This window comes from Peromyscus eremicus, unplaced genomic scaffold, assembly GCF_949786415.1.
Source record: "Peromyscus eremicus unplaced genomic scaffold, PerEre_H2_v1 PerEre#2#unplaced_1208, whole genome shotgun sequence".
In the NCBI taxonomy this organism is placed as follows: domain Eukaryota; kingdom Metazoa; phylum Chordata; class Mammalia; order Rodentia; family Cricetidae; genus Peromyscus; species Peromyscus eremicus.
Window position 1 is genome coordinate 1 of NW_026735443.1, and position 128,201 is coordinate 128,201.

The 128,201-nt window shown below is 46.0% G+C and overlaps 1 protein-coding gene and 1 long non-coding RNA gene across 2 annotated transcripts; both read right to left on the reverse strand.

The window, feature by feature from the left end:
• Positions 1 to 46,186: 46,186 nt before the first annotated feature.
• On the reverse strand, positions 46,187 to 58,433 carry LOC131902017 (uncharacterized). Its single transcript, XR_009376976.1, has 3 exons — positions 58,380 to 58,433; positions 52,412 to 52,508; positions 46,187 to 46,241 (listed from the first exon to the last, which is right to left on the reverse strand). It is a non-coding gene; the product is annotated as an uncharacterized LOC131902017 (long non-coding RNA).
• A 3,868-nt stretch (positions 58,434 to 62,301) lies between these two features.
• Positions 62,302 to 117,592, reverse strand: LOC131902016 (collagen alpha-1(XXII) chain-like). The gene is made up of 19 exons (XM_059253051.1): positions 117,515 to 117,592; positions 109,795 to 109,906; positions 105,236 to 105,359; positions 100,053 to 100,328; positions 95,827 to 95,907; positions 94,588 to 94,704; positions 89,059 to 89,103; positions 87,887 to 87,949; positions 86,113 to 86,151; positions 77,336 to 77,389; positions 77,130 to 77,183; positions 76,014 to 76,067; positions 74,645 to 74,689; positions 70,433 to 70,486; positions 69,008 to 69,052; positions 63,373 to 63,417; positions 62,942 to 62,971; positions 62,630 to 62,683; positions 62,302 to 62,388 (listed from the first exon to the last, which is right to left on the reverse strand). Exons 2-19 carry the CDS (start codon positions 109,893 to 109,895, stop codon positions 62,302 to 62,304), a joined length of 1,368 nt encoding a protein of 455 aa, XP_059109034.1. The 5' UTR covers positions 109,896 to 109,906; positions 117,515 to 117,592.
• Positions 117,593 to 128,201: the final 10,609 nt, after the last annotated feature.

The window sequence follows — 128,201 nt, forward strand, 5'->3', positions numbered from 1 at the left end:
TGCCTGGGTCACCACGGCTGCCAGGAGAGCCAGGGATCCCAGGTGTTCCTCGGTCACCCTAAGGAGATAGAAAAGCACAATAAATAGGTCAGCACTGGCAAGATCAGGAACAATGTACAGGAATAATTATGCTTCCTGACTGTTGATCCATCAGCTCCTCTCCCATCTATCCTTCACTCATCCTCCATTTCATGATGTACTAGGAGCCCATCCTTCCTCTCGGTCAAGTACCACATGAACCAGAGCCCTATGGTTGTGATAACATACCTCTCAAAGTTACCCCAATTTGAACATGAAGCTAACTGTGACTAGAACACTAAGTCTACTCCCCATGTTTGGAGCACTTAGCTATGGTGTTTCCCCCATGCCCATCATAGCTGCATCCCAACCACATATGCACCCACTTTTCAACTCAGATCCCACATCATCAGTAAATAAATACATCGATGTTTCAACATTTTCCCAATACCTACACTTCATGAGTAGCTCTTCTTGGTGTGACAGAAGAGCCTCAAAGATAACTCAAGTAAGACCATAACTTCAAGAGGTGCGCTTAAAAGTATTGATTTGTGGCCAGGCGGTGGTGGCGCACGCCTTTAATCCCAGCGCTTGGGAGACAGAGGCAGGCGGATCTCTGTGAGTTCAAGGCCAGCCTGGGCTACAGAGTGAGTTCCAGGGAAAGCACAAAGTTACACAGAGAAACCCTGACTCAAAAAACAATATATATTGACTGTATAGATTTGGCACGATGAACTGCTAACTTAAGACCATGACAAGAGGGCTGGAGAGATGGCTCAGCTGTTAAAGGCTAGGCTCACAACCAAAAAAAAAAAGACCATGACAAGTGCCCCGAGCACATTTCTTCACCATCCAAGTGGCACACAGGAGCAGCTGAGCCAGCATAGTAGTATGCTGGTTCAATGAGTTTAGTACAAAGGGAACATGTTATGATCCTGCCACTCAGTCCACACAAGCCACCTGCTGCATTTGCTACTGCTCTCACCGTGTGACATTCTGGACTTGACGGGAAAAATAAGAGAGGAGAGGGATAAAAAGACTTGGCCATTTCCCATAGAAGGAAGCTGAGGTTTCCAGGTTCTGGTATTTTAATTCCCTCAATGGCAGACAAAGAAGTACCTCTGACTAAGGCTGACTCTGAGGGGGCAGCAAGCCTGACTGGTGCTGAAATAGGCATTTCCAGTCTTGGATCACCACATTTTGTACAAATACTCAGATTTTGGATGCCTAGTGGCTAATGAGTTTGTTTGCTGTGCCTTCCCAACCCTACAGGCAACATTAGGAGATGCAACTTGCCTAGGACTCTTTCTCACAACCCAGATTCAAAATACACATTACCGGAGGCTCCGCTGACTCCCCATGGGAGGCCTTACCTTCTTGTAGGAGGGAATGGGGGATAGAATGGGAGGGGAGGCTGAAGGGGAGGGAGGAGGGAAGATGGGGATCTGTTATTGGTATGTAAAATGAATAAAAAAAAATTCTTAATAAAAAAATACACATTACATAAAAGATTGTCCACCTATCCCTCCAGTCTGATAATGCAACATCAGGTGTCCTTGCTTGGACCACTTAATATCCCTGGGATGAGTCAACCCGCCCAGAAGCTAGTCACAAAGAGCCAAAGAGATTACTTTCAGAAAGCTGACTCTAGGAAACACTGATTTATTAACATCTACATTTTTAAGCATCTAAAATAAGACTGTTAATAAACAGGCTATAGTTTTGCCCATAATGGCTGCTGGAAACACTTACATTAAGGTTTAAGAAAGTAATTCTGGTCCTTGTTCAGGTAATCATCACTACCAAGAGTTCATGTGTACAACAGTCATGTCATATCCAAACAGTATTTCACAGAACTTTTTCTCATGTGCCAAGCCCTGCAGTCTTTCCTCCTGGTCCTCTGTGTTTCTTGAGCCTCATGGGTGAGAGGATGGTAGAGATGCATCTTCTAGAGCTGATACTCACATTCATCTATTCCCAGCATGTTGAGTCTCTGCACTAACAACTGCCCACGGCATGAAAAAAAAAAAAAAAAAAAAGCTTCTCTGACCACAGCTGACAGGTCGCCCATTCCTTGTGGATAGCCCCACTTGCATACAGGAAGCCATAGTTACACTCAGTGGTTTGTTTTTTGTTTTTTTTTTTTCAAAAAAGGAGGACATGAAGTTGGGCATGAGATGTACTAGAGCGCCCAGGGAAATATGGAGAGGGGTAAATGGAAGGATGGCTATGATAGAGATAAATTGGGTACACATATAAAATTTTCAAAGAATAAGTAAAAGACATTATTCAAAAATAAAGAAGAAAAGTCATGCTTCTAAGATAATTTGTTTTTCCTGCTCCTATGATGACTACAATTAGATTTTCAGTCAGCTAACACTCATCGTGTGTCCCATGTAAGCCAAGATCTAGGCTCCAATCCCCACCTGCAATTCAGTCACAATGCCTGATTACTGTAAGTACTCAGTGCTAAGTCCTGAAGTGGAGTATCAATCATGAAGCTGAAAGGAAGGAAGCTGACAAGGTCCTTACACAAAAATGTAAAAACCCAAACCCAAATCCCTCACTAAGCCCCCTTAATAACCTGCTATTTCTCTTCCTTGTCCTTCCAAGCCCAACGTGACTCTGCCACCCATTGTTAACAATCCCTGAGAAACAGATCAGCCATTGCCCCACCCTCAACTATTCTACTAGATCTTTCCTAATTCTCTTCAAATTCCTACTTAGTACATTCCATTTCTCTGGGGTGCTATAATATGGCTAGGCCTGGGAATCCTAAAATGCTTTGGATCTAGAAACTCTAAGAAGTATAAGGAAGGGGGTCCAGAAGATAAATACAGAAACAAGTGTGAACCTGACCCATGACTCATCTGCCAGCAGCTCTTTACAAGAGTGAAGAGGGCCAGGCAGGAATATCTCGGGCATAATTGAATGACTCTTGGTCTGGCGCCAGCATAATGTCATGCTCCTACCTTGGGAAGGCCTCATGGAGTCTCTACACCTTAAGACCTTCGTCAATAAAATATTAAGATTCTACCAAGTTCCTCTGCATCTTGTGTATAATCACTTAGATGGAAAGTGACTATGAAGTTGAGAGACATACCAAGTAGTGCAGTTATACTGTTACCATTTTATTGAGGGTTAGCAGAAAGAAAAATTAGATGGACACATAAAAGTCAAATAAGCCCATCCATTTTGTACCTGGGTTTTGCTTTGACGTGATTGACACAGACTTCCCTGCTGTTGCTAACCTCCTGTTCCCTTCCCAAGGCCACATTCCATGTACATTAGTAACCCCAACCCTCGAATGACAAGTTACACTAGGAATCTATATTCTTCTACGTTGTTGTTTATACCCCCTTTGTTGTGGTTTGGATGAGAAATGCCCTCCACTGGCTCATGGATTTGAACATTTGGTCCCCAGTGGGTGGCACTGTTTGGGAAGGTTACAGAAACTTTAGGAAGTACTTCACTAGGGTGGGGGTGGGGCTGAGGTTTTATAGATGGTCCCCACTTCCTGTTTTCACTCCCTCCCCACTCCTCTCCCTGACTTCTGCTTCTGCTTCTTTCATATAGATAAAATCTAATCTCTCTGCTTCCAGCTGGGTTTACCCCTCAACCTCTGCTTCCTTGAGCTTACTGTGATGCTTCCTGTGTCTGGACAAAGTGTGATCACTCTGCTTCCTGTCAGGCTGACCTCACATTCCGGATGTCATGCCTTCTCAATAATAGACTCAACCCACTCTGGAACTGCAAGTCAAAATAAATTCTATCTTCTGTGGCTTGCTTTTTGTCATACTATTCTGTCACAATCAACAGCAAAGTAACAGATACACCCCTGCCTCATGCACATACCATTGCCTCTGAGAGCATGCTTAAACTTCCATGCCCCAGCCTCCCCAACACTGACCCAGCCACTGCCTGGGTCCAGTCATTCCTTCCACAGAGCTGTCTCAGCCTGCACTGTCAGATTTCAATAATTTGCACATACCTTCATTAATCTTCACATTAACCTCCTACTTTCCATGTGTCCATCTCACCTCTGACTTTTCTGTAAATTGCATGAAAATAGACTTCCTATTCATTTGCCTATTCAACAAAATTTACCACCACGTATCTCAAATGAGTCAAACTCAATGTAGAGTAGATATCTACATATCTCTGCACCAAGTTCCGGTTTAAAACCTAATACTAGCTTTAATGTCCTCTGCCTGGATGCCAGAACAAGCAATGCACAGCTGCATTGTGTCAGCCACTGAATTCTGCCTCCTCCAAAATAAGCTCCTCTCCTATACCCCAGAAGAGCAAGCATGCTAGCAAGGCCTCTCTTGACCTAACTTAGCAGCAGTGAGTCTATGATTGATTTTTCTGCACAGTGGCCAGGTCTGGCCCCATCTGTGTCTATAGCCTATTGTGATGCTAAAAATTCCCTCAAGAAACCATTTCCTAGCTTAATGAACAGACACTTTTAGAAAATGGGCCCTAAAGGACAGAAAAATAACCCTAGCCCTCTATCATCAAGCACAAGAGGACCAGTGAGTAGGAAGGGACAGAGCCCAAGAGTGAGCATCTGGGAGCCACACTCCACAAGGAATGCGTGAAGAAGTGTGGGGTTCTGCAAAGAGATGGAAGTTACAGAACAGTGGCTATGTGCCATAAGATCATTTCTCTCTCAAGGAGCCCTTCGTAGTGCTGTGGGTATCGTTCTGTATAAATAAAACACTGATTGGCAAGTGGCCAGGCAGGAAGTGTAGGCGGGACAAGGAGAGAGGAGAACTCTGGGAAGTGGAAGGCTGAGTTGGGGAGACACTGCCAGCCGCCGCCAAGACAAGCAGCATGGGAAGACGCCGGTAAGCGACGAGCCACGTGGCAAGGTATAGATTTATAGAAATGGATTAATTTAAGATATAAGAACAGTTAGCAAGAAACTTGCCACGGCCATACAGTTTGTAAGCAATATAAGTCTCTGTGTTTACTTGGTTCGGTCTGAGCGGCTATGGGACTGGCAGGTGACAGAGATTTGTCCTGACTGTGGGCCAGGCAGGAAAACTCTAGTTACAGGAATGTGTGAAGAAGTTTGGGGTTCTGCAAAGAGATGGAAGTTACAGAACAGTGGCTATGTGCCATAAGATCATTTCTCTCTCAAGGAGCCCTTAGTGTCAAACATTCGTTATTCCTTCAAACAGAAAAGTAAGAGTCTCAGAAAGCTAAATCCATTTGCTTTCCAATCATTTATCCTGTAGATAGTCAAGCTGGAATTCAAAATAAGTTCTCTATGAAGCCCAACATGTTCACTTTGGAGGAAACAAATGTCACTCACTGAGTTGCGTGGAACTTAGCACCAACCAGGAGGCATTGAGATGTGCAGAAGGAAACTTCTAGATTGCTTCCTCCCATAATCCCATGAAGTATGTCCTCTCAACACTGAGACAAGGCTGAACACAGCTCTCTATATTTCTCCTTTCCTTTTCTCTTGCATTGCTTCCTCTACGGCCCCTGAGCAATCCGTTCTCCAAATAAAGGTGTCCTTGAATTTCGACTTACTTTCTAAATTCCTCAAAGGTGGGAACCTCTAAACCCCAAACACAGTAACTTGTGCATCTGTACATCATCCACAGTGTGATGAGTGAATATTTAAGGGATAAGGTGGGTCCAGGGACAGCATGACTTACCCTGAGCCCCCATGATGTTGAAATTGCTCAGCTACACTGGGGCAGGAGTCCGAGCCCACCTTCTACATTTATTGATGTTTTCACTGGTTCCCACATGACTTTTTCCAACAGTGTGTGTATAGATCAGATATAGGCTACCTAGGTGAACAACTTCCTGTTGCAACAGGAAAGCTGAAACCACAGGATAACAATGTTTTAAGCCCTACACTAGGGAGTTATTTCTTAGATATGGGAACATACACACACACACACACACACACACACACACACACACTTTTCTTGGAAGAAGGAAAAAAATATATTTTATGGCTCTATTGTTAAGATCCTAAGATACAACTGCGGGATAAAAGGAATTTAAAGTGTCTCCTACTGTTAGATAAAGGTTATATTTGATTATGGTAGAAAATGAGACAAGTCAAGCCATTTACTTCTCTGCCACTTCTGACACCCTGTTTTTGCTTCTAAAAGGTTACCACTGTCCTCTGGGTCCTGAAGGTCCTTCTCAAGAGAGAAGGGTCAGAATGCTTGGGCACTGAAGGAGAATCTGGACAGGGCTCACCAATGACAGACAGACTCCCTTATACAATCCTGATACTACCCCTGCCCCAGAAAATATGCAGCTGACATACATTTACTCCTACCATATAGATAATTCTCCCACTTAGGGAAATGTTTCATCATAGGTAATGCAATCAAATTAACACACTGCAAACAAATTAGTATACTACAATCTCGCTTAATGAAGGTTTAGGATAGTTACAAAGATAGCCTGCTTGAATAGGGAGAAAATTATGAAGCTGAGACCTATGCTTTGCTCCTGTCAACATCTATGGAATCTCAAACTTCCTTATGCTAGATATTAGTTTGGTGAGCTTTTCACATACAATTTTAAATTCAATTCATTCTGTTGTAATCCGATGTTTCTCTCCCATCTACCTGTTCCCAAATACCTGGCAGCCGCTTCCCAAATAATTGACTGAGAGGCTTAATATTACTTATAAATGCTTGGTCACTAGCTCAGGCTTGTTACTAACTAGCTCTTACACTTAAATTAACCCATAATTCTTATCTATGTTTAGCTATGTGGCTTGGTACCTTTTCTCAGTACAACATTCTCATCTTGCTTTTTTGCACTTACTGGTGACTCTCTGAATCTGTCCTTTTCTTTTCCATCATCCTTAGTTTGATAGCCCCATCTATACTTCCTGCCTGGCTACTGGCCAATCAGCGTTTTAAACCATTAGAGTGACAAATCTTTACAGTGTACAACAGGATTATTCCACAGCACTCTGTAGCTGTATAACTGAGATCTCAAAAGTACAGCTATAAAATCAAAGGAACAAACAGGGCAATGGTCTCCTGTCAGGTAGGTGGATTCAAGGGCTGGGAACCAAACTTCTGGTCACAGCAGCATATATAGAAGCTTAAAACAACATCTGGGATGGGAAGCAGTGCACTTCACACAGTGCTGGCTGGCTCAGGGTGACTTGGAGGACAACAAAAACCATAGTGTGGAAGATATATAGGAATAGGTTCTCCATGTTTTTAGGATGTTTTTGTTCATTGAGAGACACCTTTATTCTATAGCCCAGGCTGGCCTAGACCCAACCTAGTGACCCAGTCTAGCCTCAGACCCTAGATTCTCCTAATCCTATCTCTACCTCTTAAATTCTGGGATTACAGGCATGTACCACCACTCCTGGCAAGAAGGATTTTTTAAAGAAATGGTTTTTATAAATAGGTACAAGTGCTAAGAAGTGATTTTATAATAACATCTTTATGTAATTTAAATATGCATATCCCATTAAAGCCAAATATCCAAGCATCCCATTCTGACATCAATGAGTGACTCCAGCCCACATCTTCTCAAGTCCATGTATCCGAGTTGATGTCATGATTCTCCCTGTGTGTGGGTATGACTATAGTTAAATTTGCTTCATGCCCTGCCTCAGTGTCCCTCCACACTCAACCTTGCCAAGGCCTACAGCAGCATTTCTTCCCATACCAGCTGCCACATGCAATTTCAAATGAGGACAAGTACACCTCACTCTCCAAGTAGCCACTCACAACCAAACCAGGTTAAGAACCTCCCTGAACATGCTCAGAGCTCACACACACCCCACTCCAACACCTACCTGCCTTTGCAGTTTATACCTCCATATGTCCCCTGAGCCATGAGCCAACAGAGGCCCAGGAATATACTAGGATCACTATTATGTCCTACAGTCCATTCTATAGATGTCCCATGATGGAAATAATAAGGCTGGTCATCCAGGCAAGCTTGAATAAATGAATGAGGGATTCAGTGTTGAGAGACCTTGGGGTAATCCCCTGCTTGTTCAGGGGGATACTGCCTTTCAGGCCCATGGTTGCTGATGAACTGAGGTAGAATCAGGCTGATATTCATCCATTTCCTTCTTCCTCTTTGTGCCCAACTAGGTGACATTCTCTGGCCTTGTCATGAATGTCACCAGAATTTAATGGGTGGACATAATAACCAATTTCCAGCACTGGCTCATAAAATTCTGCCTGCAGGTCCTTCCCTCTCTCCCTCTACCCACCACCAGGTATGCCAAGGCTTGGGGAAAGAGAGCAGTGTTGGGACAGTGCTGGACTGTTTAGACTAGGACCACCCCCTCAACACCACACACACACACACACACACACACACACACACACACACACACACACAAACACACCAGACTCCTAGACTCCCATTAGAATTATGTTAAAGTTTGGGGATCATCCACTACCAAAATCTCACTAGTAACAAGAGAAGACTTAGCACACAGCCTGGCTAGGTGAAAGGCCACAGCTCTCCAAAGCTCATTTAATTAGCATTTATGAGGCACTGCTGTGGACATTACCTCACGATCTCAAGAGTCTCAGATGAGAAATGTGGGCGTGGCTGAGGTGGCCAGAGATGCATATAATAAAAATGTCCACACTCTCTAAAGGTCCCTCTCCAATTTGCTTGGACAAGCACTTACCTTGGTTCCCAAGGGACCAGGTAAACCAGGCGGTCCACGAAGTCCCTGTTGAAATGAACAACAGGGGACCATGAGAGCTGATCACCCAATCACTCACCACATACCTGGCTGCCTGCCCTCTGCTGGAGCAGGAGTATGAGGGCAGCTACCAAGGGGACTCTCACTGCAATGTGACTACACTCCATCATAGGTCTGGGTGTAACTTCTGATTCTTCCATTCCCTGCCCCTACCGGAACAAAAACAAGCCTCTCTATCCCTTAGTGTATTTTTCCTCTTCAGATCTTCATGCTAAGTGATCCCAAAGGAAGCAGCAAGATCAAGCTTCAAAGCCATGCTCACCTGACCCCATGACCCCAAAGCTTAGTCTCTTTCTTCTTATCACACTTACAGAGACCTGGGGCAGCCTATGGGAGGGGCTTCTATTTCCAGCCAATGAGCTTGGCCTACTATGGCACTCATGAATACACTCGACATCCAGATCTATTTTCGGCTAGAGGAGCCCAGTGTGGACCAAGAAACCCTTTTTTTTTGTGTGTGTGTGTGTGTGTGTGTGTGTGTGTGTGTGTGTGTGTGTGTGTGTGCGCGTGCGTGGGCCATGACCACTGGGTAATTTGAAACTCATTTGCATGACTGGCTCCCCTCAGGGCTGGCTGTGAGCAATTGCCCATCCAAGGATCCAGTTTCCTGTGGTCAACCACAGGCAGAAAGCATTAAGTCAAAGATTTCAGCAATAATTCACAAGTTAGTGAAAACCGTCATGGAAGTACAGTGTTAAACATTTTCTACTTTATTGTTATTATGAAGCAAGCTGGTTGGCAGGACTGTATCCCTGGGATAAGGGACACCCCAAGCCTTACAGCACCCCTTTCCACCCAGCTCCAGCTCATCAACTATGGCTTACTTTCTAAAATGAGTCTTTGCTTTTGCTCTTGTTTTATTTTCCATTGCTAGCCTGGCTTCCCAAAGTTCAAAGCACGTCAGCCTGCCACTTACCGGCTCCCCATCCTTCCCCTTCCCAGGTGGCCCAGGGAGGCCAGGAGCACCAGGATCACCCCGTGGACCAGCTGGCCCAGGGCTGCCTTCCTCCCCTGCTGTTCCCTGGAGAGAAAAGAGGACACTGATGAGCATCTGTAGTGTGCAGAACTCAGCTTTCCAAATGGCAAGTGAGCCCAAGCCTTTGTGGAGGCTTCTGGAGCTGCCTGGACAACTTTAAAATACTTGTCCCAGCCAGGCGGTAGTGGCGCACGCCTTTAATCCCAGCACTCGGGAGGCAGAGGCAGGTGGATCTCTGTGAGTTCGAGGCCAGCCTGGGCTACAGAGCGAGACCCAGGACAAGCACCAAAACTACACAGAGAAACCCTCTCAAAAAAACTAAGTAAATAAATAAATATTAAAAAATAAAATACAATAAAATACTTGTTCCTCTGTGGCATCAGAAGACAGACTTGCTGTGGGATGCTCTGTATGTCAAATGTGTTGCTGATTGGTCAATAAATAAATCACTGATTGGCCAGTGGCCAGGCAGGAAGTATAGGCGGGACTAACAGAGAGGAGAATTGAGAGAACAGGAAGCTGGGTGGGGGAGACACTGCCAGCCGCCACCATGACAAGCCGCATGTGAAGATCCCGGTAAGCCACGAGCCATGTGGCAAGGTATAGATTAATAGAAATGGATTAATTTAAGCTGTAAGAACAGTTAACAAGAAGCCTGCCACGGCCATACAGTTTGTAAGCAATATAAGTGTCTGTGTTTACTTGGTTGGGTCTGAGCAGCTGTGGGACTGGCGGGTGAGACAGATTTGTCCTGACTGTGGGCCAGGCAGGAAAACTCTAGCTACACAGACTGCTCAGTGACTATCAAAAGTTCAATTCTGTCCCCCTACACTAGTGTGCTGAAGTCCTTTACTGGGCAGAGCCTCCACCAAGCTTCACCCTGCCTGTCCCTATCCCTTCTCTGATGGAGAAGTGCAGGAAAACCAGCCAAGGCTGCAAGCCGGTGATGGAGAGGGTCTCTTCAAGCCTAGAGAGCAGCTTTCTCAGCCCGCCCAAAGCCAGTCACAGGACATGCTAAAGAGCAGACTGTGATTTCAGGAATTTTGCCCTTTTGCAGAAGTCTGGACCCTTGGAGCCCTGGGCCTGGCTCAACCTTCATGACGTTTCTGATCAGTCAAGAGGTATTTGGCTCCCCCTAGAGGACAAATGGGCCAACAGCACACATGAAATTCGGATTTATCCATCGTTAAGTTAGGTACTCTTTTGTTTCTGCAACTTAACTTGGCATTATTTTTTTAAAGCACCAGCAGTGTATTGTAGCATACACTCATAATTCCAGCACTTGGTAATTAGAAGCAGGGGAATTATTGCAAATTGTATGCCAGCCTTGTTGACAAAGAAAGCTCCAGGCATCCAGGACTACATAGTGAGACCCTGTTTCCAAAACCCAACACACACACACACACACACACACACACACACACACACACACACACACCAAAAAACATTGTACCTGTACCACCCAGGGCTTATTATTAAGCTTGCAGTCGTCAGACCACAAGCCAAAGATATTTTCTATAGTTTGTTTTTTCCTCTAGAATAAATCATCCCCCCTCCCCCCGGAATTTGTATTTTAAAATCAAGTCTTTTGCTAAAATTAAAAATACACTCACTCTTGTTAAATTTTTACTGAAATAAAAAAAACCACAAAAGATAAAAATGATCACTTCTTTAAAAGTTTCCAGGAGAAGCATCTAGAAGGAATCTATTTGATGAATTTGGAGTAGCTCTCACCTCTAATCACAGTACTTAGGAGTTTGAGGCAAGGGAATTACCATGGATAAGGGGCTGGCCTGAACTACAGAGTGAGTTCAAGGCTAGCACGAGGCACCGAGTGAGACCCTATCTAAAATACAATCCATGTTTGAGCAACTGGGTAGACCTCTGCAGATGATACATCTGAAGAAAGGATACCTGACTTGTAAAAAGAACAGACACATCACTATGTCCTTGTCACACGTTTTCTCCCAAGGCCATGCCCCTGTCCCCAGTCCTTGGAGTGATGTTCACAAGCCTGGACCCAACGTCTGCTACCGCCATCTTCACTTACAACTGAGCAAGCTCGGGTGCCTTGAGAATGCCATTTGCTAGGGTGACTGTTTCCCAGCCTTGGTCCTGCTGACACTGAGGACAGCTGAATTGTGTATGTTGTGAGGTTTGGCACATGTGTTTTGTGATATAGTTCAGGCAGAATCCTGTTCTGTATATGCTATGCCAGCTGCACCCTTGTGGGAGGACAACCAAATGTCAGGAGGAGGTGGGACTGTCCCTATGATAATCACTGTTGTCACCCTAGTCCAGAGTCACACAACTAGGACATGGAACCAGCCTTTAATGAGTCTGAACCTCTGTATCTCCCTTGGGCACCGATGAGCACTGTGGGTTTCCCAAGCTCTGACTCAGCCTCGCTAACACATAAAAATGTGCAGCAGGGCTGCAGAGGGTGTCTTGCTCCTCCCCAGACTGTAGGCAATTTCTGATGGTAGAAATTAGGTTGTTGTTTCCTTCTTCTAATAAACAAAACACTTTCCCAGGCTTGGGAAAGGTTCCCTGACAATCATGGTGCTCGGTGAATGATGGGATGCTGAGTCCAAAGAGGGATGTACAGTGAGATCCAGTTCTGCTGCTCACCAGCTATGAGATATGGAACCATAAAGTCCCTGGGAGCTTCTGTTGGCATCTGTAAAGGGGACATTACTCTGACCTAAGGGTGAGAAGTATGAGATGTCACATTCCCCTATCTTCCTCGCACAGTCCCTTCTTGTGCCTGGGCCCTCGGCCAGCCCTGAGCAATGTGAGCTCCTGAACTACTGCCCAAGTGAAGCCTTCAACAACAGAATGTCTTTCTGCAGTCTGCATTGCTCTTACCTTCTCCCCACGCTCCCCGTCTTTCCCAGGGGCACCTCTGATGCCGGGGGGACCCTGAAAAAAGGAGGGTTGTTCACATGGTCAGTTTTTGAAGGACATTAGCCCCCACGGGTATGTCCCCATGCTTCCTTTCCCTTCTTCTCACATGTTTCCCATCTTGTCTTAAACTCACTAATGCCCATCTCCTGGCCATGGGGCTTGTACATCAAAACTCTGAGAATAGATATGGTCTGCCCAATGCTTGCCCCTCATACCCTTAGTCTTAGAGTAGACAGACCAGGTGAGGGCAGACACCAAAAAGGTTTCAGTAAACCCCAAAACCTGACTTGGTGTCAGAGACCTACCCTTCTAGTATCTGTGAGGTTCTCCCCAACACCTCAAGGATAAACATTCTGTGGACACACCAGGATGGGCATACGATCATGAGAAAGAAAACAGCCAGCCAGTCATTGAGCAATTGGAGCTCAGCCCTGCTGAGGACTCTGGAGCCCACCTAGGACACCCTGTAGAGCAACCTTGCCTTAGGGCAAAGTACGAGGCTACTGGGGATAGGGAGATGGGTAAGTGATTAAGAGCTTCACCTTTTCTACCAGAGGACCTGGATTCAAATCCCAACACCTGAACAGTAGCTCACAACTACACATTCTACTTCCAGGATACCTGAAGCCCTTTTCTGGACTCCCTAACCACCAGCATACAGTGGCACACAGTGTGTTGAAGGCAAACACCTAAACACACACGAAGTATATTTTTTGTATATTTAAAGAGGTGGCTGTTTCTTCTCCTACCACCCTGAAGCTACTTCAGGTATCAATTCTGCCCCTTTCCTGTGGATGACTGGATACAATGCTCTTCAAAAGCCGGGGGCAGGGATGGGCAAAGGAAAAAGGGTTGGCTGATGTTGACTATGTATGCATGTGGGAAAGGAAAGACTACACAGGAAAGAGCCAATACAACCACTTCCCCCACGACTCAGTCTCCTCCTGCCTCCATTTCCTTCTGTATAAAATGGGGTCAAGGATGGTATCCACCCAATAGGCTTGCTATGTGGATGAAATAAACTAACACACTATGCATTAAGACTCTAAATACCATGCAACTGTCCTCTGAGTCACAGCTACCTGGGAAGGTTTAGAGAGCAAGCCTGGCCTACTCTATTGCAGAGGACAAAGTCTCTGTAGCCTGTGACCAGATGCCACTGTGTATTTTACTGAAAATCATGAAAGTCTAAATCAATGCTTATGTTGAATCATAAGACCAGCCCATTAAGAGACATCTTGGAGCTCCATCCAGGAGAGGGAGGGGAGGAATCTCAGCAGCTGATGTGGGACCTAAAAGATAAGCTGGCCTAACCCTATCTCATTTCCTCAGATGAAAGATTTTAGGAACGGCTGACCAAGGTCTTAATACCAGTTTTGGGGAAAGCTGGGTTAGAACCTGGGTCTCTAACAGCCATTGGGACCTCTGACTTCTTTGGGGTCACTTATTTCTTGATGTTGATTCCAACATCAGCGAAATGTCCAACATCAGCCTCTCTGTCATCAGTCCAAGTCCATCTATCACCTATGGAGCTGGAGTGCTACCTAGAACCTTGGGTTGGTAATGTTCTGGGTTGCCCTCATTAGTGCCCTGATGTACCCTCCTGTGGGGCAATCCTGCCCTCACCTCTGTGTGGATGGGAAGGAGGATAAGGTAGGGAACCATGACAGACACTGCAGGTTCATGACCCACACCGACACTCTTGCTCTCTTCATAACACTCACCAGACTTCCTGGAGGGCCACTGAGACCGGGAGGTCCTGCAGGTCCTGGAGCACCCTAATCAGAGATGGAGCAATTGAGAAAAGCCGAATGTATTGGCTACAAACAACTGACCCCAGCCAGACTCCCCATACACGTCTCGTATGACTCAATTCACCTTGAATTGCCGGAACAACCTTCAAACTGACGCTCATAGATGTTACAACCTACCCCTCCCTGAGACTATAGTATCCCCACCATCCAGACTCAAGCGAACGGGCTTGGAGGTGGAGTGAACAAGGGACAGGGAGACTCTTATAGCTCCTCAAGGCCAGGTTATGATGGGGGCGTCGCTGAGGAGCAGGGTAGTGTAGATGGCAGGAGTAAGGCAGAGAAGAAGGCTATCCAGCATGCTGAAGACGTTTAGGTGACCATCAGCCTTGATCCTATGCATAGGGAATTGTTATGAGTTGAGTTATGAAGAAAAGGCCCCTGGCACACTGAGGTGTTAAAGGACATTGGGCAGGACACAGATGATAAATGATAGGGTTGAGCAGTGGCTGACCATGAGGTAGACAGAAAGGGACTTTTGGAGGGTACATAGAGAGGGCTTGTGATGAGCTACTGGGTCGCAGGTGATCACGGGTCTCTATGCATCTGAGAAGGCTGCTTCAAGATGGCACCATGCTGAAGATGCGGGCACCATTCCCAGAGTGAGAGCATCTGGGGAGGGAGTGGAGGAGGGGGAGTGCGAATGCATGTGTGTGAGCCTGTTTGCACATTACATGTGCGTGCTTGACTGGATGATGGGTGACTGGTTCCTGAAGTGGACTTTAATTAGAACTTGACGACTGGGTCGTGACTCGGAGAGGGGGTGTGGCTGAGCTCATTTCGGAGGGTCAGTGCCACAGAATGGGAACTAAAGGATACACAAAGCACTAGAGATTGCTTAGGGTCTCGGTGTTATCTACTATCACAGGCCCTGTGTGTCAGTCAGAAATCACAGGGCACACTCCTAGCCTCCTTACCCAAACTGCTTCCATTCTACCCAGGCTGAGCACAGGGCAGGCTGCCTTTGCTACAGGAAACACCCGTATCTGCGCTTTCTGTGTCATCCACACTAGCCACTATTCATGGCTGACCCCATCTCCTCTAAGCCACGGTCACAGATGACCTGATCATATAACAATGTTCTGGCCAGTACATTTGGTCTCTATAGTCCCAGAACCAGATTGGACACTGGATTCTCCTTTTGCTAACTGGCTACCACTCCTGGGAGGCCAGTCAGATGTCTGCAGGGAAGAGTGCATCTGTAGGATGCCTTGACTGCTGCTTTGTGTTTGAGGGTCTGTGTGTGTGTGTGTGTGTGTGTGTGTGTGTGTGTGTGTGTGTGTGAGAGAGAGAGAGAGAGAGAGAGAGAGAGAGAGAGAGAGAGAGAGAGAGAGAGAAACATGAAGACAGGCATAGAGAAAACAGAGACAGAGAGAGCGGTACAGAGACACACAGAAAGAGAGAGAAATAGAAAGACACTTAAAAATAAAGATTTTTATCCTTAGAATGTGTATCCATGGCTCTGAACCCTGACAATTCTCAGAATGGCAAACATCCGGGAATGATCCTCTTTGTGCATGAAGGTTCTTTGAGTGTCCTCTATGTGCACCGAAGATTTCTCTCACTAATGGACATGCAGATACAGCATGGGCTTGCACTGGGATTGTGCCTCTGTAGCACCCATATATGTACAGGAGGAAATGTGTCTCAGAGCTGGACATGTGGACAATGTCCAGACCTGATAAGAACACTGTGCAGACCAGAACAGCTCCCATTTTGCTTCAGGTTCAAATGCCACCCCGCCTAGGTTTGGACAGCCCCACAAGTGTGAATTTTCTTTCTTAGCTACATCCCAGTTAGTGCAGAACTATGAGCCAGGGAAAAGATGCTCATCTGCCCCACCCTCTTCTAGGAAGTCCTCAGAAACAGGGCAGGGCAGAAGGACTCACAGGGTTTCCAGCTGCTCCAGGAGCTCCATGTGCACCATCATGTCCCTTGGCGCCCTGTGCAGGAAAAATAAAAAAGAAGCTGGGTCAGAGGCCTGCCATCTTGTGTAGTGCTAGCCTGCTGTCCAAACCTGACTCACCAAAACAAAGATAGAACAGAAAACCGGTTCTATCAGGTGCAGAAAAGCCACCATTCTCTGGCCCAGCACACCCCCATCACTTCCCCTAAAATCATCTATTTATCATCATTGACCCATTATGTAAATGAGATACACAGAGTTAGATAGCTGTGTCCTCTGGGGTTTTAAATAACTAATAGGTTCTTCCAAACCATATAGGGTCCCTTCCCCCATTCCCAAAATAACTGAACAATTGTCAGGAAACATCCTCTCAGCCCAAACCATACCAGAAAAATAAAATAAAATTGCTAATATGTCCCGGGCATCGTATAAACCTGCTTGCCCATCAATGGCTGGGGAGGAGAAGCCTTGCATCTGAAAATGCACAGGACATCGAGAGAAACCCTGCTTCCTGGGCAACCTGTCTCCAGAACACTCTGAGTCTAAGGGAGCTCTCCTCAGCTACAGCTGACTTTTAGTGGAAGGGCAGGGACAACTAGCATCCCAGCGCCTGGTCCAGGTAGTTACTTGGGGGGGGGGGCAACTTTGCAAGATGCTGAGACCCTTAGTTCTGGGGATTGCCACAACCCATGTCTCCAATACCCCCCGCACACACCCTAGTAAGAATTCACAAAATGTCAAGTCAGAAGGCTGGCGAGTAAGGCAGGAAGGAATACATGACCAGGGGCAGCATGGGCCAGGAACTAAGAGGTGGACAAAGATCTCTCTTACCGGAGGTCCAGTGGGTCCTCGAGGGCCCAATTCTCCAGGATGACCCTGGGGTCCCTGCAATGAAAGAAAACCATGCTGGTGAACTAGCTCAGCACCTTTGTTCTGAGCAGATGGGGCTGTGTGTGAGGATGTGCAATGGCTGTAATCTGAAATCCACAGAAGCCCTAACACCGAAGTTCTGAGGACTAAAACAGGATATATTCAGTTTACTAATCCTCCAGTGTGTAGTGTGGCCAGTGGGGTTCAGACCTAGAGCCAGCTAGGCCTGGACTCCTGGTCTTCAGGGAACTTGGGGAATGGTAAACAGTATCTGGGGTGTAGATACTCACCAGAGCACCAGGGTCACCAGGGTCACCCTTTTCTCCTTTCGGCCCTTGCTCTCCCTGTGGGTTAGAAGCACATGGTACAGGTGACTTGAGAATGACCCCATCTAATGCTTCTAGCACATTGCTCCACCCCTCAGCAATGACACCAGGATCCCTTCCATGGTAACCACATCCAAAGATGTTCCTGTTGGCTGGGTTTGGTACTCTTCCCTCTCCTTCCTGTGCCTGAGAGTGATCCTAACTTATTGCACAGAAGAGCTCATCCACGAACGCAATGCAGAGCGAGGTCTTTCAAAGCCAATCTCTTTCTTGAGGGAGACGTGGAGAGATATTTGCTGAGCAGATTCAGCTCTTGACAAACAGGAAAAGGGAGGAAGCCTTTGCCTCAAAATGCAGAAATTTTTCTATAGATGTAATTTCCTTGCTTTGATTCTAAGAGGCCTCTTAGAATCTTTGACTTCCTCAAAAGCACACATTCTGAAAGAAGGACGCCCCACTGAGACACAAAGTGGGGGACAGGCAGCACATTCTTCCACCTGTCTCCTTAGTTGCCCTTCCAGTGAAATATTCTAGACATTGTCTCTGTGGAGCATCTATAGACTAGCTTTAATTCCCCAGGCTCAGGTACATCCAACAGGGGAAAATGGGAGGGTTCAGAAGCAGGCATTCAATTAACAGATGGCAGAGGTGTGCAGGGAGGGAGGTGGTGAGGTGGGCAGCCTGCCTGTATACGGGAGATGAGCCTTGAAACACCAAGACAGATGAAGACATCACTAAAGGCAGCTGCTGTGGCTGACAGACATCTCCTGACAACCCCTGAAATCCAGGTGGCATGGAGATGGGCCCCCTGCACTTCCTTCCCCGTCTCAAGTTCAAAGCTTAATGTCCTTCCTTATCCTTCAAAAACTTCAGCATCGGACTCAGTGTCCCCCGGCTCCATGCCTTTCTATCATATACAACATCTTTGTCTTTGAAGTTGTATTGACTTACTGAAGAAATGGAGACTGTGTGTCTTTCTACTCCACCCTCTCAGCTGTCCCGTGTTGTGAAACACAGAACATATCATAATGAGAGAAGAACCACAAAAGAAGGAGAGGAGCCAGGCATGGTGGCCTTTCATCCAAGCACCCAGGAGGCAGAGGCAGGAGGATCTCTGCATTTGAAGCCACCCTGGTCTCCACAGTGAGTTACAGATGAACCAAGGTTACAAGGTGAGACCTTGTATTAAAAAGAGGAGGGTGGCCGGGCGGTGGTGGCGCACGCCTTTAATCCCAGCACTCGGGAGGCAGAGCCAGGCGGATCTCTGTGAGTTGGAGGCCAGCCTGGACTACCAAGTGAGTTTCAGGAAAGGCGCAAAGCTACACAGAGAAACCCTGTCTCAAAAAAAAACGGAAAAAAAAAAAGAGGAGGGTGGTATGGGGTGGTGGGGTGGTGATAGTGGTGGTGGTGGTGATAGTGGTGATGGTGGTGGTGGTGGTGGTGGTGGTGGTGGTGGTGGTGGTGGTGGTGGTGGTAGTGTCATCAAAATAACATTTCCTGGCCTCAGTATTGCCAGTGGCATAAAGAGATTCTGAAAATAGTTATTTTCCAGAGGACTTCATGGAAGGAGGAGGAAACGGGCCTTCAGTCTGCAGGCTGTGGAGCTGATTTCCACCTTTCTGTTGAGTGTCTCAGTATCTGCAGGAAGCCACTGAAACGAAGACTCTCCAAGCAGCCTGAATGGAATATTCTGGAAATTGTCTCTATGGAGCAACCCAAACTCAGGGGATTGAGGGTTTGAAGTGTTCCCATCACTGATCTCTTCACTGCCAACATTGACAGAGAATGTTCTGGCAGCTCAGGTATCCTTCATTTCAAAGCAATCAGCAGATCTGGCCACAGCAAAAATAAATTCTACACAGAGAGTGTGGCCTTTGCTCCTGACCACTGAGCTACGTCCCTAGAATGTCTACCTGCCACGAGAACCAGGTTCTTGTAATAATTTATCCCAACGTTTGCTGGAACAAGCTCTAGAAACCCTGATGCTGCCTACCCAGCATGAAGGGCTGAAAATTGAATCCAGAAAACTCTAACTGCCAAGGTCATCCCTCATCCCCAACCCTGTAGCACCAGCAGATGTGCTGAGGCACCAGGCTGCATCCAGGGCTCACTGGTACTTACTGGCATTCTCGGGTGTGGTGTGAACATTGGTGGCTGAAAAGGAAACCACACAGGTTAGAAAGTTCAGAATCTAAGGCGCCTTCCATTTCATTTTTAAAATCCTGCTGCCTCTAAGAGATTTGCTGAGCCAAAGAGCATAACTTTGAAGTGCCTTTTTTATATCTGTCTTTTCTGGGGGGAGGGGTGTTAATATTTTTTATACATTCTTCGAAATATGAATCTATGTGTGCCATGTATCTTGATAATATCCAATCCCCACTCCCTCCCTCCAACTATACCCAAATGCTCCCATCATATGTCCCTCCTCCCAGTTCCATGTCCTCTTTTTTCAATAGCCTACTGAGTATTAGTGCTGTCCATATGTACATGGTATGGAGTTGTCCACTAGGGTATGGGCAACCTACTTGATGTTTTATGTAAAATATCATATCTTCAGCAAATATGGATAATTTGACTGCTTTTCCTATTTGTACACCTTAATTTCCTTCCTCTAGGAGCCTACATGTTCTCTGTGAGGCCTGAGACCCGCCAGTGGTTGGCCCAGAGTCAAAGCCTGAGCGACAAAATGAGTAGGCCGAGGAAACGAAGATCCACCACAAAAGGTAAAACGTAGCTTCCTCTCTTTCCCTTCAAGTCTCCAGTTCCAGACTCCCCCCAGCTCAACCAATGTTTTGTTTCACACATTAGAGCCCACGTGAATGTTTACAAGCAACTATGAAGATGTGGAAAGACAGCATTTTATGCAAGAAGTATATGAATAGCAAACCTGAGTACATTATTGATAGTAGATCACATGGACCAAAGGATGATCACCAGACGGTGACAGGTGGTGATCTGCCTCTGCCATGTTTTAAGGACAGAGACATGAGTTTCCTGAAGGCATCTGAGCAAGAAGACCATGTAGGGTCAGAAACTGACATCCATGCAGAGGATGGAAGCGTTTGCTCTCAATCCTTCAACAACCAATGATTTACAAACTGGTTTTTCCTGCTTAACTTGTTCAATTTAGTGTGTTTATCCATAAAATTTCAAGACTGCAGAGTGTGTGTATGCGTGCATGGGTGAGCATGAGTGTATATTTATGCATGTGTGTGCATGGATGTGTGTGTGTTTATATGTCTACGGGTTGTGTAAGTGTGTGTATGCGAGGATATGTGTGCCTATGTGCATGTTGTATAAAATTGGGTTTTGTCATATGGATATTCCAGGACTTACTTAATCCTAAGTTATAGTCGTGTAGATATTTTGTAATTTGTCATCATTAAAAGCAACACTACAATGTACACAAAGTTTTTAGATAAATGTAGCCATCCTGGCAGGAGAGAATATATTCTAAAGAAAGACATTGGTACCCGTCCTATGAACAAACCCCTCAAGAAATTTAATTTTTCCCAGGACACTGGTACTGGTAGAAGGACAAGGCTAAAACCTGGTTCCAGCCAGAGGGGAAATCGGCCTCCAGGCCTGCCAGGACTTGCAAGTGGAGCCACACGCAATGTCTCTGTCAACTGCCCAAACAGAATCACAAAAAGCAGAAGAAATATTGAAATAAAACATAATTCCAAAACCAGGCCCATTGCAGAATTCTTGGGAAGCAAGTAAATGATAACAAAAGTGCCCATCTTATATTTATTAGTATAAACTAAAGATCCCAGATAAAAGCTACATCTGTGCTAAATATGCTACCAGGTTCTGATCACTCCTTTGTGATCATGGGAAGGTGAAATGTTGCCAATACAGAACCATATTATCTTTTGCTATCTTTCCTCCCTTCACAGTCATTCATGTTCACTGCTGTACCTGACCTAAAACTCTACCCACTATTATGCAAAAATCTATTGGAATATATTAACAGACCACCAAGTGAAAAGCTAAGAATGTCATCAGATAGCCTTGAAAATCCTTAGACACTGAAAATGTCTGTGGAAGGTGGGAGAGGAATCCTAGGTTATGATACTGTGGTCCCACCCTGAGCAAATGGCTTCTTGTCTCCAAATCTCAGCTTCCCTGTACATATGGATGGATATGTACTCTCAGTGTCTATAATATATTCTGATGAATAGTAATTGTGCTTTTGTTGAATAAAATGAATAAAACACGGAAGAGCTTCCTAGCTAATGGTGAACTTACAAGAGCATATTAATAACTAAGTGGTGAGGGGTGTGCGTGTTGTGTGTGCATGCACACACACACGAGTATGGGTGTAGAGGGAATCCCAGTGCCTTGGGAATTCAGAAGAGGGTATAAGATTAGAGTCAGAGTAACTTACACTTCCAGGTAAGCCAGGGGGCCCTGCTGGACCAGCCTCACCCTAGAAGAAATGAAAAAAACATGATCTCAATCCTGTCGATTCTGCTTATGCCAGGAAAGGTCTATAATAACACATCCCCCCAGAAAACAACCATTCTCCCTGCACAGACTTTAGGGTCTGGGGGGATAGGCAGACAGATACACATATACACTCTAAATTATAAGATATCTCAGACATGTATTTTAAAGTATCTAGACTGACCTGTATATCTACAGGTTAACTGAGTACCATGTATCATTCTAGAATTTTGAAATAATAGTGAGGATACTGAATTTGTTTCTACTGCTGCCATCAAAGCCAGTGTTTGACCTGTTATAGCAAATGCTCCCACACATGTGCTTTAGCTCAGTGGCCACACTGAGGTCTAGTCCCCTTGGAGACATCCCAAGAGCTGCCCGAGCCCCTCTGAAGAGGCAGGTTGCTCTCATATGCATATATCCCTACATATACCAGGGTTGTTACTGTAACAGCACAAGTTTGGGAGCTGATTCAGTTGAACTTGAAACCCAATTCTACCATATCCATAAGCACTAAAAAGGTAGGGTTCCTTTGCTTGTTTCTTCTGTTACAAAGCACACTCTAACTTATGGATCTCACCTTTGTGAACTGATTTATCTCTGTATGTAGGTCCACAGAGTATATTTATATTTTCAGTTTTTCATGTATGCAAAATGATTGGTTTCCTAATGACATTTTCATGTATTTATATAATAAATATATAATGCACTCTGCTCCTGAACCCCATCCTCCTGATGGTCCCCTTCCTTATCCAAATAGCCCACCTTTACTTTAATGTCATATATATTCACCTCATCATACATGTCACCCACATACACATTTTATAAAATCTAGATGCCACATATGAGAGGAAGCATGTGGTATTTGTCTTTCTAAGTCCGATTTATTATTGTTAATGTGATTTCCTCTGTGTTGTAAAAATAAAGACCCCCAAGACCCAAAAGCCTCAGCCCTGCTCCACAAACACAGGCAAGCAGCCAGCCAAGCACCCAGTTTCACACTCAGAACCCAACTTTTCACTTGGACTGACATGGCAGAAGTTCCAGGAGCACCTCCCCAAGAGTCATGGGATGACTGACTTCTCTGCCTCCTTCCTGACAGGGCAAGTCTGTGTTCTAGAGCTCTGGAGACGATCATGCCTACCCTATCATCCTGCCATTAACAAAGCCAGGGGATCTAAACCCAACGCTTCCTTGTGGGGGCTGTGGACGAACACACAAATGGGTGCAAATGGAGAGAGAGGCAGGAAGAGGTGTCAAAAGCAGAGGACACACGATGCCTTGGCAGCCATCTCCTTGTCCATCCCCAGAGCTGTACAGGAAGAACGGTGGCCGGTAGGGCGGGAGACTCTCCAACTTTGAGTGAGAGGCTTGACTTCAGAAAAGCCATAGGTTTGAGATGACTTTGACACTGATAGGTCTGGATTCCAATCCTGTTTCTCTGTGTGTTTTCAGCTCTCAGTCACCCTTGACAAGGAAGAATTACTACCCCCAGTTCCAAGGTGCTAAGTGTAGAGCAAAAGGACCAGGAATAGGAATGCATCAATGGAAGGCAAGGCGGAAGCAGGGACTTGCAAAGCCCAGTCAGAGGGGGGCAGTGTTGCCTTAGTGTCTTATTTTACACTTAGTACCCAAATCGCTAGGGAACCTAACATGACCCAGATTCTTCAGCAGCCTACATGCAATTCTGCCAAAACAATTACAGCTTTGTGGTCTCCCCAAGCCTCTGTATTCTGGAAAGGAGTATCTCTAATAGAAATTGCATTTCTGAGAACCCAAGTTTGAACATAAGTGCCTGGGAAGAAGCGGCATCTTTTCCAGAACCTTCCATGGCTGATTAACTGATGAGGACTTCAAATGAGGACTTTGTGAATTCCTCAGTGTTGGAATGTTGCAGGAGCCATCCCTTTCCCACCCGTATCCAATCTAACAATCGGTGGCTGTCAGGGAAACCTTTTGAAATGTATTAACACACAGCACTAGCTTCCACTAGCCCAAAAGCTAAGAGCGTCATCATGTAACATCTGCGGCCTACAACAGAAGTTTCCCCCACTCTGCTGCAACCCCCTCATCTGATGTTTCCACTGGTGTATCGGGAAAGCATCTTCACATCTGACCTCCTTTGTTCTGTTTCTACTAAACCCTTGTGAAATCCCTACCTCATGGGAAACACAGTATTTGGGATAACCTAAATCTGTGTTCCCAGGTCATGGTTGCTTGTAGTTCATGCCAGGACAAACTATCTCTTATTCATTTGAAGTGAGAGCTATTTCTTAGACATTAAGAAATCAGCAGACTTGCAGAGCCTCACCCAGGGCCATGCTGTCAACATGGTCAGAGTCAAGGAATGGGAAAGGCAGAAGGTAAGCTGAAAATGAAGTGTGAAAAGTGCAATGTCAGAGCAGACACCTTTCTGGGGGAAGGAGACTAGAGGCCTCTGAGCATCACTGACCCCTGGACCCAAGAAATAAGCTCCATACATCATCACTCTGTGAGTCTACTGGGAGGAAGTTGGTCAGATATCAGCGGGATTGGAAGTCAATGTGGATGAATGAACCTCCTTCCCTCAAGATCAGCAGCTTGTGACACCAGGAACTGAATCTGAAGGACTTTGACAACTGGTCAGGGTGGGCTCTGGGTCCTACTCTGGTCCTGGGTGGAGAAATGACATTGTAAACTGTCCCAAAGATCATAAGATCACTACCTAGCCAGAAAAAAAGAATGTCAGTGTTGACAGATCCTTAAGACAGAGTAACAATGCTTCTGTGTGTCAGGGTTACTCAGAAACATGCCTTGAAGCAATACAAATACACCCTGTGAAACTCACTCTCTGTCCTCTCTCTCTCCCCTCTCTCCTCTGGAAATCAGCTAGGAAAGTTTGTGATGAGGATGAAAGCAGGGCAGCTCCTACCTTTTCACCTTGGGCGCCTTTTAGCCCAGGAAGTCCCAGTTCACCTTTTTCTCCCTAAAATAAAAAAATACAATTCAGAAGCCTTAGAACCCAAAGCAATGCTAACCACTGCCTGTCTAGGTGAGGGCACTTTGGCCTTGGGCAATGGGGCTATGTATGCGCTCACACCTGTTCCCATCCCTCATCACTCTCCTTGCCTCATTGCCACAGTGAAGCCTGACTCCAAGCAGGCTCTTGAAGCAGCTGACTCGTGACTTCGGTGTCTCACATCCCTCATTTCCTCTGAAGATGCCCTGCTCTTCCCAGAGGTGTCTCCCCAACAGTCCTTTCATCTCCGCTTAAGGGAATCTAGACTCTGATCTCTGTTCATTTCTCCCCCTTCAACCCTGGGAATTATTCTATTCTCCCAGTCAAAATCACCACCTCATCCCCAAGGTCTTAGACTCCAGAAGAGGCCCTCTCTCCTTGGGCACAATCACAGTGCCCAGTAGCCCTGGTGGGAAGAGGCAGTCACACTTACCTGGTCTCCTTTCTCTCCACGCACTCCTGGGAAGCCCGGAGAACCTGGAAGGCCAACTTCCCCCTATGAGAACAAAACCGGTAGGTACCAGTGGGAGGTTCTCCCTGTGAAAGAGGCCCTGGGTCACATGCTTTACGTCCCCTCATAGATTTCGAGCTTAGGGACATGGAAAGTAGAGCCTTGCACAAAGGGAAATTCTAGAGAATCTGTTTCAGGGTACCCCAAGCTCCTTCCTGCTTGGGTCATTTCCTCTCTCAGGAACCATCGTCCCACCTCTCCATCCTTTTAGGACTCAGCCACAATGTCAGCCCTTCCTTCACCATCCTTCATGACATCCCTGGCCCCCTCTTTAGGGTGGCATGTCTCCCTCACTACCCTGTTCAATTGTTCTTATATCTTCTCAGTTCCTAACTGGGCTCTAATGCTCAAGACAACTACTGAGGCATAGGCCCTGCTGAAATCTACTAATCAAACAAATGAAGGCATGCAATAACTATAATGAACTTTCAAAGGACAAGATTCTTCTTGAAAGTTGAAAATGTGTATCTAAGATATAATGTATAATGATGATTCATTAATTAAAAGAATGAGTTGAACAAATAAAAATATGAGCAAACTAACCTTCTCACCGGGTAGACCTGCAAGGCCCCGCTCCCCGACTTCACCCTGTAGACAGAGTAACAAAGCTCCATCATCTTCTATGCACACCTTCAAACATGGCTGTCATTCCTCAGTTAGGCCCACACAACCACAGTACCTGCAAGCCACGGCTTTGGGCTCTCTGAAAAGGAACATTAAGTCCCAGAGACCCTGAAGCATGAGGCCAAAGTATTCATCATTTCTACAGACGGGCATTCCATGCTCCCTCATCCTGCCTTCTGCTTCCCCTCAAACAAACAACTCTTGGCATGTCCAGAGCTCACGTACACTGTGTCTGCTCTTCATGAACCCAAGTATTTGCAATTCAAAACAACAAGGAGCCCATACCTAGGATTCATGGATCCACCCCAACTCCAGGTCTCAGGGACACATCAGGGAGCCTGAGACCCCACTCTTGGCTCACAAATGAAGGAGAAGCTGGGGCAGAATGTATCCCTATGACTCAGGGATCCTGGTTATTGTTCGATCTTTTCATAAAAGCAGGCAGTCCCCCGTGCTCAGAAGTAGGGAAGGGTTGAATTTCTCCCTCTCCCAAATGTGTTACAATGGGGGAGCATCCTGGGAGACTATGTCTGTTAAGTAACCAGGCTTCTAGGAGAAAGCTTGCCCTGAAGAGGTTCACACCAGTTCTTGTCCCTTGTCAACTTTGTTCTCATCCATGACGTTTCTGCTGCGGTCTGGATACTCTCCCTTAAAAGAGTATGTTAAGACATATGCTTCAGTGAGTTACTATGGGGCGGGGCCTTTGGGAGGTGATTAGTCATGATGGTAGATTCCTCATGAATGGGATTAGTGCCTTTACAAAAAAAAAAAAAAAAAAAAAAAAAAAAAGGCTTGGGTGAACCCACTGGTCTCTTCTGACACAGAGACTGCTATCCTGTAACTGTCCATCTTATCCTGTACCTCTGGTGCCACCATAGCATCTAGAGATATAAGGATCATCTGCAAAGCAGAAAAGTGTCTGGCAGCCTCCAAACCTACCCACACCTGGACCTTGAACTTCCCAGCCTCCAGAACTGTGAGCAATAAATTTCTATTGTTTTTTTAAGACACCTACCCTGCAGTACTTTGTCATAGCATACCAAAGAATTGAGACATATCTCCCACTAGCATTGCGCAGGCAGGCTGACATGAGAGAAGGGATCACAAGGGGCTCCATCCCAAGGCTATCTATCAGCTGCTGTGTCAGCAGGCCCTTGCAAGAACAGGTGCATGGCAGGTTCGTTTCTAACTGTAGGTCTTAAAAATCACCAATTCCTTCAAAGGAAATCTATGCTCAGTATCTGCCACACTATTTAATAAAAAGCCTCAGTATACATATCCATAGGAAATGTGGTTTTCTGATGAGTAGACACATGAAAGATTGAACCAGTTGGTGATGTGGATTTTTCCCGGAGCTGGGCCAAGGCAACTAGCTGGTAGTGAAGGCTTATCAGAGAGGAAGACAAAGAAAAGATTGTGGGAAAAGAGGAGGGAGATACAAGAGAGAGAAAGGAAGACCAGGAAGGCAGTGGGGATGAGGAAAACCAATGCGTGTTTAGTGTACACATCCATCTCAGCCTGGAGCTCTAGTTCCATGAAATGATCCAACATACGGAGTTAGCACACTCTGGAATTCTCTATGCCTCCTCCAGTACCCATCAATACCCCCACGTTTACAGCACATCTTGTAAAAACTGCCCTAAACGGAGCTGTGCCAATTGTTGGCCACTCAAGGTTTCAGTTGGATTCAGCTGGGCTGGACTCATCTGCTGTGTGAACGGCTTCCTGGGTGGAGCTGAGGAAGAATATGCGACACAGAGTGTGGTTGGCAACTCTGAATGCCACTGAAGTGCACACTGAATTCGATCAGGTGACCTGGTAGGCTTTCTCCTGGCTCAGTCCCTGTCAGGACCAGCTAATTTGGACAGTCCAGGCCACTCTGTACTCTAACTGGCTGAATTATTAAACCCCTCCATATTCTGCATGTGCTTATGTAGGATCCACACTGCTCCTGATTGTGGGCCAGAAGGGGACACTATGGAGCTGGGAGAGAGCGAGCCAGACACTGTGTTTAAACAGCACACACGCTGTGGAGCAGACGGAGGGTGGAGGGGCAGTTCTCCTAACACAGTCTGGCTGGCTACAATGTCCCTCAGAACGAAAAGTGGGCAATATGTGCAAATGCCCATCAGGGTATAGCTCCCCCCTCTTCTGTGTTAACTATTCTGAGCCCTAACTGGGCTGGGATTTTGAGCTGAGAGCTTTGGGAAGCAAGATCCTGCAGCCCACCAGGAGAGTCCACAGTGAGGAACCCAGGCAAGGATTGAAAGCCATTGCCACAAGGCACTGGACTGTCTACTTTCACGCAGTGTCCTGCCAATCATAGGCTAAGTGGCCTGCTTCCCCAGCCAAGCCTCACTCTGCCCCATCTGCTGGCAGCCCAGTGGGTGAAGAACTTGCAGACTGCCCCAGCTGGACTTCTCTGCCACTGCATTTATGAATGGGCCCAGACACCAGAGGTCATGGGAGGGAAAACTAAGAGAAGAAAGACAGAAATACGGGGAGGAAGAGAAGGAGGAAGTGAATTGTCCCTGTCTCCTTGCTCACTCCTTAGCCAGACAAACAAGTCAGTGGATGTGATGTATTTTTCCCAGGTCTGCAGCATTCCTTGTGGCCTCCCCTATGCAGCAAGTCTCTCTATGAGGACCACTCCATCCCCCAGCACCTTTCCCCAGGAGGTGACCTTGGTTCTGCTATGTCCAGACTGGGGATCACAAGGAAGCCCCATGGATCTGCCAAGCCAGCTAACTTGCTCTTTGCCAATCATCTTCCTACTTCTATTGAGGCCCCCAGTGACACACCCAGATAAGGAAAGTTACCCATACAGCCACACAACCCCAACTGGAGGCACAGATATAACATGAATGAGGAGAGTCATACCCGAGGTCCAGGCATTCCAGGCACACCGCTCTCCCCAGGGTCCCCTGGTGCTCCCTGTGGGAAGACAATGCAGAGTCAAGACCAAAGGGACCTAATGTGGTTGAAGACACCCATTGCTGGATGTGGATGGGTCGGAACAGGGCCATCTGTGTATAGGTGGTTCTGAACTCTCATTCTTTCTGACACTCTAAATGCAGGGCACATCCTGTATCCTATACTCCCTAGCTCAGTTACTTAAAACATTTGATTGACTACAAATGGCATTCTTTCCCTTCTGAGAGATTTAGACTTCAGAAAGTGTGACAATACCTTCTGATTTGAAAATAGGAAGGACTTGGTTAGCTAGAGAGAGGAATAAATAATATTTACAGAAATGACCTTAAATGGTGATATCCCAGGGATTCTAAATCAACATACCACAGAGATACTGTACCATTCACAATAGTCAAATTGTTATGACAAGCCCAGGTGCTTATCAACAGATGAATGGAAACAGGAAAATGTGAATATATGTATGTGTGTCAACTTTATTCAGCCATAAAGAAAAATGAAATTATGCCATTTGCTGAAAAATAGATGTAATGTTAGATCACCATATTAAATGAAATAGGTCAGATTAAGAATGAAAAAATTGTTTTCTCTCATTTGTGGTTCCTAGATTTTCTAGACACATCAAATCATGGGTGTGGATATGGGATGAAAGCAGACAGGCTGGAGGAAGGGATGAGAGTAACGAGGAGAAGGGAGAGGGGAGGACTGATCCTGGTCAAAGCCCATAGTATACCTGAATAAAAACGTCTTTCTGAAACTCATCACTCTGTCCAACAAAGATAAGCAAATAAGTGACTGTAAATGTGTCCATATCCACACTTAAAGTTTATTAGGGTGCACAATATTTTGGGGAACACAATACCACCACAAATACCCTCTTCTGACCTGTGAGGCACTACACACACATGGTGCACAGGCACACATGCAGACAAAACATTCATTCACATAAATGTTTAAATTCTTTTTTAAAAAATGAAAGATTATTCACTTGAAGCATTTAAAGTGCAGATTTGATTTCTTACTTCCTAGACTCTAATCTTGACTCTCCCCTCCAAAGGTCTGTTTGAATGATCCCCACCAGAGACTTGTATAAAAACTGAAGTCTCCCATGACTGATTTCTCTCCAGAATGACTTTAGTACTTTCAGAGCCTTCCTGGGGTTGCCCTGTTCCATCTGACCTTGTAAACCCAGCCATTTCAACTCAGCCTTGGTCCAAAGCCCAGGCGAGCAACTCATTTCAGAGCTCAACTACCAGGAACCTCCTTTGCTCTTCGGTTTTTGATTCTCAAACTAATGCCACCCTGTGAGTACCCACCTTGGAGCCAGGCAGGCCTGGTGGTCCATCCAGCCCATCCTTCCCAGGTGGTCCCTGGCGCAAGAGAGGAAAGAAATCACATGAAAACAAAGGCAGGTTTAGGGAAGACTCGTGGGAGATTGCTTAAAACCAGGAGGTGACTCTGCAGCTAGACTAGGGTGCACGGCCCCAGCCATTCTCCAGCTGTCTCTTTTCTCAAGAAGCACCCATCTCTGCCAGCCAGGCTTTCCTCACATTTTGACAGGACTACACAGTTACCACCTGCTGTGGATGACTGATTGATAAATAAAATGCTGATTGGCCAGTAGCCAGGCAGGAAATATAGGCGGGACAAAGAGAGAAGTCTGGGAAGTGGAAGGCTGAGAGGAGGAGACACCAGCCTACCGTCCAGGGAGCAGCATGTAAAGGCAGCAGGTAAAGCCGTGGAACACTTGGCAACATATAGATTAACAGAAATGGGCTGAGTTTAAGTGTAAGAGCTAGACAGTGGTAGGCCTGAGCTAATGGCCGAGCAGTTTAATTAATATGAGCTTCTGAGTGATTATTTTATAAGCAGTTGTGGGGTCTGTGGGGCTGGGCAGGACTGGAGAAAACTCCAGCTACAACTACCCTCTGGTCCGTGCCCTGGCTCATTTACTATACATGCAGATAAATGAGGGGGAAGGAAAGGACTCTATTCCTAATCTTGACCTCTAAGAGGCCCTGGAGACAAGGCAGCACCATCCACATTGATCCTGAACTCTGCTCCTGAATTTCTTGGTTTCATGTCTCTTTCTTCCCACCAAGATCTTCCCTTCTTCCTGTCCTTCAAAGAAGTCAATCCCAAGCCTCTATCATGGCAGCCTCCACCACAGCTGGCATCCTAGCTGAGGAGTTTCATGCTGTATCTTCTGATTTTACTCCACCCCAACCAGAAGATGCTACCCCAGCTGTGGGGGCAGATGAGGAGACAAGGAATCCCAAGGTGGAGTGGCCTCCTTGGAGTCACAGAGGCTCCTGGATGTAACTGTGAGTTCCCTCCACTACACCTAAGATGTGTTATCATTTCCATGCATCTTCAGCACACACACTCGGTCATGAGGACAGATGGGAAACGAGTTCCTTCACAGACCACTACAGGGGCTATTTCTTAGTATCTATTAGTACTATTGAGTCAACTTCTTGTTTGTTTTTGATCTTTGAAAAAAGAGGGGGTCTCACCATGTAGCCCTAGATAGCCTGGTACTCATTATGTAGTCCAGCCTAGCCTTGAACACACAGCAACCCTCCTATCTCAGACAACTACATGCTGAGATTATAAGTATGTACCACATGTCTACCTTGAATTTTCATGGCTTTTTTTTTTAAATGATCCTGCTTGCTCTTCTAAACGAGAATTTTCTGCCATCTGATTAAAGAAACCTCTATCTGTGTGTCCGCAGCTTTGGAAGGTGGCAGTAAGCAAAAGGCAAGAGCCCCCTGCCCAGAGTAGGTCTGCAGAGTATCATAGCCACAGGAGAAGGGGTCACTAACAGTAATGGAATCATGGCAATGAACCAGAAAGATCAAAGTCCAAAGCCAGAGCTGAGCCACAGCCTCATTTTGATAAAACAGTAATATCTTTTCTAAAAATGCTGTCCCCACAGTCCCTTCCCTCTTCTGATGGTCCATGCTCATCTGAACACTTTGTTTTCTGTTATATTCAAGGTAGAGTCTAGCTATATAGCTCAGGATAACTTAGAACTCAGTGACTCTCCTGTCTCAAACTCTCTGGTCCTGGAATTACGAATGTATCCCATTGTGCCCAGACTGATAAGCACACTTTCAAATCAACTCACTGCCACTTGTTTCCTCACTGGTGACACTGCAGTTGACCATGCTTAAGGAATGTCTCTTGGGACCTATGCATTAACCAGGTGTTCCTGCAGGTCAGATTCATTCACCTGAACGTGAATTCACACTCATCCATTCACACTGGCTTGTGCCTTTTGGTGAGCAGAGTTTCAGTTGCTGGGATAGCATTATTAACCTCTGGTCCTATCTCCCATGTCTTATAGCTATGTCCACAAAGGGCTCTATGACCCACATAGAATGGAGAGACCTGTTGTGTGATGCATATTCTGCAGCATCCAGAGCCTTCATCCATGCCCTGGCCTTTTTACCCAGCAGCTCCACAAGGAGCTTGTGGTAAATAAATCCCTCAAAGTAGGCTCTTCGGGTTTTAGGGCATTGGGTCAGTGCAGTACCTGGATTTGGGGTGAGAGACTACTCTTAGGCCACTCCACCAGTGTGTCTAAAGAGTCTTGTACCCAAGTATCAAGGTAACATATCTACCTTTGGCTGCATAGCTATCCTGTAACATTAAAGCCAGCTAATTTCCTAGGGCTTAGAAGAAACTAGAAGGCTCTTAAATTGCCAGGGTCTTTCCCTTGTATAAGTGGAAAACATGGTCAGGAAATATAAGGATGGGGTAGTGACCCTTTGGGTAGCCCTTAAGAACAAGTTGTTACATTTTAGTGGAGGGACTTGTGGATGTGTCTTTGGAAATGAGAACAAGGGTAGCCTGGGCTGGTGGGAGGCAGTCCCAGGAGACAGCAGGAGAGAAGCGAGAACCAGCCTGTGCTGCCTCAAGTTCCATGCTAAAGAAGGGGCTTCTGAAGGTGTCACCAGCTCTGGGAGAGAGAGAGTCCGGAGCTAGGGACAAATGTCTGCCTATTTCTGACATGGGACAATGAAGGGGACAGGCAGAAGACAGGATAAAACAACTCACCATGTGACCAGAGGGCCCAGGTTTTCCCGGGAAGCCCAGCTCTCCAGGTAAACCCTGAAAGGGAAAATATAAAAACTGTTAGTCTGTTTGAGAATAGAGTCTTGTCCCGATGCCATCCTTGGCACAAGATCGGGCCTCACTGGCCCTAAGGATCGTACCTCAGGGTGTCTACCACCCTCCCTGCCAGCCATTGTAACCATAGAATTGGCCTATATTCACAATTGGTGAGTGACTTCACAGCTTGTCTGCTCTGCAGCTGGGAACACTGTCCTGTCCACCCACGGCCAAAATGCTTGTCAGGACTCACCTCCCTCTGCCCACTGCAGGGTCTACCTTGCCCAGTACCTGCTATGGGGACAGTTTCCCAGCTGGCTCTTAAAGGATGAGAGGGAAGGATGTTAACAACTACTGCTCTTGGTATTCTGTTTTCTGAGGCCAGACCACAAACAGCTATGTACACTTGAATAGTGGTCCAGCATAAGACACCCCCTATGCCATGTCACAGGAAGGTACCAAATGTTAGGTTGGCTTGTATGCCACTTATAACCACTGGATCCACAAGCCTGAGAGGCATATGCATCCAGGGTCTTCCTGTCTGTGGCTTTATCCTGGACTTGGGCAGAAAAGGGCCTCTCCCAGCCCTTGAAAATACTATCCAAGGTCCTCTTTGAGAAAAGTCAAGCCAGGCTTACCGGGGGTCCTCCAGGTCCAGGGAGTCCTGGAACACCGGGTAGTCCAGGCGGGCCCTGTATAGAGAGAGGGTGTGGTTATAAAAGTACACAGAGAAACTACCTGGGACAAACTGCTGTTGGAGAGAGAAAAGGGTAGGCAGTGTGGCAGTGTGGGAGGACTTCAGTTTCATCAGCCTCGCTGAATTTCAAGCAGAAAGAAAAAAGTGATAAAGGGGAAAATGGGAAGCGAAATTTGCAAATTACTAATAAATGTCCTATTTGTATGTATTGTGGGGTATTAATTTATTGATGCAAAAATGCATTGCATTCTTTTATGTTGCATTTGTTTAACTCTGTGAAGCTGTGTTACTTGGCCTGTCTAAGATACCTGAATGACCAAAAGCTCAGCAGGAGAGAGAAATGGGTGGAGCTGCCAGGCAGAGAGAATAAACAGGAGAAGAAGAGGGAGGAACAAGAAAATGAGGAGAGGAGGACTCCAGGGGCCAGCCACCCAGTCACACAGCCAGCCACGGAGTAAGAAGGGAAGAAAAACACAGGGAATAAAGAAAGGTAAAAAGCCCAGAGGCAAAACGTAGAAGAAGTGAAACAGGTTAATTTAAGTTAGAAAATCTGGCTAGAAACAAGCCAAGCTAAGGCCAGGCATTCATAAGTAAGAATAAGTCTCCATATATTTATTTGGGAGCTGGGTGGCAGACTCCCAAAAGAGTAAAAAGAACCAACTAAATGTACACTGGTTAGTTTTGGGCAATTTAGCACAAACAAGGGTCATCTGGGAGGAGGAACCTCAACTGAAGAACTGCCTCCCTCAGACTGGTCTGTGGGAGTATTATCTTGATGGCTGATTGATGTGAGGGAGGCCCAGCCCACTGTGAGCAATGTCACATATATATAGCAGGTGAGCCTGGGCTATATATGAGAGATGGCTGAACAAACTAGTGAAAAGCAAGCCAGTGAAAAGCAAGCCAGTGAAAAGCAAGCCAGTGAAAAGCAAGCCTGTAAGCAGCTCCATGGTCTTAGCTTCAGTTCCTGCCTTGAGATTGGGCCTCACTGGCTTTGCTCAATGGTGGACTATAACACATAAGACAAATAAACCCTTTCCTCTACACCTTATTGTTGGCCAGTGTTTTATCACAGCAATAAGAAACCAAACTAGAAGAAACCTGATTTATGACCTAGTACGCTGTATGGTTAAATTATTGGAACGTTTAAGGAGACCACACACATACGCATACACAAGACTCTCCCAGAGTACTCTTGTCACCAAACACATCCCAGAGATGACGTCAGTGTCAGCATCACAGAACAGACTGTAGGTCTTCAGCCATCGTCTGCTGATTTCCTAGGTTCATCTAGACCTCTCCCCTGCACACCCCTACTCCACGGGGACCAGTCTGGCCAGGAGTAGGAATGTGCATTGTATGTGTACAGTGCACAGGGGTGTATACATCTAGAGATGTGTATAATCCCAATTACCCATTACCCATGCTGATACTTTTGGGTCCAGGGAAAATGATAAGTATTATCTGACAAGAAGGCAGAGCTCATGTGTCCATGATCATGACGTGGGGAGGGGTGGGGTGTGGAGAGGAACCTGTGAGCAGAGTAAGAGGTAACCTATGGACATGGAAGACTGAGGCAAGGGGCTCAGAGGAGGCCCCTGAGCCCTGGTACAGGCTAGACACACGACAGCAGGTAGGAGCCAGCTGCATGAAGGCCAGTAGAGTCGGCTTTGTACAATAGCCAACAGCTCCATAAGAGGACAGGGTGTTCCCACAGCAGGCCTTGAGATGCCAGTGTGAAGAGCTGAGATTGTACCTTAGGAGTAACGGGGGGGGGGGGGGCGTCTCAAAAGTCATATGTCAGCCACATGTATTTTTATATTTTCAGATGGCATGTGGAGGCCACCAAGGGCAGAGACATGTGCTGGGTCACAAGTCAGGGGCTAACGGTCACTATGCAATGATGGGGCCATGAGAGGGAGTAGGGGTCGTTCTGTATCTGTAGGTTCATGACAGTCCTGCCAAGTGACTGCTTCGCTGAGAACATTCAGGCACATGGCAGACGAAGACTCTGCAGGGGCTCCTGTTCTGGGTTCTGGTGGTGGCCCGTCTTTGCTTTTATTTGGCCTGGTATTTTGCATTCTTCCAGAAGTATTTACAGCCTCTGCCAGCCCCCCATACACACACCTTCTAGGAGCAATACTCCTAAGGCACTAAGTCATGTGCTTGTCTAGGTCACCCTCTGGACAAGCCCCTCTCTCCCCCAGTCCCACTTCTCCTCTTCATAAGCCCCTCTCTTCTGAGATGACTCCTGTTGCCTGGGTCTCCTCTGTGGCCAAGGCCAGGGTAACTTCTAATCTTACTTCCGGCTACTCAGGCATCATACATTCTTGTTTCCTCTGCATCTCACCAACAAACTAACCCAGGCCCTGGCAAGGAGCAGGCACTCAGAAAATGACAAATGTCACCTGAAAGGAACATACTTTGAAGGGGTCGTTTGCATTCAGAGAACAATAACACAATATGACCACTGGAGGGCGACAAAAACCAAAGAATGGCATGTTGGTCACAGTCACGAACTGTTCCATTTACAGACTCTGGGTGGCTCCTGTGAGTCAAACGCTCATACACAAAAGCATTTTTGTCTGAGATGTTGGTACTGAGTCAGGGCAACCGGGAAGGCAGCTGTCATTTCCATAGCAAGCCAGAAAATGCCCTCAGTAGGAATTAAGCTGTCCTGGTAGGACAAGGGCTGGTGAGGGAAGGCATCAAGGGTGGCTGCCCACCTCACCCCATCATCCAGTCCATAGCACCGCGCCATGTGTTGCTCCTGATCAACTCTGTTCCCCTCTCTGCATATTAAGGGACCTGCAGAAACCATCAGGCCCATGAACGCACATGCCGAGCCTGCACCCACCATCACCGACCGCAGAGGATCACGCCGGCCTCACAGCACCCAACAATGGAGGTCAACAGAGGGCTTACCTAGACAGACAGTACTTGGCTGGCCATGGGTACATTTCTCTTTCTTCCCTCCTTACACACCTGGCCATGCAGATGGCTCTGAAATACTTTGTGCCTTCTAAAACACTTCTCTCAGAAATCGGGCCTCCTGGTCAGCCAGCCCATTACTACTCTGACCTCCTTCACCTCCCCTCCTCCACCCCCCACCCCACCCACCCACCCACCCACCCCCACTCCTTTCTGCAAACATCCTTGCTCTGCTGCTGTTGCTGATGCCATGGCTCACAGCATTCCAGAGCTGATGATCTTTGGTGATTCCTTAGTCAAAATGAAACCTCTAGTGTGTGACAACAAAGAAACAAGCCCAGAGAGCTGAAGGACCATGCTACAGGTCACACAGCTATCTTCTCCAGGGGGAAGAGAGGTATATGCCTCCTGAAGGGTCCAACTGGTTCAGAGCCACCCGAATTAGAGGTCATACACACAGGCACAAGAGCTCCCTGTTTAGACTCCCGTTTAGGATCAGGTGCTGAAGGCCGGGGACTGGTGTGACGCCAAGTGGTCCTGAAGCCTCTAGTACAGGATCATATCACCATGTCACCAACTCTATCTACAGCCACCCCCGGTCTAGCCCTATCCCCGTCGCTGTATGCATTAACAGAACAGAGAGGAGGCACAGGATGCTTGGGAGACATAGGAAAGGAGGCAGAAGACTGCAGCCGCCAGAGCGGAGCACTCCATTTGGCGTTTACACAGTCCAGAGTTTGGACACCTGCTCTACCTCGCGTTAGCCCCCACACTGATCAAGTGAGGCAGACTTCTCCAACCCAAGCTGCAAAGAAGGGAATGAGACGGGGAGTTAGATCAACCGGGAGTCCACAGGGCTGGTGTTGGAAGAGAGCAGAGCACCGTGGTCCAACGCACCTCCCAACCCTGTACTCCAGCCTGGCCTGCCAAAGTCCTGCTAAAGAAACCAGCCTCATTCCCTTCTTGAAGCCTCATTCTGTGGCTGAGGGAGAATCTAGAGTGGAAACACATCTTTGGGAACTCTGGCCCCAAACCTTCAGCACCCGGTTCTCTGCCATGCACACGGTAGGGACTTTGCAAAGGTTTGAGGCTGTAAGCACAGGACAACTAGGGACATCCTTGTGAATAAAACCCACCCACGGCAACAGCCGTGCGTGCAGAGGAAGAAAGAGGCTGAAAGCAGCTGGAGACAGTTGTTAGAAAGCTTGGAAACTGTTCCCAGGAGGCATCACACAGCCTTCAGCATCCATTCCAATTTACACAGAGCATCTTGCAAGTCTAGTTGGCGGGTGGGGGGTGGGTATGAGGCAATGCAAAGCAGCATTCAGCCTGCCCCAGGGATGTGTTCTGCTGGCCTTCACTGTCTTCTGATGGTAGAGATGTTTACAGGTGACGGCAGATTTGCATGAACAGCTGTCTTGCCTCTGGATTCTCCTTCTATTCAGCCTCCCATTGTCTTTCATTTTTTCCACAGCTACCTAACTGGCATGTGGGTTCTCGGAGGGCAAGGAAGCCCCTTATTCTCCCTACTTGCCCTCTCAAAAGAAATACCTTTAAAAACCAGGATGTTCCACCATCTTTTCCCTTTGTCACAGCGAAGGTATGAGTGTCGTGAGAAAGGAATGTGGCTAACGGGAAATGGAGGCTGAGATGCAAGACCCTTCCATGTCTGCAGCTTCCCCAGACGCTACAGTTAAGAAACTCATCTTCTCTGGGCCAAGAGAAGAGCAGGCTGGAATTTATGTGGAAATTTAAGGCTTGAAGCTGGGGATATACCTTAGTGGTATAGTGTCTGCTTGATATGCACAATTCCACATCACTGCAAAATAAAAAGATAAGATGTCTAGGACTTTGGATGTCCTAGATAAAAGTCTAGATGGCCTCATGCTACCTCAATGGACTTTACCTTCAGAACCTTTATCTCCCAAAATACAGCATAAGGGTTATACATCATTATCTGTGGACTTGTGTGTGTGTGTGTGTGTGTGTGTGTGTGTGTGTGTGTGTGTGCTATTTTTTCTTTTAAACATTAATGAAAACATCCAGCCAAATTAATCAGACTATTAACAAGCAACACATTAGCCAATAGATATAAATGTTGACAAAATGCATGCCTGTTTGTATTATCACTAATGAAAACAACAAAGCAATTACTCTCCATATTAATTAACTAATCAGTTCACTAATTATTAATGAAGTAACATTTAGTCCCTATACAGTGACTAAACAGCTATCTGATGTAATTAGTAGATACAATGATGACATATAAATAGCCAATTAATCTAATTATTATTAATAAATAGCAAATAATTACTTCTACCACAGCAGTTCCAACTATGGCACACTTAGGAAGTAGGAGAGAATTAGAAGGCATATGAAAATTGCCTGCATGAATTAATACAGCAATCAAGTTAATTCCATGTGCAGCTGGGGCACTTTTGAGAGAAATGTACTTATAATTTGTGTTTTCCCCCTGAGGTGTAACTGTGATCACTGCCCATCTCAGGGAATTTCTGCAGAGTTCTACGAGCCCACCCAGCTCTCGAACCAGCCTGTCCTCTGGCTGTGTCTCCTCCCATCCAGGGGTTTTCGTTCCTTACACAGTACCAGATATCACTACCTTTGCACAAGCACATAGATGTGGTCAGGTCCCACGCAGACTTCTATTTTCCTTATGGGAGAAGATTCCTGCATGGATGCGTGTGCTGGACTCTGAGAGTCTACTGTTTTCTGAATGCCTGAACAAAATTGGAAATCGTGGCAAAGCTAAACGGCTTCAGGTGGAAGTTCCTACTGCAGCTGGTATCAGAAGGGGACAAGCATCTAAGCATGAGATTGGCACAGACAGCATGCCACCACCTTGCTAAATTCAAGAGCAACTTCCTAGGCAGTGCCAATGAACTTGGGTTTATGTTGCTTTCTTTAAACATTGGCAATGTTTAATGTTCCCATTTCCCAAAAGCACCTGTGAGGCTATGGGATAATTAAAATATGACATGCAATTCCATCACTGTAGGTGGTATATAGGGAGCTCATGCAGTACTGGGTGCAGCCCTAATTCAGTGGGTAAATTTCATGCTCCTACTCAGGTTTTTGGTTGAAGACTATCTGATTAGAAAGCAAGAGTTTACCATTCGTTGAAATTTTAAGATTAACGTTTAAAAAGCTTTACACCTGTTCACAATTTAGGAATGAAAAGACAGACTCCACTTTCGGTTTAACAAAAACTGGCTCAAATATTTGTAAATAAAATTAACAACAGAACTGTACAAACTCGCACATTTAAAAGTGTAATACAGGACTGTGAGGTGGCTCCGTGGTTAAGAGTGCCTGCTGCTCATCCAGAGGACCTGAGTTTGGATCCCAACACCCACAATCACCTGTAACTCCAGCTCCAAAGGGTCTGACACCCTCTTATGGCCTACAGGAGTACACATATGTGTACACACACACACACACACACAGAGAGAGAGAGAGAGAGAGAGAGAGAGAGAGAGAGAGAGAGAGAGAGAGAGAGAGAAATTAAATCATTTCTGAAAACATACCAGTGTCATGAATTTATGAATGAAGTAGTTGTTATTTGAGTTGTCTGAGCCAACACGGTTATGTATTCTTCATCTACTTAGGTAGCAATTTGTACCATTATACACAGTTTACAACACATGGAAAACTTTTAGCTATAAACATGTAGTGCAAAGAAATTACTCAAAAAAACTGAAGGAAAATGAAATAAAGTCCCAAAGAGAATCTTGGAATATAACAACTTCCCTGGGGTTTCTCACGTTTTCACACCACATGGTGGACTCAGCCACAAGCTACTCAACTCACGGAGGCCAGGGGTACACTTGACTCAGGAGAAGGCCGTCAACAACACTGGACGCAATGATATGTGAATTCTCCAGCAGTGCTTGACAACAGCAGGAGCTAGCACATGTGTCTGCCTTCCCTCCACCCTGGCTTCCCCTTCGGGTCTCTGCCTCCCACCGTGGAATCAACTCTGACTTTGCAGGTCTGTGCAGGAGCTCTCTCTCAGGGGCTCCCAAGAGCCAATACTCAATGCACAGCACTGTACTCGTCTTCTCTATTGATTATTTTCAACTGATGATTTGACATCAGGAGGCTTTGGGGATGTACAAAGGGACTAAGACTAAGCTAATCCCTAAACATAGCCAACTAGGTTCCTGAGGACAAGATTTTGCAGTGCAAACCAAGCAATCCCTGGTTCAGATCTCCATCCACTGCCTTTCATCAGGTTCTTGGAGTCTGGACCTTTATAATATCCCTGGGCCAAATTGCTCTAGGACTAGACCCCAGTAAACAGAGGGGCACCCCATCACCCAGAAAGTACTGAAACATTTCCAATAGTCCAGTCTTCAGCTGCTACACAGCCTTCCTCACTCACTGTGCCTTCACTGAAAACCACAATAAAGGCTCTTAGCCATGCCTGCCTTGGCTGACTCTAGGACTCCCCTGCACAGCTTCATACATATGGCACTCCATGTTATGAGAAGTGTGAGGAACTGTCTTACCAGTGGCTAGCATGTCTTTTGGTCTGGCATGTCTGGATACCAAGAGAATCAACAGTGGTAGAAAAAAAAGAAAAAGAAAACATTCTCTCTGCCTGAATCTCTTCCTGTCCCACTAGCATGAGGGTCTTTAAGTGACTGGTTCTGGCTATTCAAGTTGTACATCTCCAGAGCGAAGTTGATACACAGCAGGTACTTAGAAGTACAGGCTGGGTTAGGAATCAGTGAACCAAAGAGGGAAATGAGCATGGAGAAAATGGTGACCAGCCCAGGAATGGTGGGGGACATGTGACAGGAAGACAAAGGGGAAATGGTAGAGAAGCAGAAAAATTTGCCTTCTAGTAGGCATGGCTGGATTGAAGGAGGCTTTATGTCTGACATCAGAGACCCACCCAGTGTACCAGGCAGTACACACTGTAAGCATCATAATCCTTTCTGACCCAACCCAGGACAAAAGGAAGTACTGGAAGTTCTGTAACACATCCAAACACTCACTATGCAGTACCTACTGTAAACCCCACATGGCCTGGATCTGAGCACAACTCCTGTGTGAATCAGGATGCAGCATGCTTGGCAAAGCCACCAAGAGAAAGCTGGTGATGTGTGCCTGTATCACTCAGCTCAACACCTGGCATCCAGTGAAGCTCTGCCAGATGAAAATGTTAGACGTGAACACAGGAAGAAAGGAGTCTATTTTTCCAGGTAGCAAACAGAGGTACAGTAGAAAAAAAATTACAGCTGAAAATAATTTTGTAGAGCTACATTAATATTAAATTTTTTTTAATCTTTGAGATTAAGTTTCACCATGTTGCTCAAGCTAGCCTTGAACTCCTGGGCACAACAATCTTTCCTTCTTCCATAGCAGGTAGGTCTGTGGGTATATACACTAGAGGGACTGCTGGTGAATACTACCCTGTCCCACTTCACCTCCTTATCTCATCCCATCTTACCTTACTTGTCTTTATGAGTCAGTGACTCACCCAATAGCCTAGGCTGGCTGAACTCACCCTGTACCTCAGCTTTTACAAAGAAAGGATAAAAGAAGGAATATAATCTAGGACTATTGCAAAATATTTGTTTACACAGTAAAGATGTGTCTCTGTGTAAGGTGCCTTCTAATTGGTTTAATAAAAAGCTAAATGGCCAATAGCTAAGAAGGAAAGATAGGAGGGACTTCTGGGCAGAAAGAGGAAACTCAAAATGATTCTGGGTCACGTGGGAGGCTCCAGCCAGACACAGAAGAGTCAAACATATAGAATGGGATAGAGGTAAAAGCCACATGGTAGAACGTAGATTAATAAAAAGATGAGTTAACTTAAGTTATAAGAGATAGTTGAAAACAAGCCTAAGTAAAGGCCAAGCTTTCATAATTAGTAAGAAGTCTCCCTGTCATTATTTGGGAGCTGGCTGGCAGGACAGAGAAAGACTCATTACATATGGTGTCCAATTTGGGGACAGCGCCATGTGCAGAGTTGAATGGCAGGTTTAATGCTTGGCTCATGTGCTTTAGAGAAGACTACAGGCACGCAGTAAAGAAAAACCGAGAAAACCTTTGAACAGAAACAGTAAAAAATTGGTATAGACAGTCATAGAAAGAAAGAGTTTAGAATAATAAAGTCTTTAAAGAAAGAGTAAAGTAATATAAAAAGAATAAGCCACACAACAATGGGAAATACACAGGACTTCCAGATCCTGAATAGTGTTTTGTTAACTTGGAATTTTTAAAATGCTGATGGCCGGGCGGTGGTGGCCCATGCCTTTAATCCCAGCACTCGGGAGGCAGAGGCAGGCGGATCTCTGTGACTTCGAGGCCAGCCTGGTCTACAGAGCGAGATCCAGGAAAGGCGCAAAGCTACACAGAGAAACCCTGTCTTGAAAAAACAAGCAAAAAAAAAAATGCTGATGAGCAAGTGGCAGCTGCTGGGAGACACTGGATTGTGAAAGAGACTGCTTAATTAAACCAGCCTATAGACTTTAGGAATGTCTTGGCTTCAGAATGGAAGTCAGAAAATAAACTGCATTGGGAGAGAGTTTATGCCTTTGTTTCCACAGGAAACAAAATGCTATGGATTCCTTTGAAGTTAACAGAGATCAGACGTGACCAGGGGAGACCTCCTGAGGATCTTGAATACAAACATGAGGGAGGAAGACAGAAAAGACTACAGGACGTGTGATGTATATGCTGATCCTGCTGCATGGGAGCAGTTCTGAGACTGGATGAGACATGATAAATCTTCTTGGCTACAGAGTCCTCATGACTTATTATTACATGCCATCCTTTCATATTGCATGGATAGAGAGGTTTGGTATACAGTCCAAACAGACTTATAAAGTTGAAAGATGCCTTTTATTTACTCAAAGAGAAAACAGAAAAACATCTTTAGTTGACTTGTAAACACCACATGTTCCATACTTGTGTTAATGCAGATATATATGTTACCTTTAAAAGTTTGTGTGTTTTCAGAACAAAAGGAGTAGACATCAATGAAGACAAGTAGCCCAGGTGATTCAGCCTCTCAGAATGCCTCTGTTGCAGTTTCCTCAAAATTGTGCATTCAAAACAACTTCAAAGATGTTAGTTGAGATGGTCCAGCCAGAACTTCAGATAATCCCTACACTTTCCCATCACAGACTGGACAACAAATGATACTGTTTGACCTTGAAAACAGCTAGCTCTCCCAAGACTTGACCATTATCTCAATTTTCTCAGGGTCCCTCAAGATGTTGTCTCCCCCAGACAACAGGAAGTAATTTTAAGAACATGATGCCTACATTCCCAAGAGGTGGGGTGGGTAGTTTTTGGTCATTCAATGGCTGTTTGTCATTGTTTGGGGGGCGGTGGTTACAAATTATTGGTTATGGTCAGAAAGGAAACTAAGCAAAGAAGGTGTATTCAAGGATCTTTTTCTGAAAAGAAAAGGGGGAATATAGGAATGATAGAGTAAAAGGGTAGATTATTGAATCTACTTTCAAACTAACAAAGCACCTATTATTCTTAAATATTTTACATTGGTATGGATTTTTGTATACTGATACAAATTTAAGGTTATTTTTGTTATACTGCATTTTTTCTACTCTTATTTAAGGTATTAGACCTATGCAGTGCATTTAACAATGTAATGTAAACTTCTAGTCCTTGAAAGTTATTATTACTATTTAGGATAATTAAGAAATACAAGTTAGTAGTTAGTCATCTAACAATCAAATCTGTGGCCACGTTAGGTATGATTTCAAGGTCAAACAGAGATATTTTAGATAGACAGATGGTCTTAAAAGATTTCAGAGATCTACAGAACACAGCATTTAAGATGTTTTAATAATATAAGGCTTTTCATGACAGTGAGACACATCTGCTCCTGGCAGCACCAATTTACTTCAAAAAAGGATGGTGGGCATCAAAGAACCTCCATATGGAGTTGGATTTCTTTATGGCAAAAGTTAGCCATTGGGTAAGAAACTGCCCTTGCCTTGTCTTCTAACAGTATGGTGTCCAAATTTGACAAGCAGGACACAAAAGAAAGCAACTGCTGAACTTTGACAAGACAAGCTTGGACAGCCCTTCAAAACTCCTGCTTCATAGATGATTCTGTCAGATATTCTAGGCCTGCAGGCTAAAGATGGATGCCCCACCATTTCAGAGGAACCTTGGGTGAGTGTCCAGGCAGCCAGCTGTTTCTGCCATTTCTATAGTTTTGGAAATTGTTTGCTCTGTACTTCCTATTTATTCAGGTAATATTACATCCTTCTCAGGTCTCTGATGGGGTTGAAGATTGGATAGCTATAGTTACAGTTTTCTGCAGTTTTGACAGAAAGTAAATCAGGCACAAAACTTTGGACTGATCAAGATAGGATAGATTATGAAGTAATTTCTACAATTTGGCAAATGCAAATGGACTAGACATTGTGAATGTAATTCTTACCTGATAATTGCTCTTATTGTATATAGTTTTACTGTATAAAATTAAAACCATTCCTTTTATTTAGACAAAAGGAGGTAAATGTTATGGTATATTTGTACACTGTGTAAAGATAAATTGCTGTGATTGGTATAATAAAAAGCTGAATAGTGGCCAACAGCTAAGCAAGAGGTATAGATGGGACTTCCAGGCAGAAAGAGGAAGAGGAGGAGGAATCAATGTGCATGGAGACATCAGGAGATGCAGAGCAAATAGGATGTATAGGAGGAGAGGTAACAGCCATGAGCCACATGGCAGAAAATAGCTTAAGATAAATGAGTTAAGTTACAAGACCTAGTTAGGAACAAGCGTAAGCTACAGGGTGAGCTTTCACAATTAATATGAAGTCTCCATGTCATTATTTGGGAGTTGGTAGGATAGAAAAAAACTCATTACAAGTGACAACCCCTTTTAGCTTTCTATTTGTGTGTTTGCTTTTATAATATTTTTACTTTATTAGTGTATATCTGCTGTATGGAACCAAGGGCTTCAAACTCTAATTTTTGTTCAACTATATCATGTCTTTGAGCATGTTCACTCCCATCTCATTCTAGTCCCTTTCCTCTTCCCAAGTAACTCTATTTCTACTTTCATGTTGTGTGTGTATGTGTGTGCATGTGCATTGTGTGTCCCAGTGTGTGCATGCACACACATACACATATGATCAGGGCTCCAGATAAGAAAGAAAAGAGTCTAGCTTACTTTTTTTGTGTGTTTTTTTGTTATTCGGAGTTTTTCATTTGTTTGATTTTTTTATATCAGAAAATGGATGTAACTGGGAATTCTTCGATGGTGACTACCAAGACGCTGGCTGTGAGCTAAGAACTGCTACCGGGTCACTGAGTCAGAGAAAACAGCATTGTGGTGGAGGAACTGACAGGGAGTCCTTACCTGTGGCCCTAGTGCTCCTGGGGTTCCTGGTGGACCCACTTCGCCTTTCTTCCCCTGAGTACAGAAGAGAAGCCAGAGTTAATAGTGAAACATCATCCCACAGAGCCCGAGGAATAGTGTCTCTCAAGGAAATCCCTTCTCAATGACTCAAGCTCCTCTGCTTAATGGGTTGCATCCCCAGGAGCGCCCAACAGAGGTGCAGTGTGGGATCAGTAAAGGGGGCACATGCTTAGGGGTCATCCAGGAGGCTACTTGGTTCCTAGCTCTGTAAATAATATTAAAGATAGTACATGGCATGCTGGGCAGAGGTGGCACATGCCTTTAATCCCAGCACTCGAGAGGCAGAGGCAGGCGGATCTCTGTGAGTTCAAGGCCAGCCTGGTCTACAGAATGAGATCCAGGATGGGAACCAAAACTACACAGAGAAACCCTGTCTCAAAAAAAGAAAAAGAACGATAGCACAAGGCCCAAAATTCCCAAGGCAGATCAAACAAGAGCATTGGTTTTTGTGTGTGTAGTTTGTTGTTGATATACAAACATGTATATTTGAAAATATTTTTCATTTATATATATATATATATATATATATATATATATATATATATATATATTTTCTGATTACATTCTCCCATCCCCCAACTCCTCCCAGATCCTCCTCACCTCCCTGCACACCCAACTCCATTACTTCATAACCCCTGGGTCCCTTTCCTAACCTGCCTGATGGTGCTGACTCTCACCAAAGAAAAGGCTGAACAAGTGTGAATCTCCCTTCTCGTCTCTCCTCTCTCACTCCACTCCCCCACACTCCATTCTTCAGAATTCCTGCATGCTACCGACTGTCTTCATGAGCCTTGCTTTCTAACAGTAACTACCCTGAGCTGCATCCTACAAGAAGATGTGCTGAGTGCCTCTGCCTCTACCCTGCAGAGTCACACAGTGTGACCTCCTCTATTCATACAGATAGTCCCCACCCATGGATGGGCAGGCCAAGGAGTGTGTTTGCACCCTCCTGGGTGATAATCTGTGCAGCAGATACAATGCATCACTGATGAGATCATGAGGGCAGCCACCCTCATTAGACCCCATCAAACCAGCTGGGAAGTGTATTGTTGCATTTAATTTACACAGTGAGCTTCATGATCTGAGTGACAGAAAATGGTCTCTTCTGCATTACTCCCTTGGTTCCTGGAATGTTGCCTCATTAAATAAAGAGACTAGTTAGAAAGGAAAAAAAAAGTTCTGTAAAACCCACATTTCTCAAGACAGGTTTGGTAGGAAACTCTGCCTAGCTTCTCTACCTACATATTCCAATTGAATCTGTTTATCAAGAGGACCCTGTGCAGATGTTCAGAGGCCCAGCCTATCAAGTCTGGCCCCCAAAGCCTGCTTGTTATACAGATGGGAAGGCACAGGCCAGGGTTCCAGCCAATTACAGTTGAGAGCATGCTTAGGCTTAAGACCGCTCTCCAAACATCACAGCACATGTCTGCTTAGGTGAAAAGGACTTTCGAATGTTAGATCTCTCACTTAATGCCTCTGGCCCTCTGCTCTCTGTTCTCTGCTCCCCAGTGACTCCTGCTTGTCCCCATGATCCTGAACCCCATCTTGTACACACACAGCAGGCTTGGTCTCTCCCTGCACCCAGCCCCAGTACTTTCTTTCTCTTTGCTTCTTGTCTTCTTCTCTCCTTTAATCCCTCCTACCCTCCCTTTCCTTTTTCCCTTCTTCTTCCTATTCCCCCTCCCTCTTTTCTCTCCTTCCTGTCATCCTTTCTTCAATCTCTCTGTCTTTTCTTCCTTCTCTTCATCTTCCTCCCATATCACATGAGCACTTAGGACTCGGGAAGACTCCCCTGAGGAGGGGTGCCGAGGTAAGGTTGGAAGGAAAAGGAGCCTCCCTGGGGAGCAAACCAAGGACAAAGAAAAAAGAAATGTAGATGTGTCCTCAGGAAGCATATGAGAATGGGACATCCTCACTCACATACTGTGGGAAACTGAGGCACATGAATGGGGGGAGGCAAAGGAGGTCAGCACAGAGCCCCAAACGGTATGTGTGTCCCGGACTAAGCCGAGTCCCGGGCTGAAAACAATCACATCTGATTTACCGTGTGCAGACTCTGGAGCGCACAAGTGATCAAATGGGGCTTGGAGACAGAACAAGGCTGGTCAAGCCACTCCTGCATGCTCAGCACATGCCATGCCACCCAAGCATCAGCTCACCCCTGGACAACTGCAGTACCCCCAGACAGATATCTTCCTTCACACATTTTCCCCTCTAAGAAGCCAGAGTTAAACTCATAAAACATCCATTGCTTTCTTTCTGCCCAATCACAGTGTTTCTTAACTCAGACCAAAATTTCAGTGCCCCCCAGTCTGTCCTTTAGGACCCCATTCCTGCATGTTTTTCTCACTTCTTTCTACCCTCCTCCACCTCCTAGCATGATGGCTCCCCGCCTCTGTCTTGAATTGGCAAAGTAACCACAAACCAAATGCCTCTCTCTCAGGTCTACCTCCTGCCTGGACAGCTGCTTCTCCAGAAACCCATCTGGTCTCTGCTCAACGGTCCTCTCACCTGACTATCTCCTTGGAAACCTCATGCAAACAGCACTCTTTCTGCCTGCTATAGCCCCTCATCCAGCTGGACCTCCCTCAGTGTGTATTACCACCAATACCCCATTGATGTCCCTGTTTATTTACTGTCTCTCTGTCCTACTGGGACACACATCATTAAGTAGTAGGTGTTGGTTCTGGTTTTATTTGATATTCTACCTTGAGGTCCCAGAACAGTACCTGCCACATAATGGATGCTCAGTGCACACTTGTGGGCTGGATAGATAAGTCACCTTTGAGGTGGATGTGAGTCACAGCAAAGACCATAGCAGTGGGGAGATCTGTGTGGGTCGGAGGTAGATGATATCAGAAAGATAGGAAGAGTCTATGTGGTGATACATGGCCTTTCAGAGTGTGACTGTCTGGCCAAAGCCCCTTGATCCAGACCTGGCCCTAGAGCACTTGGCCTGCAGGGGACATGGGATCCACGCCAAAATGAGTTTCCGGACACTTGTCAGATGAAATTCAAAATGTGGTCACAGATGCCTTTAGAAGCAAGCCACACCCTAGAGGCACCCATTCTCACCTTTCATTTGGCCCTGCTCTGGTGACAGCAGACATTAAGAGGCTGACCATAAACAGAGCCCATTCCCGGCTCCTCTTCCTCAGGAAATGGAAAACAGACCCCTTTAGTGTTCTACCTGGACAGATGCCCCTCCTCTTTCCCCAGGTTATTTCACAGAAAGTTGCCGGTTATTCACAAGATGAATTCAGGACCAATCCAGCGTCATCCCTCTGGTGGTAGGAATGAAACATTGAATAGGTCCTGGGAGGAGTCAAAGAGGAGAAGACAGGATGTGAAAGCCTGGCTGCTGGCTGAGCAGAGTAACTCAGATGCCTGCCCACCTGTGCAGAGCAGGGGAACAAGAGCATGAGCCTCCCTCACAGACAGGAGGCTATGGGGTCTGTAGATGAATGTCTAAGCGGTCTTATTAAATAGAAAACATGGAGCCTAATATAGGAGTGAAAGCTTTAGATCAGGGAAACAGTGAGAGCCACCAGCCAATCTACCTCACCAACTCTGCAGCTCCAAATGCCACGACTTCCTGTCTACCCAGGCTTTTATTGCCTTGCTGTTCTGCCTTCTCATTGGCTATTGTAGCTCAGCTACCTCACTTCCTCTTCCTATGCACCTGTCACCTTCTGTCTGTCTGCACAGACCTCCAGGTCTCCATCTTTGGTACTGGGATTAAAGGCGTGTGTCACCATGCTTGGCTCTGTTCCCTAGTGTGGCCTTGAACACACAGAGACCCAGCCTGCTACATGATAGGATTAAGGGCGTATGCTACCACTGCCTGACTTTGGTGTTTACTTGCTTGCTATTTCCTCTGATCTCCAGGCGAACTTTACTTGTTAACATACAAATAAAATATCACCACAGGGGTCTCTGCTTCTTCAGCAGGCCAAGATCTTACTCAAAGGTTGACATTCCCTGGAATGAAATGATAAGGAGCTATGTAACAGCCATTTGTCCAGGAAGTGCCCCACCCCTTGCCAGGATGTGAAATACAACACTCTGGAAGGGCAGACACATGTAGTAGTTTGAATGAGAAATGCCCCACATAGACTCAGCTCTCTGAACACACGGTGCCCGGTGGGTGGTACTGTCTGAAGAGATGGAGGGTGTATGGAGGCCAGCGTTGTGTGTTCATAGTCTCACTCCACTTCCTGTCCTCTTCGCCGCTGCAGATTTTCAGTTGAACACACCAGCACCGAGCTTCCTGTTCCTGCCACCATGCCTGCCCTTTGTTCCCATGCTTCCCCACCACGGTAGACTCTCAACGCTCTGGAATCGTCAGCCCAAGTAAACTCTTTCTTAAGTGTCCGTGGTTATGTTTCATCATAGCACCATCAGAAAACTAACACAAGACATGATGGCAGGTAGGAGGGTTACGGTAAGGAAAGAGAACTGCAAAGAACTCTACCCACTAAAGCAAACATAACTAACGTTAGGTTTTCAGTATGGAGGGAGAACCTTAGGGTGTGACAAGAGACCAGGGAAGGCCATGAAAATGTGTCCTCAAACTAGCATCATGAGGCTGCCTCTCTCCCGAAAAGAGCAGAATCTTCATCATCTATGTGGGGGCATCAGCCAGAGAAACACCAGGGGAGCCATGTTCTGGCTGGCTGTGTCCCCTGAGGACATGCCTTCAACATCCTAGCACCCAGAGCCACTGGGTGCCTCTCGGCACGCTCTCTCTCTCTCCCTCTCCAGTAGTCACAGCTCCTGAGATCATCCCCTCTAGAACTTGCTGGGCCGCTTGTGTAGCAGGTCAACCCTGCTAAGGGGAAAGAAGCCTAGTCTAAGCTTCCCACCTCTAAAACAGTCACAGGCTGAACACCATATCTAAGACACATGGGAGCCATCCGACCTGAAGATCCCTCACCCAAAATATCCTACCCTCTCTTTCAACAGCATCCAGCATTAAAATTCGCATACCTGAAAGACAGTTCTAACACCCCTTTAGGGCTTCTGACCTTTGAGATTATGGCTGCATCATTTCTGTCTCTGTAATACTTCCTCCCCATTTCAACCTATCAAAATCACATCCTGGGGGCAATGGCACCTCTTCCAGAAAGGCCAACAATAAGAAGAAGTATAGGCAAAAGTGGAGAAAAGACATGTGAGATGTGCATTCCCTTGCATCACTCACAGATGAATGAGTTAGAATCTCAGGAGCTGGACACAAAGTCCCCAACAGCTGTGTTAGCGTCAGCTGAAGTCAGTGAGCAGCTGCTATGCACTTCCTGAATTGGACAGGTTCTTTTGTAATAAAGAGTTATTCTGCTAACAGTAGGTCTGCTTCCTGAATTTTTAATTTTCGTCTCTTTCAAACTGCGGCCCAGCACAATATCTGGGTAAGTATTCATCATCTCTCACAAGGGCAGATTTTTCAAGGGATTCTGGGTGCCAAAATGTTGAGCAAAACTGCTATTTCCAGGGCCTGTCCGCCCATGGAGAGCGGAGAGGCCTATAAATTCTGAACAGCAAACTTTTCCTAGCCAGGATGTGTTAACACAGCCACAGGCAGGGCCATTAGCTCACAGGAGGCTTGGCTGCGCCTCTCAGCTAATGTGTACCGTATGGTCTTTTGCTCAGCCCCTCTTCTCCATTCCTCCAAATGTCAAGAATGATCATTTTCTACTGTTTGGATCTGAAACCTGGTGTTCAGGGACTACTTAGACTGTCCTAACAAAAGCTTGGCTCCAGGCCCTGGAATGAATCACACAGTAGCCTGTGGCCCAAACACAGTGCTCCCATCTGCTCCAGCAGCAAGTTTTAACAATGGAGAATGGAAGGAATGCCACCCAGACTGCCATTGACAAAAGTCTGCCCATGTTTCCCTCTGAAACCCGACAGAAGGCAGAGCTGGTGCACATAATAGTGTTCAGCCATCATGAGACCTCAGTGCCAAGGGAAACAGATTAAAGTGATACACATCTGCAGTACACATCTGGATATGCCTGGTCGGTGAGGAAGAAGCCTGGATCTCTGCAAGGCACTCACAGTTGGGAAACCAGCTCCTGGCTTTTACCTCCGGGATGTGGAACACACAAATTTCTAAAGCCGGTAAGGGTATGGGGCCAGGCAAACCTGGTTCTGACCAATCCCACCTTAGAGTCTGGGTAGCACTGGGGACTCTCACCCATTTCTTCAGGTCTGGGATCTATGGTTGGTCAACGGAGACTAAGCTACCATACCCCATGACACCTAGAGAAAAATGACAAGCAGGAAAACAAAATTCACAAAGCTGAGATGGGGAGGCGGCTCGGTAGGTAAGGTGTTTGGCACAAAAGGATGAAGGCCTGAGTCTGGAGCATCTGTAAGCCTAGTACTAAGGGGAGGAGACAGAATTCTGGAACTCCTGGGCCTTCCAGTCTAGCTAACCCAATCGATGAGACCTTGTATCAAATAGTAGTATAGACAGAGGGGACAAAATGCCTGATATTAACCTCTGGCCTCCACAAACATGCATATATGCACTCACAAATATATAAAATAATATACACACATGCAGAGAAAAGATGGCAAAGTTGCAGACCTGCCCTGCAGTGATGGGCCAACTACTTGCTCCCACCTCCTATCAGCTCTGTGCCTGCAAAGATGCACTCCGTTGGAAGAGCGTGCCCTCCTGACACTGGTATGTGGGAAAGGACATGAGCCATAGAGGGAACCTCTGCCTTGAGAAGGGGAGAATGAAATCTGAGAGGACCATATCTTCAGTTCTCATTAACTGATGAGAGGAAACCAGAGGATGGTAAAATCATCAAAAGGCCAAAACAATTGCTGTAAGCTTGAGCAAACAGCAGAGAACAGAGATCAGGAGGCGCTTGGGAAGGCACTGAGTTCTCACTGCAAGTTCCCAGGACCCCCTTCCTCACAATTCAATACTCCTGATTTTATACTTAGTCAAAATTTTGATATATTTTTGTCTTATCAAGACAAGAGGAACAAAAAATATTTAGGCTATACTAATAAGGGCTCATCAGCAATGAGCTAGGTGGCAACCACATTCTCTCCATCCATCCTGGGCATCCCCTGTCCAAGGTCGGTACCTGGGTGACCAGATATCAGTCCTGGGTCCTGCCCTTCTCTACACCACACAGTCATGTGTGTGCCCAGAGACCTGATTCCATGTTTGATTTATTTCCTCTGGCACACAAATTATCCAAGATAATCACCAATGTCATCATATACCACTGCATATTCCCTCATAATTCTATATATTGGATAAGTATTCACATGTATACAAATTTGTGTTTTATGCCTGTGAAATACTAATACTTCAGATACAAAACCAAGAAGAAAAGTTCTAACTCTTGTGCTTTTACACCCTAGTGGTGAGAAGACAGGTTCTCAACAAGAAGAGTATCAATGAGTCCTCTTCAGAACATGGACACAGGCTGATGTGACAAGTGTCTGGGGGTGGACAATATGGATGACAGACCTTTTGGCATGAGCGAGTTTCCTGGAAGCCTGAAATATGCAAGAACTTAGGCTGGCTCTGCTTCTTCCACTGGAACATTCCAGATCAGATACCACTGCGCATGTCCTCACCCCAGCTGACAGTAGTTCCTGCCTCCTCCTCCTCCTCCTCCTCCTCCTCCTCCTCATCCTCATCATCATTCCGAGGTCAGGCAACCAGGAGGAGGCTTAAGCAAATCACAGCATTGCTTGCTCCACCCTGGGCAAGCATTCCTTATTTATTGTGCTGTAACAAGGGCTAGGCATCTCTGCAGCTTAGATACCAATTCTCTGCCTTCACTATGTCATTGGAGAAAAACATCAGCTTTGTCTAAAATGAATGCATTCACCTTGCCAAAGATTATGCTGTCTGCCTGTGGCTAAACTCTAAAGCAACTGGCCCAGATTCCTTCTTCTACCTGATGATTTAGTCTGTGTCTGCATTCACAGGTCTCTATGCCTGGCTTTATTTGCTCTATTCTTTCACACAGCCTGAGTGTGTGTGCATCTTGATGTTCAGGAGTACTTCTTGGTGATGTTTCAATTGAAGTTGATGAGGAGGAAATGACAGGTCACAAGCAAGGGAAACAGAGATAAAATTTTTTAGTAAGCCATTCTGTCTCAGGTTTTCCTGACACAGCCAGGGACTCTAATGGCACAGGAAGCTGCTTCCAAGCTCACAACATCTCAATTAGCTGCTTCTCCCTTCCGTGTTGTTGGAGGCACTGAACTCAAACACAGTAAAAAATGGTGAGCAGCCCCAGACTATCAGAGGAGCAGAGGCTCCTGAATACCTCCAGTCACCACTTGTAACTTACTAGAGGCAACAGAGCCAGAGACGCAGCCCTCAGCTCTCCCAATGCACCCTGGAGTAATGTCTTCCCCATTGCTTCCCTCTGCTCTACAAGAGCTCTTCAGGACCCAACTTCTGCCTCTTCCCCAGTCTCCTCACTGCCCAGACTGGTTGAACTGGGCCAGGTCTGGACCTCAGCAACCTCTGTTGCCTCCATGTCTCCAGCTCTGGCCTGAGCTGCCATTTTTATCATTTGATTATCAGGGAGCTCCTGAATGGTCATCTCCCTCTTCCCTGTAATTGACTCCAAACCCAAAGGGATGCATTTAGAATGCAAGTCTGGGTCTCCACCATGGTATCCAATATTACAGTGAGCAAATGCAGCCAGGCACAGAGAGGACAAACCATGCTGAGCGCTGAGGTAAATATTTGATGAAATTTCAAACAGATTGGGGTTGGATAATGGTATTATGGTTTGGTTTTTCTTAAAATCCTTTATCTTTGGGAGACAGTGTGCTGAAATATTCATACACAAATTATGGGACTAAGAATTGCTTCCAACTAACCCAGTGGTGGGTAGAGTTGAGTGTAGATATAAATAAAACAGACTTTTCTATGATTTCATAAATGTTAAAATGGATATTGGGGATATAGAGGTTCACTTGGATATTCTTTCAACTTTTGCATAATTTTTTTCCATAATAGAACATGGCGAAGGCAGCCAGTTGCCCCACATTTCAGACACAATGAAAGCCACAGTCCTACAATGGCCTCCAAGGCTAAATGCTAATTGCTCTGAGGTTCTCTTAAGTCCCCTGCTAGACCCTTGATGGCTCTAACTATGCCTTGACTAGATAAGGCCCTCCCCCAGTCCCTCAGCTGAGGCTGCTCCCTCTGCCTGGTGTGGACTTTCTACAGCCCTCAGCCTGAGCAGCTACCTCACTGCCTGAGAGCCTGCTCCAGCTCATCATTCTCTTGGGGGCCTTTCAGCATCGCCTGCTTAAATGCTAACTAATGTGTCTGCCTTTCCCGGCCTGCCAGAATACCACCAGCATGACAGCAGTTACCCTCAGGGAACCACCAGCGTGCCCAGTCAATGACGAAGAAACATGTGTTGAAAGGATGAACTTAGAGTAGAAGGAAAGGAGAAAAAGATATGGCTAGGGTAGGAGAAGAGCAAGAAGATCAAAAAGAGCAAGAATGAGAAAGGAAAAGAGGTGGGAAGGAGGAATGGAAGGTGTAAAGTCCCCAGTACGGTTTCAGCAGGGCTGGAATAAGAAGCCACGCCACGGCTCTTTGGGGTGATAACTGATGTATACCCAAACTAGAGAATTACAAATGACACGGCTGGATGGGACCAATGCAGAGAAGCCACAGTAGTCCCCTTTGCGGGACACTTTCTATGTTCCATGGCCATCTTCAGCATCCCTTTAAGTACAAAGCTACCCCAGACAGCACCTGCTCCCACATCACTACTCTCCGAAGGCTCAGCAGCTTTGTCTAAGCTGAGCTTCCCTCGCCTCTGAGTATCTCACAGTCCTTATCCACTTCTCTGGAGATGTGACAAAGCTTAGCCTTAGGTGATTTTGAGCATCAGCCTGGAGAGCCCTATGTCTTTCTGGCAAATCCTGTGGCAGATAACAGAACATCTGTGCTTCAAAAGAGCTCAAAATAAAGTGTGTGGACATATGGTACACTGAAAGACTGAGCAAAAAGTAAGACAAGTTTTGCAGAAGGGTGTAGAGTCCTGGGTAGAAATACCTGAGGGGCCACTGAGCAACTGTCTTCTGTAAGAATCTGGCCTTGATTTATAGACATTATTGCCAGGTCTGGCACACAGTTGGAGCTTGCCACGTCTCAACCCACACCACCCACAGCTCTACCCGAGCCTCTCAATCCTTTTTGATTCCCTTGAGCCTCCTTGTTCTGTTCATCAAATCTCAAAAACTGATATACCCGCTCTGTTCTCAAGTCCCTGGAGCTGTGTTAAGTAAGACCTAAGCCAAGCCCACGTTTCATCTGTGGTTAGCGTGGCTCACAGAGTTAAAGAGCTTCATAGCATGATAATAGCTGATTTTGGAAGCACACACAGTAGGTTCCCGGCAATCCCAGCTATTAAAGCAAGCCCCTACAAGATGCCCCTTCTCCTTTCAGTGAGTAAAATAAAGATGTAAATAAAAACTGTTCATAAAGAGATCTATGAAGCATCTATGTTGGGGAAAGTGGCACCTGCAGACGGTCAATGCCAATGAAGTAAAGGGCTCATAAACATTAACTATAGAACATGTGAAGACATTTCCTTCTCTTAAGATTGTATGTGGACATGTTCAGAGAATAAAATCCCAACCCTGGGACAATCTGCTTCCCATTCTGAGCATCCTTTCTCACAGCAAGTCAGCCACTATAAGGCTTCACCACTATAGTAAGAAAGCAAGAGACTTGCAAAGACCAGTTGGCATACAAGAGTCACAGAGCCTGGAGGCCAAACCCATATACTTGTTTCAAAGCCTAGGATCCCTCTACTACAAGGGAAAGAAAACAATATGGTAACTACTTCATTTGGCTGACAGGGGGAATTGAGATGGGCTGTGGCTGAGTATGCTGAATGTGAAAGTGACTCTCTTGTCTCCCACCCATGGCACCTTGGAGACATCTTTCCACATCTCTCCTGGCCTTCACAATGAGCTTCTCTCAGAATCCTAGAGGTTCAAGATGGCTAAATTCAACAGAATTGTTTGAGAGGTCACCAGTGCACAAGGACAGGTAGAGTTTGTTGAGTGGCAAGAGTCATGCATGATTTCAGAAAGCAAGATATAGAGTGTTGTGGGCCCAACTCTCTCAGTTAATCCACAGCATGTATGCAAAACCATCCTCCAAAGGAGCTACAAAATCTTCGGGCTAAATAGAACAGTAAGTAGGTTAGGGGCTGTCTTCATCAGATGCTAGGACCCCTACCCACCCATGGATCAGTGGCTCCATGGCCTCGGGATAAAAAAACTGCAGAGTAGAGAAGCTCCCTGTGCCAGGAGCTGCCTGTCTCACTCCTGGATTTAATTACCCTATGGAGAGCTCCATGTGGGACTAGAAAAGTGAGCACAAGCTTCAGAGGTGGATTCCAGTGAGTGGGTAGGCACTCTACTAGGAACTGGGACACAGAGCTGAGCCTGAGTCCTGGTCCAGTTTCCCAGGAACCATAACAGCAGAGTATCCAGCTTGTGTATGCTGCGGCAGCCCTTCTAGAAACCAAAGCATGTGACACTATGCCAGGTACGCAAAATTTTACAGAAGGAGGCAGTGACTAAATTAAATTAAAGATAATTACATCAAATAGACTAAAGTGAGAAAAAGTATTCAAAAATAATGTAGATATTTAAATTAAAGTTGTTAATGTGTTGGCATATTGCTACCTTTGTCTCTATTTTCTCTTAGGCTTTTCTCAAAATTGAACTCCCACATCATCTCCTGTGAGAAGCTTTGGCCACAGTGAGCCTGGGTCAGTGGCTTACCGCTGAGTACAACCCCCTATCTAGCTTCTTTCTGGTAGGAATTCTGATTTCACAGGGATGTGTCCCTTTGTGCCAGACTCACAACCAATTACAGACTATTCTCCGTGTTTCCAAGGGTCAGATCAAGGCCGAGAACAAAGTGGATTCTAAACCAGATTAATGAACTGAGCCCAATCTTTCAGTTCTCAATATTCACTACAAGCTCCTGGGGAAAGGGGCTGAACTTGAGTCCTCTGTTGGGTGTCAGGCAATGGAGACCACGCAATTGAAGTCAGTGTGGGTGAGCAGGACACCAGAAAGAAAACATGGTTTACTTACTCGGAGACCTTGAGGTCCAAGGGGTCCCTCTCTGCCTTCTGGACCAATCAAACCCTTTAAGAGGAGAAAAAGGAAAAGGAAGGAGAGAATGTTAAGTGTGGGGTTCCATGGTATGGCATATGCTCTGCCTTCTCATTCTCATTGGACAGGAGCATGTCCCTGAACCCAAATGTAAAATTATGGGGTCAGAGAAGCAGCAATCTATGATCTACAATCTACTCTATAACATGCAGGTGGATTTGGGCTTTTTAAACCAAGAAGACATGGGCAGTGTCACACATACAGCCGAAGAGCACAGCAGGAACTGCATGGTTAACTCAGTAGTTTGCATGAAGCCACAGAGACGAATCACCTAAAACCCAAATGTCTAACTCTTAAGTCTGTGCCCATTCTTTGCATCCTGCTGCCTCAGAAGGAACCAGCTTGGGTTTTTTGACTCTCGGGAAACAGTAAGCAAAGTACAAAAGTTATTACAAACAGAACCTGGAAATATGGTTCCACCATTAAGAGCACTTGTTGCTCTTCCAAAGGCCCTAGGTTCAGATCCCATAACACACATGGTGGCTTGCAACCATCCATAATACAAGTTCAAACAGATCCAACTCCTTCTGATCTCCACAGGCACCAGGCATACACATGATACACTTACATACATGCAGGCTAAGCACTCATACACATAAAGTAAAAATAAATAAATCTTAAAACAATAAAGTTGTCACATATAAAATTATCTAGGAAAGGTACACGTCAATTAGAAAAAGAATGTTGATGGCTGTAAACGCTGTGTGATCATGTCTTCTCTAAAGTGGAGATGATGTATTCATCTGCTGCGCATTTGAAAGGACCACATGAAGAGTGGACCCTAAGCCTCGGTGCATCACTGTAATTATAAAGAACAAGTGGAAAATCTTGATGGACAGGTGAGACCCTCATCTCCAGATATGGCTCCCTCACCATGTTTTGGTAAAATTTGTCCAGAAACTTTCACTGTCTTAAATAATCAGTATCACATAGGCACAGTCCCTATGGCAAAATGTTGTGGAACTCTTTGGTAACCAGACTGTATTCAGAGCCATGGTCTTTCCTTTCTATAACACTGTGTAAGTGGGAAAAAATGAGTGCATCCATGGCATGGTAGGAATGGCATGTGTGAATTCTCCTTCATAAGTAGAAATAGGCTGAGCTCAGGGCCCACTAAGGGAAGAGACCGCCACAGGAGTCACTCTGCTTTAAGCATGGAAAAAACGCCTGGCATTGAACAGGCCCAGTGGTGACTTAGCCATGCACTGGTAAGATTAGTACAGTCTGCTTCATCCTAGGGAAGGGAGGAAGGATGCCAGCATTTGGATGTAGAATATCAGATGCGGAGTATCATATGCTGTCTCCAATTAGGGAACAGGATATATTTTCCTCTCCCTGCGTTTGCTGAACACAGACTCGAAATCTTTCCATTCTCCGCAGAAGTCACCAAAGCCAGCTTCCCAGTTTTGTTCAGTTCCATGAATATTTGAGAAGCAGGTGCTCTGCGGATGGCTCTGAAGCAGGTGCCGCTGGGGATTCAAAAGGAGGCAAGAGATGCACATCGAGATCCATCCTGGGTTTAGGAAATCCCCAAGAACACTATTTTCCACATCAATCCATTTAACCCTCACAGCATAATTACGTAAGGGATGATGGCAATGAAAAATTTCAAATTAGAGATGAATCAATTGAGAATTAGAGTTATTAGGTACTGTGAGTAAAGATGCAAATCATCATTTTGGAATGACACAATAGGCTGGCTGTGTGGTCCAGGCCTTTGGCTTCTAATTGTGAGTGCCTTTCATGGCCACTCTGCTTTTTATCCACTCTAGTCAAGTCCCACTCTAATACTCTCTTGAGTGTTCATTGGCAGGAGCATCTCTCCATAAGTATTCATTAGTATCCCATCATGTGATAAACCTTATGGATTTCAATATAGGAAAAATATCAGTCCTGGCCTTAAGAAGGTTAGTCCTAGTATAGCAATAAAATGACTCCTAATGGCATATTTCTATAACCATTGATCAGATCATTGCTCGGCCTTCACCAGAGAAGCTTACTGAAATAGATGGGCATTGACACAGAGACCCACAACTGGACAATACAGAGAGGGAGAGGCTTTGGAGCACTCGGTCCTAAATGGAATGTCTTCATCAAATCCCATCCCCCAAGACCCCGAGATCTATGTAGAAGAGGAGGCAGAAAGACTATGAGAGCCAGAGGTAGTGGATGACTCCAGAGAAACTGTCTTCCAGACACAACAGGACTGATGCACTTATGAAGTCCCAGAGACTGTGAACCCACGCAGAAGAGCTGCACAGGTTCAAACAGGCTAAAACCCCAGCACTGAGAAAGGATGAGGACACAAAGTCCACTCTAACTACAAGTCTATTTGGAATAGATACCTTGTGGGAAAGGTAAAACCAGTTTCCTCCACTGTAGTGTCACTTGGCCTATCAACCGCACTCCAGGGTAGGCCCTATGCCCAGGAGTAGTCGGCAAGCACAAAAGAGACTTCATGGTTGGGGGGAGGCGCGCGTGTTTGTGTGTGTGTGTGTGTGTGTGTGTGTGTGTGTGTGTGTGTGTGTGTGTGTGTGTTTTGTTTGGTTATTATTTTTGTCCTACTGGTTTTGTCTTATTTTTAGTAGACTTTTCTTTTTTCAATTTTTTTATTTTGAGAAAAGAGAGAGAGAGAGAGAGAGAGAGAGAGAGAGAGAGAGAGAGAGAGAGAGGAGAGGAGTTAGGTGAGTAGGGGGAATCTGGGAGAAGTTGGGGGAAGTGAAAGAACATGACCAGAATATATTGTCTGAAAACAAAGGAAACAAAAATGGAGGAAGATAGTAAAATATACAAATAGAAAAATGTGATTCCAAAAATACATTGTCTGAAAAAGAATTAAGCAAAAAAAAATTTTAAAGAGGTTTAGTTCTAGAATTCTGTTCCCTTTTAACAAAGCCTTCACCTGGGTGCTTCCTGAACTCTGACTAATGCAATTTCATTATCAACACCTTTTACTGTATGAAGTCCTACTCTACAGTGACAGGAGTATAGAGCATGGACGACATCTTCAGTAATCTCAGACAGTTCTTCCAACAGCAGTTCTGACTCCAGCGAAGTAACTTAGGAAAGCTTCACGACCTTCTCCATTATACACTTCAAGATGAAAAGCACCTCAACTGGATAGACACCCAGTTCAATTTTTTGTTTTGCTTCTTAATAGCTTTTCCAGCCAGTCAACCACCGCCACACCAATTCCTTCACTGCTGAAGATGAGCAACTACTGTATAGAAATTCATTCTTTTCCAGTAGTGGGTCTAGAGTGTATGTTTATATACACACAGAACCTAAGTCTCTCGAAGATTACAGTTAGATAGACTGTAATATGCTAGATAGACAGCTGTGAGCAGATGAGCCTTGGCATGGTAGAGCAGAAGACAGCTCTACTGATCGAAATGTTTTGATATTAAATTGTTCTAATTACATTGTAATCAAACACTATCTAGGTCTGGTTTATTTTCCACCCCTTGTCACGGTGTCCTAATGATGAACAGCTCTAAACCTTGATGTGAATCAAATGATAGATGCAACAGCTTCATTTCCATCAAAAATACAGTGATGTAAAGGAATCAGAATCATGTTGCCTGGAAATGAAACTTGAACACACACACACACACACACACACACACACACACACACACACACACACGGTTCACGACTTTCAATGCCCCCCATAAAGTTCACTGCATTTTTATTAATTATCCTTCGATTCTTAACTTTCTCCATAAATGATCACAGGGACCCTTCCAGGTCCTCCTCCCAAATGGTGATTTTCCACATCATTAGGTTCTTAACAGAGGCAGAAATCAATGGCTGTATGCACAGAGCCTCTGAACCATCAGGGCTAATCAGAGAGGTGGGGAAAGTAACTATGCCTGAAGCGGTTCAACTGGCACTTCAGTGTCGAATCTGAACAGAAACTGATCATGGTCTGTTTGGGGACAGGGGACTCGGAATGCAGGCTGTACAGTATCTGCACTTGCTTATGCGTCAACAGCAATGCCACCTGTCCACAGCTCATCATCCAGTGGAGGATGGCAAGAGCCACAGCACCTGCCCTGAGGGATAGCAGAGTTTTGGAAATAATTCCCTGTTCAGCAACAAGAAAGAATCTACATCTCCAGACTTATAGGTGTTTAGGTACACCCTGCCATGGGGGAGGAGCAACTTACCGGTGCTCCTGGAGCTCCAGGTAGGCCTTGGTGACCTCTTGGTCCAGGGGCTCCCTGAAAATACAAGCAAACAGACATCAGTCACCACTCTCCTCTCTACATGATCAAGACCACCACCACCCATGGCCTTTCATTGACAAGCACTTCTCCCCAAGCTCCCAGAAGGCATCAAAGGCATGGGTGCAGGCATTTGATTTCTAGCTGAAAATCAACTGGACACATACCTGAAAGAATTCTTGAGCCCAACCCCATAGTTGTGGCCTCTCTTCTGCTAATGCTTAAATCCCCATGGGAAAGACCCATTTTCCATACCTGCTCTCCCTTCAGGCCCTCTTTCTGCACCTGAGAGACAAACAGGAATTAGCAAAAGTGTCATCATCCCCTCAACAGTAATCAGGCACTCTCAGTTCCACCCCAGCTATCCACTCCACATGCCACAACGTGGTGGCCTATGGTTCTTCTCAAATCTGATTCAATGTTTGGTGTTGAATGCTCTTGTGATTAAAGGTTTTAACGGCACACATTAAGCGTACATAATAGTGGGGTTCATTACGGCCTTTCAGTGCACGTATACAGTGTTTTCTGATTGCATTCCTCCCTCAGCAACCACTATTGCCGATAGACCCTTATCCAAGTTCTCTCATCACCAGATGAATTCTGCTTTATGCATAGAAGTCAATACTCTTCCAGTAACCCAATTCCATGAGCTTATGAATACATGGGTCTCACTCTCAGTAACTCACCACAGAGCCTGGCACGCCAGGGGGTCCTGGAGGCCCCACATCTCCCTGCAGAGGGACAGACATTAGATCAAGTTATTGCTGCACACTCTTCTACTGCCCTTTCTCAGGTCCTGGCTTATCCCAAACACCAAGAGGACCTTCCTTGTCTTCCATCACAAATATGACCATCATGCCTGAACTCCCCCCTACCTCAGAGTATTCTAGAAGCTTCTGCATCTGATGCTCATCTTACTCTCAAGCTCAGAGGCCACTGGAGGGCACAGGTCTTTTTCTTTTTCTCTTTGTGTCCATTTAGACCAGTGTCTCACTGGTTGTTGTGTGAGATTTATCACATCTACATACTGTTTCATTGAACCACCATTGGAGGGATACCAGATGTAGCAGGCTGTGTTAGATACAGAAACCACAGGTATTTCTACCTCTGCAGTGGCCCTTATGCTAAATTCATGGTTTGGCACATGGTCAGCACCTATCAAACATCTACCAAAAAAGCACTAAGAAAACCCTGTGTGGATTCCCATTCATCATCATTGCCGTGATACAGTCATGTCCCATGTCTTCTGCTCCCTCATGTGTGGGTCACCTGGGCTCTGTTGGCTCTGGTTCTATCAGGTCCTCCAGGGCATGAACGACACCATAGCTCCACATGAGACATGTCTGTTAACTGTGGCAATACAAAACTCTTGATTCCGTGACTCCCATATCCAAAAGCTAAGGCCAAGACACTGCATTTTAGCTAACACCCCTGGCTGGAACACTTTTCTCTCACCTACAGCCCTGCTCAAGCAGTCCAAAGCATTACTGAATAAGTGAGTGAATGAATGAATGAGACGCTGAACAGGGATGAGAGCCTACTAAATCTCAAGACAATGTAGGAATGATTAGTGACCAGGCATGCTTGCCATTGTCTACTGCATTTACGGGTATGTTACACCGACAAAGCACATCCCCTATCTGCTCTCCCTTCAGGATTTCCCCTCGAGCCCAAAACCAACACAGGTACTTCTTGCCTGCCCCCACCCAACTGTATTCTATCCCTGCCTGAAACATGAAGAAAAAAAAAACAGCATTTTTTTGTGAACATCACCAAGTGAACTTCTAAAATCCTGAATTGCTCTTTGATCTGTTTTGCATATATATATATATATATATATATATATATATATATATATATATATATATATACACACACACATACATACATGTGTGGATGTGTTTGTGTGTTTCCATCTGTATCTCTCTCTCTACTGTATTTATTGAGGCAGGATCCCTAGCTGAACCCAGAGTTCATCAATAATTTGGTTAGCATACCTGGCTGGTTTGTCCTGGGGACCCCCTATCTCAGACTCCCTATCGAGTGTTAGGATTACCAACAGAGCACCACACCAGCCTATTTTTTGTTTTAAATGGGGCTGCAGAGTTTTATCCACTCAAGTCATCTTTGCAGCCCCTCAACTGCTCTTTCCTATGCCAAAAGGCTACATAAATGCCACAGGAAACCTGCAACTTTATAAGCAAACTTAAAAAATAAAGTTTATAAAATCTGAAAGTACTTGAGTGACAGATTTCCTTACTGTGCATTCATTTTGGTCTCTCATTGTAATAACTGAGTTCCGCCGAACAGGCATCCTTATTTTCCCTGGGTTACCACTGCATGAAAACACACACACACACACACACACACACACACACACACTTACATACCTGCACATGGCCACACTCTGCATACTAAAGCATTCTATAACCTTCCCAGGCACCTTCATAACAAGTAATCATGAACCTACATGTCCCATGCACTCAGGCTCTAGCTCATATAGTTTCTCTGCATTTCTTCTTTGGATATTCAACTTCTCCAAGCTGCTTCTATTCACTCCACACTTCCACAGGTTGTATTAATATTTTGGTAACATAAAATTGGTCATAGCTTGACTTAGTTAGCATTTCCATTCCTGAGATGAAAGACCATGACCAAAAGCAGCTGGAGGAGGAAATGATTTATTCCACTTACTCTTCACATCACAGTCCATTATCAAAAGGAAATCAAGGCAGGAACCTGGAGTTAGGAACTGATGCAGAGGCCATTAAGGAGTGCTTCTTACCTGCTCATTCCTCATGGCTTCCTCGGCCTTTTTTCTTACAGTACTCAGGACCACCACCCTAGAGGTTGGTACTACCCATAGTGACCTGGGCCCTCATATCCATCATCAAATAAGAAAACGCACCATAGGTTTGCCCATAGGCCAATCTGATGGTACATTTTCTCAACTGAGCTTCCCTCTTCATAAATGACCCTAGCTTGTGTCAGGTTGACATGAAACTACAGTACAGCACACAGCAATCCTGTAATTTTCTGCAGATGCCCTATATACATTTGGACAGGCAAAGTTATAAATGGCTGAATAATGAATCTCTGGGGCTCATAGTGACAAGACATGGCTCATTATTCATATCACTAAACAAAAGCAAGTGCCAATAATAGTCATGAAATAAATCAATACACGTTTTAATCAGTTGCAGATCATGATGAGATAAAAATCTCAGTATATTCAATTTTCATTGAGTAAATTAGTATCTTGGTATTTATCCATCACTACTTTGTAAACATAACCAATAGTTATTGGGCAATTTCTATCAGCCATGCCATTCTCCAAGGTCCTAATATAGATGAAGTCTTTCTCTGGGTTAATGTTTTTGCTATCTTTGAGATGAAGAAACTAAAGCATAGAAACGTCAATTGTTCAAGGTCAAAAATTTAATACCTAATAGATTCAAATCTTTTCTAGCATAATATTTTTCAGCTATAAGGAATAATCAATTTTTGTACTGATTGATTTAGCTACTGGGGTAACTAACCTCCAGGATGACCCCCACATTTCAGTATTTATGCACAGAGCAGCATGGTGTCCCATAAGTGCCCAATAGCAAGAGTAAAAGGATGCCATATGACCTTCACATTGAGATTCTAAGAAGGGCTGTGGATTCTACGGGTAATTTGTCACTTCCCTTTACTCAGGCCATGTACTCTAAAAAACAATATACACTATGAACAGCACTGTGAAGAAGCTATGTAGCCCAAAAGCACTGAGGACCTGGGCCCACCAATGACCACATAAATGACTATGGGAGACAGTTCTACAGCCACAGGGGACTCTTGACATAACCACAATCCACTTCAAGAGAGACCCTGAGCTGGAACAACCCAGTCATATGTCTCTAGATTACTGCTCTGAAATCCCATGAGACCTCGAATGATTGCTGTTAAGCTACTGGGGTCTTGGATAATTTGTTACATAGCAATGGATAACAGATATACTGGAGGGAATCTAGTACAGTTTTCAAAACAACACAACATAGATGCTCTCACATATATAACAATGCACCATTGGATGGTCATGTGAATAAATTTAAAAGCAGATTTAATGAAACAGTAAGGATTGTAGGAGCCAAAGGGGTCAGGGATATCACAAGAACACGGCCCACAGAATCAACTAACCAGGGCTCACAGAGACTATAACCAGGGAGCCTGCATGAGTCTGAGCTAGGTCCTCTGCACACATGTCTGTGTAGCCTGGTGTTCTTGTGTGACTCCTAACAGTAGGAATGGGGGTTGTCTCTGACTTTTTTGCCTGTTTATGGGACCCTTTTTCCTCCTACTGGGTTGCGTGGTCCAGCCTTGATATGAGGTTATGTGCCTAGTCTTACTGTAACTTGCTATGTAATGTTTGGTTGATATCCCTGGGAGACCTGCCCTTTCTGAAGGGAAACGGAAGAGGAGTGAGTCTGGAGGAGGGAGGAGGTTAGGGGGAGGGACTGGGAGGAGTGGAAGGAGGGGAAACTATGGTCCAGATATATGAGAGAAGAATAAATAAATAAATAGACTTAATAAAATCTATCGTGGAATCTTGGGCAAGATAATACTTTTGGTCTCTGTCTCTTATCTGTAAAAAAAGGGACTTCAGAAGACTGTCCCTCTGGTTCCTATGGCTTTCTCAATGATTGTGAGACAGTAAAGGTCTATACAGTCCTCTATTTTCACTCTCATAATGAGATGAGAGGCACCAGACCATTTGAGCCCAACTGATTTATAATTATGCCAATGAATGCCCCAAGTAATGTGATGATCTGTGAAACTGACCTTCCTTCTTTGCATTTGCCATAAGAAGCGGTAATTCAGCATTTCCCCAAATACAGGAAGATAAACTAAATCTTCAAATGCAACAAAAATGCTCAGAATACAGACAACAGAGAGACACAAGCATGTGCAGAAGCACAGGCATGCACACACACACACACACACACACACACACACACACACACACACACATACACACAAAACAGGTTTGTGTAACAAGCATCATTAGGTCTTATGGACTTGAACAAGTAACTTATTTTAAGATTTTACATCCCCGCAGGCTGCAGGAGTGTATTAAAATCCTAACACTGGAATAACACAGCAACGCAAATCTCAGTTGTAAAATCACCCAGCAGGGGACAAAGGTTAACTCAGCTGGGAATGATGTCCAGGTTGAGCAAGAGAGAAACAACATTCTCCAGCCCTGGCCCTCAGAGGCTACTTTCTCTTGACTGACTCATTGATTTGCAATGCACACTGCATACCCCATGGGCTTCTGCCCAGCATTCAAAGAAATCCCTTCCCATACTTTAACTGTCTTAAGGGAACTAGGCTGTCCCAAGATGGTCACCATCTGCCTCCTGCTAGAGTCACACTGAAAAGCAGAGATAAAAGGTTGTTCTAATCCCATGGTGTCACTACACTGCATCCTGCCCACCCCCCAGCCTTTCCACCCACCTCTGTCTGGGCCTGTCTCATTTCTTTTAAGTTCCTCTAGAATTCAGTAAGAACAGCCTCCATGATCCTCCCATAGGAGTCTATCTTACCATCCTTCTGCTGTGAAACCAGACCTAACACCCACTCCCTTCACTTTTGCTTTGTTTTTTTGTTTTTCCAGACAGGGTTTCTCTGTGTAGTTTTTGGTGCCTGTCCTGGAACTCACTCTGTAGCCCAGGCTGGCCTCGAACTCACAGAGAGCCACCTGGCTGTGCCTCTGGAGTGTTGGGATTAAAGGCGTGCTCCACTTTTGCCGGGACACTTTTGCTTTCTTTTTTTATCTATCCTCTTTGCTCTCATCTTCATACTCAAGTCTCATCCTGGAAAGAATCCTACTTGCAGTCCTTTGGGTTGAGATGCTAAGTTTTAAGCACCACATTTATTAAGCTAAGCCCTTCCTGAGGGTACTCTAACACAGAGGACCAGTGTGAGGGGATATGGCTGCTAGCATGATTATTAGAAGCCCGTTTCCAGGGATGACAGAAAACATTTGTAAGATCTTAGGAAGACAGAAATGCAGGAAGCGTAGGAAATACAAAAGAGTTTTTAGGATTTTTTTTTTTAACGTATTCACAGCATCCCTTAGCTCAAGCAGCATTTTAAGTAGTAAAAGATTTTAATATATCTAGAGATCGTGTAATGGTTTTAGTTGGGATTTATTTTTAATGAGTATTTATTCTTAAGGCAGGAAAATAATTCAAATGCAATAGGCAGAACTGACTTGGGAGTTTCTGAAGCCCAGTGAGCCTCCTCTGTGTGCCCCTCCCCCAGTTCTGGCTTGCTTACCTTCTCTCCCTGGGGTCCTGCCACACCAGGAGGCCCTGGTCTTCCCTGGAGGAAAGAAAGCAAAGGTGGATTATGGCTGGGCCTTGGGGAAGCACAGAGATGAGTGGAGAAGGGGATGTTCAGGAGAGTGCAGCATGAATGGGGTCAGGGGGTAGGATGGGGTGGAATGAGGGGTGGAGGGTGGGGGGTGGTAATCCTTAGGAGCCCAGTTTCCCCAACTCCAGACTTCTAGGCTTCTTTCCCTGCTGGGAAGTTCTTCCTCTGGAAATCTTATTCCTGCATCACTGTGTTGCCATTTTTGGAATCATGCTGGTATTGCAACTGGACACCATAGTCTGAGAAATAAGCACAAGGCCACCTTTTGCCTAAAGACGAGAGTGCCAGAGAGAGGACCTCACAAAAGGTAAAAGCACAAATCACCCAGATCTGCCTTGGGCCAGAGGGCAGAGTCTGATGGAGCCCCTTGGAAATGCTTAGAGGTCTTGGGCCTGGATGGTCTTGAAATCAGAAAAGAGCAAGAGTCTGCTGAGACTCAGGCCAAGATTAGGAAACTGCCATGGGAAACTAAGACCCAGAGAGGTAGCCTATGAGATGCCAAAGGCACAGGGCTACTGTTCTTCAGGTCCTCCTTCGTCCTTCTGACAGAAGCCTGCAGGAAAGAGTGAGCATGAATACCTGCTACAAGGGAGCAGAGGAGAGATCAGGACCTGCCCTTTAGGCTTGTGTGTTATGCTCCTTGGGAAGTGAAAGGACTTGCAGGAGAGCTGGACAAGCCACAGCCACCCAGCGGGAGTGGAATGCAAGAGGAAATTATTGTAATCCATGGGAATGAGGCCCTCTCTGCCCAACACTCTCACTTCCTCCTGTTCTCAGTGGAAGTCCAACTAAGCCACTAGTCTCCAGTTTCCAGTTTCTCCTTCCAGAGCCTAAGTCACAGATGCACTTTCTCATGAACGATTCTCATGTGTCTATGGTGGCACAGTCCACATTTCTTCATGGATTTCACCATTCCATCTCCTTTATCCATATTAATACATCCTACTGTGCACAGCCCCATCTCCTTCATCTGCACCAATACATCCCGCCGCACTCAACTCATTCTTCTGGTTGAGCATTTGGGCTGCTTCTAATTGTTTCCTGTAGAGATATGCTGCAGGCACCACCCCTGTATGCTCACCCCCTGAGCATGCGCATTACCTGTGGGCTTTACACTATGACAATATAGCCTATTACCCAAGGTATAATGGATAAAGTAGTGTGTTTGCTGGAACCCCTGTAGTGTTGGGGCTTGCTGAATCAATACAGTCGAGGTCTGGACCTTGCCCTACCCCCCTCTGAGCAGGAAAGAAGCTGAGGTTGGTGCCAAGGTGCACTGGATCCTGAGGCAAAGAACATGGCCTGTCAGCCCCAGCACCCACCACCTACCTGCTCTCCTGTCTCTCCAGGCTTCCCAGGGAATCCATCCAGGCCTCGCTCCCCCTGGTAAAGAAGGAAAATGAAGAAACGAAGAATGAATGAATAGCTACAAGGAAACAGCTGGCTAGACACCCTATGGTCACTGTCACAGAAAGGAAGGGCAGCCTAGACCTAAGTGTCCAAACATGCCCAATTATCCTCTTCATCAGGCTCTTCCACACACAGACCTAAGCACATCACACAGGACAGCTCTCGAGTAGAAGTTATTGGGGTCAAAGAGCAGAGATGAAACACGAGAGAAACTATAGATCTCTGTTTCCCTGTGTGGCCCAGGGGTATCATAGTCTCCTCATCACGTGAATCTTTATGTGAGTAAAAGAAATAGATATGTGGTATTTGTAACATAGTTAGTAAAATGGCAGGCACACTGTGTGTATTATCCACTCATCCAGCAAATATGAATACTCACGAGGCTCCTTGCCCTTGGAATGGACCTAAGAACTAACCACTAGCTAAGAACATGCCAGCATCCACCCCATCTATCTAATACCCATCCCGTCTGCTCACATTCGTGCGCAGTTGGTTTGAACCTTCTATTCAATGTAGTACCTTGGACAAGCATCCTTTCTGTACTTCCTGGGAATAATAATTCCTCCCTCAAGACACCAATGAATCAGTGAGATGTATCAACCTTCTCTCTGCCACATGCTAGCTTGCTTTAGCTGAAGTCAATGGAAACCAGTGTGCTCCCTATGAGTGAGCTGATGTCTAGTGTCCTGAGCCGGAGTCCTCATCCAGAAGAGCTGCAGTGGCTCAGGTGAGGGAGAAAGGCAAACAGTCTGCTGTGGTCACTCATGCTAATATTAGGATATTCTTGGGGTGCCTCAGTTGGCATGGCCTCTTTCTTTCTCATGGCTCAGCTCCAATTCACTTCCTTGATATCTTGAGCTAATTTGATGCCCTATTCTGCTCCAGGATGGACTCAATTTTCTCTGCTTCATCTCCCCTAATTCAAATTGCATTTATTATCCTATCTACAGGAAGACATAAGGCCTGGCCATCCTCTACAATATTGTGTCCCCTAGGCCCAGCCTAGAACCCCATGGTACAGCTCTAGGTAACATTAACTGAGTTGCAGAAACACATGAAAGTTATTCTGGACTCTTCTGTTTCCCTGGGGCTCTATTTTCAGAATTGTTCTCCATTTCTTTCATTTTTTTTTTTTTTTTGGTTTCGTTTTCTTTTGTTGTGTTTTGGTGCCTCCTTCCAGAAGCTGGTTTTGGACATGTGAGTGAAGAGTCGTGTCTGTCACTGACTTGTCTGAGGAGCTCAACTGTGTTGGCTACAGCCTACCTACCTCTGTGAATGCAGGGCAGGTGGGGCTTCCTCTAGGAGAAAGCTGCCCTGCTCCTATTCCCTCTGAGGACCACTGGCTAACTGAGGAATGCTCCTCTCTGGGGGTGGGGGTGGGGCAAGCACTGATGCTTCTCCTGCCCATGTGAAGTAGGAGATATGGCAGAGCTGCCCAACAGAGCTGCCCAAGTGCTACATCCCAGTTAATCACGCACAGCTATCCTAGCACCCTCCTCCCGGAACCTACTGGCTTGAACTTGGGGGTTGTTCCAGCAGCTAGCTCTCTTACCATGCAAGTTGTAATTTCCTTTCATCTGCACCGTACAAATGTAACCACGATGGGTGTTTTCTACTTTCTAGAAATGACTTAGTATGTCTTGAACATTGATTTCTACTTTACAGTACTATATGGTAATTCTTTCAGAAAGCCTCCTAATCACAGGAGGTTTGGGCCATGGAGAAAAGTGATGTCTGCATATTCTCTCTCTGCCCAAGGGTTCTACACCTGTTATTATGCATTACCTCCTTCCTATCCCCTGTGATGTTGGACAGCTTGAGCATAGGTGAATGAGAAAACCAAGGCTCAGAGTTAAGAAGCTATATGATCAAACCAATTGTGTAAATGCAAGTGAAAACAATCCTCAGGCATCTTGACCCAAAATCCTCAGCCTATTTCCACTATCCCAAGGCCTGGGTAGGGTCTTCAGCACAACATGCCAGGCTCCCTTTGGCTGCCTATGCTCAGTGAGTTACAAGTCTTAGTGTCTATGGTGCCTCACTCCTCTTCTCTAGCTAGGGTTATGCCTGTATCCAAAGCCACTGAGATGGAAACATCAAAAATAGCAGAAACTCCTGATTTCCAGTGCAGAATGCTCTCCCTGCTAAATGTCACCTGGTACTTGGGCCCTGCCCAGAGTTCAGAGCAAAGGTGGGCCTGATAGCCAGACACAAATCTATAAGTTCTGACTCAAAGCAGAAGGCTCTGCCTATGCCCTGGTCCTCCATTTATGTCTTCACATCCAAAGCCCAAATTGAGTCAAGTCCAGAGCCCAGAGTTCTCCCAGATGTAGCTCAAACAGGGACAGATCAAAGATGAGGCAGACCTGGCTGGACACCTGGACCTTGTCAGCTCAGTCGTCTGCATCATGTCTCAACAGCAGATGCACCAGGCAGCAAGCAGGGATGGACACAAACAGAGGATCAGGGATGAGAGCACAGATGAGGGGAGCAGGGAGGGGGCTGACAGACGGGAGATAAGAGAGCTAGGCAGTGAGGCAGAGAGCAGGTCAAAGACAAGAAAGAAATGGGGAGATACAGAGGCAGCAGGCAATGGTAAGAGAGCTCAGGAGGGAGTCACAGAGAGAAAGAGACAGAGGAAGATGGGGCCAAGGAGGTGGAAACAGACAGAACATACACAGGTAAGAAATAGGGTGAGAGAAATGCAGGCAAAGAGACAGATGGACAGGGGAGAGAGAAACAAAGTGTGTGTGGGGGGGGGGGGGTGCGGGCATGAACAGAACAGAGAGGCTGAGACAGAAATCCAGGCTAAATACAGGAAAGAGAAGATGGGAGGGGAGGAGAGTGGAGAAGAGAGGAAGTCAGGGAGGATGGAAGGAGGATGGGAGGGAGTAAGGAGAGGGGGGACAAGAAAGACAGACAGACCAGACATGTTTGGTGAAATGGAAGGTACAAAAATAAGACACTAAAAACAGTAGCCTTCGGGCTGGAAAGTTAGCTCAGCAGTTAAGAACACTAGCTACTCTTGCAGCGGGCCCAAGCTTGCTTCCCAGGAGCTACATGGCCGCTCACAACTGCTTGTAACTCTAGTTCCAAAGAATTTGAACCCTTTTCTGGATTCTAAGGGAGCTGGACATGTACATGGCACACTACATACCTACAAGCAGGCACTCCTAAGATAAAAATAAATCTTTTAAAATATCCCTAGCCTTCCCACAGCAAAGACAAAGAGGAATTATGGGACATCGACCAGCATATTTTATGTGGCTCTATGACATGAACTAGGTACCTATGAGAAAATCTGTAGGATTGTGTCAGCATCTAGGCTGTGGAGACCCCAGGAAGGGGAGATTGGAAACTAAGTTTCACTACATTCCAAGTGGACTAAAAGAAAACCAAATTACTTCATGAAAACATCTCATGCAGGACTGAAGAAACACATGCTGTAGGAAGAGAGAATGGGGTGCAGTCTGCTAGGGTGTCAAACCCCACCTGAGGGAAGGGGGCAAGTTCCAGCTCTAAGAAGACTTGGATCTTGTCCAAATCTTAAGACACTGAAGCATGGGCTGGGAAAGAGGGCTCTGAGAGGGAGGGGGCGGGATTTGCAGCCCTTGGCTCCCAGAGGAACGCTGAACATACCCAGCATTACACAGATCGAAGGAGCAAATGAGAACTAAGAAATTATATACAGCTCCACGTAAGATATGAGTCCCTGGTACCACTAGGACTTTTTAGCACCAAGCTTCTGCACCATTGGTGCATTTTGTTTTCATGGAATAAAATGAGCTAGCACATGCCCGCCTGCCACACACATATGCACACATGAACACACATACATGTGCATGCACACACACACACACACACACACACACACACACACACACACATGTGAAAAGGCCCCAGCATTCTCTCTCTCTCTACAGCATTCTCTCTGTGTCCTAGTAGCTCAAGGTATCTGGGATACCTTTCCCTCCAGAGATGAGCTGTTCCATTTGTAGGTCCAGCTGCCAGAGCTGTCCTAGCAGCTCAAGGTGTCACCTGACTCCCCAAACAGTCAGGACACTTTTCCCCTGGAGTTTCAACACTCACCTACAGAAGTGGTATTAATCAGCCAGTATGTACTTTAAATACCTTTTCTCCTGGAGCTCCCCTTTGACCTCGTTCTCCTTGGAGACCCTGGGGAGAGAAAAAGCAATGACACCTCACAATGTGACCTCCCTGTGCTCACTCACTCTCTGGAGGCCTCAGGAAAAACTTCATTGCACACAGGTCCATAGCATGGTGGAGAAGATCCTGTCTCACTGTGTCATCCAACTACAATCACCAGGAAGCCTCAGTTCCCCCCTTAACCTCTACCTTGAACCCAGTCACTTCCAGGTGTGCTGCTGGGATTGTCTCCCTGGCCCGGGCTATAGGTCCTCAAAGCTACATACAGGAACACATCTCAGCTCCCCTGGATCAAGGAAAGACCCCTGCATCAGCCCCACAGCCACCTGGAGACTACTGTTCTGTTACCATCACCAATGCCAGGTAGGAGCTCCAACATGGACTCAGAAGCTCTAGTTCCCTTTATCAGCCTCTGCTCTACCTACCCCAGAGAAAAAGCAGAGACCTGTGTCCACCTACCTTCCTCTAGAGCAGTACCTAGACCCTGTGCTATGAACCCGCACTCCCCTGTGGTCCCTCCCTCTCCTCTTCTTTCGTGGAGGAGATCCTCATAGTATGCAGAAAAACTGTGAAGCATAGAAGATACTTCCCAGACTGATACTGACCCCAGGGATAACATATAACATCTTTGATCTACAGAAGAGCATAAGGACCAAAGCCTTGAGATGCTCATTTAAGGAAAAGAGATCTGCAGACCACCCTGTTCCAAAGGGTGAGAGGACACAATAGCATCCTAGTTGCATCTAACTACTGTGGCCATGCATACTGACACCAGAGGGTCTTGAATATCCACAAGGCAATGCAGCTGTTGTGTTTAATAATATTTATATAGTTTCTTTAATTTGTAGATAATCTCAAATTCCTTTTACTGAGGCTCAAAAATAATGGTTTAATGACCAAGAAGAAGCCATTGTGCTCATTATATGCCATAACTGAATGTTGTTCATCTCTTTAAACAAAGGACACTCTGATCCCTGTCCAGCATCTAGCCCTAGTGTGGGAGCTGGGGATTCTCTAGACTCTACCTTCCTTCCAGGAGGAGATGACTACATGTGAGTAAAAATGGCTTCCACAAGTGTCACACACTCCAAGGCTCTGCCCTGCTTCATTAAGGAAAGGGACCCCAGGAATGTACATTTAAACTTGTTACTCTGGTGACTCATGAGTTTCACAGTATTTAAGAGTTTCTACTCTAAGAGAAACTAAGTTTTCCTTAACATCCAACCAGCAAGTGATAATGGTATAGACTGAGGAGAAAGGCAGGCTGGAGAGCCAGGCCATGACACCTGCAGAGAGGAACAGAGCCAGCTCCCAGACAAGTGTCTTTACTTACTGGAGTTCCAACTTGCCCTGCAGGTCCTGGCAGTCCAGGAGGTCCCTGAGGCCCCTGCAGAAGAGAGTCCACAAGGAAAGATGGGATGAAAAAAAAAAAAAAAGACAAACACTTCTCAGCCAATGTTCTTTTTAGAAGGACGCACTGCTTCTTATGTTAGTGTGCGACCCACACTGCCTGTACAGGGGGTCTCCAGTAGATACTCCTTGATTTCTGCCTCATCATCCTTGGCTGTTCCTCCCACCTGATGCCTGGTGAAGGCCCAGTCACAGGAAGGCATGCTGAACTTCAAGGAAAAGCTAATAACATGGCCTCTGAGTCATTAGCAGCCCACAGGTAACAGTCCCTTTTCCACTTGCCCCAAGTCCCCCAGCCTTCTCATGGTCTGACCCAGACAGGTTGGTGGCTCCTGAACCTGTGAAGCTGACGGCTGTGGCTGAAGTTTTCAAGTAGCCACATGGTTTGTGCAGCCTGGGCAAGTGCTGTCAAAGGGTCTACCAGACTTCTGAGCACAGCCTGGCTTAAGCAGAAACGTCTACAGTCTGAGGACAACACATTTGTACATATCTATGAGAAATCCACTAGAATAAAAATAAATGGGCATTTCTTCTGTCAAAGCTATTCCAACTTTTATAAACTACTCTACAGAAACAAAAATGTGGTACATGCCCCCCCACACACACACAGACACACACACAGACACACACACCTACATGCTTAGTGCTTCACTGATTTTAGTTGAAAACGAATGAAAATAAGAAAGGATGCCCAAGGCCATGAGTATGTAAAAGTTATATACATTACAATGGCATCCAAACCACTGGCTACAAGGCACCAATTGAAGAGGACTAGCAAGCTCCATTTGGATTGGTGTGGAATGATCCCTCAAGTCTCTACTGCTATAGAGCATAATAAATTTTTCAATTGTATGACACATTTTTGTAAGAATTCAGGAGGAATTATACTTGTGTAGACAGACACCCAACCGTATGAAGTTGCATGAGAAAGAAGCAGAGAAACCCACCCAAGCATCTCATGAATATCTAAAGCAACTGGTTTGCACCCCTGAGAACTGTCTGTACCCTGAGGACATAAGCAGCTCTCAGCAATACTTACCCGCATGCCCACCTCTCCAGGCAGCCCTGGCTCTCCCAGCTCTCCTGGTTCCCCCTGTACAAAATCATCACATGGTCACAATCAACACAATGATGCAGGCAGGCCCAGGCATCCCAAAGTGGCTGCAAGATGCCTGGGGTGTCCATTCCCCATAGCCCAGAACTCACAGTGATGAAGAGCTCAAATGGTAAAATCCCAGAACTTACTCTCATGCCTTTATTGCCATCTCTTCCAGGTGGTCCAGGTGGGCCCATGGATCCCTAAAAGGAGAGAAAGAGAACACCAAATGGTACAGGAAAAAGACAGCAAAGGGATAGTGAGAAAGCATCAAGCAGGAGGAGGAGGCTGGACCAAGAAAACCATGAGTGTTCCTGTAGCCTCAAATATGCTCTGTTTACCACAGTTCTCCATGCCGTCTTTGCCTATAGAACCTTTTCATGGGCATACGAAGAGACAGCAGTGACCCAGAGCACAGAGGGAGGTGGGCAACAGCCCCTGGGAACCTCGAGAAGAAACCTGAGTCACATACAGAATACACAAAGGTGTTTGCTGGTGAATGGTGGCGATGCCCAGGCCACTGTAGCCTCCTTCTCTTTCACCATGGGCTCAGAAGAGTTTGAGGGTCAATCACACGTGTGGAACGAAAAGAGGAAGCTAAGGCAGTATTTGATCAGTAACTCTTATATCTATCCAAGATTTGGGGAAAGAAGAGAGATTTTATTGATTTCCTGGTAAGGCACATGTCTAACTGGGGAAGTTCCCCAAGAGGAAGGATTGCTCTAAGTGAACAATATTTCTGTGGTCAGTCATTTGCTAGGACACTGGGGCCTCCATGGAGTCCTTTTGGATCAGACTGTCATAATCATCTTTCCTGGGGAAGTGCCACCATGGTAAGGTCTCCTTGGTTTCCATTTACCCATCAGCAAACTGGGGAGAAAACACCTTGTTTGGCTCTCCAGGGATAGGAAGAGCTCATCACTTCAGGTAGAGGTGAGTCCTGAAGAGACTAAGCATTGACTGAATGCAAATACTTACTGGCATAATTACGTCTGTCAGGGAAGAGTCAACAGTGATAATAAAGCCATAACAATTATTTTTTGAGCCATAACAATTATGATTAAAGAAACAGCGAATATACTACAACCCTGGCTTCATTGTTATTGTATGTTTACCATGAGCCTAGCACTAGGTGCTCTGCAGTCATCTCTAAATGTAACTCATCCCCACAATCACCATTTATCCACATTTCACTTAGCTCAGATGTGGGAGGCCATCTGGGAGACCGGCTCCCACATTTTATCCCAGAGTACTCTTGAGGAGTGAGGGATAAGAGATTTAGATAGAAGGATAGAGGGGAGAGAAACAGACAGAAACACAGGACAGCCTCGGGAGGGCCTGGATCCTTATCCACTGACCCCTCCTGTCTCTTCTAAAGGGAATTTGTAGGAATGCCAAGGGGTGGAGCAAAGACCCCCCTCTAGCTTAGCCAAGTGCAGACTCTTCCAATCACCTAGTAACCATGCACATAGCCAACCAATCCTCTAGTCAGCTCTGCTGGGTAAAGCAAGCTCAGATCTCACTAGGAAACCTTTGTGGGTCTCCACACTCATAAAATGAAAGCACAGGAAGGTGAACTGCTTTGCCTAAAGCCACAACGTTTACTGTAGAAAGCTTGACTGGGGACCCCAGATAATGCCTTTTCACCTCTGCCATAGCTTCTGGACACACATCAGTCCAGTGATGCTTTATGATCCTATAGAGAGAGACCAAATGCTGTCATCATAGAGCAGAGAGTGGTCTCTCAGGACCACTCAGGAGCCCACATAGCAAGATTAGACAAGTTGGAGGAGTTAATGCCTGAGTATGCCATCATAGCTCCCCTCTCCAGGGACCATGCTCTCTCCTCCTTCAGCCTCAGCAAATCCAACTGCACTAGAAATTATTGTAGTCTCTTTATATCACAGGAGCTAGAACATCAGCACAGGGCAAAGATTCCAAAACAGTGGTCAAGTACAGGGAAAGATCAAACCCCATATTCTCTACCTGTCTCCAAAGCCCATGTTCCAGATCCCTTTTTTCACTGCTCATCCACTGGAAGTATTCCAGCCTCCTTAACTCTATATCCTTCTATCCTAAAAAGTTAAGTCCAAACTTTTCCAAAAGAAAAACATCTCAAAAGAATAATTACTTCCTCTGAGGAATTTCCCCCTGGAGTGCGTCACTCAGAATGAGGTCTATCTGGGTACTTGGTGCAGAGTTCTCCAGACACACCGGTGACCCACTTGAAATAGGACGTTCTTTGGAAGGCCAGTCTGTCTTCTGGCTCCTATAGGTTTGGCTATCCTGCAGCTGGAAGCAGGGAAGAGGTGTCAGATGGGCTCCTGCCTTGAGAATAAAAGTAAGGACAGCGGGGCACAATTAGTCCAAGGGGCGTCTAATAAAGGGGGTCAGGGGTGTGACCGGTGACAATGTCAGAGAACTCTGGGGAGTTCCGGAACTTTGCCTGTCCTCACAGTTGTCTCTTTTTCTAGCTTGTTGTTCTCTTGCAGGGACACCAAGAAGAGGCCCCTGCAGTCTGGGCCCTACATTATCTGGAAACTCTGAGACAAGGAAACAAGAGGACATGGCACCAGTTCCTGATATGGCCCAAGGGCTCTGCAGATGTTCCCTGGGCACCAATCCTTTCTAGATCCCTTTGGTTTTGAAGGGAAAGTTATGATGGACCCATGTTCCAAAATGAGGCTTGGCCATATGGCCCACCAGAGCACAGTGAACAGCCCAGTGTAGCGAAAAGAGAATGGCCTCAAGAACTGGCACACTGCAGCTTTAAACTCTCCCACATCTCTTAGTCTTGATGGCCTAAGGCAGGCTAGTGACAAGCTCTGATGTATCGTTGGGGAATCAACACCTAGCATAAGAAGCTGGACTGTCCACGGCCATGGACAGCTTAGTTTTAGATGACTGTCTAACAGAACTGACTCCATAGTGATTTGATACAAGCATGGGCTACTCCTTTGTATAATAAATACTGAAGGATGATTTTCTAAGTCAGACAATATAACAACTCCCCCCACTCTACTCTACTCTCTCTGTCTCAATCTCTCTTATATAAATGTGTACATTATAAATTTTAATTTTTTTCAAATTAAAATACATAATTTTTCCTTTTCCCTTTCCTCTCTCTAACCTGTCCCATATACACCACATCACTCACCTTGCTCTCTCTCTCTCAAATTTATGGCCTCTGTTTCTTTGTTACATAAATGGGTATGTATGCATTCATGTGTGTGTGTGTGTGTGTGTGTGTGTGTGTGTGTGTGTGTATTCCTAAGCCTGCCCAATACACACACACACACACACACACACACACACACACACACACACACACTCACACACACGATTTCAGGGCTGATCAATTGGGATGCTCTTCTCTGAGGACAACACTTTCTCCTACTCTCCGAATTCCTTAGTGGCCTATTGTTCTTTGCTCAGGGTTGGGGCCCTGTAAGATTTCTCCCTTCCATGTTAGCATGTCTACTAGGTTTATCCTTGTTTAGGCCTTGCTCAGGCAGCCAATATGGTCAGACTTCATGGGTGCAGCTTCTCTGACATTTCTAGGAGATGCAATCTCACAGCAAACATATAGGTAGCACTAACTGCATATGGGTAACACTAATTGGACTCAGTGGGTTAAAATGAAATGAAGAATGAATGAATGAATGAATGAATGAATGAATGAATGAATGAATGTGGGAGAAGATGTAATAGGGTTCTGGGAGAAGTGGATATGAACTACATATACTGTATGTATATACAAAATTTTCAAAGAGTAAATTAAAATTTGCCCCATCCCAGGTCTTTGGTTGTAGCATCAGTACTGAACTAACATATGTTTCCTCCTGTGCCTTGACTTCATCCACTGCAGAAGGCATGATACAGGGAGGAATCCTGTTTCTGGTCCAAGAGTGGCCAGGAAATGCTCTCAAGACAGGGAACTTCAAACCAAGCAAGGTGCTGCTGTCATTTCATTTATGAAAGGAAACTCATTGCTTGGTCTGTTAGAAAAATTGCAAATCGATAATGCACATGCACCCATTGCAAGAAAACAATGAAGGCTGCTGGGAGGGGTATCTTCCCAATTCCATGCCTGAAATTCTTACTCAAATTTTTCATTTTGATTCCAAGTCCAGACTTGGACTCCTCTGCCCCATGTGACTGTCTCCAGGATTCCATTGGGAGACCCACAGAAGACAACATCTAGCAGGACATTACTCATATACCTACACCCACTTGTCAGTATCCAGAGCCTTGGGGAATTTTCAGTACTTCATTGACCAGATGTAATTACTAAACAGCAGATGTCTCTTGCTCCCTTGGAGAGCTGACTGCCATGGCTCATTTCTAAGTGTCCTCAGCTGGAGGAACTGTGCCAATGGGATTCTTCATCTATTTGGCAGCAAGGATGCCAAGCAGACCCTCCAAGAAAAGTATCAGGAACTTTCTAGGCAGTGGCCCTCAAAGTGAGAGGATCCTGGGCCAGCACTAGCAGTACTGCCTGGAACCTTATTAGACAGACATGTTCCCTCACCCATGGCAGTCTTAATGAATGAGATACTCCAGGATCTAGCCAGTTGATTTAATAGATCTTCCAGGTTGTTCATTCGCTGGCTCAAGTGTGAGAAGTACTTCTCAGCACAGACAAATACAGACTATGGAGCCAGACAACATGATCTTAAACCCAAGCTCGACCACATATGCTGGTACAATCACCAGTTCCCAGATCCACTGTAAAAAGAATGTCCAGCCCCAAAGTTAAGCTAAAGAGCAGGGCAAGACTCCTGGGAGGGAGGGAGTGCTTCTAAACTCTTGATGCTGCTATTACTCTTAGATGCCATGTGAATTTTAGGTGAACTGAAAAAACAACTGGACCTCTACACTGGCACCTGTGAGATACTTTCAGTGAACACTCCCTCAGATGCCTGTGGTCTTAGAGGCCGCAGAACTCCTCCTTGAGGGGAGGACACAGGAGAGCTCTGACATTCTGCAGCTGCTAACCTCTGGGGACAAGAACTTATTAGTGACAAAAGTGCAAAAGATGTCATTTGGTATTAAAAAACGGAATACTGCTGGTGCTAAGAGTAATTATATGTAATGCATGAACTCTTTCCACAAATGTGAGTAATTTATTTTAGTTATTAGTTCATCTAATCCTTGCAAAAACCCGTATGGTTCTAGTATTACTATATTTGCCAAACCACAGAGGTGGAAAGCCAGGACTGCAGAGGTGAAGTCATGGTCCCTGGCCATGCAGCTGCTAAGTGGCTGAGCTAAGGTCTGGACCAGTAAACCAGCGCCTAGGGTCCTCCCACTTAGCCTTGCTTGACACAGTCTAGCAATCCAACATTAACCTCGCCCATGTAGGCTCTCAGCCTCTGGTTTGAAGCACTTGGCCTCGTGATCTGACAGGCACCTGTGTGTCAGATGAAGGGAAAAAGAAAATTGATGACTTCCCCTATTCCATTTCAGCCCTGGGCTCTGAGATGCTTCAAAAACCAAGTATCTTCCAAGGTGTCCTTCAGCACCACAGACAGTTCCTAAAGAAACAGTTTATTCTTTTGGTATTGCCCTCAGCCTCTAAGGCTATGTGAAGATTACAAACAACCAAACTAATTTCCCCCTAAATCCTTTAATTTTTGTACAAGCAGAAGAAACTTAGCCATAGTTACCCAACTCAATAATGATATAATGCACATTAATGCGTAGGCACAAGCAAGGAGCTTGGGGTGCTGAACCAGCCAGCTAAGAACAGAGCACCAATGTACAAAGGTTCAAAGCTGATATGTGTAAACACAAATGTCATTTTTATCTTCCTGTCCAAAAGCTCTACAATGAAATCTTTATATAAAACAAGCTGGTTTACATACAGAACAGTTTTGAGGGTCGAGAATTCCTAGATACCAACATTACATTCAGAAAGGGACAGAATGGCCATGTATGTATCAGGGATCCCCAGCCTCACTACATTCACTGACCAACTCTATGATCTTGGACACAGTCCATCCTCCTTCAGAATGTTTGAAAACTAAACACTGGATTGTATTAAAAGGGCTGATGTCATGAGTTCGACCATTGCACGCTACCGTGACTCCAGACAAAGTCCAATCAGCACTCTAGACAAAACCATCAGCATTGGTCAATGGATCTACATAGACGCCATAGCTGACACCATCTTTTTCCAAAAAGAAACCACAAACTAAAGGTGTAATCATGAGTCCTTTCTATCGCCCATGATTCTTCTTTCTCAGACACCCTTTGTCTCCACCCAGGTGGAAAACACAGAAACAGTAGGCTGTTTCAAACTGTCCTGCATGCTGCAGGTCCAAGGTCAAGACATGAGTAGATTCACTGTCTGGTGAGGGCTACCCATTGGTCCCTGGAGGACAGTTTCTTGCTTAGGCATGTGTAAGGGGTAAGAGGGTCTCCCTTGGGGCCCTCTCATAAGGACACTGATTCCACTCATAAAGTTTCTATTCTTACAACTTCATTACATTTCAAATACCCAAATTATAATACTACTGCTGGCAGATGGGGATTTTGAAATGTGAGATTTTGAGGAAGCATATATCCAAACATAATGTCTCTGGTATGACTAAGTAATGTATGATTTTGGAAACTCATCTCTGGCCACTATTCTAGAAGGGAGGCACCCAGATCATCCACACATGGCAGGGCTCTGTTTTCATTTCCCACTCCACTCAGCAGCCTTCCTTCTCCGACGAACCCTTCTCATTTTGAAGTTTCAAAGAGGGGTTGATTCTACAAGACTCTGAGAGTGACTGCATCAGGCTAAAAGGGCCCATTCTTACAATGTGGATGGCTCAAGGTGGGTGTGGCATGTTGGGATCAGAGAAGTAGCAGTATGAGCACAGACCTACATATCACCTGTATGATCCCCTTTAATCATAGCAGGGTCAAGTGAGAATGCCCTTTTAGATACTGGCTGTCCTATTAGCCACACCATGATAATAATGGTCTCTGTTGGAGGATGAAAATTGTATTGTATACACACACACACACATTGCATTCAGAGCCTCAGGCAAGCTAGGCAAGTTCACTGATCTCTTTCCCCAATATATATATATATCAGAGTCTAGCAAAGTTACTCAAGCTGGTTTGAAGCTGCCATACTCCTGACTTAGCTTTCCAAGCAGCTGTGATTACTTGCCTGCATGCCCAAGACTGACTTGAGATATTTCTTTTTCCCTAGACACCTATCCTAGCTCTGCCCACCCACCTTCACTCGTAAGTGGAGGTACTGCAGTAATCACTCTTCCTACCCTCCATAACTTGGGTTACGTATATTTTACAGAATGTTTTGAAAAGTGACGAAATACTCTATTTCTGGCCATTTTTTATTTTCCTAGTCATGATCTTGCAGTGTAGGATTTGATTAAATTATTCATGTGCATAGCTACATTTTCATGCTGTGTCCCCCCACACATCATCATTTGTTTCTAGTTGCATATGTCAACTATTCATACATGTTTCTCTTATAGAGTCTATGTGGGTATGTAAACATGTATTTCATGATGCTTCTCAGTGTAAACCCAGAAGGGCAAGTGCTAAATAAAGATGTGCTCTCCCTAAACACCTCTTTCATATTTTCATAGATCAGATCCTGTGCGACATAATCAGCCCTATTCAAGGAGCTGACAGGACCCATCCCAAGGCATAGCAGCACAGGATCTGTCCCCATAAGAGCCAGTGCTCCAATAACGTCAGTGACACACACATGTATGCCATGAAGTCTCTCGGATGCCTCTCTAGGGGAATTGCATCAGTTTGAGCCCATTCATAACAAACTCAGAGTCACTAGTAATATGTCGGGTGTTGCATTAAGGAAAAGAAAATCACTTCCCCTTAGCATAACTTAACTGAGAGCAAGCGAGCCCATATTTGACTCCTCTACTTCTCTCTCCCTGTGTCTCCTGCCATTCCCTGTCAGATGTATGAATCTGAATCTATGCCAGCCAGAACGCTGACTAGGGAATCTGTGTGCATCCTTAGCAAAAGGCTTTGCTTTGCACAGAAAGCAACCCTGGGGTAGGAATGATACACTGTAGCAAAATCTTAAACTGTGTTTTACAAGGGATGACATTACTGACTCCAACTGGCCCCAAGTGACCCAGATAAACATCACACCAGTGCTATCAGCAATGTCTGTGTGTTGTCTTCACCACTATGGATATTCATTTTATATGCTTTATTTCTATGTGTTTGCTGTTTCCCACATTTATTACCATAATGTGCCCACACAAATGAACTACTCTAGGCTAGGAGTAGAGAGGGAAAGGAGTGTCTACCTTAAGATTACAGCTATGTGTTAGTGTAGGTTGTAAAACTGATCCTACGGGAAATCCAAAGCAAGTGAAGTGATGTTCCCTTAAAAGCAAGCTAGACAAACACACTGATGACAAAACAGGATGTCCTGCCTGGTGGTCTTCAAACAGTTTCTCTGGCTCCGCCTCCATTGCTGCTCTCTGCCCTAAGCACAGGAAGCCAGCTTCATCTGAAGCAAGCCCTCTTCCTGCAATATGCGCTACTGGGGTGGCCAGTCTTAAGTGATCTCAAGATGTATTAAGTTAGGCTGTGAGGTCCAGCAAAAGCTCCTGGCCCTACTGGGGTGTCCTGCCCAGGCCTCCACTTCTCAAACACTGCTCCAGTGGACTGTTCTCTGGGTCCCCAAGACCTTCGGTCCCTGCTTCCCACTTCTCTCAACCACCATTTCCTGTCTCTATCTCCTCTCTCTTCCTGCTGTGTCTGCATTTGCTTCTTCCACCCCACTCAGGGGACACACAGAACCCAGGCCTGCAGCCAGGGCCCTTCTTCTCCCCACTCAAATCCACAGAAGGTAACATAGCTACACACACCTCCCACAAATCCACGCCTGAGCCCTGGAGAAAAGCAATAAATGCAGGCTCACCTTCTCACCCTTTTCTCCTTGAAAGAAGGGTCCTCTCCCCTAGAGAAGGAAAGCAGAAGGCACAGGTTTACTGACAGGGCATCTATGTAGTGTGGCATCACCCCAGGATTCAAGGAACTGGATACTATCTCATAAACAAGGCCTGGGTACCTCTGAAAGAGATGATGCTGTTCTTCACTGAATGTGGATTCTCATGAGTGTCCTCTCATTTAATTTTCCAATAATTTATCATTATAGATACTTGTTTTCATAACAGCCTTATTGGGATATAATTTGCACACTATATAATTCACCTATTTAAAGCATCTAATTAGTAATTTTAATTTCCTTAGAGTTATACAACAATAATCACAATCAGTTTCAGAATATCTTCACTATTTGCAAAAGAGCCCAGCCCACTAGCAGCTGCTCCCCATTTCCCATCCCCGGCCCTAAACAAACACTGATCTGTTTTCTATTGTAAGTATAAGGTATAATAATGTTTCCCTTAATGACTACCTCCTCTCACTCAGCAAAGTCTTCTAAAGGCTCATCCATGACGTACCCCATAACATAACTTCCTTTGTTGTACATTAATATGGGAATGTACCGACCCAGCACACTTTATTTACTCATCCTTTATAAAATGGCCAGTGGGTTGTTGCTACTTTATTATTAAAAGAATAGCACTCTGAATGTGTATGCATGTTTTTATGTGAATATATGCTTGTGTTTCTTTGGGGAGGGACTGTATTGCACAGTAACTCCATTTTTAGGCCTTCAAGAACTACAAGACTGTTCACCCAGAGGCTGCACGATTCCTCAGCAGCAATGTGGGAAGACTCCCATTTTGCTACATTTCTGGCTGCTCTAGCTTTCCTTGGGAGTGAAATATGCAAAGCTGTAGCTATTGTTGTGAAGGTGTCGATTTTTCCTTTGAATTCTATCAATTGTATGTCATGCATCTTGAGGCTCTGTTGTTGGTTGGTTGTGTTCATTGCTATATACCTTAAAGAAACCTTAAAGAACTGACCCTTCTATCCTAAAGTATCCCTTTTTTATGAACTGTTATATTCTAAAGTCCATTTTGTCTAATAATAGTATGATCATTGTCAATTTTTTCTAATTTCAAAATGTATATTTTCAATCCTCCTTTCTCATGTGTGTGTGATATTTGTGTATGTGTGTCTGTGTGCGTATGTGTGTGTGAGTGTGCATGCATGCACACTTGCTGAGGATAGGACTCAGGGTCTTGTGTCAGCTAGACAAATGCTCTACAACTGAACCACATTCCCAGTCCCCTATTTGTATTCTTGAATGTAAAGTATATCTCCTATAGACAGGACAGTATTAAGACATTTCTATACCCTGTCTGAAAGTCTGCTTTTTAGTTGGTCTATTTAATACATTTGTCAATAATGCAATTATTAAAAATAGTAGATTTATATCCATTAGAATAAGGATGTGGGATGGCCAGAGTGAAGAGAACACTTACAAAATGGCCAATTTCAGGCATCACAGGGGTATTATCACTTTGGAAGAACAGAATTCTGGGGATGGACAAAGTGAGATACAAAGCTAAAGAATACTATGACCATGTCTAGCAGGTAGTTCTTCCTGGTGGAAAAAAGAGGTGCTTTGTCCCTTGGCTTGGATTCACTCAGTGCCTGCATTCACCAGACCTTCAGCCCACACTTGCTGATCAATATGATCAGGCTGGGGTGCATGGGGGAGCCCTGGGCCTCCCACACCAGCCATGTGGCCCATTAATATAGAAAAGCAACATCTTACTTACAGTGTCTCCTTTCTCTCCCTTGGGCCCTGGCGCACCTGTCAGTCCAATGGGTCCTGAATCTCCCTGAAGGGTTAAAAGCAAAATGAACATTAGGTCAGATCACCCACAACAGCTCTCCTGGACTTCTGTATTCACAGGCTGCCCTCAGCCAACCTTGCTCCTGCTCCCTAGAACTGAAATCATTCTGGGTGACCGCATCATGAGGTCATCTTGGAAGAGAAAGATGAATCTAAGTCCTATTTCCCTCACATTTCTTGAATTTGTTCACAAATCACTGTGCCCTGCCAGACCCAGGTATTTGAGGATAGAGTTTTTGTGTGAATGTTAAAACACTCCTTTATCATGGTGTCATCCCAGTGCTGAGAAAGTGTGCACTAATACCATGGTGTTTAAATCACAAACCAAGACAGACACAGTAAGAATGAGAAACAAGAGAGAGGCCAAGGTTGGGGAGGAGAGGGGAGGTGGTATGGAGAGGGCCGTAGTGTTCAGAGATGATAAAAAGAACTCTGCACATACAAGAAGACAGAAGCAGGGCTAATGAAGAGGTGCAGCTGTCCCCATTTCTCTAGCTTCACCCTCAGCCCCAGACAAGGTATTAGTTGTGCAAAAGTGAAGCCCCCCCCCATGCAGTGACCATTATTGTTGGAACATCCTACCCATCTATGTTTGAAGACCAAAAGAGTGATGGAGAAGGCAGCATGTTGGAGAATGAGGGAGACGTAGGAGGCAGCTTGTGACCAAAGACAGAGGACCGTACGGGAGCACCTTGCTTTATGCAACCACTGAGTTTACAAACTTTGTACACAAGAAATTTATATAGTGTATATGATTTAAATAACTCCTAAAGGTCAAGTCTTAAATGCTTCTTGAATTTAATCAACTTGCAAGGACTGATGCAGCATTAACTGCCTTTGGAGAGGAGAGCCTCTTTGGAGCACACTTGTGGGCTTGGGCATCCATGCCCTTCTTTCTATAAACTTTTAGGCTGAGAGGTACAGCTCTGGGCAGGGCAGAGTCTCACAGCTTGAACCTCATGCCACTTGCTCTTCTTGTAGCATCTTAACAAGATCCAAGGCAACTCTGAGGCTGGTGAGACAATGATCTAACACACCCCTGCCGTGCTTCCGTGGAGGTTAAAGCACAGAGCACTATGCCATGCAGGTACTGACCTTCTGCCCAGGGAGTCCCACAGGGCCAGTGAAGCCCCTTTCACCCTGCAGGAAAGAAGACAAGAAGAAACAATAAAGGTGATATATTAATTCTCCCCATCTCTCAAAGGAGCGAACTGACCACTCCGTGGGCTCTAAAACTAGTCATATGCTAAGCCAGGTTGGTCAGAGAGTTGAGCAGGAAACTGCAGACTTCAGCTGAGAGTCCTGTTCTCCAACTGCAAACCTGCATGGACAACTTTCACCACAACCTCCCAGTGCAGCCACTGGAGGGTCAAAGCTATAAACACACCCAGGAACAGAGAAGGGAACAGTCCATGTTCTCATTCATACATGGGAGCTAAAGACGTCACACAAATCAGAGAGTAGAACAAGGATTCCAGGCTGGGAAGTCAGGGAATGGAGAGGGCACTGGTCAGAGGGGTCAAGTTTCATTCAGATGGAAATAAATTATAGGTATTTGAGGTGACTGATGTGCTCTTTATCTTGATCCACCATTTCAAAAGCAAGAGGCACATTAGAGCATCAGGTTTCACCTTATAAATAAATGATACAATTGATCAACAGACAATATAAATGAACAAAAACGAAGTAATTTTATGGGCTCTTATTTTATCTGAATGTATAACTTAGTTAGAAAGAAAATTGTGATTTCTATTATCAATTTGTGTAATTTTTTTTTACTAAAATACAAAGTATGACATGTCTAAAGCAATTTCTAAACACAGGCTGCATTCCGATTTTAAAATGTGTGAAAGATCTTGTTGGTGTGTTTATACATGATCTGTGTGCTGTGGCCACCTGTAATATTGCCAAGCCGAGAACAAACACACAATTCTTGTGTTACATAAATAAAGATATCACCATATGACTGGGCCATTTGCACCTGATTCCATCCCTAACAATAATATTTTCTCTCTTGTTCTAGTTTGCATTTCTGTTGCTATAATAAACACTCTGATAAAAAGAAAACAACTTGGAGAGGAAAATGTTTATTTCACATTGCTCTTCCAGGTCACAGTCCATCAATGTGGGAAGTCAGGGAAAGAACACAAGCCAGGAACCTGAAGCCAGTAACTAAAGCAAAGACCATGAAGAGATGCAGCTTGCTCCTTCTGGACTCTCCTTCACTATGACTTACTCAGCTTTCTTTTTTGAAAAAAAACATTTATTTTGCATGAGTATTTTGCCTGCAGGTGTGTCTGTGTACCACATGTGTACCTACAGAAGCCAGAAGAGGGCATTAGCCACCCTAGGATTGGAGTTATGGACGGTTGTGAGCCACTGTAAGGATGCTGAGAATAGAACTTCCTCTGGAAGACCAGCCAGTGCTCTTAAACACTGAGCTACCTCTCCAGCCCTTTGGCTTCCTTTCTTATACAGTCCAGATCCAACTGCCTAGGGATGATGCAGCCTGTAGTGGGCTGGGCCCTCCCCCATCAACCATAAATCAACATCCATCATCAGTCAAGACATTGTCCCACATACGCTCAAAGGCCAATCTGACAGAGGCTATTCCTCAACTGAGGTCCCTCTTTCAAAGTGACAATAAAGACTAATTGGTATAACTCTATTGATGGGTGCCCATTTACTTCAGAGCAATCACAGGTGTCCTCAGCATATGCCAATGAGTATAAATACTTACGTGCACTTAGGACCTCCTATAGTGCCCATCAGAATGCATTAGACACTATTCATGTCCATCACTATGACTGACTACAGAAATGTAAATGGGGACCCCCAAAGGATAGCTGACATCACTGATTAATTGAAATGAAAGACTTGAACAGCTGGAAACAAAGTATCTATAGCCAGAGCTCTGCCCCATGAAGAAGATTGTGATTTCCTGGGCCTCATGCTGAGTTTTTATAGACACACAGATGCAGGAAGCAGGAGCCACACCAACTTCATAGGTGGGCTGGTAGCTTCTCCATGTGGCCTATTTTCCATGTAGAGTGAGTAGGTCTTCTTGTTCACCTGTTCCTGTGGAGGTACTTAGCTCCCTAAGATGGTCCAGGTCTCATCAAGTCAACCCCTATATAAGGAGCTGCATCTGTGTCCAAATGTGAAGCAGCTCCCAAAACACAGACACTATTCAATCTCTGTTAACTGGAATTTAGGATTATACTGAAGAAAAAATCAAGGAAATATTATCAGCCCAGTGTGGCCATGGCTGTAGTATACTCAAGCCTCGGGAGGAAAAAAGGGGGGGGGACTTTTCTTAGAAAAGAATATTGTGGAATGTTATTTTAGTTAGGCAAAGATGTGTTACATTTATATTATGCTACAGAATATTTAACTATGTGATGGTGTGTTACATTCATTTCTGCTGCCTTTGTTAATGATGTAAAGACATGCTTCATTTGGTAGTGCTGCATTTATTTAATTATGTAAAGATGTGCTGCATTTGTTTGACCTTGCCTGCCTTAAGGCACCTGATTGGTCTAATAAAAAAGCTGAATGGCCAATAGCTAGGCAGGAGAGGGGTAGGCAGGGCTGGTGGGGCAGAGAGAATAAGTAGGAGGAGAAATCTAAGCTTGGGAGAGAAAAGGAGGAGAAGAAAACCAGGGACAAAGAGAAGGACATGCCTGGGGCCAGAAACCAGGCAGCCACCAGCCAGCCACACACAAGAAGCAAGAAAGTAGGATACACAAGAAAAAGAGAGAGGGAGAGAGAGAGAGAGGGAGGGAGGGAGGGAGGGAGGGAGAGAGAGAGGGGGAGGGAGGGAGGGAGAGAGAGAGGGGGAGAGAGGGAGGGAGAGAGAGAGGGGGAGAGAGGGAGGGAGAGAGAGGGGGGAGGGAGGGAGAGAGAGGGAGGGAAGGAGAGAGAGAGAGGGAGGGAAGGAGAGAGAGGGAGGGAAGGAGAGAGAGAGGGAGGGAGGGAGACAGAGAGAGGGAGGGAGGGAGACAGAGAGGGAGGGAGGGAGAGAGAGAGGGAGGAAGGGAGAGAGAGGGGGAGAGAGGGGGAGAGAGAGAGGAAAGAAGGAGAAAAGGAAAGAAAGGAAAAGGAAAGGAAAAGGAAAGAAAGGTAAAAAGCCCAGAGCCAAAACATAGATAAACAGATTAAAATTAGAACTAAGATAAGGCCAAGCACTCATAACTGATAAGAAGTCTCAGTGTCTTGATTTGGGAGCTGGTTAGTGGCCCAAAAGAAGAAGCCTGCTACAAAAGGAGCCTCTGGATAGTTATCCAATGGGGGTGAACGACAGGGGAGAAAAGGAAACACGGAGGAAAATCATAAGGCCAACTGCTCAGCAAAAAGTCATTGCTCATGCTTCAGAAGAGCCGCTGGCAGCCAGGGAGAGCTACTCAAGGAAAGGAAAAGATGTTTCATGCACAAGGTGCTGTGTCCTCAAACGGCCAAAGGTGAGAGACATAGTGCCCCTGCAAGAAACCGGCAGTACTGACCTAGGAACTGTCTGGGAGACAGATTGAGACACGAGATTCGAAGCGCTGTGGATGTGGCATGGGTCACACAGGGGTGGAAGTAGGGAAGGGGTACCCATGCCAAGAAGGTCAGTGCAGAGCCAGGCACTGGTGAAGTACATGGCAGGAAGATGAGTGGCAAAGGAAGGGGATGCCTCTTGGGATTCCCAGCAGTGACCACACAAGCCTCCCTGAGACCCACTCAGACACAGGCCTGGATCCAAGGAGAAGCATTGGCCTGGGGAGGGTGGGTTTGAGTTGCACTTGTCTGTGAACAGTGGCAGGAGAATCTCTCCACACCCTTTCCCACTGGAGCGCTAACTGAAAGTGAGACCCAGGAGAATGTGGGTTTAGACAGCTGCCTCTCTGAGGCTTCAATGGCATGTGGAAGAGATTTGTTCACAGGCTGAGGCAGCCTGAGCCTGCAGCTGGAAGACCAGCTGCCCAGCCCGAGTGTGCCGATCCTATCTCTTCTTCTGTCTGCTTCTTCCCTAACCCAGACACTGGGTATAGAGCATTATAGTTGGTTTTTCACTCTTTTTTTGGCTCTTTGTTCTTTTGGGGGGGCCCACCACCCAGCTCCCAAATAAATCACACAGGGAGACTTATTCTTATTTATAAAGGCCCAGCCTTAGCTTGGCTTGTTTCTTGCCAGCCTTTCTGAACTTTAAATTATCCCATCTACCTTTTGCCTCTCAGCCTTTCCTTTTCTTTCTTCTGTAATCTTACTTTCACTCTTACTCCATGGCTAGGTGGCTGGCCCCTAGCATCCTCCTCTCCTTGTTCTAGCTCCTCCCTTCCGGATTTCTCCTTCTATTTATTCTCTCTGCCTGCCAGCCCCGCCTATCCTTTCTCCTGCCTTGCTATTGGCCATTCAGCTCTTTGTTAGACCATCAGGTGTTTTAGACAGGCAAAGTAACACAGCTTCACAGAGTTAAACAAATGCAACATAAGAGAATGCAACACATCTTTGCATCGTTAAACAAATGTTCCACATTATAAACGAATGTAACACATCTTAAAACAATATTCTACAACGGGGCATCCTAATGTCACCTACAGCCTGACAAAAGCCCAAGCTTAGGGAATAACTAGCCGTTGGCAAGTTGACCCAGTATATGGCAACTTCACTTGATGAGAAGCTCCTTAGTGCCCCACATCTCCGCAAGAGCTTGGCTCTCTGTGTAGATAAGAAAGGATGTAAAGAATAATAGTGAGGGGGGAAAAGGGGGAGAGTATACTGGCCAGATGTTCTATTGTTCTCAGATATCCAAAGTGTCTGATCCAGCTAGCTTCAACTGTTATCTCACTGGGGTCTGGGTGTTCCTAGTACTGGGCAGAGCCTCACAGTCCTCACATGTGCTGGCACCATGTGGGGTGGGGACAACCATAACTGGTAGACTAAGGCACTGGGGGTACCAGTCCAGAGGCTCTTCACAGAGACTGTCCCCAGACAGTTCTGCTCCTTGACAACTTTGTTCCTACTGCTCATAATAGAAAGTATGCGTGCGTGCTTGCGTGTATGCGCATGTGTGTGCGTGTGTAAGGCCACTACTGGCCTATAGGAAAAAAGCAAATAAATGAAAGCCTTGAGTATAAACCAAGAATTTAACGTGTCCAGTGGATAGAGGTATAGACGTTCACAAACATGAAGCACTTTCTAAAATTTAAAACAATGCCCAAACCTTTATTCATTAACATACACCCACACTCTCCCCCACCCCCCCACACACATAATGACACATATTCAGATTAGTGAGTATGGCTAGCCAAAGGAAACAGGAAGAATGGTGACAGCCTAAGTGACAGCCAGAGAGATTCCAGTAACACCTTATTAGCTGCAGAAAAACATGATTTAGATCAAAGCCTGAAAACCTCCCTTCCCATCATGCATGAAAGTAAAGCAACCGGCATTCCAAGGAACATGATGGTGGTCTGAAAGCCACGCTGAGCCTGGACTGACAGGCCAGGTGTGATGGGAAACTCCTACTTCTCCTCACTGTCAGAGTGGTCCTGCCAACCAGCCTTGCCTGCTGCACTCAGCTCTGATGCTACAGGCTGGGGACTGAGGGCGGGCTGTGGAACTGGGTGGGGGGTGGACTACCTTTTCTCCAGCTGGGCATGAGCAGTTGATGGTCTTCAAGAACCCAATCTGTTCACTACCAGGAGTGGGCAGCTGTGGAGGCGCAGGTGGAGCCTCCGTCACCACAGTCACCTGACACTGGAAAGAAAGGTCAAGGGGTCAGAATCTGACTACTTCCTGGTGAGGATCATGATATCTGGGACTGAAGGAACTGGACAGGCAAAAGGGAACCCAGAAGCCCCCAACGACACGTGAGTGGACGGGACACATCTAACAGCAGATGCCAACTCTCCTAAGGCCTTAGAGTGAATAGGCTAGGCAGCCAAGCTCTAGACACTGGCCAGCTTAGCAACCTACAGGAACTACTTAGCCACATTAGCCTCCGTGTTTACCGTGTAGGATGGAGACAAGGGTGTTTCCTTTATCAGGTTCTGAGACAGACTGAATGAGACTGCTTAGAGAAGCTTCTATCTTACAGTCTCATACCTACACACTTCATGACCTTACTCCTCCTCTTCCTATCCTCCCTAAAATCTCTTAGCTTCTATTGCCCCTTTCTTTCTTTCCTTCCTTCTCCCTCTCTCCACACTTATATCCAGGTGCCTCCAGATCCCCAGCCCCTGCATATTATAGGCATGCTAAGAAGAACACAGTGATGGAGCCCTTACTGTGTCCCTGGGCCTGGGCCATCAGGCACTGAACGTGGAGCTCACCCTTCAGCCCTGTGCAGCAGGTTCCATCCCAATCCCATCTTTCAAGCATAACTTGGAACTAGGGTTTGATAGAGAAATAGGGAGGAAATGGGATGTGAGGAGTGGGTGATGAGGCCTGAGGGGTGCGGACCCTGGATTCAAAGGCCTAGTAGGTCCAACCCTCGGCTCTGGGGCCATTAGTGTCCTGACCACCATCTTGCCTCCTATCCCAAAGCACTGTAGCTTCCCTCCTCTGAGCACTGAATGCAACAGTCCACTGTGATCTCTGGGGGAACCCTCCAACCTCTGCCTTCCACACTTCCCCAAAGCTGGGTCTCAGCACTTGGCTGGAAGCCTTGGGGTCACCCTGACTGAAGCTCTGTTTAACTCGGTTTTCCCAAACTCACACTCTGTGTAAACGGTTAGAAGTAAAACATCAACCCAGAATCCCCCCACACACTGATGGCCGGCCAATGCCACCCTGGCCTCAACTGTTAATTCCCGAACCCTGAACACTCAAGCCCCAGACACCATACACATCCCTGGCCCACTCTGCATGTCTGCTCACCGGACCCGACGGGATATCACAGCAAGTCTCCAGTTCTGCATGCCTCGAGTCACAGTAGATCACAATCCGCTGCAGGTCAAACTGGAAAGGAACATGAGGAGAGAAGGAAGAACTGGAATCTCTGTGGCATGAGACAGCCACTTGCTCTTGGGATCCTTCCCACCCCGGGCTGCACTGCTGGGCTGCATGGGGAGGCTCTGCATTGTCTGTGTACCCAAATGCCATCTAGAGGAAACCCCCCTTACATGAAAGGCTCGAAGAAAGAGGTGAGCCCATGCTTGCTTCCACTGCACAGGGATCTTGGGCTTAGCCCCAGCCACACACTCAGGCATGCCTGCTCCTATCCAGGTCACCACTGCTGCAGGCAACACAGTACACTGATGATGTGACAGGTTCCAGGCCAAAAGCTCAATGTGTCCCTATTCTTACCCTGTTGGGGCATCATCTCCATACAGTAGTTTAAATGAACTTTTGAGATAAATATCTACTGTTCATTCTACCTTTCATACCCTCCACCTAGACTTAGAAACTGAAAACATAAAGATTTCCATATGTAAGAATAATAGTGAAACACACACACACACACACACACACACACACACACACACACACACAACTTCTCCACACTCTGGCCTGTGCACATGGCCGCAAACTGTAAAGTGACTGAAGACCTGGAATCTGTCTGCTTTCCAGGGCCCCAGGCTCGTGCAGACAGAGACTGGTCTGCAGAAACCAGAACCAGAACTGCCTTGAGTTCTGGCTGAAGATGTCACACAGTAAATACATTTCAGCAAACTCAGGCTGCTGCCCAGGCTCAGTCCATCCACAGTCCACCCTGATTTCCAATCAGCTCCCTTTTCTGGACTGACCTGGGCGTCTCCACACACTAAACTCTTTCCCATACATCCTGCCTCACAGTCCCACTGCCCAGGAAGACTCTTCCCTCCCACTGTTCACAGGCAGGCTGCTCTCAGCTTCCATCTTCCTCTTGCTACCCAGGCTCAGGCTCACAATAGTACCTGCCATGCAGCTACACTGTGTATTTCCTTCACTCTCCAGAACCTATTTCCTCCGCTACAACAAAATCTCTATGGGACAAGACTCTGTTCTCTCTTGTCCCCAGTTCTAGGGCAGCCCCTTGCCACAAGACAAATGTGGCCCATCAATGGATGAAAGAACGTTTAACAAACAGAACTGCTAGGTGAGGGGCTCTGCCTGTGGGGCTGGGGAGCCTTCTGCTTCTACCATGTGCTCCTCAAAGTACAGCCCATCATGCCACCTGGTTCTCTTCAGAAGGACAAGAGCAGATCTACACATGGGTATTTCATTTCCTGTTGAGACACCAATGCAGACCAGGAGAAAATGTCAGAATGCATATTCTTGATTTGGAGCAAGACTGGTCTTTGCTTTCTACATTAACAGGGATCCACTGACCACAACTGGGCCATCAGACGGGGCTAGGGAGCAGAGGTTGTGAGGGGCCCCAAATTCCCACCACCACCTTTGATCCTTGATATTCCAGGAACCTTAACTCTCCCCACCCACTGTCTCCCCAGGTCCCAGAATCTCTACCCATTCTATCCTTCTGGGCCTCATTCCTGTCTGAGAGCCATACGCCGGTTCAATCTATAGCAGCTGTGGGCTGAACTATCTCCTGGGTCAGCTCACAGTCCCCAGCCTCCCACCACATCCCCCACACAGGCGCTCATCTATGGCTCTTTGCTAGCTTTTGTGTGGAAACAGATTAGGAAGAGCTAAAAGCATACCCTGGGCCCTGCCAGGCTGAGTCTAAGGTTCAGACCAACTCAGCTGTCATGAAGTCACCTCAATTCTCTGCTCCTCCATTTGCCCTTTAATGATATGGTCTCATGGAGCTATAGAGGGTAGTGAGGGGCTCATAGGATACAGTACCTGTCCCATATCAAACCTAGATAAGCTGAGGCCTCTTCCCACTGTATCTAAGACCCCAAACCACATGGCTACAAGTATCCTAGCCCATGAGGTGGGAAGGATATAAAATATACTGACTCTCCCTGTAAGCATTTGACCGAGAAACACAACTAGGGATGAATGTCAGAAGCCCCAGATTCCTTAGGGTTTGAGACCAATAAACCTTTCTCACTGACAGAGGGAAAAGGAGTAATGAGAGATCTTCCCACTTAAGGAACCGGTCCATGTTCCCACATTCACAGTGTTGGATAAACAGGGACACTTCCTAGCTGAGTGTGATGGCCAAATTCAAGAGTCAGGGTAGGACCCAGACCTAGTACCAAATAACAAAGACTGGGTTGGAAGAGACACTGCCCTCCTTGTGAATTTACAATGTGGAGCAGCTCCTTCCAGTTTGTGCCTGACTTGGCCTCCTCAATGGGACTAAGCAGTGTCACAGCACTGCTGTGAGTCACTCAGTGTTTACCATACAAGGGGGCCCCACTCACAGGCCACCAGAGTTTGTACTGGATACACAAACCAAAGCGGAAGGGCAACAGACACTGCCCCACACTGAAGCACTGAGCTCTCTCTGGTTCTGCTTAAGAACTGGATCATGGCTATACATAGGACTGGCTGGTCTCACAGCAGTGAACCGCCTGATAATGCTCATGGAGGCTAAGCCCTTCCAAGGAGTAAGATCACCTGTGTTTGTATTTCTCAGAACCACTTCAAGCAACTGAGCTGGATGTGGGGCCAGTGGGAACTGGCCAAAAGTCGAGGTGCATGGAAGAGTGGATCCCTGGGTTCCTCCGTCCATGGACACCTCTCTTGAGACTCTGGAGAGAGGCAGAGGCCTGAGGGAAGCAGGCAGGAAAGAGAAGCCTGAGGCCTCTGAGAAGGGACAGAGAAGAGCTGAGTCAGGGCTCTGAGTCAGGGTTCTCCAGAAGACACCAGCCTCAGAACCTCATGGGTCTGAGTAACTACCAACTCTCCAGCACCTGCTCACTATCTCAACAGTTGACTCTTAAGAACCTCAGTGCATTCCAGCTCCATGCCCAGTTGCTACCCCTGCACACTGACCCAACCAAGAACCCTGCCTCTCAGCTCTGAACCACTGGACTGCCTCCTTCCCAAGCACTCTCCATCTTCCTATGGCCCCCCCTCTCTGCAACAAACAGAGATTGCTTGGGCATAGCACTTACTCACTTTTGCTTTTTTGGACAAGTGTCGCCTGCAGGCTGATTTCCAGGATATATCCAGGAAGCCTTGGATGTTTCCTAACTATCTCTTCCACCTCATGCTTCAAGATCCTACCCTCTGGAATCCTGCTCCCAATAGATACATTCTACCTTGTAGCCTTTACCCTCTATGAATAAGTTCACTTCCTCTAGGAAACCACCCCACACACCTCTCTCAGTTCCCTCCTCACAGCTACCAAACTTGTTTAGTTTAGACACCCATCCTTTACGTTCCATGATACATGATGCCAATGTCTACTGTGGCATTTACTTGACCAGAGCGAATGATCTCGGTGAGTCTTCCTTTCATGGAAACCCTGGGCTTGTCAAATTCACATCTTTTTAATAGTCAGGCTCAATGTAACTGGGTACCTGCAGTGTATCAGACGGTCAAGCATATACAGAAGACAGACAAGCAGCACAATGGAACTTGTGTTGCCCTGAGAAACTACTAAAGCACACAATAAGCACCAAATGGGTGTTCTGATGCTGATGCTGCTCTGCCGCTTTGATGCTGCTAACTAATGTGGCCTGGAAGGACCAGGTTGCCATGTAAAGGATACAGGATTTAGAGCCTGTGAGCCCTCTCCATGCCTGCCCATCCCAGGATGGTGTGGCACCACCTGGATATGACTTGTGGTTCTGTGTGTATTTGACCCAACTCATCAAAGTACCACTGTCCCTTGGTACCCTAGAAGCCTTCTCCCATAACAAAACCTAATGACGTTGAGCCCTTTATTTCAAAATGACTAGTGTTTGCATGTCAATCTTATGCTCCCTTATAGGCACCAATATCACCAATGCCAAGCAGAGAATCTAGCAAACAGAATGATCTCAATGTATATACAATGGATGGATGAATGAATGAGTGAACGAATGAGGAATTTGGACTCCAATTCCGAGTCAAGTGTCCTCCCTCCTCAGAAAGTCCATGGTTATGATTGATAAATTGATGATGAATTAGAACTACAGATATGGGGGACACTAAGGCACCAAGATTCCAGGGTCCACTCTGATGGCCCTGGCACTGACTACAAGATTCCCTCAGGTACTCACATCAATGGGCACACTGTCGTAGAGACGCTTGCCAATCACAGTCTTGCCCTGGATGTCGATGTTCTCCCTCTCCTCGATGGGCAGTGTCTGAACCAGCACGCAGTCAATGTAGAGGGACACATTCTGGGCCTGGATGCTTAGAGCCATCTTGTGCCAGTCACGGTCAAAGAGGTCATCAACCCGGGGACCTCGGAAGACCACCCTGACTGCATCCTTCATGGCACCCACAGCATTGTACTCAACCGCCTTGTTCTCACCATCCAGCCGGATAGAAACCTAAGGAGACAGGCAAGAGAATGCTTGAAGACTTACTACATCCCCTGAACATAATGAGGCAAAGCCAGGACAGAGGAGGAAAGGTTGAGTCAGTCCTAAAAATGCTGACACATCCAACTGTGACTCTCACACCAGGACGCTCAGGTACCTTTCTGGGCTTTGATTCCTCCTATGCATGATGACATCAGTAGTCATTTTGCAGGCTGCTCAAACCTGGGCAGTAATTAGACTGACTGTGCTCATCCACAGGGCACAGGTCATGTACTCAGTGTGTGAAGAGGCTACCGGGGCTTCTGTAAGACTTCACATGACCAGTGGAGAGGGACTGAGGCATGACACCAACCAGAAATCCTAATTCCAGGGTCTCTTAAGACCCTGCCCTCCCTAATGTAGATGTCAAGTGCCAGTCTGCAACCAGATGGGTGAAGATTCAACTGAAGCTCTATGAGAATGAAGACTCTTAACTGGTGAGGGCCTTGACTGTCTGGGTCACTCACGCACACTCAGCCCTTTGCATAATCTCTTAGCACAGAGAAAGCACCCAGGATTGTCTAACCTTTCAGCTCCTCTAGGCTATATTGACATCTTCAAAATTCATGCTCAAGAACTAGACAATCAAGTTACAAAAAAAAAAAACCTCACACAAAATAATCTCATAACATTTTAAGTACATTTACAATTTTATGCTGGGCGACATTCATAGTGATCTGTGGCTGCACACAGGACACCTCTGCAAGAAAGGTCACTTCTGTTTGCTTCTGGTGGATGAATAGTTAAGTTCTCACCCATGCTCTCACTTCTTCATTCCCCCCAGGATGCTCGCTGAACATGCTGTGTGGGACAGGCAAGCCAGGTGTCAGGAATGCAGCAGTGAATGTGTGCAGACTTGGGCAGTGCATGAACATAGGGCCATCAACTAAGATTAGTCTTCATCTGTCCTGACTCAGCCTCACCCCACCCTCCCCCGCCCCGCCACTTCCTGTGGCTGTTAATCCAGGGTTGCAATAGCATCCCTTTGCTGGTTCCCACTCTTCTTGTCCACATCCCCACTCTTAACCCCAGCCACTTCATTATTATCATTATTATCATTATCATTATTATTATTATCATTATTATTATTTCAGCAGGTTAGATGTTGCCTGATCAACCCAAACCAGAAAGTAGTTTTGAGGCTTTGTGACTTCAGGTTATTTAACCTTTCTGCATTATTTATTCATTTGTAAAATGATATTAAAAAGTGGCACTTATGCTGGGCGGTAGTGGCACATGCCTCTAATCCCAGCACTCGGGAGGCAGAGCCAGGCAGATCTCTGTGAGTTCGAGGCCAGCCTGGTCTACAGAGCGAGATCCAGGACAGGAACCAAAACTACATGGAAAAACCCTGTCTCAAAAACCGAAACAAAAAGTGGCACTTAACATTTTAGGCTTGCTGAGGGTAAAATAAGTAAGTATACATGTAAGCAATTTACATAGTATGACTATGCTAGGCTCTGCTCTAAATCTTAATTACAATAGCTTAAACAGGTAAGATCACAGACAGAAACCAAAGTCTTTTCTAATAATCCTGGTTTGCTTCCTATTGCTCTGCTAAAGACCATGACCAAAAGCAACTTGGAGGAAGGGTTTATTTCATCTTACAACTCCCAGGTCCCAGATCATCACTGAGGGAAGTCAGGACAGGAACCTGGAGGCAAGAACTGAAGCAGAGGCCATGGAGGAGTGCCACCTACTAGCTGTCTTCCTGGCTTGCTCAGCTTGCTTTCTTATATGACCCAGGGCTACCTGCCTGAGGTGGCATTGGCCACAATAGGCGAGGCCCTCCCAGATGACTCATTCATCAAGAACTACCTAAAGGTCAATCTTATAGAGGTATTTTCTCAGCTGAGTTTCCCTCTTCCCAGATGACCCAAGCTTGGGTCAAGTTGACAAAAAATTAACCATCGCACCAATACACGTATACCTTTGGAGTCTAACAGACTTCTCATTTGTCCAGACATTTTGATTGATTTGTACTTACTCGCCTTTACAGTTATAGATCAACATATGATGTTATCTCATTTATTAATTCTGCACACCTGCACACCTGTTTACTTAAAGTCCACTTTCCCATCCTTTTAAACAGATGCTTGATCTTCTCCTTTCTTAATCCCTGTAATACCAGAGCATGTGGTACGTGGTGGCATTCAAGAAAAAGGTGCTGAATGAATGAATAAATCAATCAATGGAAAAGCAAGAGTCCCTGAGAATAAATAAAGGTGCCTGAACAATGCAGAGAATTGGCCAGAGTATTCCAAACACAGCCCTTGTCTTCTAGGTTCTCCTTCTGGCCCAACCTCCTTTCAACACAACCAAGGGGTCCCTCATATTCCTTTTAATTGGCTCACCTGCATACATATTACAGGTGTCTGAACAGCTGAAAACAATGGGCTCCTCTCTAATACAGCACATATAGTGTAATTGTTTCATGATTGAGCACAGTTCTCCTTTTCCTCAAGGTAGTCTCACAGACCTCAGTCCTGGCCCTGACCATCTCCAGAACTCCCTGTAGACTTGACTTTCCCGTGATGTTTGTCTCAAGCAAGCAAGAAAGCTAGCCAAGGTAGTCACAGGCTTAAGTCCTGTGACCACCAACAGTAGCTGGTGACCTCCCCGAATCCACTTCATCTCTCAGATGCATCAGCAAATTGTAGTAGCTCCATTTTCCAGCTCTATCTGAACCCTGGTTACTCCAGCAGGAGGGCAACAGCCAACCTGGCAGACAGGGAGCACATAGCTCTGCAAATGCCATGAAAGAAGGGACCCAGACTGTGGGGGTGTTACAGGCTCATCCCAGAAGAATGTCATGGCAGGTGCCCAGTCCCACCCGGCCAGACCGGAGAAATTGGAGAAGCAAATCTATGGTTAACAGGCAGTGGTGGTGGACAGGAACACAGAGCCGACAGAAGTCTGTGAATGCTTTCAGTCTCCCACACATAGGAAACTGGATCCCTCCATGGTGAACCCTGAAAATGAGTTTACACCTCAGTGGGACCACAGATGTGATGGGAGAGTTATTCAACAGGACTGGAAGACCCAGACAGGCATAGAACTAAAGCACAGACCTGGGGGCATTAACTGTATGGGTTCAAATCTCAACTTCTGCTTTTACTACCCATGCAAACAAACTCAGGTCAATTCCTGAGCCTCTCTGTGGCTATTTCTATTTCTTACTCTGAGATATGCACAGTAGAACCAACCTATAGGCAGGATAATGAGGACGACTCAGTGCATTAAGGATTGTGACCCATTTGAATTATACTACAAGCAGGTTTGTGTCAGTGAACAGTGAAGAACAATGTCAAGGCCTTCTATGACCACAAGGGGAGTCCATCCTATCCTATTTTGGTCTGTCCTATTCTTTTTTTTTGGGGGGGGGGGTGGTTCGAGACAGGGTTTCTCTGTATAGTTTTGGTGCCTGTCCTGGGTCTCGCTCTGTAGACCAGGCTGGCCTCGAACTCACAGAGATCCACCTGGCTCTGCCTCCCGAGTGCTAGGATTAAAGGTGTGCGCCACCACCACCAGCTCTGTCCTATTCTAATTCTTATTCTTTTTTTTCTTTTCTTTCTTTTTTTTTTTTTTTGGTTTTTCGAGACAGGGTTTCTCTGTGTAGCTTTGCGCCTTTCCTGGAACTCACTTGGTAGTCCAGGCTGGCCTCGAACTCACAGAGATCCGCCTGGCTCTGCCTCCCAAGTGCTGGGATTACAGGCGTGCGCCACCACCGCCCGGCTTAATTCTTATTCTTATTGGACTCTTCTACTCTATTCTATCCCATTCTATTCTGTTAGAATAAATCCTATTCTACTCTATTAGAATAGACTAAAAGTAGTGGCTGAACGTCCCGGCCATTGCCCACTTCTCCTCACAAGGTTCCTAGCACCTCAACTCTATCATCTCATTTACTTATTTTAAGAGAAGAGGGGTAAAGGAAGAGAGAGAGAATCGAAGAGAAGAGCTTAGAAGGAGGTGGCCCATGGAGGTGGGGGGCAGAGGTGGCTGCTGCTGGTTGTCTCGGACCACATTCCATGATTGCCGGAGTCTAATTACTTGGCAAGCTTTTGTTCTGTTTTAGCCGCATATTGAGAGTCTCTCCCAGCTGAAAGTGAGAATGTCTGCATGTGCACATTTCCAACGAGAGGACAAGGTTTGGGGCTCAGGTCTTTCAGCACCGAGAACAAGTGGATTGGGGCTGGATCAAGAATGGAGAGTGGTATTGCTTTCCTTTTAGAACAATGCTCTGTGTTGATGGCCTTGGCTTTGCCATCTGTCCTTCCTCACTGGGTGGCATGCCGTTGAGGAATGGTCGAACTGAAAGCCAATACTCTAGAGGTGGGTAAAGACAAGTGTTTGTAACTTCACACGTGAGAAAACTTCAGACAACCTTCATTTATACAAGAGTTCTACTCGTGACATATCCTACTATACATCTGCTGGATGCTTTGCAAATGTGATTCCATTGACACCTGACTCTTCCATCCACAATCCTTGGTAATTATTCTCATTTTCCACTTTCAAGCTAAGGAAACTAAGACTCACAGGCCATCCTACCCCATGACTCATACCATGAAGAGAGGCACTACAACATTTGGCCAGGTCCACCTGACCCTGAACCAGTTCCTTCCACTTCTTTATGAGGTCACCAATGGAGAAGGTGCTGTAAGACATCAGAGCATGTGGTCACTTCTCTGTTTAGGCAGAAAGTCTCAGAGGATAGAGGGAAGAGGAGCTGGGCCTACAGGTTCTTTGGGGTTCTGTGCACTGGACCCCACTTCTGTCTAGGCCCAAAACTGAGCATCTTGCCAAAACCACAGTAGTCAAGACTGGGAGCAGAACACAGCACTTGCCCCAGAGACAGGCAGCATTTCCCATACCTGTGGAATGCCATACTGGTCGATGACCTGCCAGATGTACCAGTCTTCTTTCCGAGATGTTTTCCGGAACCGGAAGGTTGTGACAAAGGCGTACTCATCAGGCAGACCTTGGGGGAATACATCCCTGAGAACAGAGAGACAGACATAAGGTAGAAGGATTAGTGAGGAGAGTGTGGAGCTGGTAGAGGAAGCTTCCATGTCTGCTCAGCTACTAAGTCTTGGTGGTGTGACCCCCCCCCCAAGGATGCCCATCATCTACTGGCTCCCAACCCTCCCAACGACTGACGGTCAATAAGTGCTAAGTGACCCTCCCCCAGGAATGGTTACAGTAGAGACTTCCAATCTTCACCTCTCCTGTCCTGTTCCCATGTTGATTTTACCAGGGATCCTATGCCAAGTATCTATAGTCTCAATGTACATCTTCATAAAATCCTAATGCCTAGGTGGTCATGAGAGTGGAACCCTTAGGACAGATCGGTGCCCTTGTAAGAGAGGTCCCTCAGTGTTCGGTATTTCTGTCACATGGTATTACCATGAGAAGACACCATCAGTGAAGACCTGACCTTAGACAACAAGCCTCTAGCTCTTCAAGAAGCTTCTGCCACTTATGAACCATGTAGACTATACAGCATTGTCACTAAGACACAGGACATCCTCTTAGAAATGCAGTTACTATGGAGGCCCAAAAGCCAATCACTCTGTGCCTGCCCAGGGTGTCCTTGGACCAACCCTCCTTCCACCTTCACCCATGTCATGGACAGAGACACCTGCACTTCCTCCTGACCCTTAGTATAGCCTTGCAAAATAAATCTTCTTTCTTTCTTCCCCCTCCCATTCTCTACCAACAGAGTTCTGCAAATAATAACTTACATACTTGCTCATTTCATCAGCTCTCACCACCACATATTCAAATGAATGTAGATTCAAAGCACCTGGTCTTGGCCCCACAGATCTCCACAGTTTCCTTGTGGGGATCCCTATGAGAAAGTCTGATAACCCCCTGTCCGTCAGCTCTACCACAAAGCCCCTAGTACAGCAGACTTCCTACAGGTGCTAAGGAATAAAGAACCCTGAAAGCTGTCAAATGGAGTCTTTGTGCAAAATCCTCTCTTTCCCCCCAGGCCAGGCTAGTCTTCTCAGAGGACACTGAGAGGGGTAACCTCCCATTGCAATGGAGGACACCACACCACGAACCGCCACTCCCTCTGGACAGCAGTGACATTCCTCCTACCCCAGTGTGAAAACAATGGCGCCTCTAGACACCACCAGATCTTGCCAACTCCCCCTGGTGAATACCTATGTTCTACCTAGGCTATCCATACTATCAAAACAAAGTTCATCCTATTTTTATAAGGTTTCTTCAACAAATTACACATATGTTCTTAATACAATAATCTAAGACTTGATTTTAAAATGAGTACTTTGAGAAACTTAATATAAGGAGGACACTGAGTCTTCATTTCATTCCACCCTGGAAAGAACTTGTGAAGGAGTATTTTGATCTTTGCATTATCGGTCAGGACCCCTGGACTCTTTGGGGTTAACTCAAGGAGATTTAGCAGACAGAGTTCACACCCAGCGGGTCTGGTCTCTCCATAGTTTTTCTCTTAACCACCAGCCAACTGTTCTTTCCTTCTGTAGAATTTGGCCAGGAAGGAGCCAAAGTCTACCCTGGGGGTGGAAGACTGCCTCTGGGAACACACATAGCATGGATTTTGCTGCTGGAGGAGATGGAGGCTGTCTGGCCAGACATCCAGAAAGGGAAGTGGGAAGGTGTCTGGGTTCCTGGTTCTTAGATTTGCAGATCCTCAGGGATCCTTCATGTAGCTACAGAACTCCTGAGCTTAGACTGGTCCTCACTGATTCTCCTCTGACAGATCCAGGCTGAGAGCTGACCCAGTTGTTCAATATCATCTCTCTGGTCTACAACATCACCGAGGATCATATAGAAACAGGAGGCAAAGAGCCTGTCACCTTCAGCACCTAGGCTTCCCTCAGGAGTTAGGAAGTCCTTTAACCACCAAGCATGTAGAAAGAGACAGGATGTCACCACCTAAGACACTTCTATTTTTTTGTTCATTTCATTCATAAATCTGTCTATTGTTTTCTTTCTAAACACTCTTTACTCTTATTATTTTGAATTATCTCAACAGACATATGCAAGTGTGTGCATCCAAACAAAAGATGTGTGTGTGTGTGTGCGCATGTGCGCGCGCACACGCACACACACATACACAGAGAGAGAGAGAGACAGGCAGAGACAAGCAATGCACATATACATACCTACACATATATAGTCTGGGGTGGAGGAATCAGTTTAATCAAGGGTAGGAAATCCAATGAACAATTCTTTCCATAAATAATGTAGCAGGTATGAAATTATAGTGCAAAGGACAAGGTTTTGGACTTCAAGTACCTGACCAGGAGGCCAGCTTCTGTTTCCTGTTATCTGTGAGATTTTAACAAGTGACTGTCTTCCTTAGAGTCTCAGATGTTGTACCCAATAAATGAGAGTAATGCCTGCCCTGCTCACCTCATGTTATTATAGTGAGACGCAAATGAAGGAAGAGGTGTAAAAATGCCCTTGACGTGTTAAAGAAATGAGTAATGTCGAAAGTGACATCTTTTTGCATTATGAATAAAATTAACTTGCAAATTAAATCATGTATGTATAAGGATGAATACATTTCAAAGGATTATAAAGGGAAGGGAAACTATCCTTTCTTGAGATGTCTGAGTTGCGAAGCTATGCTGTATGAAATGGAACACACACAGTAATCCCCACTCAGGAAACTGCCAGTGTCACAGAAGCTAAACTCATCACCCAGAAGTTGTGCCCCGTCCTCTGTTCTCTAGAGTAAGAGCTTAAAGATGTTCTGCTGATTGACAGGTGTCCCTGGAGAACAAGACATCTCTATAAATGGGAAGGGTCCTCTGTGAGGCATCTGCCACATTTGTGTAACGCTCTCCCTTTTGTTCCTCTATGGTTAAATTACATATGATGCTTTTTTGTTTCTGAGTACTGTTGCTGGTGAATTCATAAGAAGGCATGAAGTAAGAGTGGAGTCTGGAGCCTATCTTTGCATTTCCCTAAAAGAGCCTGGGACCAGGTGATTCACATCACCCCAAGCATCTGTGCACCATTGCAGAAGATGCTCAGTACCTAGGAGGTCAGAGTTCAGTCTCTGTTCCACAGGTGAAAAGATGGAGCTCAGAGAGGAGTCACGTGCCTCGTTCTCCTTTACTCTCAGGGAATGCAGGTTTGGAGCCATAGGTGAGATGATGCTACAGTCTAATGCAGAGTTGGCTCTCGGAAGATGCTGAGTGAACTCAATGCTGTGTTCCAGTCTGTGTTCATGGCTCACCATGGGTAGCTGAAATCTGACTTCTCTCCCTGTGGTCTAATTTATGCTGTCAGGAGAGAGCCACCAATCCCCTGCTATAGGCAGTGATTAGCTCAGTGATGGACTCTGGAAGAGACCAAGACTTAGGTCTCTCACAAAGTTTCTAACGAAGCAGCAAAGACAGTTTGCAAAGGACCAACTGCATAGTTTGATTCACTGGACGCAAATTCACCATGCTCAATCAATGCAGGAGTGTGCTGTGAGGAGAGTGGAGGAAGGGAAGGTCTGTCTTAGGGTGGAGGTTCCCCAAGAGCAGCAGCTAAAGCCCAACAGTTGAACTATACTCGAAGGAGGAGCAGAGCAGGTACCCAGGCTAGAGAAAGGGACACAGCAAAGGCCTGGCAGTATGAGGAGGTACCTGGAATTCTCTAAACACACAGGAGTCAACAAAGGAGGCTTGGGTCAAACCATGAGACACTGAAGGTGATTCCAAATGCCAGTCTGCCATTTATGGCCTCTGAGTTTAAGAAACCATAAAGGCAATTAAAGAGTTACAAGATGGAGGAGGGATCTCATGATGCAGGAGTATCCTAGTTTTCAAACCCTCTGCCTATCTCTAGTGAGCACAGAGCACTCATTGTGGGATCATGTTTAGCCCTTCACTGGAGATACAGCGGGATCAGACACTGGACAAATACGTGCAGCCTAGCTTCTCAACATCACAAAGCAGGGATACTCATCGCAGGTGGAAACAGAAGAAAAAGGAGACATTTGGTAATGTATAAACAAGGCACCCAGTCAACAACATGGGAACTGGATCTTCGCTGACCAAAAACAGTACATGGTTCTAGGATATAGACATTTGCTAGGTGTGGCCATGGCTGGTCCATAGGAGGTGATAGGTGGCGATAAACATAAAATGGTTGATCTTTAATGAGCTGAAAGAAAACTGCATCCATAAATGGATGGTTAATGTCAAATGAACAGATGAGCACAAAATGAAGATAAAATCATTAGCGCAATGAGCATGGAATTGCAAAGTACGAGCTGAACTTCCCAGATCAGCAGCTAAGTTGGGTCACCTGAGTGTAAACTTCACCAGGCACTCTACCAAGTGTGTTACAGCTCAGCTCAGTGCTGAGTGAGCAGCTGTGGCAGGCTGCACCCTGGTCCCCAGAGCATGCAGATGTTCTGAAAGGAGAAAAGACCACTCACTCAGTTCTCTGCACCACAGGGAAGGAACCCATCCGTACATAGGAACTCTGTGCTCCATTTTCTCTCTTCCCCAAGATTTCCTTCACACTGAACAAATCCATCAGGTCAAAACCTGTGCAAACAGAAGAGTGAGTTTAGCAGAGGAAGAGTATGAGACATGAACAGTGTCTTAGGGTTTCTATTGCTGTGAAGAGACATCATGACCACAGCAACTCTTGTCAAGGAAAACATTTAATTGTGTTGGCTCGCTTACAGTTCAGAGGTTTAGTCCATTATCATCATGACAGGAAGCAAAGTAGCACACAGGTAGGCACAGTGCTAGAGAAGAAGCTGGGAGTTCTTACATCTTGACTTTCAGGCAACAGGAAGTGGTCTGAGACACTGAGTATGGCTTGAGCATATATGAGACCTCAAAGCCCACCTCCACAGTGACACACTTCCTCCACCAAGGCCATATCTACTCTAACAAAGCCACACCTCCTAATAGTGCCACTCCCTTTGGGGGTCATTTTCTTTCAAATCACCACAAACAACTAGTTCATTCTCTTCAAAGGCAGCCCACCCACTCTGCCTCAAGGGGTGGGGACTTAGATATAAGAACACATATTGGGAAGACAAGAGGAGCTGAGCCTCAAGCCCAGTGCCAGGATAAGGCACTGGGGAATGCAGACACTGACCCCCACACTGGAATGTGAGAACCAAGAGCATCCTGGATCATGGTTAAGTACAACAAGACAAATGAAGGTGTTTTGGTTTCCCCTGCTGTGGGGACTTCTGTGTTCCAGAAGCACAAATGTGCATGCAGATCCTTTAGGACATGGGTTCTCAACCTTCTTAATGCTATGACCCTTTAATACAGCTCCTCCATGTCGTGGTGAGCCCAACCATAAAATTATTTTCACTGCTATTTCTTAACTGTAATTTTGCTACTGTTGTGAATCGTAATGTAAATACTTTTGGAGATGGAGGTTTGCCAAAGAGGTCGTGAGACCTGCTGCTTTGGGACCATCCACAACTTAAGGCTTTCCTTCCTGCAGCCACACTACTGCCTTTCCCTCGGATCTTGCTGGGATTGCTGGCTGTGGCTTTGGAATCTCATGATTTTAAAGAGAGAAACATGAGAGAGACATAAACTAACTGCCTTTGCAGTATTTGCATTAGTAAACGGTGAGTATTTCAGCTTGCTTTGATTTCTCTTAAAAGATGACTAAGAGCCATTGTCAGCACAAAGTAAAAGAATAGTCATGGCCGAGGGCTTTAAACTGGGAGAGTAGTGAGCATGGAGATGGAAGATTAATTCTTCTCAGACACATATTTATGGGAATCTGGCATGTTTTATGACCAGCAGAGGTCTCTGGTTGTTGCACAGAGGACAGCGAAGATGCCTAGATGCCCAGCAGATGAGTCTGTTCCAACCATGACATAAGAGCCTGAGTGTGCACCACTCAGTAGCAATCCTCTCCACCATCCGAAGTGCATCCTTCCATAGTAAGATGCTCTACCTATGATGCCTTGGCTGATATGGAGAGTTGGAAAGCCCTGCAGCCTAGGCCCACCAAGCCTCCAGAGAACAACACCTGTTCTAGAGGCTGACAGTGTGATGGAATTTGGACGTGGAAGCCCATGACATTGTATGCCTCACTTTTAGCTTTAACTGAAAAAGTATGGAAGATCACACCAAATGCTGCTTAAATACTAGATGCTCTGCATAACCCTTAGCCCTGGGTGACAGTGTGAGCACTTCCTATCCCATAATAAGCTCTGAATAAAACTAGCAGGTGGAGAGGGTAAGGTGGGTCTCCCCAACACTGGTCTCCTGGGAAACTGACTGACTCACTTTCTCCTCCCTAGATATCAGTTCCCCCATCTGTAAGCTATGTGGAGGTTGAAATTGGTCACCTTATGTGCTTTTAGTGCCTATAACTTGCTGTGGATACCGCTCTGTATAAATAAAATGCTGATTGGCCAGAAGCCAAGCAGGAAGTATAGGCAGGACAAGCAGAGAAGAGAATTCTGGGAAGTAGATGGCTGAGGCAGAGAGACGCTGCCAGCCGCCGCCATAAGAAGCAACATGTTAAGATACTGGAAAGCCACGAGCCACGTGGCAACTTATAGACTAATACATATGGGTTAATTTAAGATATAAGAACTAGATAACAAGAGGCCTGCTGCAGCCATACAATTTGTAACCAATATAAGTCTCTGTGTGTTTACTTGGTTGGGTCTAAGCAGCTGCAGGACTGGCAGGTAAAAGAGATTTGTCCTGACTGTGGGCCAGGCAGGACTGGACAAAACTCTAATTACAATAACTATGCAGCATGGTTATAACAATATTTATCACGGTGTAGTTTGACTTCCACTGTGCTTCCTTTGTAACAGTGAATTCGAATGTCCAGGGTACATGCAGCAAAGGAGTCCTTAGCTCAGTGAGCACAGCTGGAGAGACAAGCTGACAGGGTAGAATGAATCATTACCCTGTGCACCAAGTTAAGGAAAGGATGTGCTACAGGCATTTACTGTGTTTAATGAAGCCAAAGCACCCTCTGTTAGTATTCTGACACACATACACACCCCGCCTTGGGGACCCTCCAAGTGTCCTCCTAATGCCATCCTATGTTCCCTTTAAGAAGAAAACTCCTCCCCCTTTTTGCTCTCTCTCTTTATCCTTCTCCTCCTTGAGATGTATACCTCGCCCCCTCTCTCCTCTCCTCTCTTTTCTCTCTCTCTCTGTCTTTCCATTATAATAAACTCATTTCCTGTGGATGCAGTGCCTGAGGTGTGAGTGACTGTTCACGCGCTGCAGCCTGACACCCACTGCATCTGCCCAGCATGTTTCCCGCACCCACGGGACACCTTGGCCCGGCCAGCCAGGGCCTCCCGCCCGCCCGTCATATCATTACACACTCTGCCCAAAAAGACTCTGAGGAAGCAATCTAACTCTGTTGAGCCTGTTTCCTTAACTATAAAAAGAGGGGGGCAATATCTTATTGGTCTGAGATGATATTTCAATCTGATAATGTCATAAGGTTCTTGAAGGTAGCTGGAGCCCTGTAATCACTCAAGAGGATACCAACAGCTCTCTCTGGAGCCTAAGGAGATAATCTGTGGCATTGTGTACTCGTAGAGTTCCCTGACACAGGGGCCTTGAACCTCAGAAACAGTACCACCACTATCACCCTGACTAGGCAGGACCAGGTTCCAAGAAATGACCAAGGCAGAGCACAGAGCAGCCACCTCCCCTACCTAGCAAGGAGTCCTGGGGAGTCCCTAAGAAATCCATGAGCTGGGAGGAAGCTAATGGAATGCAACTGAGGGAGATAAGCTCTTCTGCATTTGGAGTGGCGGGGGCGGGGGGTGGGGGTGGGCGATGCACTCCCCAGTCTACTTGGAGTAGGAACTGGCTGTCCTAGTGACAACAATCTGAATTTATCTATGGGCAGAGGTACCCAGCATGCCCCTCAGGGACTTGGGAAAAAAAAACAGTCCCTACCTACTTAAAGGAAGCATTCTCCTTATCTCTGGCAAAAGGGACCTCTGGTCCTTCCATTAACACATGCCTGTGGTGCCTATTAGCATATCAAGGTCTATGCTAGCATCTAAACTCCTTCAATCCCTACTCACAAGCACCTGCTATACACTTCAAAGTCCTGCCCCCAGGTTACAGGCTTCTCTCCTCCCAGGTACCCGCTACCTTAAAACCCTGGAAAAGCACCCCACCCCCACCACATCACTTCTCTCTGCTTTCCCAGAGATGGCCTAGGCAGTGTGGAATACATTTTTCCCTTTTTATCCACGAATTGACTTTTTTTTTTTTTTTTTAAACTGGGCCCATTTCATTCAAAAACTTCAAACAGCAAGCATTTAACTAGGTGATAACAAATGGTACTGTTAGGCTTCAAACCCGGGACAAATAGCTGAGGTGCCTACTTAACATATCAAAGCAGACCTGGCCTCCAGATTCTCCCAGCATCCCTCAGTTACAGGACCCTAGGGCTTGCATCCCCAGCCCCCTACCTAAAACTCTCCAGCCCAGTAGGCTGGGCTTCTCTTCCCTATATAATCAGGACATTTTGGTTACCCTTGGCTCTCTTTGTACCTTTGGACCTCCTGGTTGCTGTACCTGGTTCCCCCTCTTTCCCTTCTCCCCTTCCCCTGCCATCTCCTCACATGGCACAGCTCATGTACAATCTGGACTCTCCCAGAGGTCCTTGCTTCTGGCTAGGCTCTCCCATACATCTATAATAAACCTCCTCCATCACATCTAGGAGCAGTCATGCTTCCTTTCCTTTTTATTTCTTTTTTTTCCACTCATTTGAGGCTGAAACCTGGGATAGAACCAGGGACTGAATGAAAACAAAAATAATAAAGAAATAACTATATAAAAAGGAAAAGGAACCTGAAAGGACATGACTTTTGTCCCAGGTTTGAAACCTAACAGGCACCAATTTACCTGAAATAAGTCATGGCTGGGAGGAAACGGGAAAGCTCTGGGGTGGTGAGGTGACTATGAGGACAGACATCCTGAGAGGAAGCAGCAGTCCTTGAATGCAAAGTTTCCAAGGCTGACCAGTGCCTCATCACCATTCAGTTGGACCACACACCTGGGCCACTGTTCAGGAAAGTTGTATGACACTTTTAGTGGCCAAGCACTGGCAGAGAAGGTATTAGAACTGAGGGCGATCATAGACATTCTTCAGATCTCTTGTTGTCCAGATGGGGAAACTGAGTTTCAGAGAAATCAGGAATTTGAGCTGCAGCCACCTGGCTGGCAAGAAGCAGGCTGATCTAAGATATGTGTCTCAATACTTCCTGTCTATTCTTATCTTCATCCTCACTTTCCCAGGCCAAATGAACCCTAAAAAGTGACAGATATTTAAGGGACTGCCTGAAAGTAAGGTCTTTCAGAGCTGCATTTATTTTTCAAAACAAAGAAAGCTTCTCTAATGTCTCAATTACGATGAAATTGACAAGCTGGATAATCTATAACTCCCTCTTCAGCTGCAACGTAGCTGGGACACTTTCTCAAGCCCCATACCTATTAAACGACATTGCAGAGAAAGCAGAGTATCTGCACACACACAGCAGATGCCTGTGTGTGTAGATGCCCCCGTACCCCTGTCCTGCAGTAAGTAAGACTCATCTCCTGGGAGCCCCAGAGGGGCAGAGAAGGTGCCACGACTTCACTGGCTGTGAGTGGATGCAACAGGATGCATAACAGAGAATCTCACAACTGGCCAAGCACCCAAAGCACTCATCAGAGGGTTCCTACCCATGTATGACAGATTAGGCCACCTGTTCAAAGGTCTGCATAGTCACAAAAATAAGCACACACATACAGGCACGAGACAGCATGCACACACATGCACATGCACACACATGCACACACACACACACACACACACACACACACAAGCACGTGTGGGTGCATATATACACACATCACACCTTCTGAATCCCTCAGCAAGAAACAGAAAAGAAGCAAAACTGCACTACTCTTTAGACTATATATAGGACAAGAAATCTGTGGACTCAACTGATTCACAGATCCTGTGCTAGATTCTTCTGTTCTTGTCTTCTGCCCTGTTCCCTCCTCTCCTCCCTCTCACCCTTTTCTCTTCAGCATATTCATCTTTTTATCTTTTAGCCACTCATCCAATCTCCTTCCACTCCTTCACATTTTCACACTTAAACTTAAGCTTCTTTTCTCTCATTCCACCCATCCATCCATCTATCCATCCATCTACCCATTCATCTATCCATCCATCCATCCATCCATCCATCCATCCATCCATCCATCCATCCATCCATCTACCCATTCATCCACTCAAAATACATCTTTTAAGCTCCTTCTACATGCCAGAGGTGCCACTCCATATATCCCAAGGAACACAGAATGGGAAGACAGAGACAGGTTCTGTCTTCAAACAGCTCGTGTGCTTTCAGGGGACGTAGATAGTGGCAATACCTTCAGATGGGAGTTCTTGAGATAGAGTAAACCAGAAGAGCAGTTATCCTCTGAACCTCAGATTTCCCACCTGTGAGGGAAACATTGTGCCTCTCCCCTGCTGTGCTATTTAAATGAAGAAATGCATGGGCTCTCAGCAAGTGGTGGCTGCTGCTGCTGCTGCTATCAATGTCACCACTGTCATGAACACTCCCAGCATGGGCATACACACTGAATAATGAATTACTTGGGAGATGCTGTTCCCCCAGGCATGTGGCTCACAAAGCCAAATGTAGACAAAGCAACCAGGTAAGAATAGACTTTGAAAAGGGACTTCAAAGGGAGCTGTCCTGCGCAGAACTGAGCAGGCACATTCCTTTTGTGGGAATGGATAATGGATTGTCTGAGAGCATCACGGGGGTGGGGGGATCACTGAGGCACAAAGTGGGCACATCCAATTCAAATTGTGCAGTGGTTTCCCATTCTGGGCAGAGCAGCTCAGCTGCAAACAGGCTAGCCTCAAAGCACCTGAGTTTTCAAAGGGAAACAGGAAAAGTCACCTTCATCTTGTGAGTCGGACAAAGAAGCTGTGACAAAGACTGCACCCCTTGAGTGCCCACTCTGTTTCACAGGTCCCATCAGCAAGAAGAGATGGATACCTCTGCCTGCTGTAGCTTCCTCCAAAAGTCTCAGAAGTTTAACTGGAGTTGCTTGATGGGCAAGATGGAGCAAAGGTGACTAAGGCCCAAAGCTGCCACAATGGATCCTTCACGGAAACCCTGGGAGTCAAGGTCTGCTGCGAACCTATAAGCCGTGCCGAAGAGCATGGCACTGGCCTGACTCTGCACCATCGCGGTGGGAGGTGCTTCCAGGAGCATCCACTCCCCTGCATGTTCTTCCTGTTGAACACATAGGTATAGCAGCCTTCTACTAGAAAAATCCTCAGTCTTAAAGATACAGATGTTGCATTGATGCAGTCCACAGGGGCACACTGACAGGGCACATACTTCCTGGGACTGGATGTGTCTGAACCGTACCTAGTCCTGACCTCAGGTGCTGGCAGCCCAGGCTGGGAGATATGCACACACGGCGGAAATTGGACCTGAGGACAATGGAGGAGGGAAAATGGAGAAAAGGACCTGGAACTAGGAGACAGACGGAGCCAGGAGACAGACCTTGTTGAGGAAAGCAGAAGAGAAGCCAACAGTCCACATGCTCACTCCAAGTGCTAAGTGGGACTGTGGTCACAGGAGAACTAATCAATACACAACACAATCAGAACAATGGGGCCATCAACTCCCCACACTCCACAAGCTGCCATGGCCCTTCTTTCTGCCAGGCATTGTTGGAGATGGTCTTTTCGTAGCCCTGGAATGCTTCTCTCTGCCTCAGGCCTTTAGTCACATGCCCGCTTCCCCACCTGCTGAGCTCCTCATCTGTTTATGCTGCTGATCCAATCCCCCTTCTCTCTGAAGTACCTCTATTTATTCATTCAACTGCTCAATTTGCCATCATTCGCTTGCCGATCCACCGGACGCCTGCTACACTCATTGTCATGAAATTTTTAGGATGGCCCCAACCTGCCAAAATGAAAACTGTATATAGACGCTCCTCAGTGTTGAGGGATTACTGCCACCTGCAGAGTTCAAACCATTCCACCAGGACATTGGTGACAGATGAGAATGATAGAAGAGTTGGTGGCGGGGGTAGGGGGGGCACGCTTAGATCTGCAAGCTGCACATGAAAGCAATCCTATGTGTTGGGGGTCTCTCTTACCTGTGATTTCCTTGGATCCTCCATTAGTGTGTTTAAAGCGGTCTCCTTCTACCCGAACACTGGGGCAGAGCACGTCTGAAAAAAAGCAAGAGGAAACAGACAGATGAGAAAACATGCCTACTATATCCCTATAGAGTGTGAGAGCAACAAGCCCTATTCTACCTACAGTGAAGAGTGGCACACAGAGGGGGCTGGTGGCCCTGTATTATTTAATTCTTTCACGTACCACTGGACATGTCTTGCCAGAACAGTCATTATTGTAGCTTACAGGGTTCACAGTTTGGTAAGATTGGTGCTCCATTTTCTCCTCTGGCAGCATGCACGGTACTTTCCAGCACAACGAAAATTAGCCAGTAGGAATGAGGCTTCCAGATCAGTGCCAGCTTGATATTTCCATGTTCTATGATTCAAGTATCTTTAGCAATATATATATATATATATTATATATATAATATATATATATATATTATATGTACATAAATGCACAGGTTTTCGAGTGACTTTTTGAGAGGTCTTCAGTGTTATTTATCTATTCCTGTATTCCCTCTTCCTCTACCCTACCCTTTCATTCCCATATCAATTCAATCCCTCTTGTTTAATTAATCTTTTAGCCTTTATACCACTGATCATTTCTCTATTTTGATATTGTTTCTTTGAGGGGAATGTCCTGGGAAAACCTCACTGTTCTTGGGCAGGCAAGCAGATGCAACCATCTGTCAACTCTTATCAGAGAAGCTTCTATTTGTAGTAATGAGCGATTAACACAGAGGCTGTCAACTGGCTAACATGCAGAGATGAAGACATGGGAAAACTAGATCACACCCCTTCCTCCAAGACTCGGGGATCATTGCAAAAGAGAAGAAAGATTTTAGGATCCAGAGGTGGTGAATGATTACAAGGACGTAGTGTTTTCTAGACACAGCAGGGCAGCTGACTATATGAACCCAGAGCAGTGGCAGCATGCACAAAACCCGTGTGAGTTCAAGCCAGACCAAATCTCCAGCATGAAGAGGGGAAGTAGAAATGAAGTCCCACCCCTAGCTGGGATGCTATTGGAAATAGACAGCAGGGGAAGATGGAGTCAGTTTTCCTTAAGAGGGTATCCCCTGGAGAGATGACCGTGCTCCAGTGAGAGGTTATATATCCAAGAATATATGGGTAGCACAAATTGGACTTGGTAGGTGTTTTATTTTTTCTTTTTTAAGGAGCACATAAATTTGGCTTGGTAGGTAGGGAAGGCTGGTGGATCTGGAAGGAGTTCAGGGTGGTGGTGAATATGATTAAAACATATTGAACAAATTATCTAGGAACTAATAATTTTTAAGAAATGATAAGATTGAGCCACACAGATAAGAGAACCAAAGGAGATATAGGCTGAGGAAAACCCATTTGTGGAGATATGAGAATATGAAATATTTATACGAACATATATATGAAAACAAAAGGCAGTGAGCCATTCATCAAATGGGGACTGTGTGTCAGAGGGTGAGCCCCCAAGACACCTGCTCACCTCCCTGTGATCCAGCCCTGCCCAGGAAGCAATCTGGCCATTACGTATTATTATTTTAATCACCAGGCACTTTCACCATCCATTAATTTTATGTGCAGTAACGGATCACTTTCCCTATTTTGGGACATCAACACTTGAGTGCAGAACTGTTGGGGCACCCTTAGCTCACAACAGGAAGGGTAATGGGTGAGAGAGCCCCTGCTTTCAAGCATGTATTTGGATGCAGATCCCCTACAAGGCACCACGAGGTCTGACAACCACAGGGAAAGTGTTATTTTGGAAGCAGCACCAGGCTGTCTGTCTAGGACTAAATCTGAGGGAAGAAGCGGGCACAGGGCAATATTTAGGCAGCTCCACCCAACACAGGCTGCAGCTGTGGGGTGGTGAATGATTGCTGTAACTCTGGCAGCCCCCCAGAAAGACAGGCAGGGGATGGTCAGTCATTGAAATGAGTCTACACTGTAAATGGAGTTGACCCAGATGGCTCTGTCCAGGATGGTGAGCAAAACCCTGGAGGCTGATGACTGCGTCACTGAGTCACATCTACGCATAACCCATGGGAAGGAAGGACCTGGTTTGAAGACTCAGATGGCAGAGGCAATCTGGAGATCCCAGACACAGAAAGACTAGGTGTCTTGTTGGGGGAGACAGACTTGTTCACACTGCTTTAAGGAATCATTTCCAAAAGAACCGCAGATTGCCAAAGGCCCTCAGCGCACATCATTGCTAAGCCTCCTCTATTCAAGAGGCTCACACGGCAATTCATAGCCCATCTGGTCAAGTCAGCACATATAGCTCACCAAATAACTCCCCAGCCAGGCTTCCCAACAATGCCAGGGGCCTTGGGGGTCACCCATGTCATAGCTGAATCTGACAGGCACCCCACAGGCTCACATTTTCAACTCCATTTCCCCCACTGGTGGCACTATTTTGAGCTCATACACAACTTTGGGTGTATGAGCCCACCTAGCAAAAATGGCTGACTACCAGGGGTGGGGGGCTTGGAAGGTTATACCTGATTGCCATTGCTGTCTCTCCTTCCTAATGGCTGTGACGTGAACAGCCTCTACCACAGGCTCCCACTGCCATAAACTCCACTGTGCCTTCTCCATTATGATGGACTAAAACCCCCTGAAACCATGAACTAAAATAAATACTTCCTTCTGAAAATTGTTTCCTACGTCAGGTTCACAGTGACACAAAAGTAGCTAACATGGCCTGCTTTCAGGGAGATAGGCGTGGTACCCCAACCCCAGCTCAGCCATCTTCCAGTTCCCTTTACACAGATACCTCTACATCTTGAGTCATGGCCTGTTTATTTCCACATTCGCTATTTGTTTAACTGAAATACAGACTGACTTCTAGATCTGTCCCAAACTCACATATTGTTCAAAGGACACAGAAATGGGTAACAGAGCATACTGCAGTTCTGCCTTCAGCTGCTTGTGGGCTGTGATGTCCCTACTCATTCCTACCTGGAGAAGGACCCCCTCCAGAGAGAGACCAAGTTCCAGAGCTAGTGACACAATACTCATGTCACTGTTGGGCATGTGTGCCCCCAGTCGGTGGCTGGATCTCAGTTCAAGTGTACATGCCCACTGTCTCCACCAGGTGTAGCCCAGGCCTCTGATTTAATCCAAATAGAAACAACCACTGACCCTTGAACTGGGAGGAAAATGTTGGCTGGTAGATGGTAGTCTTCAAGATACCCTGTTCACCATGATTTTGATGAGTCAAAGAGATGATATCCTAGGCTCCAAGGCTCCTGGGATGGGGGTGTGACAGTCACTTTTAGTCATCAACATAATCCTCACCGTTTACTTCTGTTGGCTACAAAAATGACAGCATTTTCAACCCACAAGGAAAAAAAAATCTGACTAATTGGTAATTGGTTATGTCACTATAGTTGAATTTTTTTTCACTTTGCAATCAAATGCATCCAAACTTGGAAAAACCCACTTCTTGTGGGCTGCACCAAGATGCTAGGGCAGAGAACCCTTTGAAGGTTTGAGTTTCTGGATATGTGAGGAGAAGCAATGGGTTATGGGAACCAATGCATTATTCCCCTAGGAGAGAAGCCACTGGCAGAGCAGGGTCCCTTCACTGTCCCAATATACATGGATTTATCCAGTAACTACTGGGATCCACTTGAGCAGGAGTTCTGGAGCTAGAGCAAGGGCAAGAGCTAAGATTTCAAAAAATCCACTTATTGTGTTCTTGGCTGGTTGCATTTCCTTCTTACAGACCTGAGAACAGAAATGGATGACTGCAAAGTCCCTGCTCCCTCAACACCGGTTCACTGTCTACACACCAATATCCATCCACTGCATTTTAGGTTTAGAACAAGGGCCCCGTGCTTCTCAGGAGAACGCTGGTACGCTTGCGTCTTTGCACAGATCAGGCTTCATCATACCAGGAGCTGGTCAGAAGAGCTTCCCCAAGGGGTGACACTAGACACTTACTTCAGTCTCTCTGGAAAAGCACTTGAACTTACTTGCCCTCAGTTTACCATATAGACAAGGAGTCCATTTGGCACATTATGGAATGGGGGACGTTTTTGACATCCTGCACTTTATGTTGGCACATCCGTGGACCTCTCTGTGGGACATACAGTCATACCCCTCTTTGGTTTTCACCCAAGTCTTTTCCAGTTTGGAAAAAGAGGAAATTGTTAGGAGCCCACTGTATACCCATTGCCTGGTCGATAACTGAACACACTACCATCCTCAGTAGAATTTGTTCCTATTACACAAATGCAACAACTAATATCTAAGAAAATTGGGGAAATTCACTAGGTCTGAGGAGCACCTGTATTTAAATTAAACACCACCTTGAATCTAGATCCCTGTAGTGGAGATGACAGGTCCTAAGGGTGAATATCAACAGGAACAACAGAGGCCAGGCATGCTGGAGCTGGGTAAAGATAAGACAGAGCAATTGCTGCTCATTCATCAGCTCATGGAAGGCGCTGCTGGGTGGAGCTGACCACAGGGAGATGCTGATGTTCCAAGTGGACAAGGGAAAAGGTGGAGAGGGGGAGGGATAACTCACTTGTAGACACATAGCCCAGTCTTCCACTGCTCCAGCTGTGTCAGCGAGGGATCGTCTATGCTCGCCTGCTTCACAGAGGCAGCAGACAGTATACCATGTACAACGACTCCAGAGATAACATTAACAAGCATTCCATTCCTAATGGCTTCCCAGGGATGGGGTGGCCATATGTCTAAGTTTAATACTGGGCATGCTGTGTGGGCTGTTTGTGGGTTTCTTCACTACTCAATTGGGGGAAAGAATTATCTCCAGGACCAGAAGACATATGGAGATGGCTTGCTGTGCTGCAGACACTGTTGGGAAGCATGTAAAATACATTAACAGACTTAATTACATCCTCGCTACAGCTTTATGAAGTGGATGCCCTTAATTACAGAAGCACAAAGAAGGGTATACAGAAGGCAGGAACTGCCCAAGGCTCACACTGCCAGCAGGTGGTGATTCAGCAGGCTCCTGTGTGTCTGGTCCTCAGCACGCATGCTATGGCCTCTCTAGAGGCTGGGTCACCTGACCAGAGACTCTAGCCTGCCTCCAAAGCCTGCCTGTATAGCATCCAGATGGCTTGCTACCTTCTGAAATACCCTCTGGCTTTTGAACAGTTCTGACCTGCAGAGGCGTCTTCCCGAACTCTGCACGGGTAAGATTCACTTACTTATATGCATGGGGAAGACAAAGCTCAGAGAGGTTAAGAAATTTACCCAGGACCACACAGCCAGTAAGGGGCAGAGGTAGGACACATGCCCAGGGAGTCTAACTTAAGCATGTGCACTTTCAACCATTATCCATTTGATCCCTGCCTTGGAAAGCACTTTGGCAATAAAAAAAAAAAAAAAAAAAAAAAAAAAAACCCATAGTCCAGCAGCGCTACTTTCTCAAAGTCACACATGTGCCCTAATGTAACTCTCTAAACAGAGCTGCAGGAAACACATAATTATCAGTCATCTACACTTGAATCAGTTGTTAAAGGGGGGAGGTGCATAAATCACATCCAATGGCCAGTGCTGATCATGTGAGAAGGTAACCCCCTAGAGCCCACACACTGTGTTCTTATGCTCGGTTTCAACCCTGATACCTGTTCTGGGACCTTTTGGAGATTCCTGGTCCTGGTCCTATGTTTCTTCCAGACCTGTCCTGACTAGTTTTATATCAACTTGCATGAGCTAGAATCATCTGAAAAAGAGGGAACCTCAATTGAGAAAAGCCTTCCATGACTGATGGGGGAGGACCCAGCCCATGGTAGGTGGTCCCATCCTTGGGCTGGAGGTCCTTGGTTCTATAAGAAAGCAGGCTGAGCAAAGCCATGGAAGCAAGCCAGTAAACAGTAACCCCCATGGCTTCTGCATCAATTTCTGTCTCCAGGATCCTGCCCTGCTTGAGTTCCTGTCCTGACTTCCTTCAATGGTAAACAATGCTGTGGGAGTATAAGCTCAATAAACCCTTTCCTCTCCACATTTCTTTGGTCGTGGTGTTTCATCACCACAAGGCCAATGTATATGACTGAGTACCTGCTGCCTCTGCAGAGGCCCTGGCTCCTCTGGCTGGGTCCACACCTCCCAGGACCTCTGGATTGCAGAGGTAGAGTCAGGGTGCTGAACTTCTGGAGAGCATTTATGTAAACATCAGGGCCATTATGCTAGGGTATATGGCAGACACAGTAATACTAGAAAAAAAAATCCTGCTAGACCTACAGCCAGCTGCACTTGCTGGTCACACAACCCCTGTCCTCCCCGTTTCCCACTGTCTCAGAAAAGAGCAGGCGCAGGGTGAAGGGAGAGGACAGAGCCGACCCTTCCATGATGGCAAGCTAGGCACTGTCCTATTTGCAGACTGGAGAGGGAGATTAACTGATGACAAGGCAGGGTCCTGCAGACCCATCTCTCCTCTCCTACACCCATCACATACCTCTTGCTGGAAAACTCAGAGCGAGCTGGGAGAACTGGTCCCCAAGGCTGAGAATAGGAAGCCCCAACCCAGCCCTCATGTGCTGTGGAGTATCACTTTAATGAGACAAAGGTGTGTTACGTGTGTTTGTGCTGCCGAGTATTACTTTAACAGTGTAAAGGTGTGTTACTTTTGTTTGTGCTGCATTTGTTTAGCGATGTAAGGATGTATGTTAAATTATGTAAAGATGTCTTGCATCCATTTCACCTTGCCTGCCTAAGGCACCTGATTGGTCTGAATGGTAGCTAGCCAGTAGCTAGATGGAGAAAAAATAGGCAGGGCTAGCAGGCAGAGAGGATAAATAAGAGGAAAAAAATCTAGGCTCAAAAAGAGGAACAGGAGGAATGAGAGGAGGAGGAAGAGAGGAGAACAAGGGAGACGCCCAGGGCAAGAAGCCAGGCAGCCACCAGCCAGCCAGACACAGAGAAGCAATGAAAGTACTATATACAGAAATAAGAAAGGTAAAAAGCCCCAAGGCAAAAGGTAGACAAAGAGAAACAGGTTTGTTTAAGTTAAAAGAGCTAGCCAGAAATGTGCCTAAGCTAGGCTGAGGATTCAAAACTAATATAAGTCTCTTTGGGAGCTCACTGTTGACTTAAAAGAAAAAGGCTGAGCTGTGCATGGTGGTGGTGTACACCTTTAATCCCAGCACTTGGGAGACAGAGGCAGGAGGATCTCTGTGAGTTCTAGGCCAGCCTGGTCTACAAATCGAGTTCCAGGACAGCCAGGACTCCGCTACACAGAGAAACTCTATCTGAAAAAAACAAAACAAGGCTGGGTGGTGGTAGTGCATGCCTTTAATCCCAGCACCCAGGAGGTAGAGCCAGGTGGATCTCTGTGAGTTCGAGGCCAGCCTGTTCTACAGAGCGTAGAACCGCACAGAGAAACCCTGTCTCGAACACACACACACACACACACAGACACACACAGACACACAAAGCCTGGTACACTTAAGTGTCTATTTCCAAACTTAGAAGGATCAAAATCAGAATCCCCCTCCATCTGGGCTGCCAATGGATCAAGTGGGACAGGGCATAGGCAGTATTAGGCACGACATCTAGTATCTAACAACTTCTACTCATTCATGTATTCATTCCTTCAGCCAGGACATACTTTCCATGTGTCCAATACAGTTTCTACAGCTTGTGGGGTGAACACAAGCACCGCGTGACTGCAGTCAGGCGCTCCCTCCCCATTGGTGCCTACATGCTAAGGGAAGCTATAGAGAACACCACAAACAAGCCAACTGGCCAGCTATATCGCCCTCCGGTAGTGGGTAGCCACTCCAGCTTTGACCTGGAAGCTCCAACCCCCACTGAGGTTTCGGTAATGGTCACACCTACAAGGCAGGGCTGAGAGAGGATGCTGAAGACCTGGGTTCCAGATGCACAGGCTCTCTTAGTTCCTGGACCCTGGACGCTGGACCTAGCAGAGTTCTCCAGAGAATACCGCCGGACTGCGCCACGCCTTTCCCAGACACTGTAAACTATCCATTCACTTGTAAGTTACCCCACACAATAAACCTCCCTTTTAACTACATGGAGTGGCCTTAATAATTTCACCAATACCCTCCCTACAGAGGAAATACACCTATGTGGTGACAGGGTGATGAGCGAGCTTCTAGGATGGACACTGGACCTCTGAGTGATACCTGAGCTGAGAGGCATGGAGAACAGCCAGAAAAGAAGCGGGCGAAACAGGCAACTCAGAGCCCCAGCAGTCAGAGGCTACGGCTGACAGGCACTGTTTGACAGTGGCAGTGGGAAACAAGAGCCACCTTGAAACTAGTGGCAAAAGTCAGGGGAAAGGGTAGCCCCTTATAACCCAAGGCAGGGTTTGGAATTCCAGGCAATCAAGAGACCTCTGCCCAGGAGGACAAGGACAAGTGTGTTAGAAGCTGGGTAGCAGGTGACTTTCTGCTCCCGAAGGGGCTCCCTCTGAGAGTGGCACTCATTGTGGAGTGTCACCATCCAAGGAAGTCTGAAAGGGACACTCATCCGCTGAAGCTTCCCCCGGTGTCCCAGGGCACAGGCTCATTTCCTTCCACAGGAATGTCCCTTGGCCCAGAACCAGTAGGTGTCACCAGAGACTGTGACTAGGATTCCCTGAGATGGGTAGGCAACAGAAGTATAGCAGAAGACAGTAGGAGCGTGGGGAGGGATCAGTAGAGCTCAGGACAGCCTGGGTAACACATTCCAGTCAGCAAGGCAGTGACTACCATCCCTCAGTGCCTAGGAGATGACACTCTACTCAGAAGCAAAGTGTTTTCTTTATTCCACATCTCTAATGCCGGGTATGTATCTGGCACCGATATGAGCAAAAATAATGAGTCAAATGGCAAGTCCTCTATCCACGAGAGCTATGTCCAGCAAAGAAGATGAATTGTCAAGAGTAGGTCACTGGGGCAAGTGTAAGACACTGGAGAGGTAGCAGGTGGCTGGAGGGCCAGAGATGTCTCAACCAAGACAGCATGGAAGGAAAGAGATGAAGGCAGGAAAGAGAAGAGGGACTCACTGGAGGTGCAGGCAAGGGTCTGGAAGTGGAAAACATTCGGAAACCATGGCTTGGGAGATGGCCAACCAAGGAAAAAACAAGGACAGAGGATGGGGCCAAAGAGGCCCTGCAGAAGGATAGCATGATTTGACAGGGCAGGAGAATAAGCAGCAAACAGTCAAAGAGGCTGCCCTGTTGCCAGGTAAGTGACAGCAACAGTTTGTGCCTACAGTATGGGGTGATGGTTTTAACCTAATACAACCTAAAACCACCTGGGAAGAGAATCTTACTTAAAGAATTGTTTAAGTCAGGCTGGCCTGTGGGTATGTCTGTGAGGGATTACCATTATTAAGTTAACTAATGTGAAAAGAACTAGTCTACTGTAGGTGACACTATTCCCTAGGCAGGAGTCCTGAACTGTATGAGAAGAGAAAGTAAACAAGAAAGTGAGCATGTATGTATACATTCTGTCTCTGCTCATGACCGTGGGTGTGATGTGACCAGCTGTCTCAAACTCTCCCTGTGTCTTCCCTTCAATTATTGATTGTAATCTGGAATCGTGAGCTGAAGTCAGACCTTTCTCCCCACAAGTTGCTTTTTCTTGGGATAGTTTATTAGTAAAACTAGAACAGCTGGGGTAGAGGTGATAAAAGTAGCCAGAATCTATTCTAACATAAAACCAGTCTGGTAGCTTTGGTGGCAGATTGAATGCCAATGATTGTCCGGGAAAGAGGATCTGTTACCCAGACCTTACCTCCAAAGACAGTTCACATTTGACATGAGTTATTAACATACAGAAGGCACCTAAATCTATACACACAGTTTCAAGATCAAAGCCCAGGCTCTGTCTAGTTAGCAGTCATGTGGACACACACACACACACACACACACACACACACACACCACACCACCACCACCACCACCACCACAACAACAACACAGCTAAGTTCAGAGGTTAAATGTGTTTTCCAAGACATTCTTTAAATTATGTCTGTAAATCATATTGTCCTGTGGCAGGCCACACCTGGACTAGGTCACCACATCAGTGTGGAGCCAAGTCAGGCTAAGCCTGGTTCCAGCAAATGAGCAGAAATGGTACACAAAGTCACTCAGCTCTGCAACAAGACAAACATTCACCCATGTGGCCCCTCGAGGCCTTGGATAGCTCTCTTCCATCCCAACCTGACCCTAGGTTGGAGCTCGCCTCCTGTTCCCCAGATTTAAGGAATCCAAGACATAGAGATGATGTCCACTGTACTGGTTAGCCTTATCTGTTAACCTCAGATACAATCTAGAGTCATCTTCGAGGAGAAACCCTGATTGACGGATTGTCTAGATCATATTGCTCAGTGGGTTCATGTATGGGAGAGTACCTTGATTATTAATTGATGTAGGAGGACCCAGCCTACTGTGGCCAGCACCAGCAGTGTTCCTTGGTGGCTCCTGTCCTGATTTCCCTCAGTGATGGATTGTGATATGGAAGTGTAAGCCAAATAAACCCTTTCCTCCTCCACATGCTTTTGGTCCATGTTTTATCACAGAAACAGAAATTAAACTAGAACTTCCACAATAGCATACACGTAACAAGTAGGTACTGAGCAGGGCAAGCTGTGCAGAGCCTGCTCTGTGGAGGGTCAGAAGACCCTGCATGCCTAACTGTCTGCCCCACTCACTCAGTCCATGCCAGCATGA

What these genes read in the sequence shown, in the direction of transcription:
- LOC131902016 (XM_059253051.1), bottom strand. Translation starts at nt 109,895, where the DNA reads ATGGATTTGTTCAGTGTGAAGGAAATCTTGGGGAAGAGAGAAAATGGA. An exon ending in GTGATATCCCGTCGGGTCCG is followed by an intron (nt 94,705 to 95,826) that starts GTGAGCAGACAT and finishes CTTTCTTTCCAG; the next exon opens with TGTCAGGTGACTGTGGTGAC. An exon ending in AGGGCCTGAAGGGAGAGCAG is followed by an intron (nt 62,684 to 62,941) that starts GTATGGAAAATG and finishes TTGTATTTTCAG; the next exon opens with GGAGCCCCTGGACCAAGAGG.